Raw genomic sequence first — 144,179 nt, 5'->3', positions numbered from 1 at the left:
GCAACTGAATTTCCTTCACTTCCCATCAATTGCCAGCATGCCTGTGAGCTCTGGTTCAGGTCTCTCACTGCCCCAAGGCCATGTGGGTTGTGAGCCAAGCATTTAAATGGTTCTGCTTTCTTGTGGAATATATTGGATGGGCAATGTGATTGCTCCACTCATTGCCCACATAAAACCTACCATAGTGTATAATTAGCCCCTATATCTTATTCATGAGATACTTATACCTGGAAGTGCGCAAATCCTTATCTGGATCGTCTTTCCGGTGTTATTTAAATCTAAGGGAAATAAGATTACATTTTAAAACCAACAATCAGGTCTGACTTCGATCAAAAATTAAAACTTAATCAAGTGAATGCATAAAGTATTGGCACAAAAACAGGGAACTCTTCTAATAAAATATCACACAGATTGGCTAAAATGGTATTGAAGAATATTTGGAAATCAAGGATGTAGAAGATGGTGTTTTTGACACCAGGATCAAAGAAAGAAAAAGAAATTGGAGAGGGAATTCCAATGAACAGAAGGCTCTTGATAGACAGGAAGGTTATAGGAGTTCAGATAGTCTTCAAATTTAAGAACACCACTAGCCAGAGTTTTATAAGAATTCAGTGTATCATGTATGTAGAAGTAAGTTGCCAAGAATAGAAGCGAGGACAGTTCTACTGAGAAAACAGAGATCAGAGGAGGGAAGAAATACTAGGCAGGCGGATAGTGATTCATTGCATCATTCCAAGAGTCAAACATGACTGTTCCAAAGGGAGACAAGGCAGCTAACACTGCTGTTGTGATTTATAAAGAGTAGGAATTCTAAGTCCCTGGAATGATGATTAAACCTATGAGTTTATGTGTGTAATGAGCGGAGATAACTGCACTTTGTTATAGCCAATGGATCTGCTATTGAAAGCGTTTAACTTGACACCTATACATGACATCTAACACAAGAAGACCTTGCTGGATTTATATCAATCTTAGATATTGAGTGAAATTGAGTTATAATAAGTAGATTACAGCAGATGCTAAGTTCTTTAAATGTATTGAAACTGTTTTCATTTTCTCTGCTGTTAATTTTCTCAATTAATTGTATCTACCTAAATAATTCTTGTACATTTACTGTTTAATTTAAAATATTGCTTGTTGTATGAACATAAGAATGTCAATAAAGAAGTGTTCATTTTTGATTTAATGGTATAATTTTCTCTTTGATTGTTTTAACAACAACAAGTAAACTGATTCACTCAGTACTTTTGATTTATGGCAATAGGAGATTGAAAGTGCAGATGCAAATATAATTTAGGTAGATCAGTCAGTGTAACTTAGCTCAAGCAAGCTAAATTTAGGCATTAAATACTTTCCTTGATATGAAAGTGAATTTACACATGGATCTTTGATGAGGAGTTAAGAGTTAAAAATTATTCTGCTTCCCAGTGATTGTGTGCCACCACCATCATGCTAAATGGGATACAGATCTAGCAACTTAAGACTGGGCAACCATGAGGTGCCGTGACCATCAGCAGGAGCAGAAGTGTACACAACCACAATCAGCACCTTCATAATCTGGCATATCTCCCACTCTACCATTACCTCCAAACACTAGTTCAGTAAAGAGTGCAGGAGGGCAGGCCAGGAACAGGACAAGGCATATTTAAAAATGAGGTGTCAAGCTAAAACATAGAGCTACAGGAGTGCCAAATAGTATAAGCAGCAAGTATTCAACAGGGCTAAGCAATTTCACAACCAATGGATCAGATCCAAGCTCTGCAGTCCTGCCACATCTAGTTGTGAATGGTGGTAGACAATTAAACAATTCGCTGGAGGAGGAGGGTCCACAAATATCCCCATCCTCAATGATGGGGGAATCTCAGCCCATCAACACAAAAGGTAAGGCTGAAGCGTTTACAACAATCTTCAGCCATAAGTGCCAAATGGATGATCCACCTTGGCCTCCTCTGGTTACTGCCTTCATCCAATTTGACTCAGTCCACGTGATATCAAGAAATGGTTGAATGCACTGGATGCTGCAAAGGCTATGGGCCCTGACAATATTCCAGCAATTGTGTTGAAAACTTCTGCTCCAGAATTTGGTGCACCTGTAGCCAAATTATTTCAGAACCGCTACAACATTGACATCTACCCAGCAATGTGGAAAATTGTCCAGGTATGTCCTGTACAGAAGAAACAGGAAAAAACCAAGCTGGAAAATTACCGCCACATCAGTCTACTCTCGATCACCAGTAAAGTGATGTAAGGGGTCAACAATAAATGCTATCAAGCAATACATGCTTAGCAATAACCGGCTCATGAACACTAAATTTAGATTCCACCAGGGCTACTCAGCTCTTGACCTCATTACAGCCTTAGTTCAAACATGGACGAAAGAGTTGAACTCCAGAGGTGAGGTGACAGTGATTGTCCTGGGGCGAGTCCTAGCAAAACTGGTATCAATAAACTTCAGGGGGAAATCTCTTGAAGTTAGAGCTGGCACAAAGGAAAATGGTTATGGTTGTTGTTGGTGCTCACTCATCTCAGCTCCAGGACATCACTACAGAAGTCCCTCAGGATAGTGTCCTAGGCCCAACCATCTTCAGCTGCTTCATCCATGACCTTCCTTATAATAAGGTCAGAAGTGGGGATGTTTGCTGATGACTGCATAATGTTCAGCACCATTCATCACTCATCAGAAGCTGAAGTAGTCCATGTCCAAATGCAAAAAGACCTGGACAATAATCAACTTGAGTGAATTAGTGGCAAGTAATATTCATGCCACATAAGTGCCTAGCAATGACCATCTCTAAACATCACTCCTTGATATTCAATAACATTACCATTACTGAATCCCCCCACTCTCCACATCCTGGCCAAAAACTGACTGGTTTAGCCATATAAATACTGTGGCCATAAGCGCAGGTCAGAGGCTAGGAATCCTTCCATGAGCAACTCACCTCCTAACTCCCAAAGCTTGTCAACTATCTATACGGCACAAGTCAGGAGTGTGGTGGAATACTCTCCAATTGTCTGGATGAGTGCAGTTCAGACACCACTCAAGAAGCTTGGCATCATCCAGGACAAAGCAGCCTGCTTTATTGGCACCCCATCCACAAACAGTCATTCCTTCCATCATCGGCACACAATGGCAGCAGTGTGCACCATCTATAGAATGCACTGCAAGAACTCACCAGGCTTCTTTAGACAGCACCTACCAAACCCAGGGCCACGACCATCTGGAAGGACAAGGGCAACAGATGATGGGAACGCCATCACCTAGAAGTTCCCCTCCAAACCACACACAGACCTGGCTTGAAATATATCACTGTTTCTTCACTGTCACTGGGTCAAAATCCTGGAACACTATCGTTAACAGCACTGTGGGTATGTGTACAACACATGGACTGCAGCAGTTCAAGAAGCCAGCTCACCACCACTTTCCCAAGGGCAATTAGGAATGGGCTATAAATGTTGGCCCAGCCAGCGAAGTCTAAATCCCATGAATAAATAAAACCAAGATTACAATTCTTCAGAAGTTTTATTGGTTTACTGGTCCCAGAATACACTTGCTCCCTCTCTGCTCTGGTCATGCAACTGCACACATAATAGGGATTTGTGTTAATCGTATCGTAACAACTATGCGTATGCAACAAACTTTGACATGAAGCCGCATAAAGAGATATTAGGAAAGATGATCTAAACATTAGTAACTATGGTAGGCTTAATGAATGTCTTAAATGAAGAGACAGAGGTAGAACAATAGAGAAATTTCGGGTGAGAAATTGCAGAATCTTGAAAGCTGAAGGGATGGCAGCCAATGATTGAGCAATGAACATCAAGGATGAGCAAGAGGCTAGAATTGGAGGAATGTAAAGTTTTCAGGACTGTAGGAGGTTATAAAGATTGGGTGGCAGTCTTTTCTGGGCCACTGTTAAGGAAACACAGAGTTACACCTCGAAAAGCAATCAAATTTTCCAGCAGAGGAAATGTGATAAATTGATTATCACTGTTGTAAAGTTAATTTTCAGATAAAAACTTAGGAATTGTTTATGGTATACTTAGAACAAATATATTGTAGTGGAAATGCATGAAACTTCCTTTAAAAAATGCAGTGACTTTGTGCAAAATGTTTTTGTTTTATTTTCCACAAAATGTTATGATCATGAACCGCATATTGAAATGTATCTTTGCATTTTGACATTTTCTTACGATCTAATTGTGAACAAAATGATGGGGCCATTTGTCTTACTCTGTTTCTTCCCTAAAATAATTTTTTTTCCCAAACATTATTTCTATGAAGACTATCCATCTTTAAGCAATACAGTCAGAAGAATTGATTATACCCAACTGACAAGTTTTCTTGCAAACTGGGAATAGAACGTTTCAATATAGGATGTGAAAAATAATTTAAAATCCAGAAAACTGAATGCAGTAAATTATTTTAAAGATTTTTCCTGTTCCACATGTAGAGTCGTATATTTGCATTTTGTTGACTTATTTACTGTTCAAAACAGTGCAGAGTCAGCTTTCTATATGATACAAGTGGCCCGAATGTGTATTGCAGGATGTAAGGGGATGTAAGGGTATGTAAGGTGTCAGCCAACCTCAAGGTAGTAGTATGTTCAAGTAATATTTTGTTGAGGAAACATTAGCTTCGGTGCCATTTTCAAATAACGCTTTTGATGTATTGAAACACTGTTCAGAATCATTGATCAAATTTAGAGCACACTGAATTTTTTGATAAATTGCATCAGTCGCTGCTGGGTGAGCTGATATCATGAGTGCAAGTCTAGATTGTGTATTTAATTGCTGATTCAACCCCCACTCCAGGACTTCAGCACAAAATCTGGACTAGCATCTCAGTAAGGGAGAGATGCTATCTCTTGAATCTAATGTTAAACTAAGGACCATCTGCACTCTTAGGTAGATATAAAATATTTATGGAATGATGCCAATATTTTTTCCACAACCATTATCTCTTAAGTAGATTGCCTTGTTTTTTCATTGCTGTTTGTGGGATTTAACTGTGCACAAACTGGCTGTCATGGTTTCCTATATTGCAACAGTGACCACACTTCAAAAGTGCTCAATGTAGGTACACCCACTGTGCTGTTAGGGAGAGAATACCAGGATTTTAACCCAGCAAAAGTGAAGGAATGATGATATATTTCCAAGTCAGGATTGTGAGTGACTTGGAGGGGGACCTCCAGGTGGTGGTGTTTTGCAGAAACAGATATAGAACAATAAAAGATTCAGTAAAATGGTCAAAGTCATGATCAAAGAAGTGTTTTGAAGCTTTTGAAGAATGGATAAAAGAGACATAAGGATACATTTCAAGAGAGTAGGGTGAAGCTAGCTGAAAACTTGATCATTTCAAACACAATTATGTTGGAAATAAGAAAAAAGGCAATGTAATGGTAAGTTCACGGGATCATGGCAATAGAGCAGAAGGGTGAGCCTGGGTAACATGCTCTTTCAGAGAGTCAGTGCACACTCAATGGGTCGAATGGCCTCCTTCTGCACTGAAGGGATTCTATGATTCTATAAATTCCATGGAGAGGCCAAAGTACAATAAGGTGTAATGAATGAAGGTTAGTTGTCAAAGTGAGTGCCAGTGGTCACTTTGATCAGAAAAATCCCAATGCTGTGGACAGAGATGTGTGCAGTGTACTTAGACAGGAAAGTTTAAACCAGTGTACTTAGACAGGAAAGAAAGGTTACAGATTGAAAGCACAAAGCATTCAAAAATAGGCGTTTTGAGAAGGTATTGATAATGGCAGCTTTGCAATAATCCAGACAATTAGGTGGTGAAGGATAGAACTGAAACCAACATTTACACATTTTAAGTATCTATTTACAGAGATATGTGTTACAAATTGCATCTCCTTACCCAGCAACCACACTTTCAACAAATTCCTTTTCATAGGGACACAATGAAGTCCAAATGAAAGCCCACCACCACATACAATTAAATACAACGATCATGCTTTGAATTAGATTAAAACAATGCCATTATCAAGTACTAGGTTGAGGAAGAGTGTCAGGGCTGAAGGGCCTGAGGAAAAGAAGTCTGCTTCATGTCTTAAAACTGTCTGGTGAGGGATGGGGAGAGATGGAGAGGAGGCTATATAGTAATATGGGTCACAGCTGGAATGAGAGATAGGTTGAAGTGTGGGTGGAAGATTCTGAGAGAAGTAAGTAGATAATCTCAATATTGAAGATTCCAGAATCCACACAATCCTCAAAATAAACTTGGAAGATGAGGATGGAGGAAGTGAAGAATGTTTAAACCAAAATCAAGATCCTTGGTTACTTCTTCTCAGTTACGTCCGAATGACTTTGATCAATCCACAGCTTTGTCACTCCAGTTCCTCTGAGTGATACAATGCTCAACTATCATACCAAGTATTGGCATACACTTGGACTAGTATAACCCATTGTCATTTTACAACGTGTGAATCCAAGCATCAGAATATTGGCCATTTGGATGAGGCCTAACTAGGAAGGAATAGTATGTCCTGACTCATGTGAATGCAAAAATGGGTGAACACCTAATCAAATGGAGCTTGAAAAACAATATGATCAACATATGCATAGGGAGGAGCAGACATCAAAACGTAAGCTCTTGCAATTCTCTATTGGTGACGATGTGGACCCATGCAAATTGCTGGGATGGATGAATGATATTCTATGCTTAAATATTATTTTACTTCACAGAATGTAATTTTTATAATGTTGGAATTTATAAGATAAAGTGTTCTGAAATGATGTAGGATTTTGCAAGTTATGATCAGCTGTTTATAACTGCAGAAAAATTTAGTATTTACTATTTAATAGAGAATATAAAATGGCCAACAATGTGATGTACTATCTAAACTTGGAGTTCTTGGAATTCTCATTCCGTAAACATGAAAACATTACTTATGAGGTATTTCAGCCTTTTACACTGCAATGTGCTTTATTTTTGTTGCAACATCAATATGAACATAAAAACAGAAGGACATAAGAACTAGGAGCAGGAGTAGGCCATTTGGCCCCCCAAGCCTGCTCCATCATTCAATAAGATCATGGCTGATCTTTTTGTGGACTCAGCTCCACTTACCCGCCCACTCACCATAACCCTTAATTCATTTACTGTTCAAAAATGTATCTATCCTTGCCTTAAAAACATTCAATGAGGTAGCCTCAACTGCTTCACTGGGCAGGGAATTCCACAGATTCACAACCCTTTGTGTGAAGAAGTTCCTCCTCAACTCAGTCCTAAATCTGCTCCCCCTTATTTTGAGGCCATGGCCCCTAGTTCTAGTTTCAACTACCAGTGGAAACAACTTCTTTGCTTCTATCTTATCTATTCCCTTCATAATCTTATATGTTTCGATAAGATCTCCCCTCATTCTTCTGAATTCCAAAGAGTATCGTCCCAGTCGACTCAGTCTCCCCACATAAGCCAACCCTCTCAACTCTGGAATCAACCTAGTGAATCTCCTCTGCACCCCCTCCAGTGCCAGTATATCCTTTCTCAAGTAAGGAGACCAAAACTGTACACAGTACTCCGGGTGTGGCCTCACCAGCACCTTATACAGCTGCAACATAACCTCGCTGTTTCTAAACTCCATCCCTCTAGCAATGGAAGGCAAAATTCCATTTGTTTGCTTAATTACCTGCTGCACCTGCAAACCAAATTTTTGTGATTCATATATAGGGATACCCAGGTCCTTGCATGCTGCAATTTTTTACCATTTAAATAATAGTCCATTTTGCTGTTATTCCTACCAAAATGGATGACCTCACATTTACCAACATTGTACTCCATCTGCCAGATCCTTGCCCACTCACTTAGACTATCTAGATCCATTTGCAGACCTCAGCATCCTCTGCACACTTTGCTCTGTCACTCATTTTAGTGCCATCTGAGAATTTTGACACACTACACTTGATCCCCAACTCCAAATCATCTATGTAAATCGTAAACAATTGTGGTCTCAACACTGATCTCTGAGGCACAACACTAGTCACTGATCGCCAACCAGAAAAACACCATTTACCCCCACTCTTTGCTTTCTGTTAGTTAACCAATTGTCTATCCATGCTAATCCATTACCTGTAACAACGTGCACGTTCATCTTATGCAACAGCCTTTGGTGCGGCACCTTGTCAAATACCTTCTGGAAATCCAGATACACCACATCCACAGGTTCCCCATTGTCCACTGTGTACATAACGTTCCCAAAGAATTCCACCAAATTAGTCAAACATGACCAACCCTTCATGAATCCATGCTGCACCTTTCCAATGGGATAATTTATATCCAGATGTCTCGCTATTTCTTCCTTGATGATAGATTCAAGCATTTTCCCTACTACAGAAGTTAAGCAAACCGGACTATAGTTACCCGCCTTTTGTCTACCTCCTTTTTTAAACAGTGATGTCACATTTGCTAATTTCCAATCTGGGGGAGCCACCCCAGAGTCCAGCGAATTTTGATAAATTACCACTAGTGCATTTGCTCTTACTCCCGACGTCTCGTTTAGTACCCTGGGATGCATTCCATCAGGACCAGGAAAATTGTCTACCTTTAGCCTCATTAGCTTGCCCAACACTACCTCTTTTGTGATAATGATAGTTTCTAGGTCATATATGATAACAAAAGAAACTTCCTACAGCTTTGAATAAGCTGTACGAAATCATAGAGATCCTAGAAACTGTACATTGAAATTTCTGATATATAATTTTGATCAGTGAGACTCCTAAATATTAAATTGGAGATACATGCTGAGCGATGATAGGGCCAATTTTTAAAAACAATTTGTGACACTAGTGAAAGCATAAATTCATCAAGTGGAGAAGGTCAGACATCTATTGCTTTTTAGACCTTGCAGCAGTACTAGATCTCCAACTGTCCCAAACAGGGAGCTCCACTTGCAAATGTTCTTCATGCCAGGAGCTCACTGACATTCTCTGCTGATCTCTCATTTAACAGTGTGGTCAGCCCACCTCGAATCAGCAGATTTTTGAAAAATGTCATTGAATTTGCTCCTTGCACAGACCAGAAAATTAGCACTGCAGGCTGTTGCTGAACAAATTACAAGCATGATTTGTCAGTAGTTGATGTGTATTGTGCCTATATCTGTAATTCATCACTGTTGGGATGTATATTGGGTGTATTCAACATCTATACATAGTTAACTTTTTTGTATCAAATTGTTGGTAATTAGGTTCCCCCACCAATTCCAGCTGTTGGTTGGAGCCACTTTTCAATCTAACTGTCCAATTGCAAGATTTTACATGTAAAATTGCTTCAAGCATTTGGCATTCATAGAATCATAGAATAGAATAATCAAATCCCTACAGTGCAGGAGATGATTCAGCCCATTGTGCCTGCACCAAGAACAGGTTCTATCCCTGTAAGTCCACATATTTATCCTGCTAATCCCCCTGACACCAATGGGCAATTTATCATGGCCGATCAATCTAACCCACACATCTTTGGACTGTGGGAAGAAACCAGAGCACCCGGACAAAACCCACACAATCACAGGGAGAACATGCAAACTCCACACAGACAGCCACTCGAGGCCAGAAATTTCAACTTTTCATTTCAACTTTTCTGGTCACAGGAGAAGCGTTGCGTAGGAGTGGGATTGAAACTATCTCACTACTTGTGCAGGAAGAAGTGAAAGGGGTTCAGTCACTCACGCTAATAAGAACTTTAGTCTCTCATTTTCCAGCTTGGTTTTCAGCTGCTGTTTATGGTGGTGTTGGAACTGAAGATTCGGGTTCCAGTGTGTGTCTGCAGATATCTGAAACCCAACCAAGAGGCGTTTCAATTTTGTGAAAGGCAGCAAAATTGGCTCACTCAAAATGGAAAGCAGGATCTGAATGAATAGGTTAATTTGGCTCCCAATTATGACAATAAAGAAAGTATAAATGAGATAATTCAGCTCATGTCATCAACTCTGCAGTGAAGCTCAAGTGGTTTATAACTGTCATCTCAACCCCACGATTATATTGTTGCATTGAAATTACTCTAGGGTATTTGTTATTTTTCATAATATATACTATTAATTCAATGTGATGTTGTTGTTCAGCTTGGGATTTACTTTTATCCTGTCAGTGGCTGTCAGCATGGAGGCTGACTGCTGGTGTCTTTCCTGCATTATGATATTTATACTCAGTGATTAATGAGCATAACATCAAGAAATGATTTGCGATTGTCTCCCAGGAAATTCTATAGTTGATGTACTTCATAATGTGTGCAAAAATATTATACACACCTTTAAGGCATTTTGTATTGTTTATCAGTACAGCCCCTTTTCCAGTCAGTTGACCCCATTAAAACCAGAGACTAATGCAGCAACATACGTCCTCCAACTGCTGTATGATGTGGATATTTAAGAAAAGAATGGCAACCAAATTGATGGAGTTGCAAGCAAAATTGAAAGATATAAATCAGATGTTGCATCCTTAATAATGGGATGGCTCCTGCTCTGACCAAGACTTCAAAAAACTACAAAAGGTCGTGAATGAAGCCCAGTCCATCACACAAACCAATCTCCCAACCACTGACTCTGTCTACAATTCCTACTGCCTCGGAAAAACAGCCAGCATAACCAAGGACCTCACACACTCCGGACATACTTTTTTCCTTCTTCTTCTGTCAGAAAAAAGATACAAAAATCTGAGGTCACATACCAACCGACTCAAAAACAGCTTCTTCCCTGCTGCCATCAGGCTTTTGAATGGACCTACCTCATATTAAGTTGATCTTTCTCCACACCCTAGTCATGACTGTGACACTACATTCTGCACCCTCTCCTTTCCTTCTCTATGTACAGTATGCTTTGCCTGTAAAGCCTGCAAGAAACAATACTTTTCACTGTATACCAATACATGTGACAATAATAAATCAAATCAAATCAAAATCTCAGAAAAATTAAATAATACTAAATAGTTAAGTAGTCTAAGGTAGATTTAATGTATTTTTTGTACATTAGGTGATGTAAAAGATTTCAGCACTTCCCAATCATATTTGAGAAAGTAAAATGTAAACCTGATGCTGATGGTATCTGAGGGCACAGGATGATCTGTCCTGTGTGTGATGGTGGATTTGCATTGGAATGCCATGAGACAAGCCAGATTCTTCACAGAATCTTATACATGTTCCAACAGTTAGGCTTCCGTGCAAAAGAATTAACTCTAAATCTGATCCTGTGTTTGTCGTGGTGATCCGAGCAACAGCATAATATGCAGATGTAAGTTGTGAGGTCAGATAGTTTTCAAGGTTTACAGTGCCTCTCACTAGAGTATTGGGAAAAAATGTCAAGGGGCATTTTGTATATTTATGTCTGTCCATTTTATGGCGTGAACTGACAATATAAATAGGAATAGCATGTTGCCATTCATTTGGATGGTGCAAGTACTGAAATTTATGTGGTTATGCCAACAAAGAGTGTAAAATTCACATTGAACACTTTATTCTCCAAATCATTCAGTAACTTCTGTACTCAAGGGTCAGAATTCTACCGCTAGACCAGCCACGGGAATTGGAGCAGAAATCAGAGCGGGTGAGGGATGGACCATGGAAAGGCCCATTGACCTCAGTGGGATTTTACGGTTTTCAAGATGAGCGCAGCGGGAAAATCCCGCCCACTGAGTTTGCGAACGCTAGCATGCGTGTTCATCGAAATGGGACTACTAAATTTATGGTAAAAGCAAATTATTGCGGATGCTGGAAAAGCTCAGCAGATCTGACAGCATCTGTGGAGAGACGTTTCAAGTCATCCAGATTGAACACCAGAACATCCTGAGATTTTCCAGCATTTCCTGTTTCTGTGCTAAACTTATGGCTCCGATACTGAGTCTTAAACTGAAAATTCGCTTCCACCAGATTACAGCGATGTACAACAGCCGCGAAGCTACTCAGTTGCGTGCATAAGAATATTCAAGAAACCGATTTAAAGGGACATGTATTTTTAAGACGATGCCTGGGTTTTAATCAAATCCCGTTTAATAAGGAAATTCGGATGTCCGAAACACCGCAACCTCGCAACTGGAGTCCACTGACACATCATCTAAACACTTCTTAATACTGATAACAATGTACTCACTGATTTGAATCTACAGAAATAAGTAGATGTCGCTCTTGTGCCTATAATCACCCGTCAAGAAGGTTAATAAAAGGTTACTGATTTCAGAACACTTCCCAAATTTCGTGTAAAGTTTTCCCTTTCTCGTCTGACACAGGCTAACCGGAGGGACAAAACTATGGAGTTCTTCTTTAATAAACTAAAAATGAATTCAATTATTAGTCACTACTCTTCTCAGTAGTGCAATTCTACTGCGTTTAATTCATTCTCGGGGTTTGGGTGCTGCTGGCAAGGCCAGTATTTGTTACACATCCCGAACAGAGTGACTCGCTAGGGCACTTAACAAGCGAATAAGAGTCAACCACAATGGTTAGGGTCGGAGTCACAAATATTCCAAATTAGGTCCCAGCCGATAAAGCCAACAGTGTTCCTTCTCTGATGCATATTAGTGATGCAGTAGGAATCTTAGGTAATCCCGCAGTTTCAGGGTCACTTATATTATCGGGGCGGCACGGTAGCACAGTGGTTAGCACTGCTACTTCACAGCTCCAGGGACCTGGGTTCGATTCCCGGCTTGGGTCTGTGTGGAGCTTGCACAATCTCCTCGTGTCTGCGTGGGTTTCCTCCGGGTGCTCCGGTTTCCTCCCACAGTCCAGGTTAGGTTGATTGGCCATGCTAAAATTGCCCTTAGTGTCCTGGGATGCGTAGGTTAGAGGGATTAGTTGGTAAATATGTAGGGGTAGGGTGTGGTCGGGATTGTGGTCGGTCGGTGTAGACTCGATGGGCCAAATGGCCTCTTTCTGTGCAGTAGGGTTTCTAAGAGCTTTTTTTAAAAGCTCAACTCAAATTCTTATACTGCCGTGATGGGACTTGAGTCACGTTCACATTGCTTTATTAAGCCAGCTCTCAGGATTCCTGGTCCAGCAACATAACCATTGCACAACCATAAAATGGGCATATAAAACCAGTGTCATGATGTCCATTTAACTTGGACTTTGATATTTAATTATTAGAAACAGTTTTAATTGATGCAGATTATAACACAGTTACTTTGGCAAACAGGACCAATCCTGTAACCATTAGTTTTTACTTTGTCAACTGCATTAGGCATTAATGCTTCATTCACTAAGTGTGCAAACATATATTTATATTAGAAATACCATTAGGCTGAGATTAAACATTTATAGCATATTTGCACTTTTAATGCGCTGGGACTAATGTTCTATCAAGTCATGCAACTGAGCAGTCGAGAGGACTTTAAACAAAATAGTGGGAGTGAGGGAAGATGCAAAGATTGCTAAGTTTGCAGATGATACAAAGATATATAGAGGGACAGGTAGTACTGAGGAAGGGGGGGGGGGGCTGCAGAAGGGCTTGGACAGGCTAGGAGAGTGGGCAAAGAAGTGGCAGATGGAATATAATGTGGAAAAATGAGAAGTTATGCACTTTGGAGGGAGGAATGGAGGCATAGATTATTTTCTAAATGGGGTAATGTTTAGGAAATCAGAAGCACAAAGGAACTTGGGAGTCCTTGTTCAAGATTCCCTTCAGGTTAACGTGCAGGTTCAGTCGGCAGTTCGGAAGGCAAATGCAATGATAGCATTCATGTCAAGAGGGCTAGAATACAAGAGCAGGGATGTATTTCTGAGGCTGTATAAGGCTCTGGTCAGACCCCATTTGGAGTATTGTGAGCAGTTTTTGGCCCCGTATCTAAGGAAGGATGTGCTGGCTTTGGAAAGGGTCCAGAGGATGTTCATAAGAATGATCCCTGGAATGAAGAGCTTGTCATATGAGGAACGGTTGAGGACTATGGGCCTGCACTTGTTAGAGTTTAGAAGGATGAGGCGGGATCTTATTGAAACTTACAGGATACTGCAAGACCTGGAAGCCTGAGTGGATGTGGAGAGGATGTTTCCACTAGTAGGAAAAACTAGCACCAGAGGGCACAACCTCAAGCTAAAGGGATGATCTTTTAGAACAGAGATGAGGAGGAATTTCTTCAGCCAGAGAGTGGTGAATCTGTGGAACTCTTTGCCGCACAAGGCTGTTGAATGTCTTTAAGACAGAGATAGATAGGTTCTTGATTAATAAGAGGATCCGGGGTAATGGGGAAAAGGCAAGAGAATGGGGATGAGAGAAAATATCAGCCATGATTGAATAGCGGAGCAGACTCGATGGGCCAAGTGGCCTAATTCTGCTCCTATGTTTTATGGTCTTATGATAAAATAAAAGAGAAGATAAGAAAGCAGGAGAGCAACAGGGGAAATGGTCATTAGAGTGTGGCAGGAAGGGACTGAGGGTACTAACATAAGAGTGTGCCAGCAGTTAAGGCTAGAGATTGCAAAAATAACAAGATAGATTTAAAGGCACTCGTCTGAAGGCACAGAGCATTCACAACATGTAGATGAACTGATGGTACAAATAGAAGTAAACAGGTATGATCTCATCGGCATTACATAGACATAGCTTCAGGGTGACCAAGGTTGGGAGCTGAAAATTCAAGGGTATTCAGCTTTTAGGAAGAAAGACAAATAGGAAAAGGGGATGGGGCCACACTGTTAATAAAGGATAGGATCAGTACATTAGTGAGAAAGGAACTTTGATCAGAAGGTCAAGATGTAGAATCAATTTGGGTGAAGCTAAGAACCAGCAAAGGGCAGCAAACTTTGGTAGAAGTTGTTCATAGGCCTCCAAATACTAGTAGTAATATACGGTATGGTATAAATCAGCAAATTAGAGATGCATATAACAAGGGTAATCAATAATCATGGGGAACTTCAATCGACATATAGACTGGGAAACTTAATTAGCACTAATGTGGAGCAGGACAAATTCCTGGAATGTATATGTGATGGAAATCTAGAACAGTATGTTCGGGAACCAACCAGAGAACAGAATATTTTGGATCTAGTAGACTGCAATGAGAAATTGCTAATTAATAATCTTATTTTAAAGGAATCTTTCGGGAAGAGTGACCATAATATGATGGAATTTTACATGAAGTTTGAAAATGAGATAGTTCAATCCAAAACTAGAGTCTTTAATCTAAGCAAGGGAAACTACAAAGGAGCAAATTGGCTAAGATAGATTTGAGAAATGTATTAAAAGGTACAACAGTAGACAGGCAATGGATAGCATGTAAAGAATTAATACATGGTTTGCAACAAATTCACATTCCTTTAAGGTACAAAGAGCCAGCAGGAAAAGCAATCCAACTATGATGAGCAGGAGAAGTTAAAGATTCTATTAAATCAAAGGAGGAAGCATATAAAAGTAGCCAACAGAGCAGTAAGCCTGAGGTAAAAGCAAATTACTGTGGATGCTGGAACCTGAAACCAAAAGAGAAAATACCGGAAAATCTCAGCAGGTCTGGCAGCATCTGTAAGGAGAGAAAAGATTGGTGCAGACTCGATGGGCCGAATGGCCTCTTTCTGCACTGTAGGATTCTATGATTCTAAAAGAGCTGATGTTTCGAGTCCAGACAACCCTTTGTCAAAGCTCAAAGCTCAAAGCTTTGGCAAAGGGTCGTCTGGACTCGAAACGTCAGCTCTTTTCTCTCCTTACAGATGCTGCCAGAGCTGCTGAGATTTTCCGGCATTTTCTCTTTTGGTTTCAGTAAGCCTGAGGATTTGGACCAATTTGAAATTCAGCAAAAGAGAACCAAGACATTGATTAAGAAAGAGAAAATAGAATCTGAAAGTAAACTAGTGAGGAAAATAAAACAGATTGTAAAACCTTCTACAGGCCTGTAAGAAGGAAAAGCTTGGCAAAGGCTAATGTGGACCCATTACAGGCAGGGAACGGGGAATTTATAATGGATAATAAGAAATGGCAGAGAAGCTAAACAAATACTTTGTGTCTGTCTTCACAGGGAAAGATAAAAAAAATCTTCCTGAAATATTGTGGAGCCAAGGAACTTGTGGGATTGAGGACCTGAAAGAAATTAGTATTGGTAAAAGAAGTAATGTTGGAGAAATTAATGGATTGAAAGTTCATAAATCCATGGACCTAATGATCTTCATTCAAGAATGTTGAAATAGGTGGCTATAGAGTTAGTGAATGTATTGGTGATCATCTTTCAAAATTCTATAGATTCTTGGGTGCTGCCTGTGGATTTGGAACCCCGCTATTTAAGGAAGGAGGGAAAAGGAAAAAGGAACTGCAGACCTGTTAATTAGACATCAGTTGTCTGAAAAATGCTCGAATCTGTCATAAAGTATGTGATAGCTGGGCACTTAGAAAATAATGGCAGGATTGGGCAGAGTCAACATGGATTTATGGAAGGGAAATCATATTTGGCAAACCTCTTTTCATTTTTTGATTATGTTACGAGCAGGATGGTTAAGAGTGAACCAGAGTGTTTGGTATATTAAGATTTTCAGATTTTCGATAAGGTCCCACAGAAGATGTTAGTAAGCAAAGCTGGAGCACATGGGATTGGGGGTAATATATTGGCATGGATCGATAATTGGTTAATCGACAGAAAACAAAGAGTAGGTATGAACGAGTCATTCTCAAGTTGTCACGCTGTGACTAGTGGGGTACTGCAAGAAGCAATGCTTGGACCCCAGCTGTTCACAATATACATGAATAATTTGGATATGGGACCAAATACAATTATCCCACCTTTGTTGATGACACAAAAATTGGTGGGAATGTGAGTTATGAGGAGGATGCAAAGAGACTTCAAGGGGATTTAGACAGGCTAAGTGAAGGACAAGAACATGGCAGATGGAATATAATGTGGAAAAATGTGAAGTTATCTACTTTGGTTGGAAGAATGGAGGTGTGAAGTATTTCTTAAATAGTGAGAGATTGGGAAGTGTTGAGATCTAAAGGAACCTGGGTGCTTTGGATCACTGAAGGTCACTATGCAGGTGCAATTAGGAAGGAAAATGGTATGTTAACCTTTACTGCAAGGGAATTTGGGTATTATAAGTAAGGAGGTCTTGCTGCAATTGTATAAAGCCTTGTTGAGACTGCACCTGAAGTAGTGTGTACAGTTTTGGTCTGCTTACCTAAGGAAGGTTATACTTGCCATTAAGGGTGTACAACAAATGTTCACCAAACTAATTGCTACAATGGCGATATTGTCCTATTGGATTGATTGAGGAGAACTGGGCCTGTATTCTCTATAGTTCAGAAGAATAAGAGGTGAACTTGTCACCATAAGATATATCACAATTATGCCATTCAGCTCAAGGCTGCTCTGCTGTTCAATGAGATTGTGACTGATATGATAGGAAAATCCTCAACTCTATTTTCCTGTCTTATCCCCATAAATCTTGATTCCCTTACTGATAAAAAAATGTCTATCTTAGCCTTGAACATACTTAATGACCAACCTCTATAGCTCTCTGTGGTAAAGAATTGCACAAATTCGGTACCCACTGAGAAAAGAAATTCCTCCTCATCTCTGTCTCAAATCGGCAACTTCTTACCCTAAGATTATGCCCTCTGGTCCTCGAATTTTCTATAAGGGGCAGCTATCTCTCAGTATTTACCCTGTCAAACCCCCTGAGAATTCTACATATCTCAGTACGGTCACCTCTCATTCTTCTAAACTCTTATGAGTGCAGGCCCAACTTACTCTTAAGAAAGTCCCTCCACACCCAACTGGAATCAACCCAGTGAATCTTTTCTGGACTGCCTCCAATGCCAATATATATTTCCTTAGACCAAAACTGTTTACAGTTTTCCAGTGTCTTGAATATTGTAGCAAGACTTCCCTATTTTTGTACTCCATTCCCTTTGAAATAAAGGTCAACATTCCTTTTGCCTTCCCTATTACCTGCTGAACTTGCATACTACCTTTTTGTGATTTATGCACAAGGACCCCCAAATCATCTATGTAGTTTTATGCAGTCTTTCTCAATTTAAATAATATTCAACTCCTTTATTCTTCCTACCAAATTGCATTACTTTGCATTTTTCCTATATTATATTCCATCTGCCAAGCTTTGCCCACTTACTTGACCTGTCTATATCCCTTTGTGTTTTTGTATCATCCTCACTCCTTGCCTTTCACCTACTGATGTGATATCTGCAAACTTGGCAATAGTAGTTTCCTTGTCCAACTTAATATATATTGAAAGAATTGTGGCCCCAGCACTGATTCCTGTGGCACTCCACTCGTTAATAGGATGCCATTCTGAAAATGCCCCTCTTTTCCTAATTGATGTGTATAATATTCTTACAGGGTTCAACACGGCAGATGGAGGAAAGACGTTTTCCCTGATTGGGTGGGGGTGAGTGGGAGGGGAAAAGGTTCTAGAACCGGAGAAATAGTGTCCCATTAAGAGATGGATCATTTAGGACACAGGTGAGGAGAAATGTCAGTGTGGTGAATCTTCAGTATTATCTAACCCAGAGGGCTGTGGAGCCTCGATAGATTTCTCGATATCAATGGTGCCAAGGGATATGAAGATAGTACGGGAAGATGGTTTTGATGCAGAAGAACAACCATGATCTCGTTAAATGGCGGAGCAGGCTCAAGGGGCATATTCCTGCTCTTATTCTCCTATGTTCTTAATTGTACATTAATTTATTTTAAATTACTTCCTTCTTGATGTGTCAATGAATCCTCCTGAAGCACACTTTATGGCCATTATATTGTAACTTACGCATCTTTGCCCAGTCTTTGGTTTACTTGGGAGTTTCAGCATAACTCGGGAATCTAACTGAACATTGCTTGTCGACTCAGGTTGCAGGGTTTGAACCTTTTGAATCTGCAGTTTAAACACGTCTATCGGTCAACAGATTACCTACCTCTCCACCTTTCTGTTTATCGTGCTTCTGTTTTGTGTTTGCCTATTTACATTCCCGCTTCTGCTAGATCCTCATTTTCACTTCAGTTTTATTCGGCATTCTTATATCAATTGAATCACTTTTGCCTATTTTATATCAGTCTGTCGGTTTCTCTGTTTTTATGTACCTAGCTATTTGGCCAATTCTATCACGTGAACTGAAATATGTCTAACTTTTAAGTTCGTGTCCAGTCTACAAAGTGAGTCATTATCCCATGACGGGGCGGAACTCTGCGAAACACTGTCCTTGTCCACTTCCCGAGTTCAACTAATTTTAATTTTAAAACAAGAATAGGAAGTTGCAAAACAAGAATAGGAAGTTGCAACCAAAAATACACTTCTGAACGTTGAAAAGATGCTCTCAATCGTGTCCAGCCTTACGTGCCTCAAAGCAATGCGGTTATACACAGTTAATGTTCTATAGTGATCGTGAATAAATAATGCACTTCAGGCCTGCTGGTGGTAGCGCTGTCCCGGGTGTAAATTACTTCCTATTAATTTAACTTGTGCTTATAAAGGCGAATCTTGATTCAACGAAGATGGTGTTAAAGCCAAACCACAAGCAGTGGTTGAGTCCTTCCCTCTTTGGACCAACAAGGGTGCAGTTAATATAATTCTCCTAAACTGAACAAAAATGTAAAAGAAAAACACGAGTTTGAGCAAACTACTCTCCCTAAATAACCGGATACAATAAACAATCTATCGCCATCACCTCGACTATAATCCAATTATTAATCATTTGAGGTTATCCACATCAAAAACTCGCAGTCAGACTAGAGGACGGCTTGGACTATCAGCGGCTGTCGAACAACATCATAACTATGCTAAATTTCTCTTGGAGCGTCCGGTTGTCTCCAGTGAACTGAATATAAAATTTGCTTGCTGCATTGGCATTAACCCAATTAAAGCTGCAGAACTTTTAACTGCAACTGACTTCACATTTTTTTATTGATATTTAAAATGTAACTCATTTTGCAAAGCTTTTTCTTTCTGTTTCTTTCTTATTTCGCCTGATGGTGTTCATTAAAGTAGTTAAACATTTCTGATATTCAGCATCAGGAAGAATCTTGGCAGACCATAACAGCGAATATGATCTGTCCCTTAGATCAACGCGATTACAATCTCCAAATTACCTGGTGTAGTAAATAATCTATAGTCAGCACATCGACCATTATTGATAGTTGTGATGTTGCTACAATGCACATGGAAGCATTGTCACTGCAGAAGTTTTTGAGTGGAGTCCCGTTTCCTCAATTGGTAATGGCACAGTGAATCTGATTGTGGCATTTGGGTCCAATCATTTCCACACACTGTCTGGAACGTCAATCTTGTAGTGGTGGAAATAAAAGTTTTGGATTTTTATTTTTTGCAATTTACGAAGATTGAGTTTGGAGCGCAATGTTGAGATATTAAGGTGGCAAATGTTAAATGTATATCCCGAAGCTCACAGAGATTGAAAAGAGGTTGCACATGTTAGAACTAGCTCTAGACTATATGGACCGGTTGCTTAATATATTTATAGTTACCAGTTTTTACTGTGTTAATGTTTTAAAACGTACCCGGCGAACAAAAGCCATTAGATTAAGCAGTTTACATGATCATCACGACTTCTTATATTTGGTTATTAAAACATCGTTCCTTAATTCCAAGGGTCTGGCGTGTCTGTCCTGTGACAACACTGATCTCACTGTGACAACACATAATCAGAGATGACTTGACAAACTTTAAATCGATATTTCGGTTAGCTTTCTATTTTTCGAAAAACAAAGAAGAACTTGCATTTATATAGAACCTTTCACCACCTCAGGGTCTCCTGAAGCGCCTCAGTGGCAGTCACTATTGTAATGCAGGCTGAGATAAATGGCCAGATAGTCTGTTTTAATAACATTGGATAAGGGATTTTTTTTTAACCAGTGCCTTCTGATAAAATCCTGGTCTTCTTGGAATAATAGCACTGGATCTTTTACCTTCATCCCCTAGAGGACTGGAGGGCCTCAGTTTAGGTCTCGTCCAAAAGGTGGCACCTCGGACAAAGCAGTGCTCCCTCAGTAGGGCAACAAAGTGCCAGTTTGGATTATATGCTCAAGTATGTGTTGACTGTTATTAAGTGATATTTGACCTTAGGCATTCATGAAGTGATCATATTCGGTGGTCTGAAATGCGGGTAGTACACTTTATTCCAGTGTACACTTTTTTCCAGCGTACTGGAGCTCAAAGTGAGATCGGGTACTGCCACACAGTCTTCTGACACAGTGGTTTGCAGTCTGGGAGCAGTTGAGCAGATTAAGGTGGAACATATGCCTTGAACGTTTAAATTGTGACAGTAGCTACTCAATTCGCGGCAGGTGTGAATCGAAGAGGCGGTTATACTTGTCAAGCGTTCTGTATGGAAGAATAAAAGCGTTGTGCTAATGGAAGTAAAACATAACAGTCAAGTTCTTAAAGCGGGTGGAGATCCTTATATTGTTCACAATGAAACAGAGAGTTACACCTTTCTGCCTTTAGAACTGTCTCTTTAATGCTATAAATTCTAAAGTTACTGCATGATCCAGGAAAAAAAGCTGATCTGATCTGACTGCAGTAAACTATCTAGAAAAGCACACAAACCCCATTCATGATCTAGGTACTACAAATCATTTTTTGAGACTAAAATGATCAAATACATTTATTGTAAGATACACTGTAATGTTGATACTCTGCACCTGAGGTCAACCATAATAATGAGATATGTGAACGCCTTGGTTGGCCTCCGTTTTAGGATTTTGTGTGGGAACTAGAAACTCAAACTAGGGATTCAACAAATGTCACCAAATTTGCAATACCTTTCTCTTAGAAAACGCATTTAAACATTGAAGAACAAATTCATGAATGAAATTCAACTGTTTTTTTTCCAAATTAATTTAATGGTGCCTTTCAGGATGACTGAACACCAAGCTTAATCCTTTATGTGTATATTAATATGTTTCAATTATTCCTAGACTTATTTCGCAAACATTGTGAATCCTCTTGTCTATCAATAACAATTTCTACCAATAACTTACTATTGAATTGCTCACAATATTGGTAAATGTAAGCATGCTTATATGTGTAAACATGTTTCACGGGTTCTGTTGTACAAAACAATGAAATCTGCATATTGATTTGCATAGTTAGTATAGAAATAACATTCTCGATTTATAGTACATGGCTCCAGAATTACTATCTACTGTAAAACAAGATTGCCATGGCGGTAACCCTGGTAACACTCGTTGCCTTTTTTAAAATCTAAAGCTTACTTTTATGGGCAGGTTGCGAATGTTTCCTTTTGAACAATTTTTGAAATGTGGCGATCAACAAATGGCATCTAGTGCCTATAATCATCCGAGTTTACAGTTTTACACAGCATCCATATGCGGCACGTTTCTTTTAATCCCTGCATCCATACAAAAGCAACATGACTAAGACTATTCACACGGTAACTGCTACACGTCTGGAGCCATTCAATATACACAAAGAACTATATATTTCAGTTCATCTATTAGTACAAGGGGGGGTCATCAAAATAACAACAGATGGAACATAACATTTGACCATTACGGTGCATATGGTACAACTGATAGGTCTGACTTGTGCAAGATTGAATTTCCTTCCGTTTAAGTACGCAGTGTGCCCGCCAAATTTAAAACGTCTCTGACACAGCAGACTGTATTGGTGATGAGATGCGTTGCTGAAGGATGTAATTATCTCTTCAGACGATCTGCCGTTTATTAAAAGACACAATTAAGCCTGAATCTGAGCACAGATTAAGTAGTAATTAAGACTTGAAAAAAATTCACAAATTAGGCAAAAACCGCAAATACAATATTCTTATGGTAGCGTCAGACTTAACTACATACTTCTTACAAACTCGCTACAATTGGGGATTGAAGATTTTCCTGCAATTGTGCAAAAGTGAAATACACTAGAGTACATTGCTCGTCAATAGTAAAATTAAATCCAAATAGTATTTTTTCAGAACAATTCAAATTGGCGACTACACATTACGACTTTCAATCTAAACTGGCATATATATTCTAGTCAAATGTTAACTCTATCATCATATGCATTGGAGGTAAATTACAAATTTACAAAATGGTGAATAATTTATTGTAACCAAATGGTTAACTTGCTAATCTATATTGTTAACGGAATTTTACACTGTTACAAGACAGACTGGTTATATTGTCATCTTGTAATGACATTTCTGAAATTTGTCTTTTTGAGATTATCTGACAGACGCTTTGACCGAGATTATGGATACTTAAAATCAATTTCAGAGCCGCTGCCTTTGTTGTGAAAATACCTGAGGGGAAGAATCTGCATGAGTAAATTGACAAGAACTGAAACTTTTTTTCAGAAGGGAAATGCAAATGTTTGATGTGCCCTACACTACATAATTTTCAGGTACAGGCGAACCAACACCACATATTACCAGACGTTCAAATCTCAATTAATCTTTCATTGAATTCTTATATACCCATACTGACACCTGGCAAGAACTGCTTCAGTTATATTGTTTAAAGTATTGACTTGCTTTCTCTGATTTTTTAAGTATTATTAATGTTAATCGCATCTATCAGTAAGGGCGCAAGTCAATTACCTCTACAAGATGTCTGAGGTTAACTGGACTAATATTGCAAGGTGTATGCAGAAGCAACACGGTGGTGTGAAGTAGCAGAGAAGTGAGTACAATTTCACTTAAACAAAATGACATGAATATATACAGATAAACAATAGCGAAGGAAGTGAAGCGATATAGCAGAAAGTAAATATTTTGTTTAAAACGCACACACTGTAGCATTATATGCGTGGAAGTAACTTCATGAGTGCCTAACGGTGAAATACATATTTGCTAAACAATAATGTATACACGGTAAAGCAATAATGAGTTAATGATGAAACTGCCCCCTTTCTCTGTCAGAATCTCTCTTATTTTGATTGTTTCTTCTCTATGTGGAGAAGATTATACATACATTCAACAGAGCTAATGTAATGTTGAAGGAGAAGAAACTGACCTTTTTCCACGCCTGGGTGATCACACTTGGACTTCACACAATGGAGGTAAATAGCAGTCGTGTGCCTTTGTCGATTTGTACAAAGGAAAAGGGGCCAGGGTGACAACTCTGGTTAATCTGCATGAGCAAAGACGAATGGTCTGGCAGACCCCCACACCAAAAACTTGGTTTTTATTATTCCACAGAGTTCAATGTTAAATCGCCTGCTGCTCGTTAAAACACAATATCCCATTTCTGAGCCTTGCATAGGCTCTATTTAATAACTATCAGGAAACAGGATATGCACATTGTCCTCTTGAACCTGTCCCAGCCTTCTAGCAGAGTGCATGTTATTTTCAGTACAAATTTATCAATGAAAATTAGATGATAGGAAGATAATTTGTACATACATGTCGGGTGAAAAGCCTGACTCATAAATTAACCAAAATGGGATATATTGTTGGAGGGCAGAATTTGTGATTAAAAAGTGTTTTATTTTAGTTTAATTGTAGAAGAGGTTATATTAGTAACTTATCCTTAAAACAGACACATGTCCCGAGCAGAATAAGCACCCCTCAATCACCCATGCAGTGAAATATTCTAATCTAGAGATTGTAAAATGTATCTCCCTCGTGCGGCAGTTACGGAAACAGTAAAAATAGTGGGCTATTTAATAACCACGTCATCAGAGATGGGAGTGTCGATCCGTCCAATTACTCTGTTCACACACAGTAATAAGAAAGGACATCGTTTTCATTTTATTGTAATATCATTTGATATATTCAAGTCGGAAAACTTCCTGCAAGTTGACCGAAGCCTTCCTAAAATGTGAATGATACAACACTTAATCCAATCACACAGAAATGCTAACCACCACAAGCATTATTAGCAGTATTAAAATATAAAAAAAGTGGAGTTGAATTATAATTGTAAGGCGTGTTAAAGATTATGAAAATTGAGATAAATCTGAAATATCTATTTTAATAAGAACGAGTACCATAGGCTAGATATAAAGCATCAGTAATAATATATATCCTGTCCATTACCATGTGAGAAAATCAATCAAAGTCAACAAAGTTGCAACACTCCTGGGTTTCGACTTGGTTATAATATTTTCCTTTATTTATAAAATAAAACCGTTTAATACTTGCTTTAAAACTAAGAAACGCAGGGTTTTGCTTGAAAACAAAATTACCAAGCTTTTCTTTAAAAAAATATCGAAGCCATTATGTAGTGAAACAACTCTAGATGTGTCACACTCATCCGCATCATTAACAAAATTGGGCGCTTTCGTTATAAAATCAGAGTAGCCACATCACTCTCAGAATAAAGCCGATTTAATAATGCCAGCATTTTTTGTTTGGTTTATCGCGGGTGAAATCTCTACTCACTTTAAGCAGGTATGCCAGAGATCCGACAAAAGATCACTCCTTGCCTGATGCCTTCGAAAATTGCAATAAAGGCTGACAAGATTTGGTATCGCAGATCCACCGTTACCGGAAAAAAGCACGAAAAACTCCCCAGTACAATTAACAAGTTACAGCAAGCTCGGCTGTGATGAGGAGAAGATACAATATTTATTCCGCGTCTCCTGGGATGCAACGCTTCTGTCTATTGTCTTCCCAGTTCAATGCTGATGCTTAATTTTCAAAACTTATATATTACCAAGGGACCTACGCCATCAGTTAAGAAAAAAAAAACCGACAAGTACAAAATGTGATACAGGGTGTTGCTTTTGTGCAGAGGAAACGTTATTTCGCCTGGAATAGACGGATTCTTCCGGGGTGTAGAGAGGGAATATCATTTTGGGGGCAAATTAAGTGTTTTTATTAACTTGCTCGCACTGAACCTCTCTTTGGATTGAACATGTCAACAACGTTCCCGGGTCTGGTCCATGATACCGAGGTATTTTGATTATGCTGATGATTTTTAATTACATTTCTGAAGCTGTTGCAATCAATTAAAAGTTACTTTTCCTGGCTTTAAGAACGAATTTATTCGTTATGACATCTGTCGCGAGAGTGGCATTCGTTACACTGCAACAGTTGCCATAATGAAAAAAAAATGTTATCCCTAAAAAGATGGAAAGTTAAGTAGCCAGATTTAGATAAAGCACCGTGTGTTGTTTGAAGCGATTTGAACGTTTTCCATTGGTAATGGATAGGTTTAAGACGTTGTATTTTCTCGAAGGCTTTAGTGTTTGAGCGATTGAGTGGATTGATCGCACTTTTGTACCTGGAAGGTATAAGAAATGACAAACCAGATTTGTTTGCTATTTTCTTTTTCTCAGATGCGTCATGATGGATCAAACAGCTATCGTCTGATGCAGCTGGGATGTCTGGAATCAGTGGCAAATTCTACAGTTGCCTATTCATCCTCATCCCCTTTAACCTACTCGGCGAATGGAACCGATTTTACTTCACCTTATTTTTCCACCAACCACCAGTACACCCCTCTCCACCACCAGTCCTTCCACTATGATTTCCAGCACAGCCACCCGGCAGTCAACCCAGATGCCTACTCATTGAATAGCCTCCACCATACCCAACAATACTACCAACAGATCCATCACGGGGAGCCTGCAGACTTTATCAATCTTCACAATGCCCGGACTCTCAAGTCCTCTTGCCTGGATGAGCAGAGGCGAGAGCTGGGCTGCCTGGAAGCTTACCGCCGACATGACCTGTCTCTTATGAGCCATGGCTCCCAATATAGCATGCTCCCAGACCAGAGACTTCTGCCAGGTCCAAATCTAGGGCTGCCTCCTCCAGGATCTGATGACATACAGGTAAAATTAGAATTGGTACTAATAATCTAGCGGTTACAAAATGCCCAATAAGAAAATATGGATTCGTTTTTTCTTCCTCGCAACTTCAATGTCCGCTTTATATTGTCACCCCTAATCCCTCCAACAAAATAGAGAAATGAATTAGTCAGTAATCTTTGTCTGCTCTTGGAGCAGAGCAAACAAAGATTGCGGCAATGAAGCCAAAGTTACTCACAACCAATGGAACTGGCCGGTACAGTGCAAGGCGACATTTCATTATTGTTGATACATTGCCAGTATCGCTGTCCGAACCTTGAACAAAAGATAATACTGTAACTTTAAAAAAGTTTGTATTTGATACCCCATAAGCAACCGTGATTTCTCTGTCAAAGAAGGACACTTAGAACCATTGACATCCAATGGTGGAGAATACAAACAGAACAGAAATAAGTAAGCAGCCGCAATGTGACGAACATAATTGTATAGCTGTTACTATCTGGTCATTTTAAAAATCTTTTGTTTTTAAATATCAGCTGCTCCGAAGTTCCTTAAAAAGAACTGAAGTGCAGCTGCCCAATGTATATTCAGCTAGCATATTTTATATATTTACCTATAACTTACAAATAAAATATGCTAACTGTTCGATGGACATTCGTTGCTGCGTAGCGTGTCCTCCAACCGCTCCGAGGAACTTTCCGAATCTATCAGGATAAATAGAAATAAAATAGTTTGACGGCAAGAAAATCACATTAAGATGAAATTAAACGCACTCCAGCGTGGTTTCAAAATGAAGATTAGAATGAAAGATCGGTTTTGGAGAAATATTTATTTCGGGAAATAATTCAATCAATTTCTTTATTTAAAAAAACAACTTTTTTAGACAAAATTTCCGAGTCTATAGTTTGGCACTGATTTATTTTCAAATTGCTGAACGCCAGAAACGAGCTACAATTTATAATTTTATATTTTTAAAAATTGTATTTCTCATTGGCAACATATAAACATTATACTCACGTTAAATTCCGCATACATTTCTTATTTCCCGTTTTCAGGACTGATGATCCTTATGCTTTTTAGAAAAATGATAATTTCAGTACAAATTGGATTTTGAATAATGCTGTCCGATATCTCGCCCGCCGCAGTGCTGTGTGCTTGTCCCTCTAAGACACGGTATATCTCAGCACACTCTGTAATTTAAAAAAAAACTTATCTCCTGGATCAGGAAGGACATTAAGACGATTAATGCACGTAAAACGTGACTTTCTCCCTTAGTTTATTAAAGCTCGGGCAAGAAATTAAAGGACAGACTATCAGACCGAAAACAGAGCAGAGTTGTGGCCCCATTTAGAGAGTTCTCAAATTGGGGCTGGGAAAATCTTAATTCAATGCAACCGCATTCTGCTCAAGTAAACCCCCCCTTTATGTTTTTTTTCCCACTTTACTCAGCACGTCTGGTGCTGAATTTTATACGTGTACATTTTTGGTGCTTTTTCTGCTCACAAAGCGTGGTGTTTTTAGAAAAAGGATTAGGGAATTTGCAAGCCAGAAACAATAAGTAAATGCAATGCGCGGGAGCACCGTAGTTTATCCAATTTTCGACTTTATGTCACACATCTATTTACTTATGCAACGTCATCTGACCAGACTAGTTATTTCCTTTCTTTTTTGAAAAGAGTATGTGTTTAAAAAAAGAGAAGGACCGAATGAAACATCCATTGAAAAAAACGGATATGTCTGTTACCCGGCTAAGTTTTGTTCCTTGTGTAAATTCTGTGTTAAAACAAAAACCTCCTGTATTTTTTTTTACTGACGGCCCAGCAGCCGAAAACGTCGGTTTCCAATTTTCTGTCGGCTCCCCGGTCAATTGGTGCTGAACTCAGATTGACTAGAGCCTGCTTAAACAGTTGAACAGATGCAAACGCTCTTTCGGCAGTGGATGCATCTTTGAGCTCCCTAAAAAGATTTGTTCTGCCAAACAAAAGAAACTGTCACACCTTTTCCCCGTCACGAGTTTAATTTATGCTTGATCCAGGAGTTTTTTTTTATATTGATTTTATAATCACTTTAACCCCCAGAACATAAGAAAACGGGCTGCGAGTTTCTAAAGGTTTACAAGAGCGCGTCAATCGAGCTAAAATAGGAGAGAGCAAGGCAAATTCGAGCGGTCTTTAGTATGCGACACCTCTCTCAGAATTCTTTTCAAACTTCTCCATGGATTAAAAAGACCAAGGAGCTTTATTTTTTTTGTAGATAAATTGGAAATCCGTGCGTAAACAAAATAAATGTTTATCATTAATATATACATAGTAATGGGAAAAGTAATTCCAGCCAGAACCGTAAAATCAGTTCAAGTTTCCGTGGATTTATTGATCTGGCTGTGATCTGAGCGTTAACGCCCCTGCACTAATTGTACTTTTGGTGAAGGGGGTGGTGGGGGGGAGGGTGGGGGGAGGACATTTCACAGAATTAAAATGCTTCATCTGGCTCAAGGATTCGAACAAATATTGTACATTGTGCTAAACAGGCGGCCTGGGAAGCAATAGAGGTAGCAATGCTGACCAAAAACACATTTGCTGTATGTTTTCCATAACGGTGTATTTACCAGGAAGTTTTCCCGGTTAATGAGACATATGATGAATCTTCTATAATCGCGTTGAGGCCAGATGTTTGTGCTATATATGGGTATGCAAAAGACCAAATAGGGAAAAAATTGATTTTGTTGCAGAAAAACCCGATTAGATTATTAAAACCGGCTCCTGGAAGGGGAAATGAGACAATGGCAAAATAAACGCATGTCTGCGAACTTTTGATGAAATGGTAGAATGTTCATTTTTTAAATTGTAGCTTCCTTATCTCGTATTTGTGTTTTGATTTATAGAACTCAGTAGAGGCACAATGTGGATTAGTTTTAAACGGCCAAGGCGGAGTAATACGGAGAGGTAAGTCATCTGTCTCATTATTTCTTCGGCTTGTGACACGATAGCGATGTCATAACATTTTTTTTCAGAAGTGAGCCGGCCTTCATATGGGTGCAAACCGCACTGTCTGGTATCAGTCCTTAAATGTACTGTTGGACACGGGTAGTCGGGTGTCAGACGGAGTAGAGAGAACGGGGAAACACCACAATACGCGCTGTGATCTTGATCAATTCTGCTGTGTGTACGATTTGCCCAGATTCTGAGAAATGAAACCGGAACCAATAATGTTATAAAGCTAAAAATCCGATCAGGCACAATTTGAATAACTACTGGAGATTATTGCAGAACTGATAACAGCCCTTTTTTGTCTGCACACGCGTGTGTGTTGCTTTCGAATTCACTCGGCTGATATTGAATACTCGGTGACCCAGTTGGGAACATCACCTGACATTTAGTTCTGGTACATTTCTTCAAACAACTGGAGTTGTGAGATAGCACATGGCCCTACTTATAGAAAAAAAGATTTAAACATATAAGGTCAGACAGGAACAAACGGTCTAAAATGCAGTTGATTGTTGCTGCTATACAAAGGTATTAATTAAACTTTCAGGACACATTCCGCTCGATTCTGCCATTGTGAGGCACCAGATAATGTTCCCGATATGTACATATATCAGTGATCAAAAATTCAAGTTCTTTGGAATATATTAAACGTACAGGAACACGAGTCAGAATTTATGATCGAGTGATGTTCCCTGTTTCTGAGTACCTCCTATAAATGACTCAAGTTCCCCATTGCCCATCCACGTTGGACACCTTTCAGAACCTAACCGCGAATATGGCAGCAATTGGCTTTCTGCATTTCCGTCGTTTCGGTGGCTTGGAAGGATGTCCAGTTACAAATAAGTTAAAACAAATTAACATGTATACAAATTAAGATAGTTCGGTTTATCAATTTAAACAGGAAATATGAACAACCCCAGAACCGCATTATTCCATTATTTGAAATAATTCTGCTGTACATCATAACCGCAGCGGATTTGTGGATTGCATGTATGTTTCCCTTTGAGAGATGAAAGTTTCTAGCTTATGTTTCTTGGGGGAACCTTAGAAAAAATATTTGCAATCCCCAAGTACTTTTTTTTTTAAAAGCCAGCTGCAGTACTTAGAAATGTCATGAAATCTACGTGCAAGTCAGTAGAATTATATTCCCCGTGTAATTGGCAATTTTAATTTAGTTTTGAGCCTTTCCATAAAGAAGGCTGGAGATTTGCTGATACTGAGAAGTTTATGACACGTTGCCCAGATAAGAAGTTTAAATCTACAAAATGACTTCTTGTTTTCAAAAGCGTCCGTTGAAAGTAGATAGAACATGTTTAAATGATTAATATTTATTTGAAAAAGCACCTCATTATGTAATATGCAGTGTAATATGAAATAGCAAGACCTTCACAATGCTTAAAATAATCATCATTGGTTACAGCGATTATTAGCCCTAATAAGGTATACTTCGCTTTGTAGACATTTGGCGCATTGATTTTTCATTGCAATGACCATTCTTTTGCAAGTACTTTATCAGATTTTCCGGTCTTTCACGGCTGAAATGCCTCTTCGTGACATGTGCAAATTAATTACTATTATTCTCAAAATGAATCATGTTATTTATGCTGATTTATAATGTTGTTGTCTGAAAGTGTTCAGAAATATGACAGGACAAAATAAGACCAGTTGGTGCTGAAAACAGCTCCATTCGCTTTCATCCTTACTCACATCAGGCACTATAACATATTTACCAGTGAAAATGTTATATTGGCCAATGCTCCGTATTTTGTTTTATTGAAGCCAGTGTATTATTTTCAGTGTATTAAAAACAAAGCATATAAATCGGCGGGAGGCAAAACGTGATTTTGCTTCGAGCCCCTTGCCACAAAATGTGAATTCAAATCGCTTATCAATTCTAAACGCCCCTACTTTAATCGTGTGCGTGTTAGCGTTGTGTTTATCTTAGTTGAAACATTGGATATAATATTTAGAATAGGCGCCGTGAATCTTGAATTCGCATCCTCTTAATGTTTTCATGAGAACTGTTATGATGTTGGCCAAGAAGTTGTTAGTCAACCTTAATAGTTTTGTTTGCAATCGAGCAGACTAATCTTTTGGCTTTCTTTCTTTGGGCTATTGGACTATGGTATATGATAATAAATAAGTAATCATTCCTTAAAGGCCGGCGAGTCTGGGTGATATTTATCTTGAATTCCTAAAAGCTGCTTTAAGGGGAAGGGAGAATGCTAATGATCTCACACATCAATGCCAGGAATCGCTGACTCCCTTTGGAGTTGCCTTTCTGAGGCTGGGGAATATGATTCTGTTTGAAGCACCTATCCACTCTGGTGCCCCACAGCACAACTGGTGTTCCTTCTATCCACAAAAGACATAACCTTCTGAGTTGGAAAATCACACAGGTGTCTTGCGGATATCAGCGCCTCCCAGGATTCTTTATTGGCTCGCACGTTGGAAGTGTTGAAAGTCCACTCTGTAATCCAGAAGAAGCAGGATGGAGTTTGGGGGATGGATGGGGCAGGCTGTGGTATTGTAGCAGTCTGGGAAAGAAACCACAACTATGTAAAATGCACTTATGCTGCGTCCATCAATGTTTGAAATGAATTTGACCTAGTGACTCCTGCAACACACATGAAGAGTACTGAAAGTTATGGGAGTACTTGGTCAAATTTTGGATCTTACCTAGCATGTGCATTCCTGATCCAAGACCCACATAAAGGTAGGTGGGAGACTGAGTGACTATTGCTCACAAAAGTGGAGTGAGTGACTGTTGCTCACTGTCACCTATCCAGTTTATTGTCGATCAGAGGTTTTGTGTTTTGTTGTGAGGCCTTAGACCATAACTCCATATCCCCCGTGGGCTGAGTGGTAAAGTTCCCATGGCACAATACAAAAAGAACACGAGATTGTTTAAGGATGGCATAGAGAATATTTATCCCTCAGCCAGCATCACTAAAACATATTATCTAGTCATTATCTTAGTATTGTTTGTCGGATGCTGCTGCATGTAAATTATCTGGCATATTTCCTACATTACGACAGTGATCACACTTCAAAAGTTGTTAATCGGTTGTAAAGGGCTTTGGGGCATTCTGAGGTCAGAAAAGGTGCCATATAAATTCAAGTGCTTTTCATCGGTGATATGTTCGATGGCGTCACAAGGAATCATGTTGGAATCTTGTCCTGGGTACTTTGGAAAGAAAGGTTGTGCTTCTTGCTGGGCATGATCTGAAATTAAGTAACCAATGAGATAAGTAGTGCCGTGGATGTTGTATATTTGGACTTTCTGAAAGCATTTGATATGGTGCCACATGGCAGCTTGTTAAGCAAATTAGAAATGTTTGGGATTGATGGGCCCTTGGCAACATGGATTAGAAGTTGGCTAAGTGATAGAAAACAGAGGTAGGTATAGATGGGCATATCTCAGACTGGACACAAAGTGATGTTCCTCAGAGATCAGTGTTGGGACGCTTGCTTTTTCTGATTTATAGAAATGATTTAGAAATAGGTGTTGAGGGCAACATCTCTAAATTTGTAGGTGATACTAAGCTCAGGAGGACAGTGAATTGTGAGGATGACACTGAGTGACTTCAGGGGGTATTGACAAGTTAGCCAAATGGGCAGACACCTGGTAGATGAATTTCAATACAGCAGAGTGAAATGTGAAGTAATGCATTTTGGTAGAAGAAATATGAGGAGACAATATAGGCTCAATGGTACAACTTTGAGGGGAGTACAGGAGTAGAGAGACTTTGGGGTTCAAGTGCATAACTCTTTGAAGGTGGCCAGGCAAGTTGAAGTAGTTGTTATGAAGGCTTATAGGTTCCCTATGTTTATAAAAGAGGCATAGAGTAAAAAACAAGGAAGTGATGTAACACCTCTACAAATTATTGGTCAGACCACATTTGGAGTATTGTGTTCAGTTCTGGACACCTTATTTAAGGAAAGATGTTAAAGTGCAAAGGAGATTTACTAGAATGATGGCAAAAATGAGGAATTCTAGATACAGGGAAAGATTAGAGACATTTGGCTTATTCTCCCTGGAGCAGAGAAGATTAAGAAGTGACCTTATTGAGGTGTTCAAAATTATGAACAATTTTGACAGGGTAAAGAAGGATATTCTGTTTTGACTAGTTGGTATGTCAGTGATTAGGGGGTCACAATTTCAAGATGGTCAGCAAGAGAGGTAGGAGTGAGGTGAGGAAAAATTTCTTTACTCGGAGAGTTGTTGGGATTTTGAATGCGCTGCCTGGGAAAGTCATGGAGGCGGATTCCATAGGAGGTTTCAAAAGAGAACTGGATACATATTTGAAAGTGATGAATTTAGAGGGCTACGGAGATAAGGCTAACTTGGATAGCTCTTTCAGGAGCTGGTGAAGAAATGATGGGCTGAATGGTCTCCTTCCAGATTATAAAATTCTATGATTCTATGATTTTATGATTTGATTATTCTGTTAGGTTCCTGGGTTCATTATTATTCCTCTGTGTCTCAAGTATTGATTGAAAATACAAGAGGCATTTATTCCAGTGTTTACCCATAATTGTCCACTTGTGGTGGATGCCAACTTTAGCATGAATACAATTCTTTGGGACTATACTGAAGATGGGTGAAGTACATTCTAATCTTTCTCTTCTCTTATCAAGACAGAAAAGTTACAAAGCAGGTTAAGTTTGTGGTACATAAGACTTGCGTCCAAATGATTCTCCTTCATCCGTCATTATTACTGGTCATGCAACTGGCCCATGCATGAAGTTCATAACTAAACCAAGATATAGATCTTTGGTTAAAAAATGAGAAACAGTCACATGGACGGAGGGTTCTAGTCTCAACTAACTCAGCACCCTGACACAGTTTGCAGTATCTAAACCTTAGCAATTGTACACCTGAACTGAAGTTAACCGAGGTTAACTTAGGTGTGGTGTTTTCCTACAGAGCACAAGTGCACTTTCCATATGGATAAAACATGTGAGAAAATCACCATCATGCTTAAAAGTCTCCAACTAATGTAGAATCCAACAATGTGGATTTCCAATTATTTGGATTAAAGGTCTTTTGAGATAACAAGGTTCGTCTGCAGTTATCAGGCATGTGACTGTAATCATAGAATCCCTACAATGCAGAAGGACGCCATTCAGCCCATTGAGTCTGCACCGACTCTCCAACAGAGCATCTCACCCAGGCCCTGTCCCCATAACTCCACGTATTTAATTTGCTAATCCCCCTAATTTACACATCGTAGGACACTAAGGGGTAACGCGCAGGAGCGCGGTGACTTTTTGCAAGCTGTGCCCAGCATATCTTCTAATTCCATCTTTTGCTCTCATTCTATGCTTCTAAAACTTTATTCTAATTCTTTTAAACTCTCTCTTTGACTGTATCCCTACATTCTGCACTCTCTCCTTTCCTTCCCTTTGTACGGTATGTTTTGTCCGTTTAGCGCACAAGAAACAATACTTTTCATTGTATACTAATACATGTGAATAATAAATCAAATCAAATTTAACATCGATCCACCTAACCTGCACATCTTTGGACCATGGGAGGAAACCGGAGAACCCGGAGGAAACCCACGCAGACGCAGGGAGAATGTGCACACCCCTAAAGCCAGAATTGAACCCGTGTCCCTGGCCCTGTGAGGCAGCAGTGCTAATCACTGTGCCATCATCAAGCCTTGACATCCAGGCCCTGACATCCAGCTGACTATGAAAAAAGATTTCTTGCTTCTGTCATTGTTCTATTGAATAAAATTGAATGGGAAATATGATACTTGAATTAATAAATTAAGAGAAACTGAAACTGTTTCCTCAAGACATTGTCTTACTTTTCTTCACTTACTTCTGGACACCTGTCCCCAGTTATTACATATAGACTTAGCACATAAAGCCATAAGGTTCAAAAAGAATCACTTCTCCATCTTGGAAGTGCCTATCTTATGTTAGTTTCTATTGAAGAAATGTTGAATTGATATTTCTCCAAGCTTGTTTTATTTGAGATGTTACTTTTCCACAGTGTAATTTTGAAAATAAACTTTTACACTTATTCCAAATCTATATTTTAAAAGTAAAGACTTGGTATTATTGTGGTATAGCACTGATGCTGAAATCCCTTTGCTATCACTTTCAGTTAATGGTGTGCAGTGTTTAGCCTGAAGCTCCACTCTCCCAACCATCAGAACCAATAATCTTTACATTGCATAGTGCCCCAGTATCGATAGCTTCTCTTGCCTGGGGCATTTGCTTTGATATGTTAATATTTTTGAGTACCAAATTCAGTAGAGATCATATTAATGTTGTTCATACGGACTGGTGCTTCACTTAGATGAATATTCAGATCTCCTGTTTTCAAAAGAAAACCATCCCCTATTTACTGAAGTCGCATCCTTTCTGATCACCCTTGGTACTAACAATTCATCTCAACTTTCTAAAACCCTAACTGATCAGGCTTAAGATTGGATCTTTAATTAAGAAAGGTGCTTTTGTTTTAAATTTCAGAAATTAAACTTGACAGCAGATGTATTTTGAAGGCATATTGCTATTGTACAGCCATAAGGGATGTTAGGTGGTCTATACTCCAATATTTTTGCTATAAGGGTAACAAAGTGACATTTGGTCCATGTGTTTTTTCTAAATCTTGATGGCAAACTCCTAAAAAAGCTCCTGATTCGCCTTGTGATCATTCAGGCTTGCTGCCCCAGGCAAATTCAGCAGCTTAAACACTACTATAGCCCCTGGGCCATGCAAAAAGGACCAGACTGCCGGCAATAGCACTTTTCGATTGCTCTTGGCAACATAAAATACAAACTACTTTGAATCAAAACATTTTTGGAATTAATATGAGTTGAACCCCGCTTGCTACTCTGCACTTTATGAGAGTCTGGTTTGTGAAATCATTCCAAGCATGGATTTTACGCCTAGTCATGGAATCATGCCAGATCAAATCTAATTTCAAACTTGTACCATTTATAATTCAACAACACTTGTTAAACCCAGAGTATTTTTTTTCATTTTGTTCAGTTTTCTCCCTTTCAAAGGAAGAACCCACATCTGGTTTTATTTACAAGGTATAATTTCACTTTTACCAGCAAACATTCATCAACGTTTCCCTTCTTTTCTATTTCACAATGTATGTACAAAGTTGCAATATGCAATTTTTTTCAAGTTTAAAAATTTGGAATACAGTTTTTCAAAAGCAGTTTTATTTTATGTGTTACTTCATTCTACAAGGCCTCATGTTTAAGCATTGCATGATATTGGCTGACTTTCCAATATGTGGCAGGGAGACGTGCAATTCAAGGAGTTAGCCCTTTTACTCAACAACCCAAGAAACTAAGAATTAAGAAAACAATGACTCTTATTTAAATGTTTGATTTGGAAGCTATTAAATATGGTGATGCATTTCCAAAGACTTTGGACACTTGGATGATAAAAAACATTTGCCTTACTTTCAATTCCCATTGCATACTCTGTTCCAATCGTTAGATCAGGATGAATCACAATAATTTTCTCAAAATATATTTAACATCCGGGCCTAAATGTACCAACCATTCGATGCACATATCAGTTTTCTCAATGTGCTGATATGTGTTTGAGTACCCAGGCTTTAAGGGTAATCTGTGGAAGATTGGTTAATTAATTAATTAGTATCGATATAGAAGTTTGTTTTCTTCATTAATTTTTCATTCAGTATATTTGTAAATTAATGCATGGGACCCAAATTTACCAAAAATAATATTGAAAAAGAGCATTAAATTATAAATTTCATTACAAGAAACCCTTGAAAAAATTAACTTGATTATACTTTTATAAAGGCATTACACCATAGTTTGATGTATGTGTGAGAGCAAGAGAACACTACCAAAATGAATGAAATGTTAATGACATTTGTGATCAATAGACGTAAGACCATTGCAATCCCATTTAAAAAGCAGAGCCATATGTATTTTTAAAATTATGTGCAGGTATATAAAAAATGTTTATAAGCAAAGTGATCGTCATTTTTAATAAGTCATACCTGGGTGGCCTGTTTTGTATATGGGTTTGTACATGCATTACATACATGTCCATGCATGTCTGTAGACTGTCAGGAATAATACTAATGGAAACCTTTAATCTCTAAACAAGTTAATTACACAGAATGAAAAATACATGATCGGAAGAATTTTGTAGCAACTACAATGTGCATATAAATGCTTTAAAAATTAATGTGTTTACTACATTGCTAAACTTAGTGACCAGAGAAAATATTCCCCCAAAGAGATTTGAACCGCTGGATAGATTATCTAGTTTTAACAAACATCAGAATTTATAAGAGAGTCTAGAATTAGTTAAGAGAAATTAAACATCAGTTCAATATTCATTGCTTTAAAGCTGAAGATGAAAAGGAATAAATTAAAATTTAAAATAAAATGTTTGCTGCCATCTTAACTTTGAATTTTAGAATTTTTTATTTGCATGGGAATGTTTAACTAAAGAGTCTAATTCTATCTTTTTTTTCAAATGACATTTTCCCTCCCAGATTAACTGGACTGCTTCAACATTGCAGTAACACTTAAGTCAACTTTACAAATGTAATCTGGTATGCCTCATATGTTCCATACACGATAGATGTTTATAAATGTTGTGATCTAATTTATAGAAATGAAATTATTGTCACTTTTTTGACATTTTCTTTTGAAACACAAAGCAGTATTTCTTTAATACAAGGCTGGGATAAGACTTCTCTTGGTAGGGTTTATTACCAATATCAAAATGACACCAACGATACTTCTGATTGTTATCCCAAATGAAATCATAAATAGAGACTTTGAGATGTTGTCATAATTTTCTTTAAAATTTCCTTTTGTTGTTGAAGACGTTACTAACATATACAAGTCAGAGGAAATATTTTTTGAGTATTTTTAAGGCAGAGCTAGGCAGATTCTTGATAAGAAAAGGGGTGAAAGATTACTGGGGATAGGCGGGAATGTAGAGTTGAGGTTGCAATCAGATCAGCCATGATCTTATTGAATGGTGGAGAAGGTTCGAGAGGCTGAGTAGCCTACATCTGCTCTTAATTCATATGTTCCTTCAGCTTTTAAATCGATCAGTTTCTAAAACCATTACATCTATACATTGTCAATGCTCTGTTATGTTAAGCTGCCAGGATCCACCAAATGGCATTCTGCTGTTGTTAACACTGGATTGTATTTTACATTTTTGGGTGGGACTACTGTAACATACATGGATAGTTCATATTGATGAACAAGCACAGATTTATTTCCAACAAGTTTTATTTAAAAAGAGATGCATGAAAAAGAGGATGCTGCATTTTATATATTATCAGAATGGTCCAATCTACATAACTTCATAAATGCATTAAAACATTGACATTTCAATTATCATTTTCTCTATTGAAAATTGGTTTTATTTTTTAGAAGCAAGAGTAATGATATCGCATTATATTGCTTCAATATGTCACAGACTTAAGCTGGAATGGAGAAATTGGTTAACACACTGTCCCATTATATTCAAGTCCTTGAGTTCAACTCTAACCAAGGCTGAATTCAGCCTTAACAATATTTAAATGTGGGGCATCCATAACCCTTTAGCATAGAAAATTTGAAAGATTTGAAACCACTTGGGTGAAAAATTTCTCCTTACCTCAGTCCTAAATGATTTGTTCCTTAACCTGAGAACATGCTCCCATGTGCTAGATTCCTTAGCCAGGGGAAACAACCCCTCAGTGTCTATCCTGTCACATCCCTTCAGGCACTTGTATGTTTAGCAATTTCACTTCTCATTCCTGGAAATTTCAGAAAGAATACACAGCGTATCATTTTGAACAATCCTCTCAACTCACAAACTAGTCTAGAGAACCTTTACTGTACTGCCTTCAAGACTATCTTTCCTTAAATATAGAGATCAAAACTATGCATAGCATTGTACTCTAGGTGTGGTCTTCTCAAAACCCTGAAACAGCCAGATCCTAACTGGCGTCACACCACAGCACAAAACTGATTGTCGAGTTCAGAGAAGTTACAAAGATGGCAAATGTATGAAATGGAAATATCACATTGGTACAGTTGGACATACCCTTCTGTGATTGAACAAATGCACATTGCAGGAGCAAAGCAGAGGTAGCTTTCTTCAGCATTTGACCTGTGCTATTTTTCTCCTGAGAGTGCTGCACTTCTGACTAAATGTACAAAAGGGAAATAGGTTTCATTTCCTAGTGTTATTATCCTTTATCTTGGTAAATAAGACATAATGCCAAAAATGGAAACAAAGGCATGTTGTATCAGGATATTTGAATGCCAAGGAGAGGGCTCATCATCTGTGATTAACTAAACAAAATAAAAACAGTATTAAACTTAAAGAAAGCCCATATGTTTGCACAAAGACAAGTGGCAGGTCAGAAGATTGGAATGAATATAGCGAATGTCAATGAATGACAAGAAGATTGATAAGGAGGGAAAAACTAAATTATGAGATTAAGTTTGCCAGTCACATATTGGTGGACAGTGTGAGTTTCTATATTTATTTAAATAAGAAAAGAGTTAACAAAGTGAGAAATGGTTCTGCAGGAAGTGCATCTGGGGAATTGGTAATGGCAAGTCAGGCTATGACGGATGAATTAGACAGGTGTTTTACATCTAACTTCACTAAAGAGGACACCAGTAGCAACCCAGCTATAAATCAGGAAATGGAAGGGAGGGAGGAACTCAGGAAACTTACAATCATCAGGGAAATGTATTGAGCAAATTGGTTACAATATTTAATTGGTTACAATCTTCTAAAATTCTTTGGATGCGGAAATGATTCCAGTGGATTGGCAAAGTGCAAAGGTAAATTATTATCTAAGTGGAGAGAAATGGCGAAACTAGTGCTTTGATGCAGAAGGATCTGAGTGTTCTCGTGCGTGAATCACAGAAAACCAGTATGCAAGAACAGCAGGTAATAAGGAGCAAATGGAATCTTGGCATTTATTGCTGAAGGAATAGAATATAAAATAGTGAAGTGTTGCTGCTCCTGTACAAAATATTAGAGAGACCTCACTTAGAATATTGTGTACAGTTTTGGTCCCCTTACTTGAGGATGGATGTAGTTGCATTGGAGGTGGTTTAGAGGAAGTTCACTAGATTGATTCCAGAGATGAGGCGTTTGACTTATGAAGAGCATTTGAGTAATTTAGGCTTTTCTTCTTGGAGTTTAGAAGAATGAGAGGAGGTCTAATTGAGGGGCACAAGATGATGAGGGGGATTGACAAAGTAGACGTGGAGGATGTTTCTTCTTCGTAGGGCAATGTAGAATAAGCGGTTAAAGCTTTAGGATAGGGGTAGCAGATTTAAAACAGGGATGAGGAGAAATTACCTCTCTCAAAGGGTCATAAGTTTATGGTGTTCACTACCCCAGAGCTTGGTGAATGCTAGGATTTTGAGTAAACCTAGAGAAGAGGTGGGCAGATTTTTAATTAGTAAGGGTTTGAAGGACTATAGTGCACGGGCAGATAAGTGGAGTTGCGGCTGAGATGAGATCAGCCATGATCATATTAAATGGTGGAGTAGGCTTGAGGGGCTAAATTGTTAACTCCTGCTCCTAGTTCTTATAATTCTTATGTAAATTTTGGGGCAGCGGGCTGACAAATACCCAGGTCCAGATGGACTACACTGTAAGGTCTTGAAAGAAATGGCTAATGAAATAGTTGGTGCACTGGTTTAAATTTTCCAAAGTTCCCTAGATTTGGGAAAGCTTCCACTCGATTAGAAAATAGCAGATGTAACTCCTTTAATCAAAAAGCAGGAAACTTTAGGTCAGTTAACCTAACTTCTGTCATAGGGGAAACATTAGAAGCCATTATTAAAGATTTATAGCAGGGCAATTGGAAAAATTTAAGGCAATAAGGCAGAGTCAACATGGTTTTGTGAAAGGGAATTCATGTTTAACCAACGTTTTGGAGTTCTTTGAAAGAATCACATGTGTTGTGGATGAGGGGAACTGGTGGATGTACTATACTTAGATTTACAGCAGGCATTTGATAAGGTGCCACATCAGAGGTTATTGTGTAAAATAAAAGCTCATGATGTAGGGGATAACATATTGGCATGGATTGAAGATTGGCTAGCTAACAGGAAACAGAGAGTTGGCATGAAGTGGTCTTTTTCTAGTTGGCAAGATGTGATGAATGGTATGCCACAGGGATAAGTGCTGGGGCTTTGACTTTTTGCAACTTAGTATAAATGACTTGGATGAAGGGACTGAAAGTTTGGTTGCTAAATTTGCTGACAACGCTAAGATAGGTAGAAAAGTAAATTGTGAAGAGGGTATAAGAGGCTAGAAAAAGACACATATAGGTTAAGTGATAGATTAGATTTATTATTGTCACATGTATTAGTATACAGCGAAAAATCTTGTTTCTTGCATGCTATAGAGACAAAGCATATCATTCATAGAGAAGGAAAGGAGAGAGTGCAGAATGTACTGTTACAGTCATAGCTAGGATGTAGAGAAAGATCAACTTAGTGTGAGGTAGATCCATTCAAAAGTCTGATGGCACCAGGAAAGAAGTTGTCCTTGAGTCGGTTGGTATGTGACCTCAGACTTTTGTATCTTTTTCCCAATGGAAGAAGATGGAAGAGAGTAAGTCCAAGGTGCATGGGGTCCTTAATTATGCTGGCTGCTTTTCCGAGGCAGCGGGAAATGTAGACAGAGTCAATGGATGGGAGGCTGGTTTGCGTGATGGACTGGGCTACATTCATGACCCTTTGTAGTTTCTTGTGGTCTTGGGCAGAGCAGGAGCCATACCAAGCTGTGATACAACCGGAAATAATGTTTTCTATGGTGCATGTATGGTGATTGGGCTAACATCTGACAAATGAAGTATAATGTGGGCAAATGTGAAATTGTCCATTTTGTCAGAAAAATAAATAGAAGCTTAATATCTAAATGGTGAGAAATTGCAGAGCTCTGAGGCGCTGAGAGATTAGGGTGTCTGAGTGCATGAATCACAAAAGGTTGAAATACAGGTACAGCAAGTAATTAGGAAAACTAATCAAATGTTATCATAGAATCATAGAAACCTTACAGTACAGAAAGAGGCCATTCGGCCCATCGAGTCTGCACCAACCACAATCCCACCCAGGCCCTACCCCCATATCCCTACATATTTTATCCGCTAATCCCTCTGACCTACGCATCTCAGGACACTAAGGGGCAATTTTTAGCATGGCCAATCAACCTAACCTGCACATCTTTGGACTGTGGGAGGAAACCGGAGCACCTGGAAGAAACCCACGCAGACACGAGGAGAATGTGCAAACTCCACACAGACAGTGACCCAAGCCGGGAATCAAACCCAGGTCCCTGGAGCTGTGAAGCAGCAGTGCTAACCACTGTGCTACCGTGCCGTCCACTAATGTTATAGTTTAATGTGAAGGAATTGATTACAAAAGTAGGGACATTATGCTTTGAATATAGGGCATTGGTGAAACCACAACTGGGGTATTGTGTACAGTATTGGTCTCATTTATTTAAGTAAATGTGTTAGAAGCTGTTCAGAGAAAATTTACTAGACCAGTACCAGGAATGTTGCGAGTTATTTTACGAGGGAAGGTTGGAAAGTGTAGGTTTGTATCCAGTAGCATTTAGAAGACTAAAAGACATCTTGATTGCAACCTTTGAAATCCTGAAGGGTATTGGCAGGGTGGGTGTGGATGTTTCCTCTGTAGGAGAATCTAGAACGAGGGGGAGGCGATCTTATCATTGCGCCCCGTTGGCCAATGGGAGGGATGAGCCAGTAAGATTGCCTGAGAGCTGAGAAATCAGGTTCACGCCCAATTTCTCGCCCTCTTACCAGCACCAAATATCCCATTTCTGCTGCGAGGCTGAATAACTTATTTAAATAATATTGAAATGTCTTTTGAATTGAATAATGAGCCCGGGACATTATCGTCACTTGGCTCTGTGGCCTCGCAATAGGGACCAGTCATGATGACCTCGCCGGTAGAACGGGAGGCCATTGACACCCCCCGAGTGGTTGAAAGCAAGGGGTGTGCCGTTGGGGCAGTACCAGCCTAGCACTGTCAGTCTAGCACCTTGGCAGTGCCAGCAAGCTCACCGGGCATTGGGCAGTGTTAAGTGCCAGGGATAGAGGGGGTGGCATCCACTGGGGAGCAGGGCCAGGCTGGGTGCAGCCAGTTGGTGGTGGGGAGGGCTGCTGTGCACTCTGCAATAGGTGGGGGGAGGGGGGACCCGCTGCCACTCTGCACCAGGAATCGATGGGGAAGGGAGAGGATGATCAGGGCTGGAATGGGGGCGTAGGGGTGGGCCAGTGTTCACGGACTAGTCGGGCCGGTGATCGAGGGGGTGTCAGGCCGGTGACCGTGGAGGGGTCGGGCTGGCGATCACAGGGGGGGTCGGGCTGGCAATTGCAGGCAGATCAGTCTTGCGATTACGAGGGGGTTGGGCTTGTGATCGCGGTGGGGGGTGGACAGGCTGGCAATTGCAGGGAGTTGGGCTGGTGATCGCAGGGGGTTGGGCTGCTGATCGCAGCAGGGGCGGGGGTTGGGCTGGTGATTGCAAGGGGTCGGGCTGGCGATCATGGGGGGATCAGGCTTGCGATTGCAGGGAGGTTTGGTCCGGTGATTGAAGGAGGTCAAGTTGGCGATCATGGGATGGGAGAGGTGACCTGTCTGAATGGGGGTTCGCGGGGTCGATCGGTCCAGGCGTGTGGGGGGGTCGCGATAGGCTGCCACCATAACTGATGGGGTGGGCTATGTGTGAAGTTGACTCAGAGCAGCAGAGGCTGAGTGATAGGCCTCTGCTGCTGGAGACGTGCCCATGCGCAATTGCACCCTCTGCTGATCTCAGCCAGCATTCGGGAGATATAAGCCCTGCTCCCCCTCCCCCTACAGGCGAGAAACCTTTTCTGAGCATTTTCCTTTCTCTAAGTGCATAAGATGTCAGATTTGAACTCGCCCAAAAAACAGATCAGAAAATCTCCCGTTTTCACGCCTGTCCTGGACTTCAAATTTTTTTTTGATAAGATTGCTCCCTAGGGGTTGCTGCTAAAAATAAAGGGTCACTGATTTAAGACAGATGAGGCGAAATGTTTTTTCTCAGAGGTCCATGAGCCTCTGGAACTCTCTTCCTCAAAAGGCAGTGGAAGCAGATTATTTTATTATTTTTAAGGCAGGGGTTGTTAGATTCTTAATTAACAAGGGGTGAAAGGTTATAGGGAGTGGGCAAAAATGAGGGAATAAGATTATTATCAAATCAGCTGTGATCTTACTGAATAGTGGAGTCGGCTCAAGAGGCCGAGTGGCCGACTTCTACTCCGAATTTTTTTTGTAATTTCTATTTGTTCAAATTCAATTAAACCATCATATGGAATTATTGGTCACGGTATCTGGGTGTTCTGTCAATACTTTTAAATTAGGCTCCCACAGTGCAATTGGAAGATGAATTTAAATGTAATAGTTGCCTCATGAGTTTTCCAAGGGTCTGGGGAGTCAATGTGAGGTGTCAGTTCCACAAACACTCCTTGTTGGCCAGGAGGAGCAGGAGTGCTCCCTCATGTCACAAATAAGCCTTCAACCTTCCCAATGACAGTCCCAGACTCTCTTTTCCCTCGGCCTTGATTTCTGAGCCCTGATAACTCTCTCACCAGTTGCAGCCAGCTGACCATGCTCAGCACACCGCCCCCAGTTAAAGCACCGCGCACTGAACTCCTGAACTCCCTGTAGTGTGAGAGACCCCCCCACCGGACCCTGTAATGGCCTCCTGCCACTGGTTTCCCAGTGCAGCCATCAACTCGGCTGCCAATTTGGCCATCTGCTGGGTCGAAATGAAGAAGGTGATCAGGAGGGCTTTCTGTTAAGTTCAGTATTTAGGAGGACTTCTGTGTCCCCTCCCTTGTTGGATGCTGGCCATTTTTGTCCTCTCCCTGCGTCCTTGTCAATATCTGTGCTTAAATCATTTCTTCCACTGGGAAAGAAATTACCAGTGTCAACTTCACATATTTCCTGTTTCCTGCATACAGAATAACATTAGTAGCAGAAATCTGCTCTTTCAGCAAGAGATAGTGTGCGAGCTAACAAGGGGAATATGAAATTACAATTGGTGTATAATAGAATCAATCCAAAGAGAACTGGTTCTTCAACAGCCATTGCAAGTATGATGATAGGTTAAAGATGTGAATTTTTGCTTCTGTGTTTCTACATTTATAACAGTCTAGATAAGGACTTTTCTGCTTAATACAAAAGTTTTGATTAAGGGAATCATGATCATTGAGGTGTTTCTATTAGAGGAGATAGCTTTGGAAGCATACATTGTAAATGACAATTATCTACCATTTCATAATCCTGCATACTGAAGTTTTTTTAATGGTATTACAATATATCAGTTTACAGCTGTCTGCATGGAAATTTGTCCATTGAGTTTCAACAAATAAACTGTGTGATGTCAGTGTCACTTGTCTGATTTGAAAACTGCTGCAAGCAGTAATTTGTAATCCATATCAACACAGGCATTGGATATTACAAAGCGCACACCCTCTGAGAGGGATTTCTTATGTTGACACCTTATGGTTCTGCTGGAAGGGCATAGGCCTGAAAGGTTCACCATTACTGCCTAACGTATTGATGGTTTGTGGCATTTTCTGTTTTTATTTCATATTTCCTGTACCTGCAGCATTTTGCTTATTGTGTCCTTGGTTTATGTCCCCCTGGCCTTTTATTTTGAAGTATTGACATCCTTCATGAGGAAATCATTACAATGTGATGTGCCTAGCTTTCCAACATTTCTGGCTATAGTTCCACACCAAAGGCTATTAATCTAAAAGCTCCGGGGATCTGTGGTAAATGTTGAGAGTGGATAAGAAATTGGTTGAAGTCTGGGAAACAACAATGCTGGGGTGGGGAGAAATGTTACATGGACTGCCTTAGAGATAGATATTAGACAGCACTAATTTCTAATTTACACCAATGATAATTTGTGAAATTTATAGATAATGCCCAGGGGAGAATTTACAAATCGAATTGCACAGATTGTGTACGTGGACAGAACAATAATAGGCAAAGTTTAATTCAGACTAATGCAAAACAAGACACATAGGAAAAAAAATATGTTGTGTGAATGGTATTGTAGTTGATAAGGATGGAGACTTTGTAGGTTTAACAATAAAGATGTCTAACTATTACGCATAGTAAAGAGGGAACAATTAGAATGTTCAACTATCTGACAGAACATATACCTTAACAAGAGGACATTGAACCATAGACTATACTACTTCCATTTTGATCATTGAGAAAGAAGGGCCTCTGGCCCAGACATTGCTGCCAAAATAACAGCACATATTAATTTATGATGTGAATTGCAAAATAATCTCAAATAGCCATCCTGGCATAAGCCTGGCAAGAACTGGAGCCCACCGTCAGCCCTTCACGAGTGTGAAGAAATTGTAGCATTTGTGCCGCAAGTTAAACTGATGCACAAAATTCTCGGCTATTAAGTAGTGGCACGTGGCCCCGACTAATGGAATAAGTGATGTTTCCTATAACTTTCCACTTTGAAACTTGTCAGCAAGTAATTCAAATTGCCCTCCGCATGCTACATAAAACACATGTCTAGGATGAAAGCTAAATGGGGAAATTATAAAACAAAGTATATTTTCCAGAGAGAAATATAAATGCACTGGGGAATGCAGCTGAAAGACAGCACAGAGTGACAAGTGCAAATGTTGCTGCCTGAGAATACACAGGATATTGCTGACAAAGGTAGAAATGTTTCTGCCCAGCAGAGCAGAATCTGATTTGCTGTGAATCACGATAAAATATATCATTTTCATTTGTAACTTGGCCATTAAAAGGATTCTATTTCATTGGTTATGGAAATAGACTGTTGGTCCCAGCATCCAGCGATGTCCCAGATGTCCCATTGACTTTGCTCTACCTGCCATTATAATTAACAATTCCAGTAAATGGCAGTGCAAAATTAATTGGAGAGTGGGGACAACATTTCAACTCATGATGCTCACCACAAGATGCCCTATTCCATCAAAGTCTGGGTCTTTCAGATGTAGAAAACAGAGTAGAGAAGATCCGTGAGACTGATCCCTTGTGTTAGAGATCTGTGTTTTGGAGGACGGTTGGGGGCAATTTCAGAAAAACTTTGAAAAGAGGAGACCAGAAAGTTCTTTTAAACTGAAATGTAGGACAAAAGAGCACGGATTCAAGGTAAATTTAGGCCTGCTTGGAAAGTTTTCTTCATGCAAAAGAATGATCAAGTTTGAAATGCAGAATTTTCAGAATGCAATTTTGACATTAATTTTGGAGAGAAGTATTTACCGATTTCATTAGAAGAGGAGTTTCAATGCAAATAATTAAACTAAGCCAACGGGTTTCTTCATGGGCACAAATTTATCATTTATTGCATTTGCCTGGAACTAATCTCAAGATAAGTGCTCATAATTCATGATACTTACCCTAACCTGCACAATTAATTTCCTGCAGAAGATACTCCATTGTGTCTCTATTTTCTATGATACTGCAATATTTGGAAAGTGCTTCATTTTACTAATAATTCAGTTATATTTATCTATGAGTAGTATCTTTGCTTCTCATTGTCCACAGTCTTTGAGCATGTGTTAACTTTTATGCGTGTGTTGCTCAATTTTATATATAAACCATTGTACCAAAAACAATACTTTAATTTTGTATCCATACATGAGTGTGTTTATTATTGTGTAGTTAGAAAGCCCCGAGAAAGAACACAGATGGTAGCCAAAAATTTATTGTTAGCAAGACGACTTGACAAAAACCGAACGTATCCCAATAAAATTATTTTGTCCACGGTCTTAACCTATTTATTTGACATAAATGTGCCAAGAGTTCTTATACTAATATTTCCAAATGTCATTTCTTGCCTTATATCTTGCTAAAGTGGCTAAGACTATTTTCTCACAATAATTGGATGCTAATGAACACATTCAAACTATATTCCCATGATTTCATCATTTTTAAAAATAAATCTTCACTAATTACTCAGTTGCTCGTTGCTCAAAAAATCTGCAATGTTAGTACCAGCATTTATACTTTATTCTCCTAAATATATAAATCACAGTTTCAATTATCTCGAATGTGGTTTAATATATTTTTTAGACCTATGCCCTAGATAATTCTAATTAATCAAATTATGCAAAACGGGTTGCATGTTATCATACGCGACTGATCTCATGTTTCTAGCAATAAACTTGGATCCCAGGAAGCAAGGGCCTGAAAGGAGGATGCAAAATTGAATCACGCGTATTATGTTGCATAGAGAAAGCCGGTTCTACTGAAGTCATTCACCTCCATAGGGTGGCACAGTGCTTTAATGGGATAAAGTGTGTGCCCATATGATTTGGTGGAAAGCAGCATCGATTCGGATATTTATGATGTGTTTCGCTGTTCGCTGTTACGCTTACGAGAAGTTCCTGTCACCTGCTTTCTTACCATCAAGGGCTCAAGCCTATGCTTGTCAGTTTTGTAATGACCAGTTAGTGACTATGCTCCTTTGAGGGAAATAAGTTTAATATTGAGGTGGTTCCACGGTGCCATTCCTGATGATGGAGGTTTGTGACCAAGTTGATCATCTGTGAGAGACTCAGAGAAATCTGATGCCTGATCTAGGTAGATCCACAATAAATAAGGGATATTATTGATAATTAATCAGTCAGCATGGCTCACAGATAGAACATGGAAAGGTAGACCAGTTCCTGTAGGCTGAGGATTATTCCTTTCTGTTGCAGAAAGCCCTCCAGGCTAAAGTCCGAACAGATATTAAGGTTCTGGCTGAACAAGCAGTGGATGTTTACAAGTGCCCTATGCTTATTTGCTGCTCAGTTCTAGTATCACTCAAATAACCATTATTCATATTTGACTCTAAATAATGAGTGTCTACATGATAGTAAAAGTTTTTACAAGTATATAAAAAGGAATAGAGTGGCTAGAGTGAATGTTGGACCCTTGGAAGATGAGAGGGGGGATTTAATAGTGGAAAACGAGGAAATGGCTGAGACTTTAAATAAGTTCTTTGTGTCGGTCTTCACGGTGGAAGACACAAATAGTTTGCCGAATATTAGAGATCGAGAGTTGGTGGGAGGGGAGGTCCTTAATACAATTACTGTTAGTAAGGAGGTGGTGCTTGGTAGACTAATAGGACTGAAGGTAGACAAGTCCCCGGGCCCGGATGGAATGCATCCCAGGGTACTGAAAGAAATGGCTGAGGTAATAGCAGATGCGTTAGTAGTAATTTATCAAAATTCGCTGGACTCTGGGGTAGTGCCGGCTGACTGGAAAACAGCTACTGTTACGCCGCTGTTTAAAAAAGGAAGTAGACAAAAGGCGGGTAGCTACAGGCCGGTTAGCTTAACGTCCGTAGTTGGGAAGATGCTAGAGTCCATTATTAAAGAGGAAATAACAGAGCACCTGAATAAGAATGGTTCGATCAAGCAGACGCAGCATGGATTCATGAAGGGAAAGTCGTGTTTGACGAATCTACTGGACTTTTATGAAGATGTCACTAGTGCGGTTGACAGAGGGGAACCGGTGGATGTGGTGTTTTTAGATTTCCAGAAGGCGTTCGATAAGGTGCCTCACAAAAGGTTGCTGCAGAAGATTGGGGTACACGGAGTTAGGGGTAAGGTGTTGGTGTGGATTGGGGATTGGCTATCTAACAGGAAGCAGAGAGTTGGGATAAATGGGTGCTTTTCTGGTTGGCAGTTGGTGACCAGTGGCGTGCCACAGGGATCGGTGCTGGGGCCTCAATTGTTTACCATTTACATAGATGATCTGGAGGAGGGGGACTGAATCTAGGGTATTCAAGTTTGCTGATGACACGAAGGTGAGTGGGAAAGCGAATTGCGTGGAGGACGCGGAAAGTCTGCAGAGAGATTTGGATAGGCTGAGCGAGTGGGCGAGGATCTGGCAGATGGAATATAACGTTAGCAAATGTGAGGTTATCCACTTTGGAAGAAATAATAGTAAATTGGAATATTATTTAAATGGAGAAAAATTACATCGTGCGACTGTGCAGAGGGACCTGGGGGTCCTTGTGCATGAATCGCAAAAACTCAGTCTGCAGGTGCAGCAGGTGATCAAGAAGGCGAATGGAATGTTGGCCTTTATCGCGAGGGGGATAGAATATAAAAGCAGGGAGGTCTTGCTGCAACTGTACAAGGCACTGGTGAGGCCGCAACTGGAGTACTGTGTGCAGTTTTGGTCCCCTTATTTGCGAAAGGATATATTGGCCTTGGAGGGAGTGCAGAGAAGGTTCACCAGGTTGATACCGGAGATGAGGGGTGTAGCTTATGAGGAGAGATTAAACAGATTGGGTCTGTACTCGTTGGAGTTTAGAAGGATGAGGGGTGATCTTATAGAGACATATAAGATAATGAAGGGGCTGGATAGGGTAGAGGTGGAGAGATTCTTTCCACTTAGAAGGGAAACCAGAACTAGAGGGCACAGCCTCAAAATAAGGGGGGGCCGGTTCAGAACAGAGTTGAGGGGGAACTTCTTCTCTCAGAGGGTAGTGAATCTCTGGAATTCTTTGCCCATTGAAGTGGTGGAGGCTTCCTCGTTGAATATGTTTAAATCACGGGTAGATAGTTTTCTGATCGATAAGGGAATTAGGGGATATGGGGAGCAGGCGGGTAAGTGGAACTGATTCGCTTCAGATCAGCCATGATCTTGTTGAATGGCGGGGCAGGCTCAAAGGGCCAGATGGCCTACTCCTGCTCCTATTTCTTATGTTCTTATGTTCTTATGTACCTTGTCCTCACTCAAAGCCCACCTATGTCCAGTTGTGATAAAGGTTGTTGCAAGGCAATAATGGTCATTTGCACTTCCTAATACAGGACTGCTTATTGCTGCACTCATATTATTACCCTGATTGGTATTAGCTAATTCAACACAGACAAGAGATAGAATTTGGGTCCTATCCTGGTCTATTTGATTCACCTGCTCATTGGATAAAGTTGCTGTGCTATTGGAGAGTTAAGCGCAAATGTGTGAAAAGAACATTGAAATTGCTCAGAAATTAGGGTGTTGCTTCAAAATGAGGCTAAACTGCAAGGTCTGCCAGCTAGTTGTAGCATTTTTGCTGCTGCACTGGCCCAAATCAACAAACTGACCACAGACTAGGGAAGAATGCTAAGTTCTGTATTGAGTTGAGTCCCATAATACATGGTGCAAATAACCACTGGGAGATTTATTGGATGTGGTTTGGTTCACATTACCTTTGAGTGCTGCAGTGTAATAGTAGTGAGATAGAAAGTTTTACCAGAACTGTCAGTGGGAAAAATTACAATAAACTGCCAACACACAAATCAAGTCCAAATGTCTATGGTTGCCATGTAGCAGTTTTGGTGCAACTCTTTCTTGCTCGTGTTGACAACTTGAGCCACCTGCTTTGTTGTTTCAGCTTGGTTATCACCAATGACATAATAACTCACAGGTATCCTGTGTGTGATTTAATCTGCAACTCTGCACAATATAAAAGAAAGCACATTGTCCAACTGTTGGATAATTCAATGTTCAGCTTCCAATTCATCTACAAAGTAATTGTTGACATATTTAAAGGTAAAATATATTTCTGTGCACATATTATAGAACTCTACATGTTTCAGAAAGAATCACAATCTGAATCAGACTTGTTTCATTTATTCCAGGTAGCACCTGTGTTGTAAATCCGACAGACCTGTTTTGTTCTGTTCCTGGACGTCTGTCTCTACTCAGCTCCACTTCCAAATATAAAGTGACCATTGCAGAAGTGAAAAGGCGCCTGTCACCACCGGAATGTCTCAATGCTTCCCTTTTAGGAGGAATCTTACGAAGGTAAATTTTAATACCAAACGACAAACTACATCAAACCCATTGCAAGGCAAATCTTGATGTGGAGATGATGGCATTGGACTCGGGTGGGCACTGTAAGTAGTCTCACAATACCAGGTTAAAGTCCAACAGGTTTACTTGGAATCACGAGCTGTGATAAACCTGTTGGACTTTAACCTGGTGTTGTGAGACTTCTTACAAGGCAAATCTTGAAACATACATGTACCAAGTGGGCTTATTCAGCCAAATAGCCTCTTCTCATCCCAAACTTTCTTGTATTAAATAGATTAAGATGTTCATTGAAGTAGTATGGTAAAGTACACAGCTGGAACCTGAGGAACATTTTATTGTCTTAGGGACTAAGTAGTAAATCATCTTGAATCCTGTCAATGTTGATGGCAAAAATGTTTCTTCTGTCAAATTGTTGTGAAGGATTTAATTGGAATTAATTTAAACATTCCCAATCCAATTTCTAGTGGGTGACACATCAATAAATAGTTGGAATAGTAAAAAAGCATTCATACTGTTACAGTAAGGAGCATTCTTCTGAGGTTGAGATTACTGAGAGTTAATATTGGGTTCCTGTTTTATCTGAAATTGAGATCCTTGGTATACCATTGATGGGAGTAATATCTCACTGAAGCCCACAAAAATTCTTACACAGCTCAATAGGAGAGATACAGGATGGATGTTTCCCCTGCATGGGGTGGTGGGGTAGGTGGCGGGCTCTAGAACCCAAGGAACTGTTTCAGAAGAAGAGGTGGGCCACTTGGGACGGAGAAGAGGAGGAATTTCTTCATTCAGACGGTGGTACATCTTTAGAGTGCTTTACCCCAGAGGGTTGTGAAGGCCACTGAGTATATCCAAGACAGAGATTGATAGATTTCTAGATATTAAACGAATATAAGGTCAGTGCAGGAAAATGACACTGAGGTAGAAGGTCAGCCATGATCAGAATGACAGAGCAGGTTTGAAGGGCCAAATGGCCTACCTACTCCTGCTACTGCTAGTTGCTATGTTCCTATGATGATTTCCTCAACATGAGCATAACCATGAAGAGCAATATGGAATTGGATTGTCGGTGGGGTCGGGAAGGGGTGTGGGCACAATTTGAAAATTGTGTTCCTGGAGCTGGCGCTCATCCCTACCACCTTGGGAATTCCGTGCAATTTTCAAAGGGATAGCAAGGAGGGGCACAGCAGCAAACCTACTTGCTTCTGATTAATAGACCATTAAACTCCTTGAAGAGCTTGTTAATGGACTGGGGAGGGCCAGACACAATTCTCAAAGCTGGAATCAGCAAAATCAATCAACCTAGTACATGTTAATGCGGAGTTGTCAGGTTCTGGGCAGGCAAAAGGTAAAGATTTTATTTAATGCTGAAAATTACGGAAGCTGGGTGTTTTTGCACCAAATTGCATTTTTACCTTGCATTTGTCCATTTGGTCACTTTTATGTGCAACAAGATGCTTTAAGACTCAGCCTTCTCCTGCAAGGATGGCATGTGTCCCGTCATGGCTGCTGTTTGGTGCTCATGTTCTGCAGGCAGCTTCCGCCTCCTGGTAATGCTCAGTGCCACTAATTGAATGCTGAGCTTGAGTTTGGCCCAATTAGGGCAGTTACGTTTCCAGATAGTGTTGCAGGATCGGGACCCAGATCTTGTCAAAGCGTCACGTTTCCAATCCCAATTTGAGAGTTCAGTCCCTGGGGCTGGATTTTCTACGCAACCTGCTGCATGTTTTGCGGCAGTGGGAGGCAGCCTGCCATTGGTCGACAGCGGGATCTTCTGGTCCCATTGTTGTCAATGGTGTTTCTGTCAAATGCACCCCCCTCGCTGCTGGGAAATGCACGATGGGGGTGCACTGACGGCAGGACCCGAAGATTCTGCCGGCGTGAATAGTCGGAAAATTCCAGCCTTGCTGTCTTTTTAAAAAATGTATTTCAATTCTTTCATGGGATGTGGGCAATGATGACAAAGTCAATGTTTGTTAATCAACCCTAAATGCCCTTGATAAGGTGACGGTGAGTTACTTTTTTGAACTGCTGCAGTCTATGTGGTTTAGGTACACTGTAGGAAGGGAATTCCAGGATTTTGATCCAGTAACAGTTAAGGAATGCTGGTATTTGGCTTGGATGGGAACTTGCATTTGGTGGTGTTCCCATCCACCTTCTGTCCATGCTCTTCTAGGTGGTAGGGGTACTGGATTCTCGGGAAGGAAGCTTGACAAGTTGGTGCTGTGCATCTTGTTTGTGCACACTGCTGCTACTGTGCATTTGTGGCAGGGCCAGGTGGAGATATCATGGGCCTTGCTGTTTCTCCTCTTCCCAAGCCCCTTATTCCCCAGTGGACCCTGCTCACTGCCTGCCCCCCCCCCCCCCCCCACCTGCCCCCCCCCCCCCCCCCACCCCCCGCCACCCTCCACTCCGCTTAAACTTACCACTCAATTGTGCGTGATATTCTTCCCCTTTTCAAGGCACAGCAATCAATTCACCAATCACAGAAAGGTACTCGTCAAACGATAACACCCAGTGATGGCATCTGGTTATAAATAATATCTGATATATATGCAACATGGGCTGTTAATAGAATGAGCATCAACTATATAATGCAGTTTTAGTTTCTGTGTGTCCTATAGGCAATCTCATCACGAGTATTTAAAAAATCAGAGTACAAATTTTATGCAACAGCAATGTGCAATATTGTTAATTTGTCAGGAAGATATCCTATTAGTTATTTATACCACTGTGCAGACCATAACCCTGATTTTGATGACTCTTTCAGCCGTCATTCATATCTTACACACATTGCATCATTTGAACACAGTGGTGGTAAATTCATATTTGGGGGACAAGATTCAATGTTTACAACCCAGGTAACCTGCATAAGATCTTTCCCATTCTGCAGAAGACTTTCTCCTGCCAGGGGGCAGGATATTATTCAGTAAAATTATTTCATAGAAGGGGTGTAATTGGATTTTGTTTTGTCAGTCATCTCACAGGGTCGGAAGATCAAACGACTCCTGAGAAACAAAATTGAACGATTGAACAATATGGGTCTTCACTGGCAGAGAGAAACATTGAAGTCCTTGAATCTCTCTGTGTGATACAACTTTTAAGAGGCCAGATGGCAAAATCTGAGTGCTTCACAGTTGTATCTGAGTCTTTTTGATCAGCAAGTCTGAAAACTCTGCTGTTTCTCATGCAGTATGTTTTCAATCTTGACTATGCAACACAATTTTATCATGATATTTAATTCCTCAAAAAGTTCACAAAAGCACCAAGGTAGAGTGGGATAATAGATAAGTAGACAAAAGGACAAAATTGAAATTAATGGAAACAACTCTGAGAATCATTTTTCAGGATGAAGCGGGATTGTCACGAGAAGACCAGAGAGTTGCGATAAAAGGGGCACTTTCAGGATGGCAGCCTGGAACTAGTGGAGTACCCCACAGGGATCAGTGCTGGGGCCACAGTTATTTACACTATATATGAATGACTTGGATGAGGGAAGTGAATGTACTATTGCCAAGTTTGTAGATGTCACAAAAATAGTTGAGAAGACAAGTGGTGAGGATGACAGAAAGTGTCTACAAAGGAATTTAGTCAGGTTAAGTGAGTGGGCATAAAGTTGGCAGATGGAATATAATGTAGGAAATGTGAAGTAATGCACTTTGGTATGAAGAATAAAGAGCTGGATATTACCTAACTGTAGAAAGCTGCAACAGAGAGAGATTTTGAGGGTCTGTGGTGAACCATAGATGGTTACCACTTTGGGTACTGAACCATAGATGGTTATCACTATGGGTACTTGTACATATGTTACTCTTGTTACTGTTGGGGTTAGGGTTGGGGTGTTCCACCTGTTGGTATTGTTCTGTGGTACACTCTGGTTGGCTCCGCCTTCCTGTAAGAGTATAAAGGTCACTGCACTTCCTAGTGACCCTTTAGTCTGGGATTGTATTGTTAAGCAGTATGCTCTATTCTTGTTGCTAATAAAAGCCTTTATTTCCCGGGTACGATCCAGCCTCCCGAGTGAATTAATCGCGCATCAGGGTCATTGTGCATAAATCACAAAAAGCAAGCATGCAAGTTCAGCTGGTACTAGGGAAGGCAATGGAATGTTGGCCTTTATTGCGAAGGGGATTGAATATAAAAATAGGGAAGTCTTGTTAAAACTAGTAAGACCACACCTAGAATACTGTGAACAGTTTTGGTCCCCTTACCGAAGGTAAAATATACTGGCATTGGCGGCAATCTAGAGAAAGTTCACGAAGTTGATCCTGGCTGGGTATGGACAGATTTTCTTATCAGAAGATGTTGAGTAGGTTGGGCCTGTGCACACTGGAGTTTAGGAGAATGAGACGTGACCTTCTTAAAATATATAGGGTTCTCAGGGGGCGTGGCAGGATCGGTGCTGAGTGGTTGTTTCCCCTTGTGGGAGAGTCTAGGACCAGAGGGCATGTTCTCAGAGTAAGGGTTGTCCATTTAAGGCAGAGATGAAGAGGAATTTCTTCTCTCAGAGAGTAGTAAATTTGTGGAATTCTTTACCAAAAAGGGCTCTAGAGTCTGGATCATCCAGTGCGTTCGAGGCTGAGATGGTCAGAGTTTTAATCAGTGAGGAAGTTATGTGCTTTGGTAATAAGGCGGGAAAGTGGAGTTGTGGATTATCACATCAGATCAGTCATGATGTCATTGAATGGCGGAACAGACTCAATGGGCCGAGTAGTCTACTTCTGCCCCTATGTTTTTTGGTCTTACTGATTTACTAAGAGTCCTTTATTCACTTTTGTCCTGGCAATTTTGCCCCATGAAAGCTGCTCACAGTAAACTTCCATTAGCAGAAAAATAAACAGAATTCCAGCCATGATTCCATTCTCTGGCCGCGATTCTCCCATCCCACTGCACTAATATTTTAGCACAGTGGGCCGGGAGATTCTTACGTCAGCCGATTCACGAGGTTTGCACATGCGTTCCCGCCCCGATAGCGTCTCCCAGCATCGAATTTCTGGTGGCGTCAGTTCTGCACTGGAAATCGGCGGGGAGGCGACAAGATCATTTAAAAATGGTCATTTAAATTTCATTAGCGGGCCTGGGACTTAATTCTCTGGGCCTGGTTGGGACTGTGTGGGGCGGGGGGTGGGGGGTGGGGGGTGGTGGTGGTGGGGGAGGGGGGGGAGGGGGGGGTTGGTGCTGTCGAAGGGGGAGAATTGTCGGGGTGGGGGGGAGATGGGGGCTGGCCCTGGAATGGTGGGGGGGCCAGCGATCAGGCTGTGGGGGGCGCGGAGGGCCGGTGATGCGGGGGTTGCAGGGCTGGCCAGCGATTGAGCTGGCCAGCAATTGGGAGGCCAGCAGACAGGGGCCACTGTGCATGTGCCAATCTTGGCGCTGACAGATTGGCTCATGTGCAATGGCACACTCAGAGCTATGCTGCCAGTCTCCTGGGTGGGAATAGTCCCCGCCCACTGATTTTTAATGATATGCATGCTAGTGACCTCTGCAGTGCACAGAGAGTGGGAGATTCTTCTCTGAACTCCCACTGAAAAAAACAGCGTGAATTACTCCAGTTTTTCCGCGAATTCGACACTCAGAATTTCTTTGGGAGAATTCCGTCCTCTGTTTACAAGATCGTTACAGATGACAAAGGCCATCTCACCCAGCTCATCCAGAATGATATATGTATATATATATATTAGGAGGAGTAAGCCATTCAACCCCTGCCTATAAGGAGCAAGCCTGCTCACCATTTGATAACATTGTATTTAATGGGCTGTAAAGCGACTTGAGACATTGTGAAAGGTGCTGCATGAACATCGGTTTTCCATCTTCCATTACTCCAGCATACTGTAGGCAGAGTGAATGTAGCAATAGTGAAATTGGAGGCCCAGTGCTGAATCTCCCGAGGTAATTAATCACACAGTAATCTAATCTGAAAAGTTAAGAAAGTGACTATAACAAAATCACGACATTCAAAAATCAATTCAACTACGGAACTAATACAGACTTACCATGCTGACCTCCTTGGTGTCAACCCACAATATAGTATAAATGACATCTGCCCCTTTTACATTATGACATTATCCCCAGGATTTGTCAATCTACCAGCAGCTCAGAAAAATATAGACTGAATTGTTGATCTGAATTTTTCAATGAAGAATAATACGAGGATCAGTGTGGCCTTCATTCAAGATTGTTTCCCCTTTCCCCAGAAACTGTTATATTGTACTATTTCCTTCCCCACCTCCAACAGCCTAACTTCCTTCTCTATGCTTCCAATACCTGCAAACACCTGCCCCGATCTCGCCAACTTGCCCAATCTCCTGCCGCCTTCACCCCACTAATATCCCAGCCTGCCTTCCCACTGCTCAAACACTCCTACTTCCATGCCCACCCCTCCAACACCCCGAACCTCCATCTCCATCCCTCCAATGTCCCTACTTCCATCCCCACCCCTCCAAAACCCTGAACCTCCATCTCCATCCCTCCAACATCCCAGCCTCCCTTCCCACTGCTCAAACACTCCTACTTCCATCCCCACCCCTCCAACACCCCGAACCTCCATCCCCACCCTCCAACACCCCGAACTTCCATCCCCACCCTCCAACACCCCGAACTTCCATCCCCACCTTCCAACACCCCAAACCTCCATGCTCACCCCTCCAACAACCCCAACTTCCATTCCCACCCCTCCAAAACCCCTAACCTCCATCCCCATCCCTCCAACACCCCCAACCTCCATCCACACCCCTCCAAAACCCCTAACCTCCATCCCCATCCCTCCAACACCCCCAACCTCCATCCCCACTGCATCAATACCTCCCAAGCTCCAACCCCACCTGACCAACAACCCCAATCTCCATCCCCATCCCACCAACACCCTCCCAACTTTCACTGTCACCCATTCAATTCCCTCCCCACCTCTTGCCATACCCACCCGTCAAGAGCCCCCAGTCTCCAGCTACAACCCTCCTGTGTTTCCAACATCCATCTCCACACCTCCAGCCTCTGTCCTAAAGGCATAACTACTGGGATCAACCTCACAGATGCCAAGTTACTGTAATTTGTTTTATTTGGACACCAATATATAATGGTTATAATTTTTTTTGGACCAAAGCGATCATAGTATGACATGTAGACTTTGCTTTGAAAACCCCATTGACCAGATATGTTGTAAAAATAATTGAATTTCTGTGCAGAATCACACATATTTTATTTTTCAATTAGCTTGACATCTATATTTTTACCTATTCCACTTCACATTGGCCAGCCTGGCCCCATGACACTGCCCAAGGGGCAAACTAGCAATCCCCAAGGGGCACCTTGGCACAGCCCACTGGGCATTGGGCAGTGCCAAGGGAGTGGGGCCAGAGGAGGCAGGACCTATTGGGGGCGATCAGCAGGAGTGGGGAGGTCCCACTGCCACTCTGCCAGAGGATCGCAGGCAGAGGGAGGGAAGTGATCGGGGTTGGCCATCGGGTGGCGGGGGGGACTTGGGGCTGCTGGGGGCTTAAGCTGTCATGGGGAGGGCGATTGTGGGGGGGGTTGGGGTTCGGGACTGCCAGTGGTGGAGGTGGGGGGGATAGTCGGGACTGTCGGGGCGGGGATCGGGAGATTGGGGCTGGCAGGGGTGGGGGGAGCCATCAGGGCTTGGCCGGAGAGGTCCAGGAGGCCAGCGATTGGGGGATGGAGGGGTTGGAAGGCCAGCGATGGTGATTGTGGGGTTGGGCAGCGATCGGACTGGCCAGCGATTGAGAGGCCGGCAGTGTGGGGCCTGTGTGCATGTGTCAGTCACCGCTCTGACAGATCGGCGCACGTGCAGTGGCCCACTCAGCACAATGCTGCTGGTCTCTCTGGAGGGAATAGGCCCCACCCCCTGATTTTCAGAGGGAATCTGTGATGCTCAGAATGTCAGAGATTCAATCTGAAAATCCCGCTAAAAATATTGGCAAGGGTTACTCCCATTTTCACGTGAATTAGAGACTTAGAATTTTTTTGGGAGAATCCCGGCCCATATGTATAGGAGTAGGAGATGGCCAATTGGCTCATCAAATGTTCAATTAGATCATGGCTGATTAAATTGTGGCCTTAATTCCACTTTCCTGCATATCTCCCATGACCATTCACTCCCTTGTAGATTAGAAATCTGTCAACCTCCAATATGTCCACTGGCCCAACATCCACTGTTCACTGGGAAGAGAATTGCAAAGATTAATGACCCTCTGAGACAAAAAATGTATCCTCACCTCAGCCTTAAATAGGAAAAACCTTGGGTAGGATTCTCCCCAAAATATTCTAAGTGTCGAATTCACGTAAAAACTGGAGTAAGTCCCATTGTTTTTTTTCAATGGGAGCTTACAAAAGAATCTCCCACACTCTGGTATGAATCATATTAAAATTCAGTGGGTGACTCTGATTCCCACCGGAGAGGCTGGCAGCATAGAGCTGAATGGGCCTCTGCACATATGCCAATCTGTCAGCATCGAGACTGGTGCATGCGCATTGGCCCCTGTCTGCCGGCCTCCTGATCACTGGCCAGCTCAATCGTTGGTCAACCCTGCGATCCCGCAATGCCAGCCCTCACACACCCCATGGCCCACTCGCTGGTCTCCCGGGCCAGCCTCGACTACCCCCCTCTCCCCGTACCTCCCCAACGGCAGCCTCGCTCTCCTGCCTCCCCCAATCCCCCCTGACCCCTGATCCCCCTCCTCACCAACGGTCCCAAACCTCCATTCCTGCAGTGTCGACCTCCCCCCCCCCCTCAGCATTCCCAACACAGCCCCCCCCCCAACCCGATGGCCTTCCTTCCTCCCACACCGATCCTGACTGCGGCGTGGCAATGGGACCCCCACCCCCAATGATTGTCCTCACAGAGGCCCTCCCTGCACCAATCAGGCCCTGCCCCATTAGACCCCAGCCCTTTGGCACTGCCTACTGCCCAATGCCCAGTGGGCAGTTCCAAGGTGCCCCCTGGGCTTGCTACTTTGCCCCTTGGGCAGTGCCAAAGGACCCAGCCTGGCACTGCCAAGGTGTCAATGCCCAGGGGGCACCCCCAGCACCTGACCCTCTGGGGGATCCTGATTGCCCCCCTTCATTCCAGTGGTGTTGGGCCGCCAGCTCCCCGCAAGTGGAGAGCTATAGTAATCCCAGCTGGAGTGAAATACTGCTGGCGGGGGATGGGTGGGGAGGGGGGGGGGCGGTGGAGGCGGGTGGGGGAGGCTAGCGGGCCTGAGACTTCAGTCTTAGGCCTGCTAATTGCATTGAAATTATATTTAAATTAGGTGCCGCATACATTATGCATACATCCGCGCCAATTTCCGGCACGGAACTGATGGCACCTGAAATCTTGAGCTGGGAGAAGCGCTCAGGCCTGGGCGCCAGTGGGAACCCCATGAATCGGCCCCCGCTAGAGTCTTCCGGCCCGCTGCGCTAAAAAAGCAGCACAGCGGGTTGGGAGAATCGCCCCCTTATTTTAAAACTCTGTCGCCTCATTCTAGGTCCCCCATTTACCCTGCCAAGACTCCACAAACCAAAACATTATAGATGTAATCCAAGTTCAGTCTCACCGGTATCCTGTATGGCTGGAGCAAGACTTCCCGACTTTTATATTTCAGTCCCCTTGCAACTAAGGCCAACATTCCAACTGTCTTCTTAATTACTTGCTGAACCTTCACATTAACCTTTTGTGATTTAGATTGGACACTCAGATCCCTCTGTGCTGCAGCATTCTTAATGATCTCACAGTTTGGGATCCTCTCAGAAGGAGTGATCATAGTATGGTTGAATTTAAAATACAGATGGAGTGTGAGAAGGTAAATTCCAATACCAGTGTCTTGTGCTTAAACAAAGGAGACTGCAAAAGGATGAGGGAAGAATTGGATGAGGTAGACTGGGAGCAAAAACCTTATGGTGGGACAATTGAAGAATAGTGGAGGACTTTCAAAGCGATTTTTCACACTGCTCAGCAGAAGTATATACCAGTGATAAGGAAGGACTGTAGAAAAAGGGATAATCAGCCACGGATATCTAAGGAAGTAAAGAAGGTATCAAATTGAAAGAAAATGCATACAAAGTGACAAAGATTAGTGGGAAACTAAAACATTGGGAAATCTTTAAAGGTCAATCCACGAAAAAAGCTATAAAGAAAAATCAGATACGAGAGTAAACTAGCTCAGAATATTAAAAAGATCACAAAAGTTTCTACAAATATATAAAAAGAAAAAGAGTGGTTACGATAAACATTGGTCCTTTCGAGGATGGGCAGGGGGATTTAATAGCGGGAAATGAGGAAATAGCCGAGGCATTGAATTTTGTGTCGGTCTTCACAGTGGAAGCCACAAATAACATGCCAAAAATTGATGACAAAGAGGCTATGGCAGGTGAGGACCTAGAAATGATCATTATCACTAAAGCTAATGGGGCTAAAGGTAGACAAGTCTCCTGGCCCTGATGGAATGCATCCCAGGGTACTAAAAGAAATGGCAGGGGAAACAGCAAATGCACTTGTAATTTATCAAAATTCGCTGGACTCTGGGGTGGTTCCAGCAGATTGGAAAACAGCAGATGTGGCGCCACTGTTTAAAAAAGGAGGTAGACAAAAGGTGGGTAACTATAGGCCGGTTAGTTTAACTTCTGTAGTGGGGAAAATGCTTGAATTTATCATCAAGGAAGAAATAGCGAGACATCTGGATATAAATTGTCCCATTGGGAAGACACAGCATGGCTTCATGAAAGGCCGGTCATGTTTAACTAATTTAGTGGAATTCTTTGAGGACATAATGAGCGCGGTTGACAATGGGGAACCAATGGATATGCTGGATCTGAATTTCCAGAAGGCATTTGACAAGGTGCCGCACAAAAGGCTGCTGGATAAGATAAAGGTGCACGGCATTATGGGTAGTGTGTTAGCATAGATAGAGGATTGGTTAACTAACAGAAAGCAACGAGTGGGAATAAATGGGTGTTTTACTCATTGGCGATTGGTGACTAGTGGTGTGCCTTAGGGATCAGTGTTGGGACCGCAAATGTTTTCAATTTACATAGATGATTTGGAGTTGGGGACCAAATGTAGTGTGTCAAAGTTCGCAGATGACACTAAGATGAGTGGCAGAGCGAAGTGTGCAGAGGACACTGAACGTCTGCAAAGGGATATAGACGGTTTAAGTGAGTGGGCAAGGGTCTGGCAGAAGGAGTACAATGTTGATAAATGTAAGGTCATCCATTTTGGTAGGAATGACAGCAAAATGGACTATTATATAAATGGTAAAAAATTGCAGCATGCTGCTGTGCAGAGGCGCTTGGGTGTCCTTGTGCAAGAATCACAAAAAGTTGGTTTGCAGGTGCAGCAGATAATTAAGAAAGAAAATGGAATTTTGTCCTTCTTTGCTAGAGGGATAGAGTTTAAAAACAGCAAGGTTATGTTGCAGCTGTATAAGGTGCTGGTGAGGTCACACCTGGAGTACTGTATACAGTTTTGGTCTCCTTAATTGAGAAGGAATGTACTGGCATTGGAGGGGGTGTAGAGGAGATTCACTAGGTTGATTCCAGAGTTGAGAGGGTTGGCTTATGAGGAGAGACTGAGTAGACTGGGACAATATCCATTGGAATTCAGAAGAATGAGGGGGGATCTTATAGAAACATATAAAATTATGAAGGGAACAGATAAAATAGAAGCAGGGAGATTGTTTCCACTGGCGGTGAAACCAGAACTAGGGGGCATAGCCTCAAAATAAGGGGGAGCAGATTGAGGACTGAGTTGAGGAGGAACTTCTTCACATAAAGGGTTGTGAATCTGAGGAATTCCCTGCCCAGTGAAGCAGTTGAGACTACCTCGTTGAATGATTTTAAGGCACAGTGACACAGTGGTTAAGACCAGCACGGTGGAACAGTGGTTAAGGGTGGCACAGTGACACAGTGGTTAGCACTCCTGCCTCACAGCGCCAGGGACCCGGGTTCGATTCCCGGCTTGGGTCACTGTGTGAAGTCTGCACATTCTCCCCGTGTCTGCGTGGGTTTCCTCTGGGTGCTGCGGTTTCCTCGCACAGTCCAAAGATGTGCGGGTTAGGTGGATTGGCCATGCTAAATTGCCCCTTAGTGTCAGGGGGACTAGCTAGGGTAAATGCACAGGGTTATGGGGATAGGGTCTGGGTGGAATTGTGGTCAGCGCAGACTCGATGGGCTGAATGGCCTCCTTCTGCACTGTAGGATTCTATGATTCTATGATTCAAAGATAAATTTTTGAACAGTAAATGAATTAAGGGTTATAGTAAGCAGTCAGATAAGTGGAGCTGAGTCCACGAAAAGATCAGCCATGATCTTATTGAATGGCAGAGCAGGCTCGAGGGGCCAAACGGCCTACTCCTGCTCCTAGTTCTTATGTTCTTATTCCATTTAAATAACATTCTGCTTTTCTATTCTTCCAGTCAAAGTGGACAATCTCATGTTTCCTTGCCCACCCAATTAGCCTTTCAGTATCCCTTTGCAATATCCTCCACACAACCTCCCTTCTGAACTATAGTTATGTATCACTAGAAAATTTGGCTAAATACATTCAGTCCCATCATCCAAATCATTAGTACGGATCATAAATAGTTGAGACCCCAACACTGATCTCTGTGGCACTCCACTAGTTACTATTTCTCAAGTTGCAAATGTTATCTTTAATCTTTATTTTCTGTTAGTTCGCCAATTCTTTATCTACATTAATCTACCCCCGTGAGTTCTTAAACTAGGGTGTCAGCTGACGTGATGGACAAAGAAATACTAACACGATATTTCATACAAATCACTCTTTATTAATGTTTGAAACACTTGATAAACATTAAACTGCTTTTTACTTCACTTAAATCACTTGTTAAATTGCTTGTTATCTGCTTAAATACGTGACAAAAACTGAACTGCTCTTTACTTCATTTGTTAGAGTACTGAATATCTGCTAGTTACAATGAATCACAAGACTCATGGCTTGGACTTAAGTACTACCCACTGCAAGGTGAGGTGATAAGGCTCCCTTTGATGGGTCATCTTCTTGGAGTCTTAGCTTTAGGGTGGTTTTCTTACGCGATGGTTGATCCCACAAGTTTCCCTGCTGAGCCTGCTAACTTCTCCCTTTTATCCAACTTCTTCCAGCATTGAGAAAGTTATTTTGCCACGTACATGGATGACCTGTTGTCTGTTTTCCTCAATGCTAGCTTGCAAAAGTAGTCCACATTTGCTGGCCTTGATCTGTCTTAGTAACCGTAGCAATTTTATGTTGAGTACATCTTATCACACTTGTTTGCAAATACAAGCTGTTTCTGTGTTATGTAAGGTTGACTACTTTTCCCATCATGCATTGCAGAAGTTTAGCACTTTAATAATCTGGCTACAATCCTCCTTCTGATCCATTCAGCATTAGTGAATTGTATTACCAAATGAAAGTTATCAATTCACTAGCCTTCTCTATACTTACTTTTCACTTGAATATACATCAATGTCAGATTGAAATATTCCATTGGATTGCATCCAATATCCCATTTCCCGTTTTGACCTTCCACCCTCAGTTACTCAATCATATCTAATTTGCTGCATCCCACTAGTTATCATCCTATGCCAGTCCATGAACCCTGGAGAAATTTTGTACACCAATAGAATATTCTCATACCTTTGAAACAGAAATCAAACATTTCGTTTTGATTCCAGGCAATAACATGTTTGATTGCTTGTTCTTTATCTTAGGTGTCATCAATTCAAAAGTAACTTACTAAATTACATTGCACTTTTTATATCTTAGAATTGTTGCAAATTCAAATTATCTTGGGCTGACAGATTTCTATTAATGTTTATTTCATCTCTTCTTCAAAGGAAACTTTGTTCTAATAGCCATAGAAACCACCTAGACTGCGTATTTTTATTGTTTTCTTAAAATCCCTTTAAAATGTCAACCTTTTTTCATTTCTTTTAGTGTACCAACTCGTATGAATTAAAATGAATCCATCCATTCAAATTTTTGTTTCCCAGCTTGGTGGTTTTTTAAAAGTCGGATGCTTATTGGTCAATGTGTTTATATTGGAATTCCCAATTCCTATAAAAATATAAATACATCTTTAGATGTTAACAGAGAAGAGTTAATTCACTGCTAGTTTGAAAAGTGGTGGAGTGAAGGTTCTCAAATGGACATCATTATGTCACCACCCTTCTTTGTTTCAATATAGGAACATTGTCTGGGATTCACTTTTATTTAGCAATTTTTTTTCCGGTATCCAATCTCAAAATGTTTTTATTTCATTGTACCAGTTGTGTCAGGAGTAACTCTTTGGCCAGAATTTTACCGGCATGCCCGCCCGAGGCTCGTAAGATCACACCCGAGGCCAACGCAGAATGCCATTCTGTGAGCCTGGCCTGCCCCGAAATCGGGGCGGGCGTGCCGGTAAAATCAGGACCTTTGAATCTAACAAGAAGCTTTAACCCAACCCAACACAGGATTGATCATAATCATTTCAAATATCCCAAATTTTAATTAACCTAATCAAATAATTAAGGACTCCACGCACCCCGGACATTCTCTCTTCCACCTTCTTCCTTCGGGAAAAAATACAAAAGTCTGAGGTCACATACCAACCGACTCAAGAATAGCTTCTTCCCTGTTGCTGTCAGATTTTTGAATGGACTTACCTTGCATTAAGTTGATCTTTCTCTACACCCTAGCTATGACTGTAACACTACATTCTGCACTCTCTTGTTTCCTTCTCTATGAACGGTATGTTTTGTCTCTATAGCGCGCAAGAAACAATAGTTTTCACTGTATGTTAATACATGTGACAATAATAAATCAAATCAAATCAAAATTAAAACTACTTCATTCTGACATGTGTGAATTTGTATCTGGATTAAAGTTCTCTCATGTTTATCAAAATATCCTGGAATTATGATTCTGACCAGTAAGCATGATCCTAGGATCATAACTTTGAAAAAAACTTTATTAAGCTTATCCTCACTAACCTAATTCAAAATACAACTACATGCATTGAACAAGGAACTTTTGAACAATTAACAGAACCAGACCACAGTGGGGTGGTAACCAATTTAATTGAATGACAGAGGCACTAGACACAGACTCGAAAACAAGGAGGAATAAAATCACAGACACTGTAACACACAGAAAGAAACTTACTCAAACACACATTTCCTTATCAACTCAGCCTGCAGCTCTGACCTTGTGTTTGAAATTTGCATTCAGAATTCAGTAATTCACACTCTTTTCCAGATTGTTAGTTATCACTGGTTATTCATTGTGATGGGATTTATGGGTGAGGGCATGAATGGGGCTGATGGTTCCACTGCATATTTGTCAGGCGGAGGATTACCCCAGGAGTCATCACTGTCCCCATATCTATGGGCCTCGTTCACAATGCCCCACCTCCAATCTATACAACTGTCTAACAAGCACCTCTGTGCTGAAAATGGAGACTTTAATTTGCCACTGTCTCCATCTACCCCTCGATCCTCAAAGTGCACATCATACCCTTTGAGCTGAGAGTTGAGACTTCAATCTGTCACTCTCTTTATCTGCCTCTATCTCTTTCTGACACCTTGTATTGTCAGTTGATTTTTGCCACTGTTCTGTGTTTGACTTATGTAAGACCTTCACAGCAGCTTGTGAACCATTGCATGCCTGCTCTAGCTTCACAATCCTCCTGTTAGCTGTGACCCTTTCTCGCATAGCTCCCTCTCTCTCTTGCCCTCTCTCTCGATCTGCTTTCTCACACTGTGTCTGCAATTGACTCATATATAACACTTGCATTTTATTATATAAAAGCAAAATACGGCGGAATCTGAAACAAAAACAAAAACAGAAACAGAAAATGCTGGAAAATCTCAGCAGGTCTGACAGCATCTGTGGAGAGAGAATAGAGCCAACGTTTTGAGTCCAGATGACTCTTCACCAGAGCTCTGACTCGAAATGTTGGTTTTACTTGCATTTCATTCTTTGGGTCAACCTCCAAGGCTCTGACACAGCGTCAGTTTGCTGTTTTGTAGCACTCAACCGCTGCTTCAGTTTATGAATCTCTGTCTCCTTCTCACAAAAGGAGAGGCTAGTTTCAAATCCCGTTTTTGAATGGCCAGTGAAACCACTTAAGATGATGGGTCATTTATGGTGCCAAGATGGATCTATTCCTCTGGATGTGTCAAGGGTGGTGCAGGAACCTCCAGTGCTCATTGAAATTTGGCAGGGTGGCCTGACACCATCATGCGCTCTGATTTAAACTGGACACTGAGGGTACAGGGAGCTGGGACAGTCCATCTTCATGACTGGAGCCATATGGGGTGACACCTGCCCTGTCCCCGAGGACCTTCCAGTACAGGAGGTGGTGGGGGCCAATAACTTGAGGCGGGTCCTGGATCTCGGAGGCGGGGGGCGGGGGGGGGAGTGGAGTGATTCTCGGAGCTCTCTGGCGTAATGGCCTGCTCGACTGCAATTGTAACATTGGCTCTGATGGTATTTTGACTTTGATTCCGGCCTCTGCCTACAGGGGCTGCACATGGGGTTGTAGGTTGTCGAGAGTGTTTATTTCCTCATCCCCCGTTTAAACCTTCCTTTTTCCATACAGGGCCCTGGTTCTGATTTTTAACTGGGTTTGTTTGCCCTTCTTTATTAGATCGATGCTTTTCACTCTCCTGTAAGTCCCTATGTCATGTGAGGGTCATATGCCGAACAGCCTACTGGTCAGTATGTCTTGTGTCTGCTGGATTAAAAATCTCACAGGCTTTCCTATTACATTCAGCAGCATGCAAGATCAATGTTCTGACCCATTAGGTTCTCTTAGTATCCTTCAATCCTGCGAGGTTAAGGCCTGGCCCGAAGACATCAGTAAAATGGGCCCATAACCTATTAGCGAATGCTGCTGGGTGTTTCCATTTTTGCTGCTGCACTTACTCTATGAATCAATGGGGTCCCTTTGTCGTGTCCCATGGCTGACAGAATGGCGGTTCTGGGGTCCTTGAGAGTTCCTCCCTCATTAGTTTAAACGTCAGGCAGTGCAGTGAGGATCATTTTCTCCAAATACATAAGTACTAACTTCTGCTCTTTCCCTTCATTAAGACCATGTAGGGCCCAGGCCTATGACAATGACTAAAGAATTCCCAAGGGTATTGTCCCTGTTCTAAGGGCATGATTTTCTTGGCTATTTCTGACAATTGTGCCACTGTAAAGGGAGTGCTATCAGAAGTAGTGCTGGTTTCTGTGACCATGCCTCGGATAGTTGTTATTAGGTTCATTGGTACCTTCTCAAGTGGTGCAGAAGGGACCACCAGCTTGTCGTTATATTGTGGAGGCAGATCACCCAAGTCATGCTCTCCTTCCTTTTCCCGTTCCCCATACCTGTGGGCCACTTCATCTAAACTGCCGCAATCCACATTATTATCACCGTTACGCCCTCCCAAAAGCCACATATCATTCCACTGTTGGTGGCAAGTTGAATTCTTTATTTGTTAGACCGTAAGACATAGGAGCGGAAGTAAGGCCATTCGGCCCATCGAGTCCACTCCACCATTCAATCATGGTTGATTTCAACTCCATTTACCCGCTCTCTCCCCATAGCCCTTAATTCCTCGAGAAATCAAGAATTTATCAATTTCTGTCTTGAAGACGCTCAACGTCTCGGCCTCCACAGCCCTCTGTGGCAATGAATTCCACAGACCCACCACTCTCTGGCTGAAGAAATTTCTCCTCATCTCTGTTCTAAAGTGACTCCCTTTTATTCTAAGGCTGTGCCCCCGCGTCCTAGTCTCCCCTGTTAATGGAAACAACTTCCCTACGTCCATCCTATCTAAGCCGTTCATTATCTTGTAAGTTTCTATCAGATCTCCCCTCAACCTCCTAAACTCCAATGAATATAATCCCACGATCCTCAGACGTTCATCGTATGTCAGGCCTACCATTCCTGGGATCATCCGTGTGAATCTCCGCTGGACCCGCTCCAGTGCCAGTATGTCCTTCCTGAGGTGTGGGGCCCAAAATTGCTCACAGTACTCCAAATGGGGCCTAACCAGTGCTTTATAAAGCCTCAGAAGTACATCCCTGCTTTTGTATTCCAAGCCTCTTGAGATAAATGACAACATTACATTTGCTTTCCTAATTACGGACTCAACCTGCAAGTTTACCTTTAGAGAATCCTGGACTAGGACTCCCAAGTCCCTTTGCACTTTAGCATTATGAATTTTGTCACCGTTTAGAAAATAGTCCATGCCTCTATTCTTTTTTCCAAAGTGTACGACCTCGCACTTGCCCACGTTGAATTTCATCAGCCACTTCTTGGACCACTCTCCTAAACTGTCTAAATCTTTCTGCAGCCTCCCCACCTCCTCAATACTACCTGCCCCTCCACCTATCTTTGTATCATCGGCAAACTTGGCCAGAATGCTCCCAGTCCCGTCATCTAGATCGTTAATATATAAAGAGAACAGCTGTGGCCCCAACACTGAACCCTGCGGGACACCACTTGTCACCGGTTGCCATTCTGAGAAAGAACCTTTTATCCCAACTCTCTGCCTTCTGTCTGACAGCCAATCGTCAATCCATGTTAGTACCTTGCCTCGAATACCATGGGCCCTTATTTTACTCAGCAGTCTCCCGTGAGGCACCTTGTCAAAGGCCTTTTGGAAGTCAAGATAGATAACATCCATTGGCTCTCCTTGGTCTAACCTATTTGTTATCTCTTCAAAGAACTCTAACAGTTCTCTCTGACACTAACTCTGGTCAGCTCCTTTACGTTACTCTTCGAAGTTGGACAAGTGCCTCTTTCTCCTGCATTACTCTCTCTCTCTCCCCTAGTGCGGTTGTTCATACTGAGATTGAAATTGACTCAGATGAGTGATGTACCTTTGTGCCTTACACTCCTTCTCACACTTTCTTTCACCCAATTTGTGCACAGCAAGCTCTCACAAATAGCAATGCACTGATGACCAGATCATGTGCATTTTTGGTGTTAATTGGGGGGATAAATATTGACCAGAACTCCAGGGATTACTCCTACTCTTCTTCAAAGTCATGCCAAAGGATCTTTTACATGTACCTGAAAGGCCTCAGTTTAATGTCTCATTCAAAAGCAAGGACAGCATTAGTACAGGAATGTACACCTTATTTTTTGCATTCAAATCCTGGATGGGAACTTTGAACCCACCACCTTTTGACTCAGAGGTGAATACACCATCAACATAGCCATATAACATATGAAAATGTGTTCCATTTAATATCCAACCATTTAGTAAACGTGCATTGTATTAGATTTGGATATACCATGGATAAGCATTTGTGGTTATTTAGGACATGTATTTCAGCAAATTATTTAAAGAGGAAACCTAATTATAAAATAATTCATGAGAAATATCACTCAAATTCAATATCAACTTATCAGTAAAGTAATTACATAATTCACATTTGCCCTCAATTTTAAAAAAACACTTGGTCTCCCTTTTTCTTACTTTGTTTCCTTCATTATTCTCAAATTCTCACAGAAAACATCAGTTGGAAGGGCAAGCAAATTTTTATTGGATGGATAATTCAATTTTTTTTGTCAGAACAATGTATTTTTGAGCACTGGTGCCTTCACACTCACATTTCTAATTGCAGTGTCTACAGTGTTGGTGGCCCCACATTCAGTCATGATGATCCAAATGTTTAGGTATATAGTTTTGTTTCTTCTCAGTTGTTTTAAATGAAGAATAGCGTGAAAGTGTTTGAAATACTTAATAGCAAAATTATTTATTTTTCCCTCTGCCTCTGTGAAGTACCGTGGGCGTTTTTCTAGGTCAAAGACACTGCATAAATGCAAGCTGTTGCTGGTGATATAAAATCTCGGTTTTGTCTACATTATAGGACCCATGTTTCGAACTGATGTAGTAATGAACAGCAGTTCATTCCCTCTTAAATTAGTTTGAAATACTGTCTGTGATCTAGTATCTTTTGAAATCTGTAATGTTATGGACAGAGTCGGGAGAAAATTGAAACATTTGTACCTTGTCCTTTATTGTCAGAGCAATGTGTAGTTTTGGAGAGGAAGGGGTGTGTGTGTGTGTGCGTCAATTTAAATAACAGTAGCAATATTTATTTGCACATTCATCTCAATAGTTTAAAAACAATTTCAAGCAGTCATCACTCACATACATGCTTAAGAAAAAAATACAGTGAAAGAGAAGAGGCATTTTTACAAATTGTAAACAAAAAATAGTTCATAGTCTGGCATATTATAAGAGAACAGTTATTGTAAAAATGGTAAAGAAAGGAGCCCTTTTCACTCTTGAATTGTAGCTTAGATGAGTTCAAATGTCAGAAGTCAGATATCAGGATTATTGCAGGATCCCCTCAAAGACATGAATGTTCAGCAGGTCACAAACCTAGGGGTACTTGCGGTTTTTGTACCAGATGGTCAAGTTTTTTCGCAGGCGGACTTTGTTTTGCAGATTGCCCAGGTGTCTCTGGGTCTTCAGATAATAAACAATTTTAGTATCGGAAGCCAGATTAGGTCAGATGATCAACACTGTTACCAAACTAGAATGACTTTAAGTTTAACGCCATTGCTATACAATGGAGGTGGATGATGGTTCTTCGCATCCATTTGTGGCTAATTGTTTTTCTGAAGTTCTCCTTTTGTTGACTGGTAAATGTGGAGCATTGAAGAAGATTTTCATTCTCAAGGTAACAGGGGTCGGCAAATTTGCCGGATCGACCTGCTCGCCGCAGGAGAAAGTGGTTGTAAGGACAGGATTTCATTTGTGGGCAAGTGGTTGCAATCTGCACCTTGGCCAGCAAAGGTTGGGAAGCAGCCGCAGGAGTTCTGCCATGGGCTGTTTAAGAGGCATGCCTTGGTTCTGTGCGACTCTGTCCCAGTTATAATAAAAACAGAAATGCTCTCACTTCATTGCCCTACACACTCCCCATGCCCCATCCATGCCATCTCATGCCATCCACCCACTGTTATGGTTCCCATGCCAAGGTATGCCTCCAAGCACTCCTTATGGGTCTTTCTGCCTCTCATGCCTTGAAATGGCACTTCAATACCCTTTCATCTATTACACACTGTATAGAGCCAATGAACCCTATTGTGACTGCAGGATGTGTGAAAAAAAGCTTTAAAACGCAGTCATTAATTTAAAACTTTCCACTTCTTTAAAAAGCTTCCTTTCACAACAGGCAAGTAAAAGTGTCAATCATTGAAATCCATTAACATAACAATAGCAGAAACTGTAAGCACTTGAAACCTCTTTATCTTGTGCAAATTAACATCATGAAATTGACAGCATAGATCAGAGAGGCAGAGCTGTCAATCAAGCAATATTTTCTCTGGGACTCTTCCAATGGATTTTTGGGCTCTCAGCCAAGTTTCATGGAGCCAGCCAGGTCATGATGCAGAGTCCAGATTGTGACCCAAACCAGCCCACTACCTGGTAAAGCTCTCCTGAAAAGTGGAAATCCCAGGAATGGGGTTGGGAATCTCAGAATCAGGACTGCTCGTCATTTTTACATGGTTTCTGGGTCATCCTGACTTGGTGAAAATCCAACCTATAGAGACTAAAAGCCCATGGTTCTCTGTTTGGAATAAACTTCAACAATGGCAGCTATGAATTCCACACAGGGTTGTTGCATAGACATGTCCATTCAATGGGGTGTCCTCCAGCCAGGGTGGTTTACTTTGGAACTTTCTGGAAACTTGTCTGTATTGAATTTGCAAGTCACCTGACCCTAGGTATCTTATTTAGCCACCTGGTTGGTGTCCACTTTAAAAATAGTAAGAAGTTTAACAACACCAGGTTAAAGTCCAACAGGTTTATTTGGTAGCAAAAGCCACACAAGCTTTCGGAGCTCTAAGCCCCTTCTTCAGGTGAGTGGGCACTCACTCACTCACCTGAAGAAGGGGCTTAGAGCTCCGAAAGCTTGTGTGGTTTTTGCTACCAAATAAACCTGTTGGACTTTAACCTGGTGTTGTTAAACCTCTTACTGTGTTTACCCCAGTCCAACGCCGGCATCTCCACATCATGACTACCATCGACACTTTAAAAATGACAGTTCCAGAAGCTACCATATGAACCCAGCCCTTGTTTGAGGTTATGAATATGATATGCCTTCACTTGGCAAGACTATAACATTTATACTAAAATATGGTACCTTCACTTTTATTTATTTAAATTTCTTTTTGCAAAAATGGGCTCGCCTTTCACTAGTTTCTGTCCTCACATCCATCGGTTGGAAAATGCTGCAGAACAGCACTGACTGTCGGAAAATAGAATAGCTTAAAGATTAAAACAAAGAGGTCTGACAAACAGATCTAAGCCCTCACGTCAGAAAATCTATCCCTTTAAGGGACAAATAAAATTTGACCTGTTAGTTCATCCTTAAATGAGTTTTGTCTTTTAGAAAAAATGACAAAGGAAATCAGCTTGTATTTGCCAGTAGCGACAGATTTTTTGACTTTGTAAGAATCAAAATGATTCCAGCTCTATACACTGTAAACCTAACTGGTTCTTCAAACTTTGAATCTAGGCCTCTTCTGCGTGTTATTTAATTCTTCCTTAGGAAGCAGTCGCTGAACAATTATTTAACATTAAAATTGTTCATCAGTCGGTAATATCAGAAACATAAAACACAAAAGAGCATATTTTTAAGAAAAAGTATTGTTGGAAAGCTTTCGCTTTCATAAGGAAAATTGTCTCCCGTGTGACATAAATTATTTGACTGCTTGAACAAGATGAATAAAACATAAACTGAAAAAATACACTGATATGATACAATGAATATATTGTATTGTGAATGTTGCGACCTTTATTGAGTCTTTATCCCTGTGCAATATATATTATTTCTGTGAAGTATTTCCTTGAAGTAAACAATTCGCACAGATGCATGAAGGTCAATTTTAACTCGGGTGGGGGCATGGCCAAGCTACTGGCTGTTCCATCTAGGGGCGGCAGTGGGGAGGCCCACCATTTTTAATGACTGGACCTCATTAATAATCAACAGGCCAAACTCCTGCTTGAACCTGGTGAGAATGACAAGGAAGCAAGGGCTGGGATGGGATGTTGACTGGCAGGATGCTGCTGCTGGACAGCTGGGAGAGAGGTCCCTGGCATAATGTGAGTGAAAGGATTAATAGTCAGACACATTTAAAAATCACATAAGCTGCAATGAAAAACAAAGGTCTCCTTATAGGAGCCTTCACAGACAGGCACCAAGGTCATTAGTCTGGGCATAGCTCATTAAGTCAGATTTCTGTAGCTAGGAGGAAGGGAGTGATTATGCGCTGGACTATGATAAGTTGTAGCCATGATGTATTAAGTTTTCATGCTGATTGGATATTATGATTAAGCAAGTGTAAGGTGATTGTGATTGGTTTTAAAAACTGTACTTTTTATATGATGTTACCTTTTATGATTGGATAGAGATAACTCTTATTCTTTTATTGGTATATGCTAATTACTTGTAATTGAAGCTGAGATTTTAACAGCCTATATATTTCTAATTTATTCACTTTGAATGGTCTGAGTGATTTCATTCAGAGTCCTATAGCTTCTTTAATAAATCATCTTGAACCACTCTGTGGCTTTGTCTAGCTAATTGAGGGGAACGACAGTTTTAAATTAGAAAGAGTGCAGAAAAGATTTACTAGGATGCCACTGGGACTTGATGGTTTGAGTTATGAGGAGAGGCTGGATAGACTGGGACTTTTTTCCCTGGAACGTAGAAGGCTGAGGGGTGATCTTATAGAGGCCTATAAAATAATGAGGGGCACAGATCAGCTACATTGTCAATATCTTTTCCCAAAGGTAGGGGAGTCTAAAACGAGAGGGCATAGGTTTAAAGTGAGAGGGGAGAGATACAAAAGTGTCCAGAGGGGCAATTTTTTCACACAGAGGGTGGTGAGTGTCTGGAACAAGCTGCCAGAGGTAGTAGTAGAGGCTGGTACAATTTTGTCTTTTAAAAAGCATTTAGACAGTCACATGGGTAAACTGGGAATAGAGGGAAATGGGCTAAATGCGGGCGATTGGGATTAGCTTAGAGATTTTTTTAAAAAGGCAGCATGGACAAGTTGGGTTGAAGGGCCTGTTTCCATGCTGTAAACCTCTATGACTCTAAATACAACAAGAAAACCTTTGTAACGGACCCATAACAGTGAGCCATTAGAGGTGGCATTCAAAGGCAGTCACAGTAGGATAAATGGAAGGCATGCCTGGGCTAGAATTCCACTCATCATGGCCTGCAAGCAAACTACAATTTTTTGAATTACCTTGTTGGATCTCTTCTGGTCCAGCTCCTGTTTCCAGTCTTCTTGACATGGTTGGAAGCCATAAAGGTGGAGCTGGTGTTGTGTGATAATGTCACTGGATTAGTAATCCCGAGGCCCAGCTAATGATTCAGGGACACTGATTCAAATCCCGCCATGGCAGCTGGTGAAATTTAGATTCAATTAATTGGAAAAAAAAAACTAGAATTAAAAACTAGCCTCAGTAATAGTGACTGAAACTATCATTTATTGTTCTAAAAACCCATCTGATTCACCAATGCTTTTTGGGGAAGGATGTTTGTTATCCCGACCTGGTCTACCCTACATGTGACTCCAGGCAATGTGGGTAACTCTTAACTGTTCTCGAGGGCAATTAGGGGTGGGCAAAAACTGCACACATCCTATGGGAAACTATATATAAACTATCTCTTGGGACCTATATAGCAGTCAAGTTTCAATAACATAATTAGCTCCATCATTTAAACCTGGACCCTGCCAGCTTCAAGATGATATAACAAATTGGACAGATATCAACTATTCTGATATTGGATTTTAAGAAGGTGATCAATAAAGTGTCAGACAAAAGACTTGTTTGAAGAACCTGGGTATATGGTGTAAGAGCTGCATGGATAAACAAGTTACTTGATGAACAGGAAACAAAAATAGAGTACATGGGTGTTGCATAAATTTGAGGGACATTGAAAATGGCATCCCACATTTGTCAATGCTGGATTCACCTAACTATAGAATATATGATTTGGACCTGTATATAAACAGAAAATTTGACAATGACGACATACAAAATAGCCAGGAGAATGATATAACATTTCAGGAAACAGGTTAGTGGAATGATCAGAAAGAATCAACATAAAATGGAGAAGTGTGGAATAATCCATTTTTCCGACTAAAGAAACCAAGGAATAGATAATTGATTAGAAACGCACTGAATTTTTTGGATGAATAGAAGACCCAGGGGTTCAAATGCATTTCTTCCTGGAAGTGAGAGACTGATATGATTTTGGGTTTTATGAATAATTTCTGTGAGGATTCCTTGACCTCCCACTGTAACTTTAGCAGAAATAGTTTAGAGCCATTTTCCACGATTTCCATCAATCTAGCACCAAAGCTATGGTCGAGCACCAAGACTAAAAGTCTGCCACAATTAATGCAAACTGCTATTTAGACCGAATAGAAGTGCCGTGCTCAGAATCAAATCCCTCTATAGCTTCCAACAGAGTGCTTTAGCTCTAAACTCTGGAGCATCACACTCCTGGCTGCAGCAGTGTGTTTTTTGTTTCCATTTCATGCACCAGTTACTAGCATTTCATTGAATCATAATTGATTGCCAACTGGATCACTGATATTTTTTCCAAGTGAAAAGAGGGAGTGTGAGTGAATAACTCAGTGTGGTACTGAGGGAGATGCTCTCTTTCAAGTGAAATATTTAACTAAGACTGTGTCCAACTTTTTGGATGGGCACAAAATAGTCCATACCAGTATTTGAAGGAGAGCAAATGAGTTCTCCTCAAGCCCTGGCCAATATTTATTACTAATGCCAATAGCAATAAAAATGGATTCACTGTATTCATTGGATCTGCTGTGAGTGAACTGCCTATCATGCTTTCCTATTCTTCACACCAGCAACCACGCTTCTTTGCTGTGAAATAATTTAGGGTGTTCCAAGGATATAGATGGTGCTTTCCTCTTTTTAATTCAGGACAGATATGTGTTGCAGGCCCATGCTCACTAGGAACTGAACTAAAATGGACAAAATACATTTCACATAGGACCCTTGTTACCAGCAGGCAGAAGAGATTTTACCCCAGGAATCTGGGCTGAATATGCATGTTCACAGAGTTGAAAGCTAGGCCACCTTTGCACGATGGTCTTCAAGATTCAGTAATAGCAGCATTGATAAGGAGAAGCTCAGGGAGCTTTTTTTTTGAGCTGGACTTATCATCTTCACACAACATAAATCTGTATCAGGATGTGTTTATTTATCAGAGCATCAGGAGGCAATTGGTTATTGCATTATGGGGCCAATTTAACTTTTGCAGGTGGGGAATCACAGGTGGTAAAAGATTGTCATTTTCATTGATGCAAAAATCAGGCAGGGTGAATAAAGGGCAGCCAATCTGCTTCTGCCTGCTTTCTGTCAATGCCAAATATTAAAATCAGCTCCAAAGCCTTTACTGTAGTATGTTAGGTTAGACAGGGAAGAAATTGGCAAGCTGAACATGATCATGTTCAAGGATTAGTATATCTGTTTTGGTGAGCTTCACCCTGTGGTGCTGATTTTCATTGTGAATGACACACTGAATAATATTCCTATCTACAGAGCAAAATCTAAGAATGGAGGGCGGTGTTTACGAGAGAAGTTGGACCGATTGGGACTGAACTTACCGGCTGGCAGACGGAAAGCGGCCAACGTCACCTTGCTAACCTCACTGGTTGAAGGTAAGGCCAACCTTTAGAAATAGTCAATTCCATTGAATTATTGACATCCAATGTAAGTTGCATTTTATGTTTTGAGCGTTTATTAAAGAATACTTTAGGCTAAATTAGAATGGACAAAATTCATAACATATGTGGAACTCAGGAAAAACCCTAATGTGTCACACGTTACAAAGTCACCAGTGAATTTTAAAAACTTTAGCAATGGAAATATAAATTTCTGGAATCATACTTTGAATACCATCTAATGCATGCTCATATAAAGCAATGATAAATTCATATTTTGAAATGTAATTTGAGAGAAGGACAATCAAGTAATACCATAGATTAATCATGGGAAAAATTGCTGAAATATTTTTTAGTGAATGATAGCTTCCTGATCTGCTACCTTCATTAATCATCCATACTATACATTTTACTCATAATGCAGGAGATGGCAGAATCATTAAATAATTATTTTGCTTCAGTATTCCAAGGGGAGGACCCACCATCCATGATTAACTAAAAAGGTTAAAGATTGTGAAAAAAACATAAAATTGCACAAATGTAGGTGGCAGGTCAGAAATTTGGACAGAACATAAAAAACAACAAACGATGACTAAAAGGAGGGAAAACATTAGAGGATGAGAGAAAGAAGTTAGAAATATGAAAACAGAGTTTTGAAAGATACTTAAAAAAGGAAAGAATGAACAAAATGAGTGTTGGTCCTATAGCAAGTGAACCTGGGAAATTAATAATGAACATAAGGTATAGCAAATGAATTGAGCAGGTATTTTACATCAATCTTCACTATAGTAGATTCACGTGGAGTCCCAAAAATAGCTGTAAATCCGGAATGGAAGGGCGGGAGGAAGAAAATTTCTATCACCAGGGCAGTGATACTGAGGAAATTGTTGGAACTGCAGGTTGACAAATCTTTGCATCCTGACGATTGTATCCTTGAGTTTTAAAAGAAGTATCTAGTGAGATAGTTGATGCACTGGTTTTAATTTTCCAAAATTCCCTAGATTCGGCGAAGGTTCCATTAGAATGGAAAATAGTGAACGTAATTCCTTTATTCAAAAAGGGAGGGAGTCAGGAAGCAATAAATTGTAGGCCAATGTACTTAACACCTGTCAAAGGGAAGATATTAGAAGCTATTATTAAAAACATTAGAGCAGGGTACTTACATAAAATCAAGGCAATTAAGCAGGATCAACATGGTTTTATGGAAGGGAAATCATTTTAAACAAATTTAGTGGAGTTCTTTGAAGAAGTAACATGTGCAATGGATAAAAATGAACATAAGAACATAAGAAATAGGAGCAGGAGTAGGCCATCTAGCCCCTCGAGCCTGCCCCGCCATTCAATAAGATCATGGCTGATCTGACGTGGATCAGTACCACTTACCCGCCTGATCCCCATAACCCTTAATTCCCTTACCGATCAGGAATCCATCCATCCGCGCTTTAAACATATTCAGCGAGGTAGCCTCCACCACCTCAGTGGGCAGAGAATTCCAGAGATTCACCACCCTCTGGGAGAAGAAGTTCCTCCTCAACTCTGTCTTAAACCGACCCCCCTTTATTTTGAGGCTGTGTCCTCTAGTTTTAACTTCCTTACTAAGTGGAAAGAATCTCTCCGCCTCCACCCTATCCAGCCCCCGCATTATCTTATAAGTCTCCATAAGATCCCCCCTCATCCTTCTAAACTCCAACGAGTACAAACCCAATCTCCTCAGCCTCTCCTCATAATCCAAACCCCTCATCTCCGGTATCAACCTGGTGAACCTTCTCTGCACTCCCTCCAATGCCAATATATCCTTCCTCATATAAGGGGACCAATACTGCACACAGTATTCCAGCTGCGGTCTCACCAATGCCCTGTACAGGTGCATCAAGACATCCCTGCTTTTATATTCTATGCCCTTCGCAATATAGGCCAACATCCCATTTGCCTTCTTGATCACCTGTTGTACCTGCAGACTGGGCTTTTGCGTCTCATGCACAAGGACCCCCAGTGGATGTACTGTACTTAGATTTCCAGAAGACATTTGATAGTGTACCATATCAAAGGTTACTGCTGAAAATAAAAACTTATGGTATAGGGATGACGTGTTGGCATGGTTAGATTATTCACTAGCTAAAAGGATAAAGAGCAGGCATTACGGGTCTTTTTCAGCTTGGCAGGATGTGATGAGTTGTCTGCCACTGGGATTCAACTCTTTACAACTTATATATATGGTTTAGATAAAGGGACCAATGGTATGGCTGCTAAATTTGCTGCTGATACAGGGATAGGTAGGAATATAAGTTGTGAAGGGGACATAAGGAAAATTCTTGGAAGTAAGCAGAAATATGGAGTTGAGATAAAAATGAGATTAGTCACGATTTTATTGAATAGTGGAGCAGACTCGCAGGGCTGAGTGGCCTACTCCTGCTGTTAATTCATATATTCATATTTAACAGGGAGATCAAAAAGGTACATGTTATGTTGAATGATGAGATTATCAATCAGATATGTGCTTTTAAAATGAAAAAGGTTGTGTGCAATGAACTATTCAAACATAAAGAGGATAAAGCCTCTTCTCCATATGGATTACCTTCATGTATTTTAAAAGATTCTGAGGATGAGATAGCAGGGGCATTACTACACATATTTAATAATTTGTTAGAAAAGAAATTGGCCAGAATTATCAAATGTTGTAACAGAGTAACAGAGAGAATTGGCAATGGTAATACAGTAGATGTAAATGGGCTGGATTTTCAAAAGGCCTTTGATTAAGTTTCCCATAATAGGTAATAAATAAGGTTAGAGAATGTGGAATAATGGGACAAGTAACAAAATAGATTATTAGCTGGCTTCAAGACAGAAGGGGAGTAGAGGGTACTCATTCAGAGTGGCAGAAGGTGTAAAGTGGTGTTCCACTGCTGTTCACTTTTTATGTTAACAATTTGGATCTTGGAATCAAAATTACTATTTCTAAATTTGTGACTGATAACAAATTGGGGTGTTAGTTAACACTGAGGAGGACTAAAACAAATTACAGGAGGACATTAGGAAACATACAGAATGGGCAAATAATTGGCAAATACAGTTTAACAGATAAATGTGAGGTGGTGCATTTTGATTGGAAGAATAGTAGGCCACTGATGACTTAGGAGGTGTGAGTATAGGTGAGGTAGAGGGACAAAGGGATCTCAGAATAAACACACTCCAATTACTAAAAGATGTGCTGCAATAGGTTTGTCCAACACTCAGCCCATGGGCCAGATCCAGCCATTCATCTCCTGCCTCAGCAGCCTGTCATTGAAGGAGCAGTGAACTGTGTGCTTCATTCAACCTGAAAACCAGCAACAGTGGTGAGTCTGCTGGGAGGGGGCATAGACACAAAAAGACAGAGGAGGGTAGGTGTGCAGGGTGAAGAGACTGGCTGATGGACGGGGGATTGTGGGGAGAACCTTATCCTTCTGAAATTTGTTCATTGGCTCCTAAAGTGTGAAATGTGGCTGCTTATGTGAAAAGGTTGCATAGGCCTTTGTTAGCAACGTCTTTATGGGAGATGGTGACTTAGTGATAATGCCTCAATCTAGTTATCTAGAGGCCCAAGGTAATGCTGCAAGGACATGAGTTCAAATCCCACTGAGGCCGTTGAATGAATCCGAAGTCAGTCTCAGTGATGGTGACCGTGACAACTACCATTGTTTATTGGAAAAGTCCATTTGGTTCACTAATGGCCTTTTAGGGAAGGAAATCTGCCATCCTTAACCAGTCTGGCTTCTACGTGATTCAGACCCACATAAATGTGGTTGACTCTTAACTGTCCTCTGAAATTAGGGGCTCAGCAGCAAATGCTGACCGTTCCTGCGATGCCCACATCCCGTGAAAGAAGAAAAAAGGCAAACTGAACACTCGGCTTTATATCTTGTTGGAAAGCATTGGAAAATAGGAAAGCTATGCTTAGACGTTAGCTTAGCATTTTGTGTAAAGTTCTGGTCGCTAAACTTAGAGAATCATCATAAAATCATAGAATCTCAACAGTGCAGAAGAGGCCTTTTGGCCCGTTGAATCTGCACCAACTCACTGACAGAATATCTTACCCAGGCCCTTTCCTCGCTCTATCCCCGTAACTCTACACATTGACCATGGCTAATCCATGTAACCTACACATCTTGGGACACTATGGGCGATTTAGCATGTCCAATCTGCTGACCCTGCACATCTTTGAACTGTATGAGGAAACTGGAGCATCCGGAGGAAATGTTTAATTTTCTAGAGAAGAGCATAACTAGAGGTGATCGATATAAGACAGGGAGGTCTTGTGGTGCAATGGCTAGTGTCACTGTCAATGAACCAGAAGCTCTGGGTTCGAGTCCCACTCCAGGACCTGATGGATTTAACATGACCAAACAGGTTGAAGGTCAACCTGCAAATCCTTTCAGCATGCTAATGACTGGCAGTAAGAGCAGGAAAGACTCCTGGTCAGCCATAGAAGCCTCTGGCGACAGACAGTGACCTGTTCCAGAAATAACTAGTTCTGGAAACAGACAAAATCTGCCTTAATGCACCATTAGGTGTGAGAAGACAATTGGAATCAATATCATATAGTAAGCAAAAAATCCAATTGAGAGAATGCAGAGGAAACCTCTTTACTCAAAGATTGGTGAGAATGTGGAACTCGTTACCAAAGGGACTGGTTGAAGGGAGTAGTATAGATGTGTTTAAGGAGAATCCAGACGAGCATAAGAGAGAGAAGGGAACAGAAAGTAATGATAGATTTCGATGAGGAAAGATGGGAGGAGGCTCGAGTGGAGCAACATAGTCTGGTTGGGCCAAATGGCCTGTCTCTGTGCCACACACCCTTTGTAATCCTATATAATATTCTCAATGCCACTGCCAATCCTGTCCCAAATTTTTTAGTACAGCTTCCATGATGTTAAATCTCATGCACAATTCTGCTATGCAATTTCTCTCCCTTCAATATCCATTCCGAGTGTACAAATTCTTACATGTGATAATTTTAGAAATGGTTCATTTCCTACCATTCTCCATGGTTAAATATGTAGACAAGACAAACAGAATTGCAGAATTGTTACAATGCAGAAGGAGGCCATTCAGCCCACCATATCTGCACCAGCTTTTGGAATTAATAGTTTATTTGGTACCATTCCGTGCCTATTTCCCTTGATTCCTATTGACTCCAGTTTTGCTAGGGTCTTTGATACCACAGTCAGTCGAATGCTGCCTTTATGGCAAGACAGTTACTCTTACCTCACCTCACTTCACCATATATGGACAGAATTTATTATGATGACATAAAATAAAGGAAATGCATTGTAAAAAAATCGCATGTCATTGGTGCCGTCGCGACCCGAGATGAAGGGATGTCTGTGTGTCTTTGGCATTCATCATTTTTAAGGGTTTTGGCAGTATTTAAAATTGAAGTAACACCAGTTTGGCCCTGCAAATGTTTCTTGATACCACTGGGGCCCACTTTTGCTGTGAAAAGTTACCGAGAGATGTTTAAATATCCTGATGCCAAAAGGAAATGGGCTGGAATCAAGAGCGTAAATGGATGGCAGGAACATTGCTGCACTTCTTCTAGTGGAGCAGGAATGGACTGCAGCGGTTTAAGAAGGTGGCTCACCACCACATTCTCAAGGGCAATGAGGGATGAGCATTAAATGCTGGCCTAGCCAGCAATGCCCAGATCCTGTGAAAGAATAAATAAATAACTGAAGGAGTAAACAAAATTCAGTTCCATTAAATACAATATGAAACACTAATCCAGTAGTCTGATTACAGAGAATGTTAAAACTTTCAAGAAAAGAAATGACAATGAAAGTAAAGCAGAGAAGATAGTGGAGATAGTAAATGAATGTTTGCTCGCATTATTAGCCAGAGAAAATCATACTAACCTGTCTTCCAAATTTTGAGATATTTCCAGTACCCTGGAGAATTTTGAAATTAGTGTAGAGACAAGAATATCTGAGTTGTTCACAACTGGTTGACCTGGTGGGAGAGTTAGCTTACCAGTCATTAGCTTTGATAGACTAAAAATACTTTTCTCACTCAACTTTTGCTCTGGAACACAGTGCAAATTTAGGAGATGTGAAATATATATTAAAACTTACCTGCTGTTTTCTGTAAGAAGTCTCACAACACCAGTTTAAAGTCCAACAGGTTTATTCAGTAGCACGAGCTTTTGGAGCACTGCTCCTTCATCAGGTGACTCACCTGATGAAGGAGCAGCGCTCCAAAAGCTCATGCTCCCAAATAAACCTGTTGGACTTTAACCTGGTGTTGTGAGACTTCTTACTGTGTCCACCCAGTCCAATGCTGGCATCTCCACATCCCTGTTGTTTTCTGTCACACTGATTTCACTGAATGCTGATAATCATCATAAACAATCCTCTGCTTTACACTGGAAATGGCGACTTTGTGATTAATCAATGATGGCATCATTGAGTTAAGTCAAGAAAAAAGCATTTTGGTTCTATAGATACAATGACATTTCACCAATACAAGTACATTTAGTCCTGTCTCCACTTACTGAAGAGATCAGGCTGTTGATTGACATCACCAGCTTGTCTAACTCTGACATTACCCTGCCCTGTCTGATCTCAGAAGGCAAGCTGGGGCATGTTTGATTAATACTTTAAAGAAAGATTTCCTGGGAATGGTAGATACTGTAGGTAGGTTTTTGATGAATGAGTGAAAGAATAGAAAAGGAGAGTGTTATTTAACCTATTGCTTTTAGTCCAATTCACAATGGCAGGATGAAAGCTTTCTTTCTCTACCAGCTAAAAAGATACACCATAAAATGAGTTGTGGCACTTTCTCGGAAAATGTGGATCATTGATAATAAAAATGCCTGCCATAGATCTTACTTCTTGCAATTCTTAAGTTTCCATCAGCTTCGGGGATCTCTGGGCTTCACCTTTTGTTTCAAGTTGTCTGTAGACAGAATGGCAAGTGCACAAACTCCAATATGAAAGTAAGAAATGATATCAGAAGTAGGTTTATTGCTGTGAAAATGGTATAAAAAATATGACTTTTAGCAATGTTAAATTTAAACAAGTTTGAAAATCTTAAAGGATGATTTTAACCTTATTGTTCTGTGAAACCAAGTGGACCGGTACTAAACATTGCCAGCAATAATCACTGGCTGAGTCCTCACACAGAACTTGCAGATTCCAATTTAAAGGACATCTTCCAGCAACCAATGGGGTCTCAACTTAAATGTTCAGACAATGCACATTGCACAATAGGGCTTAGTCGGTTAGGGATTGTGGCTTTTATGTCTGGTCCAAATAAAAGGACCAGGCTGCCTGACATTGTGCTCCGCCTTGTTGGTCAGCTGCTACTTACCAACATTTTAGGGCGGGAAACTATCTGACGCATACAGGTGAGAAACAAGAGTTAAAATCTCGACACTCAAAGGTCTAATTGCTTTCCACCAGCCTTGACCCTTCTTTTAATTTAATTCTGCTTATCTTCACTTTTCCCTTCTTCCCAAGTCAGATTTTCTCCCATAATATTTTTAATCTACTTCTTTTTTTAATTGTTTGTTGTTAAGTACCCTATTTTTTCCTTCAAGTTTAAATAAATCTCTTATCTGTTTCTCAGCTTTCTGTATTCTATTTTGGATCCGGTCTTGATCAATACTAATTTACATCACCCTTGGATTAACTAAAAATTGGCTCCAAAGGATGATTCTAAGCCAGTCAAGGGACTAAATACTGTAGTTTGACTCGGTCTCAACCTTCGGGCAACAGGATTAAACCATTTTGCTAAAATTGGGCTGACATTCAGACATTTACATCAGGCAGTGCAGCTAGCAGGATAATATGTCAATACTAGAAGCAGCTGAGTATTATCAAGCTAATCTTGTTGCAATTTAGAGTTGTTTTTAGCATTTTAATTTCAGAACCACTATGAAGGGAGGTATAATTGTTGACATTGGTACCTGTTTTGGTGAACGGAATTATACTGCTGAGGACATCTTGTTGTGCAGAGAGTAGCATCCCTGCCTCTGAGCCAGAAGCTCCAGGTTCAGATCCTACCCCATAGCACGGTCAAACAGGTTGAGTGTGTCAACCTGCAAATCCTTCCGAACATGCCAAAGTCTGACGGAAAGAGTGGGAGAGACTCCTGGTCAGCCAAGCTTGACGCGAAGTGGCGCCTCTCAAGCTATTAGCCCCTGGCAACAGTCTAGCGACCTGTTCTGGGAATTACTGGATGGGATTCTCCGATCTCATCCGTTCTCTGCAAGTAAGAACAGAGAATTTGGCATTCCAGCCAAAACACCATTCACTTTCAGCTGCACTAGAGAATCCCAGCTGCAAAGGGGGATGGAGATTTACAACGACTAGCTATGGAAACAGACGAAAGCCTGCCTGACTGCACCACTAGTGTGGGAAGAGAATTGGTAATTGGATTATACTGCTGGCGTCATATCATTTTCCTTTTGATTTTGATTTGATTTATTATTGTCACATATATTAGTATACAGTGAAAAGTATTGTTTCTTGCGCACTATATAGACAAAGCATACCGCTCAGCGAGAAGGAAAGGAGAGAGTGCAGCATGTAGTGTTACAGTCATAGCAAGCGTGTCAAGAAAGATCAACTTAATGTGAGGTAAGTTCACTCAAAAGAACAAAGAACAAAGAACAGTACAGCACAGGAAACAGGCCCTTCAGCCCTCCAAGCCTGTGCCGCTCATTGGTCGAACTAGACCATGTGTTTGTATCCCTCCATTCCCAGACTGCTCATGTGACTATCCAGGTAAGTCTTAAACGATGCCAGCATGTCTGCCTCCACCACCCTACTTGGCAGCGCATTCCAGGCCCCCACCACTCTCTGTGTAAAAAACTCCCTCTGATATCTGAGTTATACCTCACTCCTCTCACCTTGAGTCCGTGACCCTTCGTGATCGTCACCTCCGACCTGGGAAAAAGCTTCCCACTGTTCACCCTATCTATACCTTTCATAAACATCATAAACATAAAAGTCTAATGCCAGCACGGAAGAAACTGTTCTTGAGTCGGTTGGTACATGAACTCAGGTTTCTGTATCTCAGGAAAAGCGAACTGCGACCATACATTCCATGTATGTCCTTTTGACTAATGCTTAATAATTTTAACATCTACAAGGTAAAATCTAAGAATTGGTTCATTTCAATAGAAATAATTGGAAGGGCGAGATGTTGTTTTAACCTGAGGTCAGCAGGACTCTAGGGGGGTAGGTGGTGGGGCTGCCATTTAACTATGTAAAATAACCATTAGCTGATGCTTTAACTCATAATCCTGACTTTAATTCTGTGTGCATGGGTTTCCCAAGCTTCATAAAACTCGCTAGGGGAAACAAAGTGAGACACGAGAGGGATTTGACAGGGACTTTTTACTAATTCATGGGACATGGGCGTCACTGACTGGCCAGCATTTATTGTCCTTCCCTAGTTGCCTGAGGGCAGTTGAGAATCAACCACATTGCTGTGGTTCTGGAGTCACATGTAGGCCAGACCAGGTAAGGATGGCAGATTTCCTTCCCTAAAGGACATTAGTGAACCAGATGGGTTTTTCCAACAATCGACAATGGTTTCATGGTCATCAGTGGATTCTTAATTCCAGATCTATATGTATGGGAAATTGACAGTGGAACAATGCTCTAAATACTAACATCTGCTCCCTTGTTTAAATGGGAGGGTTTTCAAGCAGGACTTGTATGGAGCATGTGCTTTCACTGCCTTGGAGATGATTCCCATTACTTTGGAGGTCATTTTTACCATCAAGTTTGGTGTTTTTTGCTTCTGAACCTCCCAGCTGTAAGCCTTAACAGGCGCACAGGAGGAACCTCATGCAGCTCAACCATGGATCTCAGGAGTGTATCAAAGGGAGCAGCACCTGCAGCAGCACCAGCCAACTCCTGCTAAACCACCCACGGAACAGAGGAACTGAGCACAGAGCTCCAGCTCACAGGAGGCAGTCCTCCCAACACAGAGCTCACAGGGAGGGGATTCACTTTCCGAACAAGACTGAGCACAGACTTTCCTGTAAGGAGGTTGATGATATTTACAGTCTCCTGGAAAAAGACCCTCTGCAAAGTGGGCGGAATAGGCAGATATTGTCACTGGCGGTCAAGGTCATCGCAGCTCGAAATTTCTTTCCCTCCTTCCAGGATTCTGCTGGTGCTATTTATGGAATCTCAAAATATGCTGCCCACAAGTGCATCTCAAGGGAAAGCATGGCATTCTTGCCAAGGCTGGCACTTTGCAACTGATGAGACCAGTCAGAATGAGCATGCACTTGGATTTTCTGTTTTGGCTGGATTTTCACCAATCTCGGGAGTCATGGAATGCATACTTGCCTCAATCAAGGAGCCCCCAAATGACCCGAGGAGTCTTTGTCAACCGAAAGGGATTCTGCTGCATTAATGTTCAGCTGGTCTCAAAGAACAAACAAAGAACAAAGAACAATACAGCACAGGAACAGGCCCTTCGGCCCTCCAAGCCCGCGCCGCTCCCTGGTCCAAACTAGACCATTCTTTTGTATCCCTCCATTCCCACTCCGTTCATATGGCTGTCTAGATGATCTCCAACCACCAATAGATCTTCAGGCATGTATACCCAAGATTATCAGAAACTGCCATGATGCGTTCATCCTGTGCCAGTTACATCGAAGTTCTACAGTGCAGAAAGAGGCCACTTGGCCCACTGAGTCTGCACAGACCACAATCCTACCCAGGCCCTATCCCTGTAACCCCACTTATGCACCCTGCTAGTCCCCCTGGCACTAAGGGGCAATTTACTATGGCCATTCAACCTAATCTGCACATCTTTGGACTGTGGGATGAAACCAGAGCACGCAGAGGAAACCCACGCAGACACAGGGAGAATGTGGAGACGTTGAACTCAGGTCCCTGGTGCTGGTGCCACTGTGCCACCCATCTTGCAGAGGTATTCACACCTCAGAGCTGAGACATTGGAGGGCTCATTGGAGGGTTACCTTCTGAAGATGATGCCATCTGTGTGGATCCTAAATACTAACAGCCAGGAAAGGTAAAACAGACGACCCATGAGCACCAGATTTGTAACTGTGCAGGAAACTTTTCTGTCCTGGTCAAGTTATCAAATCTCTTGTGGCATTGTATCCAGGAGTGAGGCAGCACACTTCTGCTGCTGGTCACCTCAGCCACCTCCAGCAATCACTGCTTCCTCTCTGAAACTGACAGAATCTCCCTGTGGGCCCGCATGGCCCACAGCATTATCACGAGGGAAGCATCGCTGAAGTGTGGCACTGACGTAAAGTAAAAGTAAAAAGTAAAGTTCATTTATTAGTCACAAATAAGCTTACATTCACACTGCAATGAAGTTACTGTGAAAATCCCCCAGTCGCCACACTCCGGCGCCTGTTCGGGTACACTGAGGGAGAATTTATCATGACCAGTTCACCTAACCAGCACATCTTTGGACTGTGGGGGGAAACTGGAGCACCCGGAGGAAACTCACGCAGACATGGGGAAAACGTGCAAACACCACACAGACAGTGACTCAAGTTAGGAATTAAACACGAGTCCCTGGCACTGTGAGGCAGCAGTGCTAACCACTGTGCCACCGTACTGTGTTAAGTTTCTATCTGTGCAGTTCATGGCTCTCAGAATCCATCTACAGTGCTTCGGTTCTGACCATCAGAGGATGCCTTGAACTGTTGGAATTGAGGTAGACTAAGGTGAGTCGTCATCATGACTGCTCACTGTAATTGGGCAGGAAACCCAGAATTCAAATGCAAATGCAGTAGATGGGTTAAAAAAAACCCTGAGAAAACACAGTGCTGAAGCTTTCAGGTTCTGGACACACTGCTGGCCTCTCCTCACTGTGAATAAGTCTAAACGTTAAATGGCAGCACAATTTTGGCAACTGTTTATGGGACCTTATTTTGTGCAAATTTACAACTGTGTTTGTCAACAAAGCAGCAATAATTACATTTCAAAAGTAATTTATTGGCTCAAAAGGCTTCAGGATTTCCTGACAATGGGTAAGGGATGTATCAACACTGGCTCTTTTTCTTCATTTTGGAGATTTTTTTAAGCTCGCCAGTTGCTGATTCATTAATCAACATTGTAGAATTGAGCTCCAACAAGGATTTAACACAATAAGGGGGCGGGGGTGGGGGGGCGGGCGGGGGAAGGTGTTGGGGGGTGGAGAGGGGGTGTGGTGCGGGAGGGAGGAGAAAGCGAGAAAGAAAAGTGGAGGAAAATACTAAAATGTTCAACATGTTCACTGAAGACTTTGTCAGATTTGCTCTATACCAATAGAGCAATGGGCGGCACGGTAGCACAGTGGTTAGCACTGCTGCTTCACAGCTCCAAGGACCTGGGTTTGATTCCCGGCTTGGGTCACTGTCTGTGTGGAGTTTGCACATCCTCCTCGTGTCTGCGTGGGTTTCCTCCGGGTGCTCCGGTTTCCTCCCACAGTCCAAAGATTAGGTTAGGTTGAGTGGCCGTGCTAAAATTGCCCCTTAGTGTCTTGAGATGTGTAGGTTAGAGAGATTAGCGGGTAAATGTGTAGGGATATGGGGGTTGGGCCTGGGTGGGATTGTGGTCGGTGCAGACCTGATGGGCCAGATGGCCTCTTTCTGCACTGTAGGGTTTCTGTGATTCAATGATTCAATGGCACTTACACTTCAGCTGACGCAATTGAAACCAGTGTGGGGCTAAAGTGATGCAAGATACACCTCCCAGCCCCTATCAAATCTGATATATTTATAATTCAGCAATTTCTCTCTTTTTATATTTTCTATGATTCAATGATCATTGCACATCCATAAAAACCTTCAATTTAAGGATACAAAAGGTTCCAGCCATGGTTCAGTTGCTATCAAACCAACTTAGCTCTGAGCAAGAATGTTGCGGGTTCAAGTCCCCACTCTGGAGCCTTGAGAGGCAAAATCTAGACTGAGACTCCAGAGCAGGACTGATGAGGGTCTGATGCATGTTCAAGGTGCTGTCAATTGATGAGATATTGAAGTCAGGGCCTTCCTTGTCTCTCAGGTAAACGCAAAAGATCTTGTGAAGCTATTCTCAAGAAGAGCGGGGGAGTCATATTCTAGTCAATAGATATCTTTCAATCAACATCACAAAAACATGTTATCTGGTCATTGGCTGCAGTGTTTCCTACATTACAACAATGACTACAATTCAGAAGTACCTCATTTGCTGTAAATATATCTTGAAATTATGAAAGATGCTGTATAAATACAAGCCTTTCTTTCTCACAAGTTATTGACTTATTTTTCTTCAATTCAATAAAATCTATCCAGTGTTTTTAGAAACGTTGTGACATGCTTTGCTGCCTCCTGATTTTTGATCACCATCTCTGTTCTTGGTGCAAGTTAATCTGTAATAATGTATTTTTATTAGCTTTTTTTAAATTATTTTAGGTCCCACCACTGCAGCCACACCTTTCCTTTGACCTTCAGAACAGGCCGGCCTCTCCTGCAGTTTCTCCATGACAGTTCTAGGTTTAACTTCACAGAAAGACAACAGGGAGATTCACATCTGCGGAGAGTGTGAGGACTTGTACATTCCCTTTCCTCCCTCTTAAAGCATTCTGACACCACCAAGTGCACCATCTAGTGGCTTGACTGAAATAGGAGTAACTGTACCCAGTGATAATGTGCGATAGGAGGCTTTGAATATGGCAACTGAACCAACCCAATTGTTTGAATTTTCCAGATATTCCAGCTGACTACCGAGATTACCTATTAATCAGAGGAACATCCTGCAGCCAATACACTGCACAATGGAGTTTATATTCATACAGTGGAATGTGTATCCATGTGCAACATAATACATTCATTAAAGGTGTATATAGATTCAGCTCCGCAGTCAATAATACTGCGATTGTTTACATGATCGTGCAATGATCAAGTTGAGAGTGAGCGATATTCCTGTCATAGTAAATGTCATGGTGCTTAATTCAAGAGTTTCATTACAATTACATTGGATACAGTTCCAAACTTCTCCAAGTACTTTTGCCTTTTAGAGTTAAAGTGATTTCTCTTCTCCCCATAAGGTGAGGCCCTCCACTTGGCCCGGGATTTTGGCTATACGTGTGAGACAGAGTTTCCTGCCAAAGCAGTGGGGGAGCAACTAGCCCGGCAACATCTTGAACCCAAAGAACAAACGCCAAGGAAAAAGATGATTCTTGCAACCAAGTATGTAATCTCCATTACACTTTTATTTTAATATGTATTGCAAGCCCCTCACTAACATGCCTCCCCCCTCCCCCCACACTACCACCACGTCCGAACCCACCCACATTCGTCTCTTCTTTTTAACTGGTGATTGTTGTCTCTGTTAGAATCTGCAGCTCAGTGCAGACTCAATGGCTGGAACTCTGTCACCTCGCCCGCCACGGTACCGGCGCGGGTGAGAGTCCGACAATGGAAATCTCCGCTGACCTCGGGCGGGAATTTCCAGTCTTGCCCGAATGAGGCTGTAAAATCCCGCCCAATGGACTGAATGGCCTCCTTCTGCACTGTAGGGATTCTATGGTTCTCTCCAATACCTTCCTCAGTGACCGTGTATAATGGTGTATTTTGTAGGCTATCTGCCAGTGAAGACGTCACAATCAAAAGTGATGCTGTTTTAATTTGACATTGAGGCGGTTTAATTCCAGAGCACACACTTATTCCATCACATAATGGTGAGGCTCGAGAAGCCCCAAAATTGGCCTTCAGATACCAGCACACTGTAACAGGAGTGGATTGAGGATCTCAGAATTGATGTCAGGCAGTTGAGGATGAATATTTAAGAAGTCTGGTTGTCAGGGCCAAAGTGGTGGAGTGTTGCTGATTGGGGGTTTGGGACTCGGGTAGTGGATTAAGACATGTAGGAGATCAAGGAAGCAGCAGTGATTGTGTAATTAATATTATTTTTAAAGAGTTGGCTTTCCCTGAGGCAGCGATCAATTCAAACTGCAACACAGACCTGATGCAAGCAGCAGGCTTGTATGTGCAACTGGCCTCCTTCAGGTATGGGGATATATTGTTTTTTGAATGCCTTACCCAATATGGCAGACATAAACTTCTGGCCAAAAATATAACATGCTTCCTCCCCATGATTTTAGGAGCATAGGAGATCATGTAATGCCTGAAAAATGGACACTACCATGCGCAATGTCACCCACCTGCCATTTCCAGGAAGGACGATGAATAGCAATCAGGTGTCATTAACATTCCAAAGGCTGAAGCATTTGCAACAATTATTAGCCATTAGTGCTGAGTGGATGATCCAAGCTGGCCTCCTCCGGAGGTCCACAGCATTACAATGCCGGTCTTCAGCCAATTAGGTTAACTCCATGTGATATCAAGAAATAACTGAAGGCACTGGATACTGGAAAGGCCATGGGCCTGACAGCACCTTGGCAGTAGCACTGACAACTTGTGCTCCAGAACTTGCTGTATCTTTTTCCAAGCTATTCCAGTACAGCCACCCAACTGCTGTCTCCTCAGCAATGTGGAAAATTGCTCAGGTATGTTCTGTCCACAAAAAGCAAGAGAAGTCCAACCCGGCCAATTACTGCAACATCAGTCTACTCCTAATCATTAGTAAAGTGATGGAAAGGGGTCAGTGACTGTGCTATCAAGCAGCATTTACTCACCAATAATCTGCTCACTGATACTCAGTTTGGGTTCCACCGAGGTCACTCAGCTCCTAACCTCATTACAGCCTTGGGCCAGACATGGACAAAAGAGCTGAACTCCAGAGGTGGGGTGAGAGTGACTGCCCTTCTCATTAAGGCAGCTGTTAGTGAAGTATGGCATCAAGGAACAAAACTGGAGTCAATGAGAATTGGGGGAAAACTCTCCACTGGTTTGAGACATATCTAGCACAAAGGAAGATGGTTGTGGTTATTGGTGGTCAATTGATCGATTTTGAGGATTCCCATGGCAACTCCCTCTTGACTGTATACCACTGTGCTGCCACCACCTCTGCTGGGTCTGTCCTGCAGTGAAACAGGACATACCCAGTGATGGTGATGCTTGTGTCTGAGACATTGTAAGGTATGATTCCATCAGTATGACTATGTCAGGCTGTTGCTTGACAGATCTGTGAGACAGCTCTCCCAATTTTGGCACAAGTCCCCAAATATTAGTAAGGAGGACTTTGCAGGCTCAACAAAGTTGGCTTTGGGGTTGTCGATTCTGGTGTCTGGGTGGATGCCAGGTTTTATGTCTGGTTTCATCTCCCCCAATTGCCTGCCTCCCAGGCCTACTCCATCACTGCTGCTCTAGGGCCTGCTGCAGTCCTAGCAGTGGCCACCACACCTGACGATGCGACTGAGGCTGAAGAACTGCTGGCCCTCTGTTTGTCCAACAGCATTTGGAGTCGGAGCCTTCTGCTCCAGAGAAGCAGATGCTGTGACTGCAGGCAGTTAATTGATGGATGGCTTTGAGGGCTGGTGGGGTCACCGTCTCCATGTAAACCTTTGGCCAATGTTTCTCACATACTTTGTTGAAGGATTAGGCAAACCCATTTTAATCCCTGAAGAGATTATGTCATACAACAGCCCTCAGCTGCCTCATGCCTCAGAATATAACTAATCACGTGTTTTAAATCAGACCGATCCATTTTGATTGGTTTTGCTTTTCCCCTGCGGTTTCAGTGCCATATCTATTTTCTAATAAAATATGGAAGAAATGCCTGTTGTTTGGAAAAATAGCAAAGAATGAAATTGTGGGAATATGGTCTTTTAATATGATAACTTCTATTCTGTGTAAAATAATAAAACTGAAAACTGACTTCGAAAACAGAAAATATGACCTGAACAACCTCTTCAACTTCTTTGAAGGAATGATGTGAGGAGTGGGAAATCTCACAGCCTAATATATCTCAATTTTCAAAATGCATTTGACAAAATTCTACATGGAAGGAAATGGTGTTAGCTCAAAAATTGTTGGAATCCTTAATAAATTTTGGGAAAGAACTGATTAATAGGAGGAAAATAACTGGCACTCGTTGGATGAGTTGTGTTGGGATAAGGGAAGTATTGGCTGGAGAGTCTCAAGGTGACTTGGATTCAGAAATTAAATGCAACATAGTACAATTTACAGCTGATAGCAAAGTAGGAGGGAGAGCAGAAAAGGGTAAGTCCAGAAATTGCAAAATGCTGGCTGGCTTCACCAGGGGGTGCACTGTTGTTGCTGATAGGGAATTATTGTGTGACCCTTGTTCGGCCACGAGCTGGCAGGTAAGTGCCAAGGAAGCAAATCTCGGGTGGGTCACGCCAGTCAATTGAGGTAGGTTTCTGGGAAGTTCCTGTTCACCTTGGCCCCACAGAGCGAGTCTTTTCATTTACCCGGAGGTTGGAAAGACAAATCATAGAAAGAAAGAAATCATAGAAACCCTACAGTACAGAAACTGAGTATTTTAGGTAGAGAACTTTTTTGAGAATGCAGTCTATCTTTACACAGATGCTGACAGAACAGCTGGCAATCTACAGCATTTATGAATTTTTATTTCCAATATAACAAAGCAATGCCTGTCACATTGAGCATGTATTATAACCTTCAGAGATTGGAGTCCCGAGCAGAAGGGATGTTTCCCCTGAGTGGCTGGCATCTAGAACCACAGGACACAGTCTCAGATTAGGAGCTAGGCCATTTAGAACTGAGATGAGGAGGAATTTCTTCACTCAGAGGGTGGTGAACCTTTGGAATTCACTACCCCAGAGGGAAGTGGAAGCTCAATCATTGAGTGCATTCAAGCAGATAGATTTTTAGATATTAAAGATTTCACAGGATATGGGGATAGTGTGAGAAATTGCATTGACATGAGCCAAGAGCTAGTTGAATGGCAGAGCAGGCTTGATGGGCCAATGGCCTACACTTGCTTCTATTTTCCATGTTCCTATATTCAGAAGCCTTTGGAAGAACATTTGATGTCCCCTTACACAACATCTTCCTTTCCTTAATGCAATCATCTTGAGCCTATATCAATGGAGAAAGTTAGGGTGTGCTGTCAAACATGGGGCCTCACTAATGTAGATGAGCAGTTTCTCAGTCCTATTAGACTGGGGGAGAAAGAGACTAAGCTCCTTGGGTTATAGCAGGCATTGGTTATATGGCTTGCAAACACTGGAGGGGGCCCCTTTTCAGCTGGGGCCATTGTAGTTCTTTGTGTTAATACATTTCTGGCGGTTATTGGTATATTAAGAGTGCTTTCTTTAGCTAGCCTCCATGCTGCTTTCCACTTCTTAGCTCCTCCACTGTTTGGCATGCCAATTTTGTCATTTTAGGTCACTTTATGCATCTTTCTTTTCTTCTACTTGCTTCAACATGAATACTAAACAAGTATTATTAAACAGCCTCTTCCACTAAAAGGCAAAGTTTTAGGAAATTAGAGAGAAACCTTTCAATCCATCATTAAGGAGCTGGTAACCAGCAGAAAGTTTGTTAACACAGGATTAGCATCAGCAGCACATGTTACCCCGAAAGATAATTTTGTGGACATTTGTAAAAGTAAATGTCAGTTTAACTAATAATCATGCAAAAAAATTGATTACAGCTTTATATAAATAATGATACTGCTAGCTCTAATCGATAGAGGGAATTAACAATGGCTGCTGTTGATTGCAATAAGAAATAATCAAATTTACTCGTCATCAAAGAAAATGTAAAGATAAAAATTCCACGGCATGGAGCTGATTACCAGATGGAAATCCAGATTTCAATGTCACTAGTGGGCGTGGGACTGAAATCTCCGGGCCCGCGAGCATCTCCCGCCCCCCCCTCCCCCCCCTCCCCCCCCCTCCCCCCCCTCCCCCCCCTCCCCCCCCCTCCCCCCCCTCCCCCCCCCTCCCCGCCCCCGCCCCCCGACAGGATAGACATTCCAGCCACATAAAAGAAAGCCCCTTTAAAAATGGCTGTAGCCAAAGCTTTGGTGGTACTGGAGGAATTGGTGGGGGAGGGGCATAATTCAAACAATTCTGTTTTAAGGGCATTGTTACCACATTAACTCTGAGTTAACTGGATGAAAATCGGCTCCAATAAATCTCAGCTTAAATGCTTTAGACTTCTACCTGGAATTCCGTTCCTTTGTTTGCCATTTAGTGGCATTTAATGGAGTGTCCTGGAAGGACTGCATTGTTAAGTACAGTGTGCATGATTTAAAACTGGCCCCTGTATTACCAGAACAGAAACTAAAACAGAAATATTCAGCAGGTCAGGTAGCATCTGTGGAAGCAGTGGAGAGGCTCTCGGACCACACTGAAGTTGTATCCCCCTTGTTTTACATCGAAAACCCTCAAGAAATGTTTCTGTAATTAACATGACCACAGTAGTCTATTAGCAGTGACAACCCTTCTCAAGCGTTTCTATGCCAACAATAAAACCACGTTTTATTTTAGAAAGGAAACACAAAGTGAGACTGTGTTGGTCTTTGAAAGGGAAAGTTTTAACCTTGAAGTCCAGGTTTCCTGTTCCCTTTAAACATTACTTTGCCATATCTTTTTAAAAATTAATTTATGGGACATGTTGCTGGCTGGCCAACATTTATTGCCCATCCCTAGTTGCCCGAGGGCAGTTGAGAGTCAACCACATTGCTGTGGTTCTGGAGTCATATGTAGGCCAGATCAGATAAGGACCTCAGATTTCTTTCCCTAAAGGACTTTATCCTTACCGTAGAGTCATAGAAACCCTACAGTGCAGAAGGAGGCCATTCTGCCCATCGAGCCTGCACTGACAACAATCCCACCCAGGCCCTATCCCCATAATCCCATGTATTTACCCTGCTAATCCCCCTGACACTAAAGGGCAATTTATAATGGCCAATCCACCTAACCCGCACATCTTGGACTGTGGGAGGAAACCGGAACACCCAGAGAAAACACACGCAGACACGGGGAGAATGTGCAAACTCCACACAGACAGTCACCCGAGGCCGGAATTGAACCCAGATCCCTGGCTCTGTGAGGCAGCAGTGCAAACTACTGTGCCACTGTACTGCCCTTATCCTTGTAGTTATCATAGCCCATGCTAAAAATAACATTAAGTGGAGGGTTGCATTAACTGGGGCCCCACACAGAGAGATTAGGACTCTCCCTCCACTCTCAAATTCTGAAAACATTCCTGAAATGTCTTCACTTTCTCATCTTGTTGCCAGTGATTCTTTTGTAGGCATAGGGGCAGCCTCCAGCTGCCTGATCTTCGATTCACGCCCACCAGTCGTATGTTGCTTCCCAGCAGCATAGAGATGATGATCTTAACTTCAATGTGTCTGGGTCGTGTGGTATCAAAATCAGACTTGTTAGGCACTCATTGCCACCTCCTCCCCACTTCTGAAATGCCGTTTCCAGTTAAAAAAAAATCCCCTTCAGATTCTGCAGAGTAACAGAGAGATTCAGCACAAATGGAGCTTCAGAAAGCTTTCCTCAGAAACAAAGCAATGTGTTTTCTTGGACAAAATCTGTTTAGCATATTGTGTACAATCAGTTTTATTGATTGAGAGAAATATCCTTTTAGAATCAACCACATCTGAATATTATTCATGAAGGTGAAATTAGGATATAAACTTTAAAAAATACATTATAGTTTGATTCCATGGAGGATTGCTTCGATTGCAACATATATAATTTTCCAATAAACTAAATGTGAATATAGTTTCTTGGGTATAGACTTTTGTAGGCTTGAGTCAAAAAATGATCCACAATTTCAAGGCACAACATGGGTCTATGTATGCAATACAGAGCTAAGGCTAACTGTTTGTGTATTGACCTTTTTCCTACCATTTTGGCAGGTCAAATGGGATGAAGGAGTACAATATAAAGGGAAAGACTCTTAGTAATGTGGAGGATCAGAAGGACCTTGGGGTCCGGGTCCATAGGACTCTAAAATCGGCCCCGCAGGTGGAGGAGGTAGTTAAGAAGGCGTATGGTGTGCTGGCCTTTATCAATCGAGGGATTGAGTTCAGGAGTCCGGGAATAATGATGCAGCTATATAAGACCCTCGTCAGACCCCACTTGGAGTACTGTGCTCAGTTCTGGTCGCCTCATTACAGGAAGGATGTGGAAAAGATTGAAAGGGTGCAGAGGAGATTTACAAGGATGTTGCCTGGATTGAGTGGCATGCCTTATGAGGATAGGCTGAGGGAGCTCGGTCTTTTCTCCTTGGAGAGACGTAGGATGAGAGGAGACCTAATAGAGGTATATAAGATGTTGAGAGGCATAGATTGGGTGGACTCTCAGAGGCTTTTTCCCAGGGTGGAAATGGCTGCTACGAGAGGACACAGGTTTAAGGTGCTGGGGCGTAGGTACAGGGGAAATGTTAGGGGGAAGTTTCTCACACAGAGGGTGGTGGGCGAGTGGAATCGGCTGCCATCAGTGGTGGTGGAGGCAAACTCAATAGGGTCTTTTAAGAGACCCCTGGATGAGTACATGGGACTTAATAGGATGGAGGGTAGGCCTAAAAGGTAGGGATATGTTCGGCGCAACTTGTGGGGCCGATGGGCCTGTTTTGTGCTGTAGTTTTCTATGTTTCTATGTAAGATATATTAATTGCTATCAGACAAGTGTGATTGACAGATAACACGATGCTGCAGGAGTAATTAGAATGATCTGTATTTGATAACTACCTGAAAACACTAAAAAGGTGGGCCTCAGGTAGAATAATCAAGGACTGGTGGTCATGCACATCACATAGAAGCTGTAACAATGTGAAGCCAAGAGTAGTATTTAAAGTCTGCTTTTGTTCTAATTTCTTTTAGAAATAATTGTACCCTGAGGTAATTTCCAATAGCAACTTTGAATGTTTCTTTGAGGCTTGCCCGATGTAGTAAAATGGAAAACTAGCTAAAAATGTTTTGCTTATTCTGGGAATGCTGCCAACAAAATAAACATGGGCCAGAATTTCACTCTTTCTCCACCGGCAGTTTTTTAGGGGGAGGGATGAGAGGGGAATTGAAAGGGCAGGATTCCCTCCTGCCTGCCCCAAGCACACTTTGACTATACATTGAGGCAAGCAAGGCCTCGCATGGGAAAATTGCCCTTGCCCCAATTGAAGGTCTTAAGTAGCCAATAACTGTCCACTTAAGTGCCTTTTCCTGCCCAGCTTCAATTTGTAGGAGGATTGAACTTCCATAAGGGAAGCAGGAAATGCAATGAGACTACATCTTGGGTGGGAAATTGGGGGGGTCGGGGTGGCAGGTAAGGGGAAAGGGTGGGTGGGGGTGGGAGGGGATGATGGTTAGGGGGAAAGGGGGTGTGAGGGGTGGGGGAATGGTGGGTGGGGGGATAGGGGGGCACATTCATCAGCCACCTCCTTCTGTAGTTAGGCACCCCGTACTTAAAATCTCTCCCCCAAGACCCCAATCGCACCTCCACTGCACCCACCCAGGACTTCCCTCCCCTCTCTGCCCTGGCACGCCTTGCACTTAGCTGGGCCTCCAGTGCTCCAATGTCTTTCTGAACTTCCTGTTTACCCACTGCAACACTGTCGCAGTTGGGGCGGGGCTGCCAACCAATCTGATTGGCTGGGAGCTCTCTAAGACAGAACTTCTTCCTGGGTGAGGGACAGGTGTCCCAACTACAGCCTCTTAACGCTCACGCAAATGGGAAATAGCTGTGGTGCACTCGGAGTCGGGGGAAACACGCTCTTCAGATGGCGAGAGGCGAGACCCCCCTTCCCCGTCACCATTTAAAAAATTCAAACCAATGTTCAGTTCTGTGTAGCCCATTTATTCTATCTTTTATCTCTTATTTGTTTGTGAAACATTTAAGGGAAAGCTCCAACATCAAATAATGTTTACCTCCCTTTCAATTTTTCCCTCCTCTCCTGATGGTTCTGATTTCTACTGGAGTACAGTTCTACAGGCACTGATTGTTTCTTATAACTTGGCCAAGTTAAAGTCCTTCATGTGGAAGCCCAGGTAATGAGAGTTGGCAGGTTGCTTTTACGATAGCAACCATTGCAGCAAAGCCCAATCTGGTCATTTAAATCCAAACTTGGACATTTTCTAGTGGTGAGGTCGATTGTTCCCATTCATAGTCCAGGAACACTGAGGCCAATTATAGAACCTACAATGCTCTCTAAATTGAGATCAGGTGACATAGCACAGGTCAGAACGTGACCTATAGAAGCCAACTTTGATTTGGATGACAGTGTCAAATAGCCGATAATGATTCAGTGAGAAATGTACAACATGCATTTGAATTGATTTTACACTCAATTCTACACTCTCATCCAAAGTCAAAGCTACCTCTATAATCTCTCTGGTTTGTTTGATGCAGTTACATACTGGGGTAGCCCTTTATCAATTGAGGCACTGGATAACAGAGCCAACAGATTTTTAATGAATATAATACACCTTCAAGAATTAGCTACAAACACCATTTTGTATCACTTAATCTGCATAGTTCATAATAGCTTCAAAGTGAACGACTTTTCACACCTAAGAATGGCCACGATCGCCTTTTCTCCCTCAACATCACATCATCCTCAATCCATTTCCTCTCTTTCTCACCTCTCCTGAAGATACTGCAAATGAGTTATATCTGGCAAATGCTCAATTCATGCTGATAAATGGAGCAGTAGGAAGACTTTTTTTTTGTGTCAGCAGTGCTCACTCGGTCGCACTCACATTTGAGTCAAAGATTGTGGGTTCAAGATCTACTTCAGGAATTGAATGCAATAATCTACGCTGACATACCAGTGCAGTATGGAGGGAGTGCTGCACTGTTGGAATTGCAGTCTTTCACATGTTACATTAAACAATGGGTTGGATTGTCCTCTCGGGTGAACCTAAAATATCCATGGCATTATTACATTGAAGAACAAATGAGTTACCACCAGTTTCCTGTCCAATAATTATCCCTCCAATCAACATCACAAAAACAGGTTATCTGGTCATAATCACATTGCTATCTTTGGATCTTCTGTGCACAAATTAGATGCTATGTTTCCTACATTACAATAATGAATACAGTTCAACAGTATTTCATAGGCTGGACAGCACTTTGGTATATCTGGCGGTCAAGAATCTACCATAAAAATGCAAGTCTTTCTTTTTCATCACACACTGGCAGCCGAGGCCCATTGGCCTTGAACATTGCATAGGCCTTGACAAAAAGTGTGAGCCTTACTAAGCTGTACATATTGAAGTTCTTTACTGTGTGTGAGACCATGGTAAAATTCTCAAGTACCAATGCGTGAAGGCTGGTTCCATTCGTACTGGGCATTCATATCGCATTCATACCAAGCAATGACCATCTCTAATGAGAGAATCTAACCATCTGCCCTTGACATTCAACAGCATTATCATCACTGTATCCTCCACCATCAACATGCTGGGGATTAACCAGAAATTACCTGGACCAGCCATATCAATTTGCTGCAAGTGGAGACTAACCATACAAATACTACAGCATCAAGAGCAAATCAGAGGCTGGGAATTCTGCATTGAGTAACTCACCTTCAAACTTCCCAAAGCTGGTTCCACTATCTACAAGGCTCAAGTCAGGAGTGTGATGAAATAGTTTCCACTTGTATCAAATTTATTTGGCTGATTTATAGGCAACAGAGCCAACAGATACTAAAAATAGAAATAGAATCAAAAGAGTTAAAATGAACTTTGAAAGGAAAGTAGCAGAAAATATAAACAAAGATACCAAAAGCTTCTATACGTCTATAAAGAAGAAGTCTCGACAAAGTAATTGTTGGTCCTTTAGAGGACAATACTGGTGTGGTATTAATGGGGAACACAGAGTACTAAACTAATATTTTGCCTGGATCTTCACGGTAGAGAATAATGAAGATTTTCCAGAAACTGTCATTATTGCAGAGGACCTTGGTGCAATAACCATTACGAGGGAGAAAGTATTGAATAAACTAAAGGGAGTAAAGACAAATAAGTCTCTGGGACCTGATAGCCTGCACTCGAGGGTATTAAAGGAAGTGGCAGCAGAGATAGTGGATGCATTTTTTGTGATACAGTGTGGTCCCGTTATAACGCGATGGTTGGGGTCCATAAAAGCGGGGTCGCGAAAAAAGCGGGGTCGCGCTAAATCGGGGTTGCTCTAAATTTGCCAATTATTCATGGAAAAAAAAGGGTCCAATGACATCATCCCGTTATATCCGAATTCGCGCTAAATCGGGGCGTGTTAAATCGGGGTTCCACTGTATTTCAAAATTCCTTCGATTCTGGGAAGGACGCTGTGGATTGGAAACATGCTAATGTGACACCGTTATTCAAAGAGGGAAAGAGGCAAAAAATAGGAAATTATAGGCCGGCTAACTTGACATCTGTGATGGGGAAGTTGCTGGAATCAATCATTCAGGAGGAGATGAATGAGTATTTGGAAAGACAAAGCTCAAGCCACCATTATCAGTATGGATTTATGAGGGGTAAGTCATGCTTCACAAACTTGCTTGAGTTCTTTGAGGACATACCAGCAAGGTGGATAGTGGGAAATGTATGGATGTGGTATATCTGGATTTTCAGATAGCATTTGACAAGGTGCCGCATAAAAGACTGATCCAGAAGGTGAGATTGCAGGGGATTGGGCATAGAGTACTGGGTTGGATTGAGGATTGGCTGACTGACAGAAATCAGAGGATCGGGATAAATGGGTCCTTCTCTGGCTGGCGAAATGTAACTAGCGGGGCGCCACAGGGGTCAGTTCTTGGATCTCAACTGTTCACAATCCATATAAATGATCTGCAAGCAGGGACAGACTGCAACATAGCAAAAATTGTAGCTGATACTAAAATAGGTGGGGAAGCAGGCAGTGAAGAGGATATATAGATTCTACAGACAGATATAGTCTGTAAATTCAACCCTTCGAGTGCGCTCCTCCATTCAATCAAACCATGGCTGATCTCTCCCTGGTCTCAAATCCACCTACTACCTGTTCCCCAAATCCCCTTATCCTTTTTTAAATTAGAAATTTAATAGAAATATATCTATCTCCTTCTTGAAACCGTTCAACAATTCAGACTCCACTGCACTATGGGGCAGAGAATGGGCCAAAATTTGGTAGATAGAGTTTAATATGGCTAAGTGTGAGATTGTCCATTTTGGCAGAAAAAATAGAAAGGCAAATTATTACCTAAATGGAACGCAGATTCAAAATGCATCCAGGCAGAGGGATCTGGGTGTCTGTGTTCATGAATCGCAGAAAGTCTGTATGCGGGTGCAGCATGTAATAAAAAAGGCAAATGGACTGTTGGCATTTATTGAAAAGGGACTGGAGTATAAAAGTAGAGAAATGCTGTTGCAATTGCATAGGGTGTTGGTGAGACCACATCTGGAGCATTGTATCCAGTTTTGGTCTCCTAATTTGAGGAAAGATGTGGTGGCATTGAAGGAAGTTCAGAGGAGGTTCACCAGATTGATTCCGGAGATAAAAGTGTTGACGTATGAGGAGAGATTAAACAGTTTGGGCTTGTACTCACTGGAGTTTCGAAGGATGAAAGGCGATCTGATTGAGGTGTATAAAATTTTAAAAGGGATTGATAAAATAAGTGTAGACCAAATGTTTCTTCTGATGAGGCAATCTCAAACAAGAGGTCACAGGTATAGGTTGGGAGGCGGTAGATTTAAAACTGAGATGAGGAAGAACTACTTCTCGCAGAGGGTGGTGAATTTGTGGAACTCATTGCCCCATAGTGCAGTGGAGTCTGAATTGTTGAATGGTTTCAAGAAGGAGATAGAAATATTTATATTAAATTTCTAGTTAAAAAAAGGATAAGAGGATCTGGGGAAACAGGTATGAGGTGGATTTGAGACCAGGGAGAGATCAGCCATGGTCTGATTGAATGGAAGAGCACACTCGAAGGGTTGAATTTGTTTACTTCTGCTCCTAATTCCTATGTTCCCATGGTCTTGTTAAGTTTCAAGTCAATGGTAACCCATAGGATGTTAATAGTGGGGAAATTCAGTGACGGTGGTACCATTGAATGTCAAGGGGAGTTGTTTTGATTCTCTCTTGTTGGAGATGGTCATTGCCTTACATTTCTGTGGTGTGTATGTTCCTTGCCACTTATCAGCCCAAGCCTGAATGTTGTCCAGTTCTTGTTGCATACAAACATGGACTAATTCAGTATCTGAGGAGTGGCAAATGGTGCTGAATATTGTGCAGTCATCAGTGAACAACCCCACTTGTGCCCTTATGACCGAGAGAAGGTCATTGATGAAGCAGCTGAAGATTGTTGGGCCTAGGACACTACCCTGAGAAACACCAGTAGCAATGTCCTGGGACTGAACTGATCGAACTCCAAAAGCTACAACCACCTTCCTGCATGCCAGATATGAATCCAACCAGTGGAGAGTTTTCCCCTGATTCCCATTGACTTAAATTTTGCGAGGGCTCTTTGATGCCGCATTTGATCAAATGCTACCATGATGTCAAGGGCAATCACTATGTCCACCTCTTTTGTCCATGTTTGGTCTCCGGATGTAATGAGGTCAGGAGGCGAGTGGCCCTGGCAAAACCCAAACTGAATGTCATTGCTGAGTAAATTGCACTTGATAGAACTGTTGACAACTTTTCCATTACTTTTCTGATTGATAGGGCGGTAGTTGACCAGGTTGGACTTATCTGACTTTTTGTGGACAGGACATACCTGGGCAAATTTCCATACTGCTGGGTAGATGCCAATGTTGTAGCTGGTGGAACAGCTTGGCCTGAGGCATGGCTAGTTCTAGAACACAAGCCTTCAGTACTGCTGCTAGAATGTTTTTAGGGCCTATAGTCTTTTGAGTATCCAGTGCCTTAACTCGTCTTTTGATAACAATTGGAGTGAATTAAATTGGCTGTTGATTGGCATCTGTGATGCAGGGAACCTCAGGAGGAGGCCAGGATGGATCATCCACTCGACAGTTCTGGCTGAAGGTGGTTGGAGATATATGATACTGAAGAGTTGAAGAAGAAGGGTAAAATAATTTAAGAATTGATGTTACAACAGAATATGCATGGAAGAAAAGAAGGTTTGGGACATGTTATATGATTGTAACACCACAGAGGGGCCATGGTCATGGCACTATCTGTAAGAATAGCGAGCATTTTATGGTTATGAGAAGTCCTATTATCTTACCGTGTGAGAGGCACCAAGATATAATTTGATTTATACACTGGTTTGTTTTTGCCAATTCAGTCTGGTGAGCTTTCTTGAGATTTTCAATTCAGGGTTGTACCTCACCAAATCCAAGATCCTTGGAAGCTACAAGTAACAAAATGTTTACATTTACAAATTGTGTTTTTTTTTATATTGCAGGCAAATCTGTAAGGAATTTCAGGACCTATTAAGTCAAGAAAGATCACCCCTGGGCTCCTCAAGACCAACTCCAATTCTAGACCTTGATATTCAGAGACATTTAACACATTTTAGGTATTTCATCCTCTTTTCATATTGACTGGACTTGCTCTAAAATTCTTATTCACCTGATATTGTATCAGTAGCAGTCAGTTACTCTGCTTTTGATAGAAACGCTGTTTTAAACCATATTATGGAGTACATAGGAACATAGAGGCGGGAGTCGACCACATAGCCCTCAAGCCTGTTTCACCATTCATTGAGATCATGACTGATCTGTGACCTATATTGCAATATATGGTGCAATATATAACATCATATATTGCATCCATTACAGTAGATTTACTATGAAGATGCTGAGAAGAAAACACACCCTCACTCATGTGGAGCAAGAAGACCTGAGCATTGATGGTCTGGGAAAACCACAAGCATCAGAGAAGATGAGGTTGACAACTCACCTGAGCAAGGTGTCTACGTACTCCTTGTAACCTTTCACACACCTCAGCTAATGTTCAAAAAGCTTCACAATTTCAAGCTGGAGTCTCGAGACTGCCATCTGTTAACATGCCACTTTTTCAAGTCTCCCCCAACTCTTTTCCCCCTTTCTTCTTTCCTCCAATAACTTTAGAGTGTCCAGACCCTACAGAAGAATCTGCTGTGGAGAAGGATACTCCTCTACAGATTGCACCATCACGCACCCCATTCCACACAAGCATCACAACCATTGGCACTCTGTGTGGGTTAGATAGTGAGCAGTAGCACATACTTGTGGCAGTGACAACCTGGCAGACAGCTCACCAGACAGTGTGGTTCTTTCCAGTACTGCTAAGCAGGACACAGATGCGGATTTCAGGGGCTCAGCTACAAAATGAAAACTGCCTGATTCGCTCAAGTTGTTACGTCAGATATTGGAAGGCTTGCGAGGAGTTTCAGCACTTCACTTGAAAGTATGGAGGCAGCTGCTCCTATCCTACATGACGTCTTCTTGCATGATATCCCCAGAGACACTACAGCCATGTGCTCACAAAGAGATTCAGTTCCATCAGTTTTTTCAGCTTTACTGGAAACTCAAGCCACTGAAATGTATTTCAAGGAGTCATTCATCTTGTAAAATCTCCTTTCTCACAGGCCAGTGAAACTGAGGAGCCCCACCTCCAAGGAAGTGGCAGTGACTTCTCATACCTGCTTGCTGCTTTGCCAACTTCTTCAACCCAATGCCCATGATGGTGCCAGCTAGTCAACTAAGCCAGACTGCACTGGCAGTTGCCAAGGTACAACAACCTGAAGCTGGATGCTCAGAAGATCAAACACCAAGAGAAAGGGTTGCCAACATTCCTGGATTAGTCTGGAGGCCCCAGGAATTGAAGATCAATCTCCAGGACACTGCTGTATGCAACCCTGGAGGAAAATCATTGAGATATTAAAAATATTGTTTGTCTTTGGTCATTTTCTTTGAACATTTTCAAAATATGGAAAATATGAAGAAAAAGGCTGTATGGCTGACAGTCAAACATCATCCAATTGGGTAATGAATCCATCATGATCAACATCAACCATCTGCCAGCAGAGCTGAGGTAACTCGGAGAGATCATTGTCGGAGCACTGGAGGTAGTAAATCTTATAAGAATGGCATTATGTGTTGACACTTCGCCAAAATTGACATCAGACAACTATTATGCTGGGGTTTAAATTCATCACCATAAGACCATATGACATAGGAGCAGAATTAGGCCACTTGGCCCATCAAGTCTACTCCGCCATTCAATCATGGCTGATATTTTTCTCATCCCCATTCTCCTGCCTTTTCCCCATAACCACTGATCCCCTTATGAATCAAGAACCTATCTATCTCTGCCTTAAAGACACTCAATGACCTGGCCTCCACAGCCTTCTGCAGCAAAGAGTTCCACAGATTCACCACTCTCTGGCTGAAGAAATTCCTCCCCATCTCTGTTTTAAAGGATTGTCCTTTTAGCCTGAGATTGTGCCCTCTGGTTCTAGTTTTTCCTACTAGCGGAAACACCCTCTCCACGTCCACTCTATCCAGGCCTCGCAGTATTCTGTAAGTTTCAATAAGATCACCCCTCATCCTTCTAAACTCCAACAAGTACAGACCCAGTGTCCTCAACCATTCCTCATACGACAAGCTCTACATTCCAGGGATCATTCTTGTGAACCTCCTCTGGACCCTTTCCAAGGCCAGCACATCCTTCCTTAGATATTCACCTTATTCACATTTGGCAGTTTGAGCTGCAGTGTAATTTTATTAGCAGCTTTTGAATTTGTAACATCAGTACAGCATTGATATAATAACTGGCTGAGTGATTTCAATGTTCTTCAATACAGAATGAAGGGAATGGTATGGGTGGCAGCTTTAATGCAGATGTGCGCTGGATCACTTTTCAGTGCAGGAGAATGAGCAAGTTACTGAAATTTCTGAGCAACTAATATCCCTCACAGCTCTTTCTGCAGGACGGTGAGTTGGCTCTCCATTTCATGCTGTATCCTGACTTTTCCCTTGGCCTGACTCGTCCAATAACAGCTACTTCCACTGTTGTGCAGGCCTCCCAGTGCAGCACGATGGTGCAGGATGCGTCACACCTCTATAATGCAGGAGGAAAGAGACCCTTTCTGAACATATTGTACAGGGCACCACCCCTTCCACTGATCTGTTGAGACATCTGAACCTCTGCTTCCACAACCTCATGACCTCTCTACCTTGCTTATGGAAGGATGGAATATTAATGAGATGGTAGGATGTTGCAAGATAAATGGATTGTGAAAGCAGCCAGACTCCCTTGGAGAAACCTGTGGCTGAACATTAATAGAATGGTAGCCTTTCCTATTCAGAAATGCCGCAGTGATTGGTGCTCTCATGTTCTGAAGGCATGTCCTGTGCAGCCCATGATACTCTGGATACAAAGGAAGCCAACCACTGCTGCAAATTGCAAACCCTTTCCTGTTGACTGTTGAGGTCAATGGGGCAGGTAATATATCGGTCATTCCTGGTGAACATAATTTTAGCAATCTGTTAAATGTAGCTATGCAGTGCAGATTGGGAGATGTGGGAGATGTTCCTGTAACAGATTGGAAAGAGTCAATAGCAAACAAGTTAAGAGTTGTAACCCATGACCACTGCCCTAGAAGGACAAGAGCAGCAGATACATGGAAACATCACCACTTGGAGGTTCCACTCCAAGTCACTCACCATCCTGACCTGGAAATATATCGCCGTTCCTTCACTGTTGTGGGGGCAAAATCCTGGAACTCCCTCCCTAACAGCACTGTAGGTGTACCTACATCTTAGGGACTTCAGTGATTCAAGAAGGCAGCTCACCACCACCTTCTCAAAGGCAACTAGGGATGGGCAATAGATGCTGGCCTACCCAGCAATGCCCACATCCTTAAAATTTATTTTTTGAAAATAGGTTCTATATAACTGAAAAAGCATGGCCTCCCAGGCAGTTCCTGTTGAAGGGAGCTGCGTGTTTCAGCAACAGCCTCTTTGGGGAACAGAAGCCTCCTGATTTCACATTGATCCAATTAAGCGACTTCTGGTTTGTACACCCTATGTTGGGCAGGTCCCCTTAAATGAAACTAGCTTTGACATTCATGATAAGCTGACAAACCTTTCAGAAGACAGAAAATCTCAGAAAGATGCAATATGGAACCCAAAAGGTCACCTGGCAAAACAAACATCTCAAAAGCACACAGATGTCATGATCCAGTTACATGTAGATATACTTTTAAATACTTCTTCAGCTGAAAAATCAATCCAACTAGGCAGGCTGGGTCTTCTGCATTTTCACATGAAAATTACATTGGGATTGTAACTATGTCAAGGAGAGCAATAAGCTAAGAGTGCTAACTAGAAAAAAAAACATAGAAGGAGGCAAAAGTCAGTGATAGCCCTGAAAACTGGGATAAATTCAGAATCCAGCAAAGGAGGACTAAAAAGACAACAGGGAGAAAATGAACTACCGAGGGTAAACTAGCGAGGAATACAAAAACTGAAATAAGAGCTTCTTTAAAGATATAAAAAGGAAGAAAGGGGTCAAAGTGAAACATAGGCCCCTTAGAAAATGAATCTGGGAAGATAGGTATGGGGAACAAAGACATGGCAGATGAGTTGAACAGAGATTTTGCATCAGTCTTTAAGCTGGAAGATACTTTGAGCATCCCATTAATACTAAAGAATACAGGGGAGGAATTCAGTATCATCACCATCACTAGAGAAGTGATATTAGACAAACTAATGGGGCTAATGACAGATAAGTCCTGGTGGCTTGCAACCTAGGATCCTAAAATAAGTAGCTACAGAGATAGTGGATGCATTCGTTGCAATTTTCCAAAAATCCTTAGATATTGGAGAAGTACTGGAAGATTGGAAAACTACCAATGTGACGCCCCTATTGAAAAAAGGAGGGAGGCAAAAAGTGGGTAAGTATCGACCGATTGCCCTCATATCTATTGTTGGAAAAATGTTAGAATCAATTATTAATGAAATAATAGCAGCACATTTGGAAAATCATAATCTAATCAAGCAGAGTCAGCATGGTTTCATGAAAGGGAAATCATGTCTGACTAATTTATTAGAGATTTTCGAGGAAGTCTCAACCTGGGTGGATAGAGGGGAACCAGAAGATGTGTTGCATTTGGACTTCCAGAAGGTGTTTGACAAGGTACTTCACAAAAGGTTAAGTCATAAGATAAGAGCCCATGGTATTGGGGGTATTACATTAGCATGGATAGCGAATTGGCTAATGGGCAAGAAACAGTGAGGAGGGATAAGGGGTTCTTTTTCAGTTTGGCGACCTGTAACCAGTGGGGTTCCACAGGGATCAGTGCTGGGACTGCAACTGTTTGCAATATATATTAATGACTTGGGGGAAAGTGAATGTACTGTCACCACATTTGTAGACAACATAAAAATAGGAGGGTAAGGCAAGTTGCAAGAGGGATACAAGCTGTTTACGAAGAGATATTGATAGATTAAGTAAATGGGCAAAAATTTGGCAAATAGAGAAAATGCGGGAAAATGTGAAGTTGTTTATTTTGGAAGGGAGAACAAAAGAACCGAGCATTATTTAAATGGAGAAAAACTGTAGAAAGCTGCAACACCAAGGGACTTGGGAGTACTTGTGCATTCAACACAGAAAGCAGCAGGTAATCAGGAAGGCTAATGGAATATTGGCCCTTTTTTCAAGAGGGTTGGCGTGTCTAGCTGCAATTGTATAAGGTACTGGTGAGACCAGTGAGATCGAACAAAAACTTCACCAGTTATTCAAAGGCATGTTGAACGACTTAAAGAAGACTATTTAAAATAGATCCAAGAAAATACACATTAAAAATGACTGCCATAAGTCACCTGATATGATAAGTTAACTACTTCTCTAGAAAGTTTCTATATGAATTATAGAACTGGAATACTGTGAACAGTTTTGGCCCCCTTACTTAAGGAAATATATTATTTCATTGGACGCAGTTCAGAGAAGGTTTACTAGGATGATCCCTGGTATGGAAGGATTGTCTTATGAGCAAAGGTTGAACAGGTCGGGACTCTACTCATAGATTTTAGAAGAATGAGAGGCAATCTCATTGAAAGAAATGATTCTTAATGGGCTTGATATGATAAATGTTGAGAAGATGTTTTCCCTCATGGGAGAGTCTAGGATCAGAAGGCATGGTCTCATAATAGAGGGGCACCAATTTAAAACATAGATGAGGAGGAATTTCTTATCTCAAAGGGTTGTGTGTGAATCTCCCGAACTCCTTGCCACAGAGGGCTGCGAGGCAGAGTCCTTGTGTTCATTTAAGGTAGAGATAGATAGATTTTTGATCAGTAAGGCAATCAAGGGTTATGAGAAAAGGACAGGAAAGTGTCCTGTCGGATGTCGGATCAGTCATGTTCCTATTGAATGGTGGAGCTAAATGGCCTATTCCTGTTCCTATTTCTTGTGGTTTTATGGCCTTATGGTCACAATGATTCCAATTTCCATAAATATATGAGGCCTCCACCTGCCAGTGTCAGGTATCTTGGACAACTAAAAACACTATGCAATTAAGATAGCAATAGGGGGAATGCATTAGGAACTTACAAGTGTCACGACAACAGGAAACTGTGACTGAATGAGATCTACTAACAACTTCACCAGCTACTCGCAGGCAATTTTAAAATTGGTCTTAAAGAAGACCAATTTTACAATAAGTACAAGACAATACACATTAAAGATGACTGCCACAAGTCACCTGATACAGTAAGTTAACTACTTCTCTAGAAAGTTTCTACATAAATTGTAGAACTGCAGAGCTGTTGCATGAAATTTCACACCAGGGAATGCCAAGATCCACTTCAAATAAGGACTCTTTTTAAAAATACAATGTGCTGGACTTTCATCAGCTGTAGTTCTATGAGGAGAATGGGAATGGCTAACCAGCCAAATTTTCATCAGACATTCAAAATCCCATGTGAAGAATGAAATGACCCCATCTCCCGTTGGCTTTAATCTTGAAATGTGTCAAATGGTTCGGAGATGATAAAATCAAAAATGGGATTATTTGGTCTGCAACAACGACTGCAAGTCATGCTACTTGAATTCCTTTCTGGGAATATGTAGACAAGAGTTTTATAAACTGGTACAGCCAAGCAGAATCAGGAGGAAACAGGAGAAAGAAACAACACCGTGATCAGAAAACACTTCTGGGAGAGAGCAGGAGATATCTTTTACTCTCTGAAGCTAGAAAATGCAGACCTGAACCAAGTCAACTTCGGAATTCTACAGGAAACCAACTACCTTCAAATAGCCACAATGCTCAATAATCTACACCTCACCTTATTGGGTTCTAACTTCCTTGTGTTTGCATGTGTGTCGAAGCATTTTTATTATTTTTTTCTCAGGTCTAATAACTAATAAACATACTCTTTCTTTGGCTGAAGAAAACTTGGTTTGATTGGCTCTGTATTAAAAATAAATACATTTGAATTGGAAAAGGCATTTATGGGGGAAAGAATTAAAACATTTGTTGGGAACCACCAAGGGAGCTGAATAGAAAGGGAGGAAGCTCACTCCTCCTCACCCAGTCCTCACCCAACTTATTCTCAAAACACAGATCAAGGGTGGCATTGTGGCACAGTGGTTAGCACTGCTGCCTCAAAGCACCAGGGACCTTGATTCAATTCCGGCCTTGGGTCACTGTCTGTGTGGAATTTGTACATTCTCCCTGTGTCTGCGTGGGTTTCCTCCGGGTGCTCAGGTTTCCTCCCGCTCTCCAAAGATGTGTGAGTTAGGTGGATCAGCCATGCTAAATTGCCCTCAGTGTCAGGGGGACTAGCTAGGGTAAATGTATGGGGTTATGGGGATAGGGTCTGGGTGGGATTGTGGTTGGTGCAGACTCAATGGGAAAATTGCCTCCTTCTGCACTGTATGATTCTATGTGACAATAATAATACTTCTGTCTTTGGGTTCAGGCAAGATTTTTTTGCTACCAGTGAGATGAATAGGCTTTACCATTGTTTTTTTCAACCATAATAGTAGTTACAGGGAACAGATTTTCCCATCAAGCAGCTACTCCTTACCTAGCTTGAGAATTTTGCTGCCTATAATAGATTATCTGGTCATCATCACATTGCTGTTTGTTGAAGCTTGCTATGTGAAAATTGACTATCATGTTTCCTACATTACAACAGTGACTAATGTTCAAAATATTTCATTGTTGTAAAGTGCTTTGAGATATCTGGTGGCTGTGAAAAGCACAAGTGACAAATGCATGTCTTCCTTTCCTTTTTTTCTGATGAAAAGTGGGTTATAATTATGCATTTCTGATAATAGTTAACAGTAGTAAAACAAAATTGCTTCATACAAGTATGCTCGGACATAAATATTAATATTTCTTGTTTTTACATCTGCTGTAGCCTGATCACACATGGATTTGGTACCCCAGCCATCTGCGCTGCCCTGAGCAGCTTCCAAACTGTCCTCAGCGAAATGCTCAACTACCTGGATAAGCACACGGTCACTAAAAATGGAGGCTCACCGGAGAATGGCCAGGGCAACGGCAACACAGAAAAGGCATCACTGCGGAAGAGCTTGGAGTCATCTCAAAAAGATGGCAAAATTGAGAAGACAGAATGAACTCAGTGAATGAACTTTTAAGTCACCAGAGCTTTCTTGCTGCTGAAGTCCACTTTTTAAACAAGGCATTTTTTTTTCCTCTTGTAGGAAGACTGGAAAGAGGGCAACAAAAGCTCAACATGGGAGTCACTTTTTTTTTACAATGCTGGGACGTTTAGTACACATTTGTGCTGTTTATATAGTGTTTATAGTGGTACACTAAACAACTTAATCACTGGATTCAAAAGTGCAGAATTCCCGTTCAAATAACAGTCTACATGATGTGGCATGAAACCTGCTCATTATTTACCTCATGTAACTATTTGCATGATCACAAGATTCTGCAGAATATAATGGTTCCAGTATCCCCCCGAATATCCAGAAATCTTTGGATTTTACATGTGTGACTTCGACCTATACCCAGTGTATTTGAGTTCTGACCTGGTTTCCACAATTCTGGTGGGTGTCTGTCAAGGTTATGGCAGATGTAATTCAAATGGCTACAAATTTTTGCAGCTCATCATATTTCCACTGGTACATTATATAAATGATGGAAGTGGCAGCATAGAGAAGCAAAAGCTTCTAAAGTGCTTATTCAGATTAGTTTTCTGACTGATCGTGTTATAAATTGAAGTTGTCATAGTGAGCCATGTGGTATGATAAATTTCTCAATTTGCCAGACACACTAGGACATGGATTATAAAAATATACATGTCACATGGCTAGCCATATATCCTCTATCTGTTTTCACACTGATCTGAATCCAATTCCCCTTTACATCATTTGAAGTTTTGGCAAAATGAAGTTAGGTTTCTGTACATCCTGTGGTATTGTTATCTATGTGACAGCAACACAGTTTAGTTCTGATGTCTCAGCATATGCGAACATGAGTTTTTGAATAGTTTTGAATCATTGTACACATTCAAGGCTGAGATAGACTGATTCTTGAGCCATAGATAAGTCAAGGGTTCTGGAGAACTGGCAGTCAAGTGTAGTTGAGACCAAGATCAGATCAGCCATGACTTTATTTCTCAGCGGAGTAGGCTAAAGGGCTTTGTGGCCTACAGCGGCTCCTATTTTTTATGTTCTTATGTTTTCTTTTTCCAGTACGACATCAGACTTTTGAATAGACCTACCTCGCATTAAGTTGATCTTTCTCTACACCCTGGCTATGACTGTAACACGACATTCTGCACCCTCTCCTTTCCTTCGCTACGAATGGTGTGCTTTGTCTGTATTGTGCGCAAGAAACAATATTTTCCACTGTATACCAATACATGTGACAAATAAATCAACTCAAATCAAATTTAAAAAAACCCATGTTACCATTTAACATTAAAGTTAATTTGATTATTAGCTAAATGCTAGTTTTACATTTTCAAAATATTAAAATGCACGAATTTTTTTTTAAAAATTGTTTATCTTACCTACTAAAAGTCAGGTCCAGATAATACAGAAAATAATAAAAGAGGAAAGTGCCCAGCTGGTCAAGCAATGTCCGAGAAAAAGAAGGGTTCCTATTTTGGGTTTATCCTTTCCTCAGAATCAGGATCACACCTTAAAACATTTATCCATTGGAATCATAGAATCATACAGTGCAGAAGAGGCCTTTCAGCCCATTGAGCCCGCTCCAACATGCAGGAAACACTTGACCTCCCACCTAATCCCGTTTACCAGCACTCGGCCCATTGCCTTGAATGTTATGCTGTGCCAAGTGCTGGTAAATGGGATTAGGTAGGAGGTCAAGTGTTTCCAGGTACTCATCCAGGTATGTTTTAAAGGATGTGAGGCAACTCATCTCTACCACTCTCCCAGGCAGACCATTCCAGACTGTTACCACCCTCTACGTAAAAAAAAATTTTCCTCACATCCCCCTAAACCTCCTGCCCCTCACCTTGACCCTATGTCCCCTTATGACTGACAATTCAACTAAGGGGAACAGCTGCTCCTTATCCACTCTGTCCATGCCGCTAAAACTATTGTAGCCTCATTTCCAGTCAATGATCAGCCTGCCATGCAGTTTTCGAAGCTTTTTTCACAGATTAAAAGTATATTCAATGCATTTATTTTCCTTTCATTGACCAGACTAAATGACTTGCAGCTTATTTCACTTGCAAAAGATGTCTAGATAATTTGGTGTTCAATTTTGTAAAACAATTTCAAACTTGGTAATTCTCCTGAAGCTTTCAGCTGAACAGAATTTAGATGTTCGCTCAAAATATTTCAAAAGAGATGCAATAGTGTGACTCCAAGAGCAGGTCAGAGGCTGGAAACTCTGTGGCAAGGAATTCACTGCCTTTCTCCCCAAAGCCTGTCCACTATAGACAATGCACAGGTCAGGAGTGTGAAGGAATACCCTCCATATATCTGGCTGAGTGAAGCTCCAATGATACTCAAGACTTTGACATCATTCAGGACAAAGAAGCCTGCTTGAATAGCATCCCTTTCAGCATCTTTAGCATTTAAACTCTCCACCGCTGACATAGAGCGGCAGCAGTGTGTACCATCTACAAGATGCACTGCAGGAACTCAACAAGGCTCCTTCAACAGCGCCTTCCAAACCCACCACCTCTATCAACTAGAAGGACAAGGGAGGGTGATAATAAGACCATAAGAGGTAGGAACATGAATAAGCCATTCGGCCCCTCTGCTCAGCTATTCAATAGGATCACAGCAGATCCAACATTCCTCGCGACCAGTTTATTACCCTTTCCCTGTAACCCTTGATTCCCTCACTGATCAAAAATCTATCTATCTCAGCCTTAAATATACACAAGGACTCTGCCTTCATAGCTCTCTGTGACAAAGAGTTTCAAAGATTCACAACCCTCTGAGAGAAAGTCCCTCCTCACCTCAGTCTTAAATTGGCACCCTAGATGCATGGGAACATGACATACCTTCAGGTTCCTCTCCAAGTCACACACAATCCTGATTTGGAACTATGTTGCTGTTCCTTCACTGTCACTGGGTCAATGTCCTGGAACTCCCTTCCTAACAGCATTGTGGGTGTACCTACATCATTTGGACTGCAGTGGTTCAAGAAGGCAGCTCACCACCACCTTCATGAGGGCAATTAAAGATGGACAATAAATGTTGGCCTAGTCAACAATGACCACATCCCATGAAAGAATAAATAATAAACAAAAATTACCTATTCCCAAGTTAGTTTCAAGTCAAATCTTTTAAGAAGCTGCTTTTCTCTCCATATTCTCCTTGACCCCTCTGCAATGTTTGATAAAAATGAGCACATCATTCTGCCCAATTACTTCTCCTCTCCAGGATTCACTTTGTGTGGATTCACCCCCTTTTTGACTAAACACAGCCAGCAAATCTCCAAGAATGTCTTCTCTTCCAGTGTCCATTATGTCCCTCTGAGATTCAATCTTTTTTTTATTTGTTCATGGTATGTAGCCAGCATTTACTGCCCATCCCTAGCTGACCTTGTGAAGGTGGAGATGTGTCCAATTTCTTGAACTGCTGCACCCAAGTGCCATTAGGGATGACATTCCAGAGTTAACCCAGTGACTGTGAAGGATTGGTGATATATTGCCAAGTCAGTATAGTGTATGGCTTGGAAGGAAATTGGAGGTGGTAATTTTCCCACACAACTGATGTCCTTGTTTTTCTAGGTGGTAGATGTCACATGAAGGAGCTGTTAAATGATCCTTAGTGAGATCTATTCTTGGGACCCTGCCCACCCTTCTCTATGTGCTGCTTCTCATTATATCATCCACAGAAACAAACTTATCTTCCATACATTTGTTGACAACACCTATATTTTCCTTTTCAAACAGTCCCCTTGACTCTACAACAGATTCCCTGTGTTGCTATCTTACCTCTATGATTTCTGATTATTGTTGAATCAAAATTTCCTTCATATGAACATTGAACGTTGGGTTTTGGGGCAGAAAGGGGTCAATGTCATCAATTTCATCCCTTGATATAAATTTTTCTCAATTGAAGTGTATTTCTATCCCCCTCCATGGCCACCTGCTCAAGCTGTACCTGATTGTGCAAATATTTGGTCTTCTGAATGGCCCAAAACTGAGCTTCATGTCCCCCACATCATACCCCTCACAAAGACCTTCATAATATTGCCTGCTTAAGCCTCCCGACCTCTAAAATCTTTATCCACTTTCTTTTTTCAAATATGAACTCAATTTCTCTAATGTCCTCCATTCTGATCTGCTGTCTTCCAGTATCCATAAGCTCCAGCTTCCCCAGGTCTCAGTTCCTCGTATTCAATCCCACATCAAGTCCTGCTCACCCACTGCCCTATTATCCATTGAGTAACGTTATCTCCTTGTTTAAAATCTTTCTTCATATTGTCAGACCCTGGACTTCCCTCATCATTTCTCTGCAGCCTATCCATATTCTTGCCGTCTGACTTTGGGCTTTTGTGCTTCCCCATAGTTCCATTCCAAATTCCTGGCTAAATTGCTTTCCCTCCCATTTCTTTCTCCACCCTGAAAATCCATCTAGGGACCCATCTTCTCAGCGCTGGAATTTTACCGCCTTGCTCATCCCAGAATCGGGGCGGGCGAGGCACGCAGAACAGCATTCTCCTTTGGCCACGGGTGGGATATTATGAGCCTCGGGCAGGCAAGATGGTAAACGTTTTTCAATCACTTCTAAATCTTGCAGCATCCACACCTTTACTCTCTTTCTCTTTTATTTCTCTTCTCCTCTCCCACTCCCCCAACCCTTTGCTCTGTAAAGCATCTTAGAATATTGTCAATGTAGAGATACTATATCAATGCAAATTACCATTTGAATTAATCTGGTGCAATCAATGAGACTCAAATTTTAGCATCTCTACAGCGAGTGCATGGATCCAATATCCTTTAAGTGCCAGAAAAGTTTATTACTCGTTATGCTTATTTTCAAACCACTTCTATTTGAATTGTGAGAATAGTTGCTTCACCAAAAAGAAATCTGTTAAAGTGTAAATTGCAGCCATGGGCTTTCCCAACCTGCAATCCCAGTTAAACAATATGACTTTTGGATATGCAAGTCTTACTTGGTTATTATGGTCAATGATACTGGGCCTGATGTTGCCTTTAAAGAATGTTTAAGCAACAATTCTGAATGACAAATAGTTCTTCCATTTATGCTACTTTGTAACTCCTGTGTAATGAGATTTCAGACTGACCTTGAGAGAGGTGGTAGAAAAGGATAAAATAGAACTTGAAATAATAATGGGTCTTTCTTCACTGTGCGCTTTCTGGGTTGTGTGTGACGCAGCCGTGTCCTGAATTTTCCTCTTACTTGTTCACTCCTTTCTGTTAAAGGCAGCTCTGGAGGTGAGTGCAGTAATTGGAAGATGGTGGAGGTTGAAGGAGTGAGGAACTGCCCTTTAGCTCCGACTGCAGTGAATAGGAAGTAGACCTGCATCAGTATCTTTAAAACATTAGCAATTACTTGCTTCTTGCAATGAAAAAATATTTCATCAATGCATGATTGCACATATACAATGAAAGGGATCCCATCACTTTAAAATTCTCATAATAATGTGCCATGTTATTTATACCGATTCCTATGCATGCCACGTCAGCACTAAACATTAACAGAGGGAACATATGATATTTTAAAATCTTTTTAGGCTACTCATCAATATTTATTTCACTTTACTTCATTTTGTTCCAGGGACTGAATGGCCTTCTACCCTGACCTAGAAAAATGGGGCTTTTTCACTTTGAACTCTTATGAACTGAAGAACATTTAAGAAACAATTCTGAATGGCAAATATTTCCCCCACTTTTATTACCTTGTAACTCCTGCCTATTGAGATTGTTTCCTTGAAATACCTTGTCATGTTGTGAGTTGTGAGCATCATCAATGTCTTGTACCAATTATTTACTCATACATCCAATGGTTCATTAAACTAAATCACCTAGTAAAACCGTAACATGCAAAATTGGTTTAACTCGCTAACTTGGAATGATTAGCTGTTGTCATCACCCACACTTGTAAGCTTGACAATGCCCAAAGGCACCCATTATATTGTATTTATATATCCTTTCTCCTAGCCACCATTTAATATTGCATATCTTTACTTTTACATTATATTATCAGAACATGAGGTATTCATGCCAAAGAACATTAAACAGTTGTCCCAGGTAGGATAGTCAGAGAATGCAAAGAGATTTACATGCCAGAGTAATCTGACACTCCAATCCTCCAGCCATTAGGTGAAACACCTTTGTCTTTACCTAACAAAGGCAGAGCATTGACGCTCCACATTTCACCCTTCCATTAAATTGGCCGCCTTTTCGCTCATCACTGGGTTGGTGATGGCCACGAAAGTAGTCATAGCCTAGGCTGCCTTCTTCCTCCTGCGTAAAGGCACAGGCCAATGAAGCCAAGGGAAAATAGAGATGACTTTTTAAAAAATGTAAATAAAAGATTTCAGAACCAAGAGAACATATTCCCATACCTGACATAAAAAATTAAACTTGTAACTTTTTACATGGTATATGATACTGCATTCTTTAATAGGTTAATAAATATCCAGAACAGAAAGGGTTAAACATTGCTTGTGATCAGATAAGTTTCCTATGAGATTTGGTGAATGCACACAGTGGTAATCAGGGTTTTTGGCAGACTGAAAGCTTGGTTTTCTTATTGTAAATTGAAGAAATGCAGCAGCTTGCACAGCGCTGGCTGTTTTCTTTTCTACCGTTGCATTCTATAATATGTATTGTATATGAACTGTTGTATTTGTAATCTAATATATGTGTGCACTTGGTCACAAATAAAAATCAAAAGTTCTAAATATTGTCCAAAGAAATGCAGTGAAACATCATTGAGTATGGTGTTAATATACTGAATTCATATGGTAATTTTTCAACAATAGTCAGAAAAACATGCATTTATGTGAAGATGTTCACAGAAGCATAACAGGACAAAAATTGAGACAAGTCAATGAAGAGGACATTGAAGTAGAAATTAGTATGCATTTCACATGTTTATCAGGTGTAAAATGGTGGAAATCATACGAAATTAGCAATGGGAAACCTTCCACTCTATTTTCACATGGTTCCAATGTTAAATTTATGATTCATATTTCTGATGTACCCAGGGCAGATGCTTGAAGTAGACATTCTAGGCCACTTGATTATTTTCACGAGAGGTTAATTCCTTCTGAAGAACCTGTTTGCAAAGTTAGCTCTTGATGACTGAATCAGACATACTTCTTCAATAGCCCCTGCAGCCACCAACCAGAGATAAGTTGAAGATTTTTTTAAAAAGTGGAGCCAGGAGGAGCATGATTTCTCCCCGAACTCCATGAGTTTTGCAATTGGCTACCCTTGTAGTCTGTTCCAATCCCTCGACTGGGACTTAGACGCAAAGGATCAATTTCTCCCCTCGTTTGAACCACTGAGGTTCAGGTACACACTTGCTCTACAGTGTCATGTCTGAGCTCAAAAATGAGCCTTGAATAATTTCTACCCCTTTAAGAGCCGTGATAAAACCTTAGTGAAAAAATGTGCTTCAAGGGACTGAAAGAAGGAGAGGGATTTGAAGAGGTGGAAGGTTTAGTGAGAGAGTTCCAGAGTTTGAGACTAGATAACTGTCTGTACATTCGGCAGACAGAATGTAACAAAAATATAAAATTATGAAGTAGTAAAGAAGCAGAGGCAGAGAGATTTGTGTGCAAAACAAGGCGAGATGGGCTATATTACACATCGTGGATTATGTGGTATAATGCTTCAGTGATGATAATATAGTGCAGGCACATCCAGCTGGTGATAAGAAAGTAGCACTGGAGTGGCAATGCAACTCTGATTGCTGTTCCACGGGATTTCAGGCCCAAATAAACTTTCAATAAGCAATTAAATAGGAACAGTCAGCAAAGGTTACCTTTAAAAGAATTATTGTTCCAAGTGACTGTTTGAAACTCTTTCAATCACGATCTTCAATTTCCACTAAATTAAGAAAATGAAAGTACTTGAAGTGAGATATTGCAAATGCTAAATACCTAAATTTATACCAACATTGGGCGATAACATCTGAGCTCCCCAGCATCAGATTTTGGGGCTGTTGATTAGGGTGACCATTGCACAGTCCTCCTTGTTCATATGTTCATAATCTGCCAATTGGCCAAGTTTCTGGAAACTCTGGAAATGGATAACCAATGGACATGTCTGATGGACTTCACACTTCTTGCCTTCAAACAACCGCACAACCTCAAACAGACCATTGTCCGCAGCAAACTACCCAGCCTTCAGGAGAACAGTGACCAAGACACCACACAACCCTGCCACAGCAACCTCTGCAAGACGTGCCGGATCATCGACACAGATGCCATCATCTCACGTGAGAACACCATCCACCAGGTACACGGTACATACTCTTGCAACTCGGCCAACGTTGTCTACCTGATACGCTGCAAGAAAGGATGTCCCGAGGCATGGTACATTGGGGAAACTATGCAGACGCTGCGACAACGGATGAATGAACACCGCTCGACAATCACCAGGCAAGACTGTTCTCTTCCTGTTGGGGAGCACTTCAGCGGTCACGGGCATTCGGCCTCTGATATTCGGGTAAGCGTTCTCCAAGGCGGCCTTCGCGACACACGACAGCGCAGAGTCGCGGAGCAGAAACTGATAGCCAGGTTCCGCACACACAAGGACGGCCTCAACCGGGATATTGGGTTTATGTCACACTATTTCACATAAATATTTCTGCTTTTTTCCTCCTGAGTCTTTATCATGCGATCCTAGAATCAGAATTTATGTCACACTATTTGTAACTCCCACAGTTGCGTGGACCTGCAGAGTTTCACTGGCTGTCTTGTCTGGAGACAATACACATCTTTTTAGCCTGTCTTGATGCTCTCTCCACTCCCATTGTTTTGTTTCTTAAAGACTGGATTAGTTGTAAGTATTCGCATTCCAACCATTATTCATGTAAATTGAGTCTGTGTCTTATAAGTTCTGTTTGTGAACAGAATTCCCACTCACCTGAAGAAGGGGCTCAGAGCCTCGAAAGCTTGTGTGGCTTTTGCTACCAAATAAACCTGTTGGACTTTAACCTGGTGTTGTTAAACTTCTTACCGGACTTCACACTTGCCATTGTCTGAACTCCCTATAAAACACAAGAGCAACAGGCCACCCTGGCTATGACTGTAACACTGCATTCTGCACGCTCTCCTTTCCTTCTCTATGAATGGCATGCTTTGTCTGTACAGCATGCAAGAAACAATACTTTTCACTGTATACTAAAACAATAATGTGACAATAATAATAAATCAAGTCAAATCAGGCGCCCTGATTCCAGAGCCTGCCAGGAACAAAGAAGAACTAGTGAAACTAATTATGAAAGGAAGGTGCTAAGCATTTAAATAGCATTTAAATATTGAAATCTGTCTCACATCCTTTTGGAACTGGTAAGATCGCGAGAAGGAAGAAATCCAATTTTTTGGCTCTCTCGCGATCTAAGCGACTCACCCCACACATCGACCAGCATCACAGAATTCAGGGCGTGTTTTTACCTTTTTCAATAAGTTTTCATACTTTTACCTGAGTGAATTGTAACAATGAAACTAATTCCTTACTTAGTAACTCAAGGAATTTGATTGGTTCATTTCTTCATGTAGCTTTACATATTGTGAAGTACACATTGGACTGAAAAATTACATATTTTTTAAAACTCAAACTCTGTTATAGCCTACCACAGGAGTGGGAAAGAGGATTTTTATTTAAAAGTAAAGCTTATTTATTAGTCACAAGTAAGGCTTACATTAACACTGTAATGAAGTTACTGTGAAATTCCCCTTGTCGCCACACTCTGGCGCCTGTTCGGGTCAATGCATCTAACCAGCACGTCTTTCAGACTGTGGGAGGAAACTGGAGCACCTGGAGGAAACCCACGCAGACACGGGGAGAACGTGCAAACTCCACACAGACAGTGATCCAAGCCGCAAATTGAACCTGGGTCCCTGACGCTGTGAGGCAGCGGTACCAACCTTTTTGAATTTGGTCATAACAGCAATGAGGGCACCATTCATTGTGTTGAGTGGCACTGCCACACTGCTAAGTGGAATAGACTCAGAACAGATTTACCAACCTAAAACTAGGCATCTATGATGTACTGTAGGCCATTTGCAGCTGTACTATTGTATTCAACTACAATCTGGAACTTCATGGCTCACTGTACCACTGGATCTCGTGCTGGATAATGTGGTTGGCCAAGAGGACCATGTATGCCTGGAAGAACACTTGGGTAAGAGTGATTGCTGCATCATAAGGTTTAGATTAGTAATGGGGCAGAGCAAGAAACAATCTAAAGTATAGCTTATAAATTAGAAGCAGACTAATTTCAATGGGAGGGGATCCAGTCAGGGCAAAATGGAACCAAAGTTTGGCAGAAAGATTGAGCAGAACAATGAGTGTTCTCTAAGGAGGAGGTGTTTCAGATACAGGCTACATACATTCTAACTTGAGGGAAAGGTAGGGAAATCAAAACCAGGGCAACTTGGATGATGAGGGAGCTAAAAGATATGATGAAACAAAAATATACTTTGCGTGTCAGATGAATTATCCAAGTCAGGATCGGGTCAATTGCAGTAGGTTGAGAGGATAATTGAAGAGGAAAATAAGACTGACAAAGAGAGAATATGAGAATGGAATGACAGTTAACATTAAAGTTAACTTAAAAGTTAATATAACCGAAAATCTTCTGCCAGACACGAAAATAGTAAATAGGTAGTAAATTGCAGAGTGGGAGCTATTAATGTGAAAGAAAATGATATATCACCAGAGGCATAGAGCAAGAATAGAATACTTAATGAACACTTTGTATTGATTACTGTAGTTGGATATTCATTTTGGTATACCGTCTGCCCAACCTTGCCCTAGCTTCATCAGTGGCAAATACAACTTTGTTGTTCATTAAATATGTAATGTTAAATGTATAAGAAGTTTTCTGGGAGAGTTTCTGATTTGGGATGTTCAATAAATTCAAGAATATACAATGAAGCTCATTTGTTAAACCACACAGAGCAGATTTGTTGTTCAAGAATATAAATCCATCAGTCAAACTAATCATACCTTAAAGGAATAAGATCTTCATTTGCATATTGTGGTCATTGATTTTTATTGCATTTGGATTCAGAATTTTTGTCTATTTCCTACATTTCAGCTCAACCTGGTGGATCTGAATTAAATCAATCAATCCTGACCAGTTTAGAAATATATATTCTGTCACAGGATTTTTCATAATTCCTTTTACTTTCCTCTAGTTTCTTGACCATGACTTTGTATTCAACGAGCGCTGGCATACTAATAACTTCTCTTACAAAGATCATCATTTAGCATATCTAATTTTAATGTGCCATGTTATATAAATTGTCACCATTCATTTGACGTTGATGTTCTTTACGCTGCAGGAAAGGATGTCCCATGGTATGGTACATCGGCGAGACCATGCAGACGCTACGTCAATGGATGAACATACATCACACGACAATCACCAGGCAGGAGTGATCTCTTCCAGTCAGGGAACATCTCAGCAGTCAAGGGCATTCAGCCTCCGATCTTTGGGTAAGCATTCTCCAAGGCGGCCTTCAAGACATATGACAATGCAAAATCTCCGAGCAGAAACTGAGAGCCAAGTTCCGCACTCAAAAGGACGGCCTCAACCGGTATCTTGGGTTCATGTCACACTATGTGTAACCCCCACCATTTGGCCTGGGCTTGCAAACTCCTGATAACAATTCACACTTCTTTAACCTGTGATTATCTCTCTCTCCACTCACACTGTCTGTGCCTGTAAAGACTTAATTACCTGTAAAGATTGGCATTCCAACCATTATCTTGCAATTGTGTCTCTGTCTATATATGCCATGTTTGTGAACCCATCTCTCCACTCACCTAATGAAGGAGCAGCGCTCTGAAAGCTCGTGATTCCAAATAAACCTGTTGGACTTTAACTTGGTGTTGTGAGACTTCTTACTGTGCTCACCCTAGTCCAACGCCCGCATCTCCACCTCATTGATATTCTTTGGGTTAGAAGTTGGCCTGGCATAGTAGCATTAAATGGACAATATTGCATTGGACACCTGTTATCATGCACCCCATGAAATAGTCAATTTAATTACAGTCAATGGAACTATGTATGGGGCAGCAATTGTAACAGGCAACGGTGCAATGCCACCTATTTTGCACTTCCACTTGGCAAATGTCTACCCCAGTGACGTTTGCTCAACCCAGCTGACACAGTAATGCAATCCTTACCTCTATGTTCTTGTACGATAGATGAATCTAAGGATAGGCATTTCTCCTTAGTAGCTATACATCAATAGCCTATAGATTTGGCCAATATCTTTAAATCAGTAGCTTATAGATTTGACCAGCCGGCAGAGAATTCTACAGTTTCCTCACCATCACCAGATGCTTCCTCTTAACATTGAAATTACACTACATTTATTGCTGTCTTCACTTTGCAACCATTTTATATATTCTGTGTTATACATCACTAATATCATGGAAGTGCCGACCAAAGAACAGTGAATAAAGGTTTTGACCCTACACAACCTACACAGACATAAGCTGACATTAAATTATTTTTTAATGTGCTTAATTAAAGTTAATGGCTTTGATAAGCCAAGAAATTGCATGAGAAACTTCACAGAACAGTCCATGTTACTGAAAAAAGTGCTTGAATTGTGTTCCACTCATCGTACAAGAAAATAGGAGGCAAAGATTGCATTACTGGGTTGAGCAAAACTCATTGGGGTAGAGATTTGTTGAGTGGAAGTGCAAAATAGGTGGTATTGTACCATTACCTGTTATAATTGCTGCCCCATGTATAGTTCCACGCAGACCCCCAACCTCTCACTGAGAGTCTCCATCACCATCCACCTATCCCCCTTCCCACACGGCCCCCACCTCATCACCAGCCACCTCTGAACATGCATTGTACAAGTACAGCAGATGTGAAGATTTGCCTGGGGATACAAGGGAAGAAACATTTGAGAGGGATGTTCACTGCTGTAAAATGTATTATGCTGCACAAAAGTAATTAATGGAAAGCATTCAAAGTATTCGACGTCTACGTGAGAGATGTTTAAATCCATAGGTTATGGTAAGGTCTCCTCTCCTGACAAAACTGATGATTCAATTGAATTTTACATGAAACATTAAATGGTCCTGTAGAGATACACATTTACATCCAAATTCTGCCAGGTATCCTAAGCTGTTCATCTTGAGTCACCACCACCCATTAATCGAAACAAAGGACTCCTTCCACTGGGACACAGCATTTACCTACAGTATCTCTATGACCACCATCTGATAATTAAGTACTGAGTGGTTGAAACAACTTTATAAAGACCTCTCTGCAATTTATAATAGCTTATTGATATATACATACCATTAGAAACAATCAAGCTAATTTAACCTGACAGTGGTCTCTAGGTCCTGCAGTAGCACTAATTTCTCACCTAATAAAGTTTCCAATGAGAAATGTTGGCTGGGATTCTCCCAACAAAAATTCTAAGTTCCCAACGTGCGGGAAAGTGGGAGTAAATGCCACCGTTTTCCAACGGGATTTCCAGAATGAATCTCCGACACTGTGCATTGCAGAGTGCCTCAAAGGGATTCCCTCTAAAAAGTGGTGGGCAGGACCTATTCCCGCCCATGAGGCCGGCAGCATAGCGCGCAGTGGCCACTGCGCATGTGCCAATCTGTCAGCGCGGAGATGAGCCCATGCGCATTGGCCCCTCCATCACTGGCTTCCAGATCACTAGTCAGCCCGGTTGTTGGACCTGCAACACCCCATCGTTGGCCTTCCAACCCCACTCCCCCCACCCCCTGATCTCTGGCCCCCCCGGACCTCCCCGGCCAGCCCCGATTTCCCCGTACCAACCCTGGCCAGCTCTCATTCCCCCTTGAAAGTCCTGACCCATCCCTCCAATAATCAGCCCCAACTGCCCCCCCAGATCCAGCAGCCTTGACCACCCCCCGCCCCCCCCCCCCACCCACCCAGATGGCCAGCCCTGATCACCCTCATTCCCTCCATCTCCCATTGATCCCAATTACAGAGTGGTTCCCACCACACCGATTGCCACCCTAATAGGCCCCGCCTCCCAGTAGGCCCTGCCCCTGTCCCTGACCCTTGGCACTAACCGGTGCCCTGTGGGCAGTTCCAAGGTGTCTCTTAGGCAGTGCCAGCTTGCTCTTTTGGCAGTGCCAGGCTGCCAGGTTGGCACTACCATGCTGGCACTGCCCAAGGGGCACCTACCTTTCCCCCGACCTCTCAGCTGGCCTCAATGGCCTCTCTTCCCTCAGCGGGGTTAGGCCATCTGTTCCCCATTAGTGGGGCACACTTGTAAACCCCAGAGGAGGGAACCACTCCAGGAGGGGATGGTAGATGCTAGTGGGCCCAGAGAACTCCATCCTCTACCCGCTAATCATATAGAAATGTTTCTATGACATTTCTATATGATAATCAGCCCTGATTACATCAGAAAACTTAGGCTGGAAGACACTCAGAGGCCATGACATCCAGTGGGAATCCCGCAGAAGGGCCGCCGCTGATGTTTCCCGGCCCACTGCGCTAGTTGGGCAGCGCAGCAGGCTGTGAGAATCATCCCTGTTATTTTCAGTGGGTGCTCTTCTCAAGAGATTAGAGATGGGATTAGCATGTTGCTGCAGTACCCAATCTATGCCCAATCAAAATTCAGGATAAAAACAGGAATGGGTTCAATTACAAATGAACCAAATTGTGAAACTATGGTGGGGGTGGGGGAGCTTTTCCTGCCAGGTGGAGGTGGGTGTGTGGGCATGCAGAAAATTAAAGTCTGAAATTGAAATCAGATTGGGATTCTTACATCTTCCTATTATGTTTCTGGGGACAGGGTTGAAGGTGAGTGGAGAAGCACTTTGGATTAGTCAGGTGAGAAATTCAGGTAGTTCAGAATTGAATTAAGAGCTGTTATAACCCCCCGTTCTGGATTTCCCAGGCAGGGCATCTGTTTCCTAACCTTCAGCAACCCACCAAAGCAAGTGAACAGGGAAAAGGTCTCCATAGGGGAACTCACAGGCTGTGAAGGCTTTGATCAGTGAAACTGATGTGCTCCAACCATTGAGGGACTGCTGTTCAAAGTATGTTTCTCTCAGAGAATGTTTTCATTGCTTGTCAGGTGATTGCCAACTTCTTGGAAGTCACTTTACCCGTCTAGTCCTTCATTCGCCTTCAGCTGCACACCCCTGCAGCCAGCCTTCATCAAAGCAGAGCAGCATTATATACAGCTCCAGTCTGTTGATGAGCAAAAGCAGAATCAACACTACCTCCATTGGCAGCAGCAGGAGTGACACCAACTGCCTTCTCCTCAACTGCATGGTGGATGGGATGAGCACTGAGATCCAGTTTGTAGGAGGTGAGATCCCTAACACAGGCTCTAGTGGCAGAACATCAGCCCTCTCTATGTCTGAGCACCAGCGCATCAGAGGGATCAGGCAGTCGTGGCAGGTCACCGCTGACATTCACAGATTCCTGGAACAAGACCACGTTCAGGAAATGAGAATTAATTTTACCCTTTTGTTTTTTCATGAGATGTGAGCCTGTTGCCCATCCCTGATTGCCCTTCAACTGGTTGACTTGCTGGACTATTTCAGAGACCAATTGAGAGTCAACTACATTGCAGTGGATCTGGAGTCACATGTAGACCAGACCAGATCAGATAAGGGCATTAATTAACCAGATGACATTTTGCAACAATCGGTGGTAGTTTCATGGTCACCTTCACTGAGGCTAGTTTTATTTTCTAGATTTACTAATTGAACTTGAAATCCATGGGATTTGTATCAGGTCCCCAGGGCATTAGCCTGAACCTCTGGCCCAGTGAAATTACCAATACGCCACTGTCTCCCCATGCATTGAATACATTGCTGTTGGTCAACCCTAGGTGCTTGTCAAAGGAAGATACTAGCCACACACTGACAACCAACCCCCTCCCAACACCCCAACAACCCTCACCTGCATCTCCACAGCCCACTGCAAATAGCCCCTTCTCCCACAACACACACGCACAAGGTGGTTTTACTCACTGCCAAGTTGTCTGCTCTCTTCTCCTGCAGAGAGAGGAAACCAAGAGTTATTGATGTTAGAAATGGTTTGTGTGGATAGCGGGTAGGCCAGCATTTTTATAGGTGACTGTGAGGCGTGAGTGTGAGAAGATAATAGGCTGAGGGTTGGAGTGTGACTGTTGTCTGTTCAATGGGTTATAAGATTGAAAATGATTTGCAAGGTATGTTGTTCTGAGGAGGGCAGTGCGGGGGGATGCTGGGAAAGTCAGAGTGAGGAATTCATCGCCTAAATGTGTTATGTGCTCATCTTTCCCACCCTCCTGAGGTCCAGGATTGTCTCGATGCACTTCTCCAAGTTGGAGGGACCACACTGCTGCTGCCCAGTTCCAATGCCACTTCCATCTGCGTCTGCTTAGTTGGAGAGGGTGTCTTCTTCCTCTTGTCCTTGGGAAAGTTTATCTCACTGAAGCATCTCTGATCCTGTAGCAAGATCACCAGGTAAGAGTGAGAGACTAAGGGAGCAGCCTTCTCAGATCCATTCCTGTGGATGATGTGGTTTCAAAAATCCAATTGCCATGATTCCTTTAATTAGAAATCTTTCCTTTGAATGATTGAGTGTGCCATCCTGTCTGCTCTCCCTGATTGGTCAGGCAACGTGGAGATGGAACAGTGTGAAACTGATAAATAGCCTTGGCCTTCACCATTCAGGTCCTAACCAGCAAATGGTACCATTTTTCCAGCAGAAACTAAGTCCAGAAGGTATTGCCATGATCTCTAAAACACCCATCAACTCTAGAGTCTCACATAATAAGATCAGAATATGACTATTCAGTCGCATAAAACAATGGTCCTGTCTCTACTAATAAATTCTCCATTTTTAGGGTGTTAATTGATTTTTTTTCATTTAATTTTGCTGGGAATGTGCTCCACATGCCGGTGATTTTACAAGGAAAGGAAGTTAATCAAATTTATTTTGAGGCTTATCAATTTTGAACCTGTGTTCCTGATATTTGCGTTCATAGTCCAAGTAAAGTACTCTGCTCCCACTCCTGCCTCTTCGCATTTCAAAAATCTGGATCAAGTTGCTATCAAACCTCTTTAATGAAAGTAAGTTTACCTGCATGAATTTCTGATCATGGCTGAGTGCTTGATTCCCAGAATAATCCTTTCTCACTGTCTCGTGTGGAAGTACATAATATCTGCTCATGCTTCTCACTGCTGTTAAAGCTGAGATCAGTAACTCAGTTTCTGGAGCTGTTGGATGGCAGCACATTAATGATTGTATTTAGTTTCAGTTTTTGGTAATGAGTCGGGGCTATTAAGAGTTACAAAGCTTAGATTTTCTGATCGGCATAATTTTAACGTTGCAAATAAATGAGCTAAACCTGGAATTTTATTAACATTAATCATGAAATCCTGGCTACAATTTGGAATTTAATTTTAGAATGCAGCAAAGTCAAGAAACGCCTGATTTAATTATGTAGAAAGTCAATTCAGTTGCACAGTTACAGGGTTCAATTTGACAATGTGCTTCTACTTTTTTTATTGCATTTCCATTAATGTACTGGGAATTTAGTCATTGAAAAATATGCAAGATGGATACTTTTGTAATTGAGGTACATCCACTTTAAATATTTTATCAATTTACACACCCAGCACAGAACCTAACCTGCTGGGAGCATCTGCTGAGAGGATAGTGTTTGGGTGGGCATATACACTCCACACCATTTTAAATTCACTCAGTTTAATGGTGGGGAAATTGTAGGTGATGGTCATCTGAATTCCTAATAGGGACGTCCCATTGAGAAAAATGCTATATAGAGAGCTTGAATTTATAATAATACCCTTTGGGGTGGCACGGTGGCACAGTGGTTAGCACTGCTGCCTCGCAGCTCCAGGGACCTGGGTTTGATTCCCACTTGGGTCACTGTCTGTTTGAGGTTTACACATTCTCCCTATGTCTGCGTGGGTTTCCTCCGTGTGCCCCTGTTCCCTCCCACAGTCTGAAAGATCTGCAGGTTAGGTTGACTGGCCATGCTAAATTGCCCATAATGTCCCGGGATGTGTAGGTTAGAGGGATTAGCAGGGTAAATGTGTGGGGTTGTGGGGATAGGGCCTCGGGTGGGATTGTTGTGGTGTAGACTCAATGGGCCAAATGGCTTCCTTCTGCACTGTAAGGTTTCTATGATTCTTACTGTGTAATAGTAATAGAATAGAGTCTTAAGATTCTATTCTATTACTATTACACAGTAAGGGTAAGGAGGCCATTTGACCCATTTAGTACATGCAAGTTGAGGAAGAAACAGATTATGGTTCCTGTATGAATGATTCTCTCTGAAAGCTGAGCAAACGCAAACATTGAATCACAATGCCGTGTAGAATGACTTTAAAGGCCACCATAAGATTACTAACCATTGCATTCTGCTAACAAGAATAAATGAAGCTGTGCAGCTGACTACCCCTCCAGGGTGCTGAGAGACACATCAAAATGGGCAAGGAGCCCTCACTTCCTGCAACTGTTTCCCATTTTCTTCCCCATACTTCCACTTCACAGCATGGTCCTGGACTGCGTACATGGACGACAGGAAGCCCTTCTGTTGCTTGCCTTGAAGCACTAAACCATAAAGGAGAATTGTTTGGCACAGGTCTCATATGCCACAAGCTGAACCTGCTTTTGAGACTTTGCTGTCAGTGAAAACAGATGAAAAAGATCAGATTACCCTGCTCAGTCTCATCTTGGGAAACTGCGCCGAAGCAAAAATTGAAATGCACCAGAGCCTCCGGTACCGATAGGAATAAACAACTGGGACAGGCTCTCCTGCTATCTTTTAATTACAAACTTTGTGATTCCCTCCTGACCAGCACAGATCTGTGATACTCTCTGCTTGGGGGCACCCACCAACATATCCTGCTGAGTCGTCCATTGCTCATTGTGGCAAGTGATGTGTGGATCCAAAGTCTAGTTCAGCATTATCTGGGAGAAAAATACTTTCAATTCTTTCCGAAACAAACACTCTGAGAAGAATGCCATCCAATCCCTCATTGAGGAAAACTTTAAATAAGATGGAACTCGACAGGCCAGTGTCACTCCTTTTTAAGATTCAGTCAGCCTGTTTTCTAAGCTTACACAAATCCTGAAGCTGAAGCACACACATGGATAAAATATAAGCTTTGACCTCATATTTCTGGCACATTCCTTTGCCTTGCATCATGCTCATAACAATATAGACTCATGGATTTATGGGCACTTTGCTTTAAAGTAAATTGAGAATGGACTCGTTGCTCTTGAAACAAAATGGAGTTGAGATGTCAGCTAACTTTCTTTTCTGTCAAAATACACGGAACTACATTAAGTACTGGAAGCTAGCCTGTATGTCTGGACAAGACATTAAAATGTAAATTCCATTCGGAGCATTTCAGTGAGAATGCATTAAAATGCAACAAATCTGTGGTTGCCATTATCCAAATGTTTCACAATGGATTTGCAGATTTGTTGGCCTTGGAGTGAAATTCCAAAGAATGGGTGTTGGAAGAATCTCACTGAATCACAAGGAGATGTAAATGTGTGAAGCTTGAACACCATTGTGTGTCAATGACCAAGGTGTTGGAAACCATTCTGGGGTCAATGAAAAATAGGTGCTGTGGTCACATTACAGAAACCAGGGGCTGAATTTTACTCTCCAAGATCAGGAACGTCTCCCACTTTGCAGAGCATATCATGATGCAATCATGCCGGTTTCCGGTCATCCAAACTCGAAATATTGGCTCTATTCTGTCTCCACAGATGCTCAGTAAGAAGTCTCACAACACCAGGTTAAAGTCCAACAGGTTTATTTGGTAGCAAATACCATTATGGTACTTGCTACCAAATAAACCTGTTGGACTTTAACCTGGTGTTGTGAGACTTCTTACTGTGCTTACCCCAGTCCAACGCCGGCATCTCCACATCATGACTTCCACAGATGCTGTCAGACCTGCTGAGATTTTCCAGCATTTTCTATTCATGTTGTGAGGTTTCTTGTGGTCAGAAATCTAGCAGCTTGGTTTCCAGGTTAATTTTGAAAGTGGAACAGGTAAAGTTCTGGCAGTTGCCTGTTGACCTGCGGTTAGTTTCAGAATCTGATACTCCAACTGGCTGATGACTGATGGCTCTCACAAAGCAAAGATGGCACAGTCTTTCTCAGGTTTATTTGGTAGCAAAAGCTTGTGGCTTGTGGCGTGTGGCTTTTGCTACCAAATAAACCTGTTGGACTTTAACCTGGTGTTGTTAAACTTCTTACTGTGTTTACCCCAGTCCAACACCGGCATCTTCACATCATGACAGTCTTTCTCTGCAGCAATTGCCTTGTTGGTGTTCTTCTGCTGTCTGCCCAGTTCTTTCCTGGGTCTTGGAATAACAAATTATCTCAGTATCATAAGTCACTTTTAGTCCTTTGGTCAATTACCATTGTTTACCTATGATGATGTGAAGTTGAAATGCCATTTTTATACAATAGCAGTTAAATTCTACTTAATTTGTGAATTAATGATTTCATCAGTTTTTCTTTGTTGGGATGGGGCGGCGCGGTGGCACAGTGGCACAGTGGCACAGTGGTTTGCACTGCTACTTCACAGTACCAGGGACCCAGGTTCGATTCCAGCCTTGGGTCACTGTCTGTGTGGAGTTTGCACGTTCTCCCCGTGTCTGCGTGGGTTTCCTCTGGGTGCTCCGGTTTCCTCCCACAGTCTGAACGATGTGTGGGTTAGGTGGATTGACCATGCTAAATTGCCCCTTAGTGTCAGGGGGACTAGCTGGGTTAAATGCATTGGGTTATAGAGGTAAGGCCTGGGTGGGATTGTGGTCAGTGCAGACTCGATGGGCCGAATGGGATTCTATTCTACGAAGATGCCCAGCCAACATCTTTATTACCTTGAGCTTCCCCCTTGTACCTGTTTGGCCAAGGCTTTTCCCTGTTCTATGACTAGAGATGTTAATTCAGCACAAGTTAGATACCATGTGGCACATGTGTTTTTACGTCAGTCAGTCATCATGCTTTCTATTAAATAGTCATTTGGTAGTAGAGAATTTGAGTATTGCTGAAAAAAGGTGGCATGTCAAAGTTTTGTGTCTTCCACTCATCAGAACATTTTTGCAAGATTACGAGCATAACGGAAAAACAACAATTTATACCGTATGAGAAGAGGGTTGGCAAGTGGATTCTGATTGGTAGAGGTGCTGCCATGGGGAATGCACCATGTGACTGACTATTAGCTGCTAAGCATTGTTTGAAATTTAAACCAGGCAGCTTGACCCTGATTGGTCAAGGCATTACCCTAGAGAATGAATCAGCGAACGGCTATTGCTTAATTTGTTTAGTTCAAATAGGTGTACATGTTATTTTTGTCTGCAAAGAACAGGGCCTTGTTTATGTAAATGTGCCATACAGTGAGCCCAACTGACAATCTTCAATTGTTTGTCAGCATAATACTTAGGATTATTTAGCAAATGTTCAATCATGGAATTAAACCTAATTAGGGCGACACGGTGGCACAGTGGTTAGCACTGCTGCCTCACAACAGGGACCCAGGTTCAATTCGGGCCTCAGGTCACTGCCTGTGTGGAGTCTGCACGTTTTCCCCATGTCTGCGTGAGTTTCCTCCGGGTGCTCTGGTTTCCTCCCACAGACCGAAGATGTGTGGGTTAAGTTGATTGGCTATGCAAAATTGACACTAGTGTCAGGGGGATTAGCAGGGTAAATGTGTGGGGCTACGGAAATAGGGCCTAGGTGGGCTGTTGTCAGTACAGACTTGATGGGCTGAATGGCCTCCTTCTGTACTGTAGGAATTCTATGATTCTATGATTCTAGTGTTGGACACTAGGTTTTGAGTTTTGCAAGCATGGGCTGGTTGGGTACTGTCTATACTTTGCTCATTGTGAACAGAAGCTGGGACAATCTGTTTGATACAACTTGCCAATCATTAGGACCTACATAGGGCCTACATAGGGCCTACAGAGCTGGCATCATATTGGAACTGAAATTCACACACCACATTAATCATTTGTGTGATAAGCAGATCATCTTTTTGGCTTTACAGCAGCATCCTGTTAGTGGTGGCACTGAGAGGAGAGTGCGAGAGAAGGTCACTGGGACAGACAGCCAGCAGCACCAGAGGAGAGTCTGAAAGGAGGATACCAAAACAGGCAATCACAACAAGCACCTAGAGGAAAATGCAGGGAGAAATCTGAGTTCGAGCTTGGAGTTTGGAGCTCCTGAGGTGACATCAGGATTCAGAAATGATGTGAGAGAAGTGGAAGCAACTAATTGGGTGAGTACGGTTGGTTAAATATTTACTACTTTTATCATTGATAGTTTGTAAGGGCTATAATCCTATAGTATTAAGGAAGAATGACCCTAGAGTAATTGCTATTATTTGATTTTAAGTATCTTCCAAAAGGTTTTGTTTAAAGGGGTAAGCCATTGCAGGAGAGCTCAAAGCTGAGGTGTGCTCCTCCTGCTCTATGTGGGAAGGCAGGAACATTTCCAGTGCCTGGGGCTGGTGTGTGCGCAGGAAGTGACTCCAGCTGCAATTCCTGGAAGCTCAGGTTTCAGAGAAGGAGCAGGGGCTGGGAACACCATGGAGCACCCAAGAGGTGGAGAGTATCGTGGATATCACATAATCTCATATAGAGTGGTGGGCACACCACAGGCCAGGACTCCACAGGCAGGAGAGAATGGGTGACCACCAGGCAGAGCAATGGTCCTAGGCAGGCAGTGCAGGAATCTCCTGTGGCCATTCCCCTGCAGATATACCATTTTGGATACTGTTGAGTTGAATAGTCTCTCAAGGGAAAGCAGCAGCAGCCAAATATATTGCACCATGGTTGGCTCTGCTGCATGAGAGGGGAGGAGAAAGTGTGGGAATGCAATAATTATGGGGGACTCAATTGTAAGGGTAACAGATAGATGTTTCTGTGGCCACAAACAAGACTCCAGGATGTTGCCTCCCTGATGTGAGGGTTAAGGATGTCTCAGAGCGGCTGTGGGATATTCTGGAGGGGGAGAGTGAACAGCCAGTGGTTGTGGTACACATTGGTACAAACAACATAGGTACAAAAGGGATCAGGTCCTAAAAGCAAAATCTAGGGAATTAGGAAGTAAGTTGAAAGGTAATGATCTCAGGATTACTACTCGGGCCACATGCTAGTCAGAACAGAAATAGCAGGAGATATTAAATGAATACATGGCTGAAGAGATGGTGTCAGGGGGAGGATTTCAGATTCCTGAGACATTGGGATCAGTTCTGGGGGAGGTGGGACCAGTATACACTGGATGGGTTGCACCTAGCAGGACCAGGACTGATGTTATAGAGGAGTACTTGCTAGTGTGATTGGGAAGGGTTTAAACTAAAATGACAGGGGGATGGGAACCTTCACTTTGGAAGCAAAAGCAAGAAGGCAGATTACTACCTGAATGGCTGTAAATTGGGAGAGGGGAGTGTGCAGTGGGACCTGGGTGTCCTTGTGCACAGTCACTTAAGGTAAGCATGCAGGTGCAGCAGGCGGTAAAGAAGGCACATGGCATGTTGGCGTTCATTGAAAGAGGTTTTGAGTACAGGAGCAGGGTTGCACTTATACAGGGCCTTGGTGAGGCCACACCTGGAGTATTGTGTGCAATTTTGGTCTCCTTTTCTGAGGAAGGATGTTCTTGCTCTCGAGGGAGTGCAGCGAAGGTTTACCAGGCTGATTCCGGGGATGGCGGGACTGATGTACGAGGAGAGATTGACTAAGTTAGGATTGTTTTCGCTGGAGTTCAGACGAATGAGGAGGGATCTCATAGAGACTTATAAAATTCTAACAGGTCTCGACCGGGTAGATGCAGGGAGAATATTCCTGATGGTGCGGGAGTCCAGAACCAGGGGTCACAGTCTGAGGATTCAGGGTAGACCATTTAGGACGGAGGTGAGGAGACATTCCTTCACCCAAAGAGTGGTGAGCCTGTGGAATTCATTACCACAGGAAGTAGTTGATGCCAAAACATTGAATGCATTCAAGAGGCGGCTGGATATAGCAGTTGGGACAAATGGGATCAAAGGTTATAGGGAAAAAGCAGGATTAGGCTATTGAGTTGGATGATCAGCCATGATTGTAATAAATGGTGGAGCAGGCTCGAAGGGCCAAATGGCCTCCTCCTGCTCCTATCTTCCATGTTTCTATGCAAGGACAGTAAGAAGTCTCAACACCAGGTTAAAGTCCAACAGGTTTATTTGGCACTAGCTTTTGGAGTCTCAGGATGAAGGAGTCTGAGACTCCGAAAGCTAGTGCCAAATAAACCTGTTGGACTTTAACCTGGTGTTGTGAGACTTCTTACTGTGTTTACCCCAGTCTAACGCCGGCATCTCCACATCTATGCAAGGAGTCAGAGGAGGGGGAAACAAGGATAAAAACAAGACAGAAAGGAGAATAAATAGAATTATAGGCAGAGAAACCAAGGGCCAGAATCAAACAGGGCCACAGTGATAAATAATGGGAATGGGACAAGGAATGTGAAAAAGGCAAGCCTTAAGGCTTTGTGCCTTAATGCACAGAGCACTCTCATTCAAGTGGATAAATTAATCACCCAGTTAAACATCCAGGGATTCACAACCTATCGAAAAGACAGAGGGGTGGGTAGAGGGGGCGGGGTTGCCTTGTTAATTAGAAATGAAATTAAATCAATAGCACTAAACGACATAGGGTCAGACGATGTGGAGTCTGTGTGGGTAGAGTTGAGGAACCACAAAGGCAAAAAAACCATAATGGGAGTTATGTACAGGCCTCCTGACAGTGGTCAGGACCAGGGGCACAAAATGCACCACGAAATAGAAAGGGCATGTCAGAAAGGCAAGGTCACAGTGATCATGGGGGATTTCAATATGCAGGTGGACTGGGTAAATAATGTTGCCAGTGGACCCAAAGAAAGGGAATTCATTGAATGTTTACAGGATGGCTTTTTGGAACAGCTTGTGATGGAGCCCACGAGGGAACAGGCTATTCTGGACTTAGTGTTATGTAATGAGCCAGACGTGATAAAAGATCTTAAAGTAAGGGAACACTTAGGAAGCAGTGATCATAATATGGTAGAATTCAGTCTGCAATTTGAAAGAAGGAAGGCAGAATCAGATGTGAAGGTTCTACAGTTAAATAAAGGTAATTACAGGCGCATGAGGGAGGAACTGACAAAAATCGACTGGAAGCAGAGCCTAATGGGAAAGACAGTAGAACAGCAATGGCAGGAGTTTCTGGGAGTAATTGAGGACACAGTGCAGAGGTTCATCCCAAACAAAAGAAAGGTTATCAGAGGGGGGATTAGGCAGCCATGGCTGACAAAGGAAGTCAGGGAATGCATCAAGGCAAAAGAGAGAGCCTATAATGTGGCAAAGAGTAGTGGGAAGTCAGAAGATTGGGAAGGCTATAAAAACAAACAGAGGATAACAAAGAGAGAAATAAGGAAGGAGAGGATCAAATATGAAGGTAGGCTAGCCAGTAACATTAGGAATGATAGTAAAAGTTTCTTTAAATACATTAAAAACAAACGGGAGGCAAAAGTAGACATTGGGCCGCTCCAAAATGACGCTGGTAATCTAGTGATGGGAGACAAGGAAATAGCTGAGGAACTTAATAAGTACTTTGCGTCAGTCTTCACAGTAGAAGACATGAGTAATATCCCAACAATTCAGGAAAGTCAGGGGGCAGAGTTGAATATGGTTGCCATCACAAAGGAGAAAGTGCTAGAGAAACTAAAAGGTCTGAAAATTGATAAATCTCCGGGCCCAGATGGGCTACATCCTAGAGTTCTAAAGGAGATAGCTGAAGAAATAGTGGAGGCGTTAGTTATGATCTTTCAAAAGTCACTGGAGTCAGGGAAAGTCCCAGAGGATTGGAAAATCGCTGTTGTAACCCCACTGTTCAAGAAGGGAACAAGAAAAAAGATGGAAAATTATAGGCCAATTAGCCTAACCTCAGTTGTTGGCAAAATTCTAGAATCCATCGTTAAGGATGAGATTTCTAAATTCTTGGAAGTGCAGGGTCGGATTAAGACAAGTCAGCATGGATTTAGTAAGGGGAGGTCGTGCCTGACAAACCTGTTAGAGTTCTTTGAAGAGATAACAAATAGGTTAGACCAAGGAGAGCCAATGGATGTTATCTATCTTGACTTCCAAAAGGCCTTTGACAAGGTGCCTCACGGGAGACTGCTGAGTAAAATAAGGGCCCATGGTATTCGAGGCAAGGTACTAACATGGATTGACGATTGGCTGTCAGACAGAAGGCAGAGAGTTGGGATAAAAGGTTCTTTCTCAGAATGGCAACCGGTGACAAGTGGTGTCCCGCAGGGTTCAGTGTTGGGGCCACAGCTGTTCTCTTTATATATTAACGATCTAGATGACGGGACTGGGAGCATTCTGGCCAAGTTTGCCGATGATACAAAGATAGGTGGAGGGGCAGGTAGTATTGAGGAGGTGGGGAGGCTGCAGAAAGATTTAGACAGTTTAGGAGAGTGGTCCAAGAAGTGGCTGATGAAATTCAACGTGGGCAAGTGCGAGGTCGTACACTTTGGAAAAAAGAATAGAGGCATGGACTATTTTCTAAACGGTGACAAAATTCATAATGCTAAAGTGCAAAGGGACTTGGGAGTCCTAGTCCAGGATTCTCTAAAGGTAAACTTGCAGGTTGAGTCCGTAATTAAGAAAGCAAATGTAATGTTGTCATTTATCTCAAGAGGCTTGGAATACAAAAGCAGGGATGTACTTCTGAGGCTTTATAAAGCACTGGTTAGGCCCCATTTGGAGTACTGTGAGCAATTTTGGGCCCCACACCTCAGGAAGGACATACTGGCACTGGAGCGGGTCCAGCGGAGATTCACACGGATGATCCCAGGAATGGTAGGCCTGACATACGATGAACGTCTGAGGATCGTGGGATTATATTCATTGGAGTTTAGGAGGTTGAGGGGAGATCTGATAGAAATTTACAAGATAATGAACGGCTTAGATAGGATGGACGTAGGGAAGTTGTTTCCATTAACAGGGGAGACTAGGACGCGGGGGCACAGCCTTAGAATAAAAGGGAGTCACTTTAGAACAGAGATGAGGAGAAATTTCTTCAGCCAGAGAGTGGTGGGTCTGTGGAATTCATTGCCACAGAGGGCTGTGGAGGCCGAGACGTTGAGCGTCTTCAAGACAGAAATTGATAAATTCTTGATTTCTCGAGGAATTAAGGGCTATGGGGAGAGAGCGGGTAAATGGAGTTGAAATCAACCATGATTGAATGGTGGAGTGGACTCGATGGGCCGAATGGCCTTACTTCCGCTCCTATGTCTTATGGTCTTATGGTAAATAGATGTAAAAGCCTATGATATAGTTGGGATTACAGAGACATGGCTGCAGGGTGACCGGGATGGGAACTGAATATCCAGAGACATTCAGTACTTCGGAAGGCCAAAAAAGAAAAAGTGGTGGAGTGGCATTGCTGGTTAAAGAGGGAATTAGCGCAGGAGCGAGAAGGATATTAACTCCAGCAATGTGGAATCTGTCTGGGTAGAGCTGAGACACATCAAAGGGCAGAAAATATTACTGGGTGGTGTATATAGACCCCCGAACTGTAGAGGTGATGTTGAGGATGGCACTGAACAGGAAATTAGAGACACATGCAAAAAAGGAACATTTGTACTCATGGATGACTTCAATCTGCATATAGATTGGGCAAATCAAATTCGTAACAATACTGTAGAAGAGGAATTCCTGGAGTGTGTATGGGATGGTTTTCTGGATCAATACCTGGTTAGGTGCATTGACCCGAATAGTGCCGGACTGTGGCGACTAGGGGAATTTCACATTAACTTCAAAGCAGTGTTAATGTAAGCCTGACTTGTGACTAATAAATAAACTTTGCTTTACTTAGTTAACTTTACGATACATTGAGGAACCATCTAGAGGCCATCCTAGACTAGGTATTATGTAATGAGAAAGGAATAATTGGCAATCTAGATCTGCAAGGCTTCTTGGGGATGAGGGACCATAATTGAGGAGTGACACAGTTGAGAGTGACGTAGTTGATTCTGAGATTAAGGTCCTGAATCTATATAAAGGAAACTACAATAGTATGAGGAACGAGTTGGATATAATGGATTGGAGAGTGTTACTTAAAAGAATGACGGTGGATAGGCAATGCCAAACATTCAAAGAGTGCATGGGTGAACTGCAACAATTGTTCGTTCCTGTCTAGTGCAAAACTAAAATTGGAGAGGTGGCCAAACCATGGCGTACAAGGGAAATTAGATGGTATTAGGTCCAAGAAAGAGGCATACAAATTGGCCGGAAGAAACAGCAGACCTGAGGATTGGGAGCAGTTTAGAATTCAGCAAAGGAGGATAAAGGAATTGATTAAGAAGAAGAAAATAGAGTTTGAGAGTAAGCTTGTGGGGAATATTAAAACAGACTGTAAAACCTTCTATAGGGACATAAAGAGAAAACGATTGGTGAAGACAAATGTAGGTCCCTTACAATCAGAAACAGGGGAATTTATAATGGGGAACAGAGAAATGGCT

The 144,179-nt window shown here is 41.7% G+C and overlaps 1 protein-coding gene across 1 annotated transcript; it reads left to right on the top strand.

The window, feature by feature from the left end:
- Positions 1–25,755: 25,755 nt before the first annotated feature.
- tfap2d (transcription factor AP-2 delta (activating enhancer binding protein 2 delta)) lies at positions 25,756–115,600 on the top strand. The gene is made up of 8 exons (XM_078213671.1): positions 25,756–25,794; positions 26,180–26,677; positions 29,535–29,595; positions 52,316–52,481; positions 79,062–79,180; positions 93,233–93,374; positions 107,430–107,543; positions 115,381–115,600. The coding sequence occupies exons 1-8, from the start codon at positions 25,756–25,758 to the stop codon at positions 115,598–115,600; spliced, it is 1,359 nt and encodes a 452-aa protein (XP_078069797.1).
- Positions 115,601–144,179: the final 28,579 nt, after the last annotated feature.

This window comes from Mustelus asterias, chromosome 5, assembly GCF_964213995.1.
Source record: "Mustelus asterias chromosome 5, sMusAst1.hap1.1, whole genome shotgun sequence".
NCBI classification, from domain to species: Eukaryota; Metazoa; Chordata; class Chondrichthyes; order Carcharhiniformes; family Triakidae; genus Mustelus; species Mustelus asterias.
Note: the sequence above shows the minus strand (reverse complement) of the source record. Positions and strands in the feature narration are given on the sequence as shown.

Excerpts from the sequence above, each read along its gene's own strand:
- tfap2d (XM_078213671.1), top strand. The coding sequence starts at position 25,756 with ATGTCAACAACGTTCCCGGGTCTGGTCCATGATACCGAG. Across the intron at positions 93,375-107,429 it reads AAGATGATTCTTGCAACCAA|GCAAATCTGTAAGGAATTTC; the intron begins GTATGTAATCTC and ends TTTATATTGCAG. Across the intron at positions 107,544-115,380 it reads AGACATTTAACACATTTTAG|CCTGATCACACATGGATTTG; the intron begins GTATTTCATCCT and ends CATCTGCTGTAG.